The 144,179-nt window shown below is 37.0% G+C and overlaps 1 protein-coding gene across 7 annotated transcripts; it reads left to right on the top strand.

Moving 5' to 3' along the window:
• Positions 1–38,596: 38,596 nt before the first annotated feature.
• On the top strand, positions 38,597–131,297 carry ETV1 (ETS variant transcription factor 1). 7 transcript variants are annotated; one of them, XM_068972579.1, is made up of 12 exons: positions 38,597–38,689; positions 39,536–39,623; positions 40,979–41,026; positions 50,256–50,309; positions 87,701–87,830; positions 91,374–91,562; positions 95,910–96,157; positions 114,016–114,082; positions 115,630–115,700; positions 119,853–120,022; positions 125,922–126,023; positions 130,926–131,297. In XM_068972579.1, exons 1-12 carry the CDS (start codon positions 38,645–38,647, stop codon positions 131,145–131,147), a joined length of 1,434 nt encoding a protein of 477 aa, XP_068828680.1. In that variant the 5' UTR covers positions 38,597–38,644; the 3' UTR covers positions 131,148–131,297. The 7 variants fall into 7 exon arrangements, with proteins under 7 accessions (XP_068828680.1, XP_068828681.1, XP_068828683.1 ...); XM_068972580.1 differs by lacking the exon at positions 40,979–41,026; XM_068972582.1 differs by lacking the exon at positions 50,256–50,309.
• Positions 131,298–144,179: the final 12,882 nt, after the last annotated feature.

The following is a 144,179-nucleotide window of genomic DNA, read 5'->3' as shown; positions in this document are numbered from 1 at the left end:
GAGTCAACTCTTTGCATGAGTGGCCAGAGTACTGGAGTTTCAGCTTTAGCATCATTCCCTCCAAAGAACACCCAGGGCTGATCTCCTTCAGAATGGACTGGTTGGATCTCCTTGGAGTCCAAGGGACTCTCAAGAGTCTTCTCCAACACCACAGTTCAAAAGCATCAATTCTTCGGTGCTCAGCCTTCTTCACAGTCCAACTCTCACATCCACACATGACCCCTGGAAAAACCATAGCCTTGACTAGACAGAACTTTGTTGGCAAAATAATGTCTCTGCTTTTGAATATACTATCTAGGTTGGTCATAACTTTTCTTCCAAGGAGTAAGCATCTTTTAATTTCATGGCTGCAATCACCATCTGCAGTGATTTTGGAGCCTAAAAAAAATAAAGTCTGACACTGTTTCCACTGTTTCCCCATCTATTTCCCATGAAGTGATGGGACGAGATGCCATGATCTTCGTTTTCTGAATGTTGAGCTTTAAGCCAACTTTTTCACTCTCTTCTTTCACTTTCATCAAGAGGCTTTTTAGTTCCACTTCACTTTCTGCCATAAGGGTGATGTCATCTGCATATCTGAGGTTATTGATATTTTTCCCGGCAATCTTGATTCCAGCTTGTGTTTCTTCCAGTCCAGCATTTCTCATGATGTACTCTGCATAGAAGTTAAATAAGCAGGGTGACAATATACAGCCTTGACATACTCCTTTTCCTATTTGGAACCAGTGTGTTGTTCCATATCCAGTTCTAACTGTTGCTTCCTGACCTGCATACAGATTTCTCAAAAGGCAGGTCAGGTGGTCTGGTATTCCCATCTCTTTCAGAATTTTCCACAGTTTCTTGTGATCCACACAGTCAAAGGCTTTGGCATAGTCAAGAAAGCAGAAATAGATGTTTTCCTAGAATTCTCTTGCTTTTTCGATGATCCAGCGGATGTTGGCAATTTGATCTCTGGTTCCTCTGCCTTTTCTAAAACCAGCTTGAACATCAGGAATTTCATAGTTTATGTATTGCTGAAGCCTGGCTTGGAGAATTTTGAGCATTACTCTACTAGCATGTGAGATGATTAAGTTTGGATAATACCACCCAGAACTTTTTTGTCAACAGGAAAGAAAAAAGATCTAAGGACTAAAATGGGAATCACCTCAAAATTTTGAAATTTCAGAGTTAAGGAGGGTTCATAAGAAGGAGCTTGAGAGGAAGAAAAGGAAGCCCAGGATGGTGCGGTGTCTTGGGGGGTCAAGGAAAAAACATATTTCAACTCGCTGTGTTGAAGTATGCTTGTCAAAGGCTGCTGACAGGTCAAATACAATAAGCTTTCTTATTGTAAGAAATGGGAATGGAAAATTAGTTTTAGCAACATGGATGCCATGTTGCCTGGTGACTTTGATAAAAGCTTTCTGGCAGAGAGTTAGGGTGAGCTGAAGAAAGAATACGTAGAAGGAAACTTTTTAAAAATATAGACAAAGCTTTGGAGTATTATTGCTGTAAAGAGAACAAGAAGAAATAAATGGTAGCTTGAAGAATAAGTGAGGTTGAGAGAGATTTTTCTAAACTGAAAAAAATAACAGAAGCATTTGCCGCTGCTGCTAAGTTGCTTCAGTCATGTCCGACTCTGTGCGACCCCTTAGATGGCAGCCCACCAGGCTCCCCTGTCCCTGGGATTCTCCAAGCAAGAACACTGGAGAGGGTTAATAGAAGCATTGTCTCCTGATAATTCATTTAAGGGCTTCCCTGGTGGCTCAGCAGTAAAGAATCACCTGCCATTACAGGAAACTCGAGTTTGATCTCTGGGTTGGAAAGATCCCCTGGAGGAGGAAATGGCAGCCCAGTCCAGTATTTTAGCCTGGGAAATCCCATGGACAGAGGAGCCTGGTGGACTACAGTCCATGGGGTTACAAAGAGCTGGACAAGACTTAGTGATCAAACAACCATCCATTTAAAGAATATAAACTGTTGCCAGAAAACGAGGCAAACATTGGAAATAGAAAGCCATTTCATGAAAAAGGAAATTCACTTGTTTATTTTTGTAGGAAAAATCTAATTCAGATATTGAGTGGAATTGTGCTAAATTTCTAGGATTCACTTGGAATGGATCAACATCTTTGGAGGAGGTGGTAGTATACTTGCTAAGTCATGTCTGGCTCTTGTGACCTCATGGACTGCAGCCTGCCAGACTCCCCTGTCCATAGGATTCTTCAAGCAAGAATACCAGCATGGGTTGCTATTTCCTTCTTAGGGGATTTTTCCGACCCAGAAATCGAACCTAGTTCTCCTGCTTTGCAGGCAGATTCCTTACCAACTGAGCTACAAGGGAGGCTTGTATCAACATCTTTTCAATAGAGAATATTCACATCTGCTGTGTTTTCATTTCTACAAATGCTATATAAAAAGGTATTAATTTTCTAGTGATTTTTCTGTCTGTTTTTTAGGCTTACTAACTGGTATTTTAGGATTTATGCTTGCTAATTGGTATTTTATTTTTTGGTAGAAGTGGGGTATACTTTTTAGTCTCAATGTGTTTTTTAATTAAGAATATTTTTGATTTAGATGTATGTATTTAGTAACTCTTCTGTATTGATACATTTACATTGGCTTTAAATAGTTTCAGTTGATTCTCTTTGGTTTTCTAATAAATACTCATATCCTAAGTAAATAATTTTGCACCCTGCTGTCAGTCATCCATTTCTCAGGCTCTCTTCACATTATCAAGCAACGCAAAAATTTATACGGAAGTATAGACTAGAGGGGAGAAGGCAATGACAACCCACTGCAGTACTCTTGCCTGGAAAATCTCATGGGAGAAGCCTGGTAGGCTGCAGTCCATGGGGTCACTAAGAGTCGGACACGACTGAGCAACTTCACTTTCATTTTTCACTTTCATGCATTGGAGAAGGAAACGGCAACCCACTCCAGTGTTCTTGCCTGGAGAATCCCAGAGATGGGGGAGCCTGGTGGGCTGCCGTCTGTGGGGTCGCACAGAGTTGGACACGACTGAAGTGACTTAGCAGCAGCAGCAGCATAGACTAGAGGACATATGCAAAATGGGATCTTGAAAGGCTGTCTGATACATCTTCAGTTCAGTTCAGCTCAGTCGCTCAGTCATGTCCGACTCTGCGACCCCATGAATTGCAGCACGCCAGGCCTCCCTGTCCATCACCAACTCCCAGAGTCCACCCAAACCCATGTCCATTGAGTTGGTGATGCCATCCAACCATCTCATCCTCCATCGCCCCCTTCTCCTGCCTTCAACCTTTCCCAGAATCAGGGTCTTTTCAAATGAGTCCATTCTTTGCATCAGGTGGCCAAAGTATTGGAGTTTCAGCTTCAGCATCAATCCTTCCAAAGAATATTCAGGACTGATTTCCATTAGGATTGACTCGTTGGATCTCCTTGCAGTCCAAGGGACTCTCAAGAGTCTTCTCCGACACGATGGTTCAAAAGCATCAATTATTTGGCATTCAGCTTTCTTTATAGGCCAACTCTCACATCCATATATGACTACTGGAAAAACCATAGCTTTGACTAGATGGACCTTTGTTGGAAAAGTTAATGTCTCTGCTTTTTAATATGCTGTCTAGGTTGATCATAGCTTTTCTTTCAAGGAGCAAGCTTCTTTTAATTTCATGGCTGCAGTCACCATCTGCAGTGATTCTGGGGCCCAAGAAAATAAAATCTGTCCCTTCCTCCATCGTTTCCCCGTCTATTTGCCATGAAGTGATGGGACCGAATGCCATGATCTTAGATTTTTGAATTGACTATACTCCTACATAAAATAAGAAGTTTAAAGACAAGGCCCAGGAAAAATGATGAAAACTTTATAAATGAGCCTTGATTACTTAATCTGAAATTAAAAGTAACTTTTTTTTTAAACACTGTGCTCTACCCTTCCAGAGCAAAGGAACCACCAGAAAGAATATCACTGATAAGAAAAGCAAATAAAAATTCTGTTATCTGCTTAAAGTGACAACATATTGCCACTACCTTTTCTCAGTCACCATCTTCACAAACAAATAACTGAGCAGTTTTGGGGTTTAAAACTGGAAAATTACAACTGATGACAGATAACATTTGCTTCTCCAACTCTGGAAATTTTTTGCATTCGTTTCTCCTTAATCTTTAGGAGGAAAAAATTAGCAATTCCATCTTTAGGCCTATTTCTCAGAGTGGGTTTGCAATATCTGTTCTGGGTTGGTTAGATTTTGAATAGTGGCGCATAGCATATTTAACTTATTTCCTTTTCTTCATGCATTGTAAGTTACTACTGCTTTCATAATCATAAGAAATGTGGATAAATGGCTGGCCCTTCAGTTTTAATAGAGGTTTGAGCCTACAGTGAAGAATAAAGCTAAATCTGACATTCAGCATGTTTTATAGAGTACCATTCCTTTCAACAGTCAATGCATCAACTTCTAGATGATGAATTAATTTTGAGCTGTCAGTTTTAAGATAGTGAGAGAAAAATGTTCAAGGCAATGATAACGTCCCACTTTAAAGTTCTCGTGTGTCTGCTTAAACAGTTACAATAACACATGCTGTAGAAATTTCCTATATTTATTTTAGAATTACTGCTATGTGCATATGTATTATTCTTGGTAGGATGGGCATCTTCATATCTAGGGCATCCCACTATGATGACTGATTATGTTCCAGCTGGTCTTTCTCTACTTGGGAGTGAAAATTTTTACTGGAGTAAATTTAATCAGACAACCTTGTTAAATGTGGCACTCGTCCCAATCAGTTGAACGTGTCAAAAAGAGAAAGTACAAGAAGAAAGACAAAAGCTACAGTGTTTAATAACATGAACTTACCCAATGTGAGTTCTAAATTTGGACAGTCTTTGACTCACTTTCTGAATTCCTGGATAGCTCAGTTGGTAAAGAATCCGCCTGCAATGCAGGACACCCTGGTTCGATTCCTGGGCAGGGAAGATCCCCTGGAGAAGGGATAGGCTACCCACTCCAGTCTTCTTGGGCTTCCTTTGTGGCTCAGCTGGTAAAGAATCGCCTGCAATGTGGGAGACCTGGGTTCAATCCCTAGGTTGGGAAGATTCACTGGAGAAGGGAAAGGCTATCCACTCCAGTATTCTGGTCTGGAGAATTCCATGGACTGTGTAGTCCATGGAGTTGCAAAGAGCTGGATGTGACTGAGCAACTTTCACTTTGCCTCACTTCTCAATTTATGAGTTAGCTATATGACTTTCAAAGTGCTGTAAATCCCTCTTATTCTCCATTTTCAGTAACTTGGAGAAATATTATTAATAGCTAATTTTAGGCTTACAAAACAGTAAAATGAGATACTGTATGCCTGTATCTAGCCAAGTTGGCAATGAGTGTTTCCTTTTATTGTTACTATTATATTCTGAGAAGTGTCAAAGAATGATTTGCAATCACCTGCATTTTTATCAATTGAGATACTTATTAAACTGCAAACGTTGAGTTTCTCTCAGTACCAACTGTTTCAAGATCTCTAGGGCTGATGCTCAGAAATCTGTATTTTCCACAAGAACCCCAGGTGATTTTTATGTATATTAAAACTTTTTTTCCCATTCTTAATCAGCTTTTTTTTTTAAATTGAAATATAGCTGATTTACAATGTCATGTTAGTTTCAAGTGTAGACCCTAGTGACTCAATTATACATGCATATATACATTTATGGGCTTCCCGAGTGGCTTAGTGGTAAAGAATCTGCCTGGAATTCAAGAGATGTGAGTTCTATCCCTGAGCTCCCTGAGATCCCCTGGAGAAGGAAATGGCAACTCACTGTAGTATTCTTGCCTGGGAAATTCCATGGACAGAGGAGCCTGGCAGGCTAGAGTCCAAGGGGTGGCAAAAGAGTCAGACACGACTTAGTGACTAAACAACACACACAGACACAGATATACATACATATATTTATTTATTTATTTATTTATGCATTCCCCCCTTTTCCCTTTAGGTAATTATAATTATTTTTTCTATGTTGGTTAGTGTATTTCTATTTTGTAAATAAGTTGATTTGTATCTTTTTTTTTTCCAGTTTCCACATACAAGTGGTATCATATTTGTCTTTCTCTGTTTGACTTACTTCACTTAGTATGATAATCTCTAGGTCCACTCATGTTGCTTCAAATGGCATTATTTCATTCTTTTTATGGATGATTAATATCAATAACCTCAGATATGCAGATGACACCACCCTTATGGCAGAAAGTGAAGGAGCTAAAAAGCCTCTTGATGAAAGTGAAAGAGGAGAGTGAAAAGGTTGGCTTAAAGCTCAACATTCAGAAAACGAAGATCATGGCATCTGGTCCCATCACTTCATGGGAAATAGATGGGGAAACAGTGGAAACAGTATCAGACTTTATTTTTTGGGCTCCCAAATCACTGCAGATGGTGATTGCAGCCATGAAATTAAAAGATGCTTACTCCTTGGAAAGAAACTTATGATCAACCTAGATAGCATATTGAAAAGCAAAGACATTACTTTGCCAACAAAGGTCCATCTAGTCAAGGCTATGGCTTTTCCAGTAGTCATGTATGGATGTGAGAGTTGGATTGTGAACAAAGCGCTGAAGAATTGATGCTTTTGAACTGTGGTGTTGGAGAAGACTCTTGAGAGTCCCTTGGACTGCAAGGAGATCCAACCAGTCCATTCTAAAAGTGATCAGCTCTGGGTGTTCTTTGGAAGGAGTGATGCTAAAGCTGAAACTCCAGTACTTTGGCCACCTCATGCGAAGAGTTGACTCATTGGAAAAGACTCTGATGCTGGGAGGGATTGGGCGCAGGAGGAGAAGGGGACGACAGAGGATGAGATGGCTGGATGGCATGACTGACTCGATGGACGTGAGTCTGAGTGAACTCTGGGAGTTGGTGATGGACAGGGAGGCCTGGCGTGCTGCGATTCATGTGGTTGCAAAGAGTCGGACACGACTGAGCAACTGAACTGAACTGAACTGGAAAAACCATAGCTTTTACTATCTAGACCTTTGTCAGCAAAGAGATGTCTCCATTTTTTAATATGCTGTCGAGGTTTGTCATAAGTTTTCTTCCAAAGAGCGAGTGTCTTTTAATTTCACGGCTTGAGCTCATGTCCCTTATGTCTCCTGCATTGGTAGGTAGGTTCTTTACCACTATTGCCACCTGGGAGGCCCTCTCCATATCTTGGCTTTGTAAATGGTGCTGTTTTGCTGCTATGAACATTGAAGCACATGTATCTTTTCTTCTGTTTTTAGAGTTTTATTGTAGTGTAGTTGATTTACAAACGTGTTAGATTTAGGTACAAGACAAAGTGATTCAGTTATACATATATTCATTCTTTTTCAGATTATTTTCCTTTATAGGTTATTATAGAATATTGAGTAGAGTTCCCTGTGCTATACAGTAGGTCCTTTTTTTACATGTTACATATAAGAAAAAGGATATATATGTATATATATATATATATATATATATATGTATATATATATAGAGAGAGAGAGTAGTGTGCATATGTTAATCTCAAACCCCTTTGGGAATTATTAGTTTGTTTTCAGAATCTATGAGTCTATTTCTGTTTGTAAATAAGTTCAGTTCAGTTCAGTTCAGTTGCTCAGTCATGTCCGACTCTTTGCAACCCCATGAACCGCAGCACGCCAGGCCTCCCTGTCCATCACCAACTCCCAGAGTTTACTCAAACTCATGTCCATTGAGTTGGTGATGCCATCTAACCATCTCATCCTCTGTTGTCCCCTTCTCCTGCCTTCAATCTTTCCCAACATCAGGGTCTTTTAAAATGAGTCAGCACTTTGCCTGAAGTGGCCAAAATATTAGAGGTTCAGCTTCAACATCAGTCCTTCCAATGAACACCCAGGACTGATCTCCTTTAGAATGGACTGGTTGGATCTCCTTGCGGTCCAAGGGACTCTCAAGAGTCTTCTCCAACACCATAGTTCAAAAGCATCAATTCTTTGGCACTCAGCTTTCTTTATAGTTCAACTCTCACATTCATACATGACTACTGGATAAACCATAGCCTTGACCAGAGGGACCATTGTTGACAAAGTAATGTCTCTGCTTTTTAATATAGAGAACAAACAGGTGGTTGCCAGGTGTGAGGGAGGCTGGGGGAGGAGGCATACATTTGAGCAAATTAACAGGTACAAACTTTCAGTTATAAAACAAATGAGTGATATGAAATGTGCAATGTTGGAAATATAGTCATTAATTTTATAATATCATTGTATAGTGACATATGGTTACTACATTTATCATGGAGATCATTTTGCAAGTATAGAAATATCAAATCAATATAGTATGCACTAGGAACTAACAGTGTTGTAGGTCAACTGCACTTCAAAAACAAACACATAGAAAAAGTGATCAGATTTGTATTTACCAAAGGCTAGGGTTGTGGGTAATAGAGAAGGAAATGTCAACCCACTCCAGTGTTCTTGCCTGGAAAATCCCAGGGATGGCGGAGCCAGGTGGGCTGCTGTCTATGGGGCCACACAGAGTCAGCCATGACTGAAGCGACTTAGTAGCAGCAGCAGGGTTGTAGGGAAGGGGAACTGGAGGAAGGAAGGTACCAACTCTCAGTTATAAGATAAATAAGTACTGGGGATGTAATGTACAACATAACAAAGATAATTAAGACTGCTGTATGTTATATATGAAAGTTTTCAAGAGAGTAAATCCTTGGAGCTCTTATGACAAGGAAATTTTTTAATATTTATTTAATATTTTATCCACATAAAATGATGGATGTTTACTAAATTTACTGTGGTAACCGTTTTGTGATGTATGTAAATTAGACCACTATGCTGTACCCCTTAAACTTACACAGAGCTGTAGACAATTATATCTCAATGAAAGTGTAAGAAAAAAGTAAAAATGAAATGTCTGCTCTCTCCCCAACTCACTTTAGCTCAGGGGCATTGAAAACTGCTTCCAGCTCCCCCTTGGGTCTTCCTCAGCTCTTTTCTTCCTACTTATAACCAGCTGGAACTTTCTAGCACTAACCATGCATCTTCAAAACTTTTGGTTGTTAGCCATCTTCTATATTATAAAGTCTAAACTTCTGAACATAGAAATCGAAATCATCAAAATATGGCCCCTACCTCTTTTCAGCCATGTATCTACCCTATCCCTGACCTAGTATATTCTCCTGAAGGAAAAAAAAAATCTCAACATTTCACATAACTAGTTTTGCCCCATTTCAATGCCCTTCCATCAATCAACAATTGAATTTAAATTTCTTCCCATTGAAATCATCTCCGTCAAGATCCAGTGTGAATGCCACTTCCTCCCAAGAGCTTTTCCTAATCTTTTCAGCTGCAAGAGATTGATGTCTTAAAGTCAGTAGCACTCTTAAAACACTTAGATTTTTTCTTGTGTTCTATTATGTCCCCCTATTAGATTTTTCATTGCTTACAGACAAAAATAATACATCATCTTCTCTTTCTATTCATCTCATGTTGTACTTGGCATAAGCTTTTGGACTCAGGATGGTTGTTTCAAAGGAACCACTGATGAATTAATGATTGCAACCTGTAAATTTAAATAATAGTTTTCTAGAGACATTCAAATTATGAAATATTTATCTTTGGCATTTTTAATTGTTCTTCAAATACCAAGGTGTCCTTGCTTTATTGACTATATATGAACTTTAAAAACTAACCCATTCAACACTAGAACTACAGTGGGGAATGCAAATAACACAATGACTTGCCCAAGTCATACTATTAAGGATGATACTGTGTCCAAAAGTGTGTTGGACTAATTCTCTGTTCAAACATATTATATGTTAATTTCATTTGAATATATGTACACTTATTTTTTTGCCTTTTCATACTGTTCATGAGGTTCTTGAGACAAGAATACTGAAGTGGTTTGCCATTCCTTTCTCCAGTGGACCACGTTTTGTCCACTGGAGAAAGAAAGCGTTCCTCAGTGATCAATGCAAAGAAATAGAGGAAACAATAGAATGAGAAAGACTAGAGATCTCTTAAAACAAATTAGAGCTACCAAGGGAACATTTCATGCAAAGATAGGCACAATAAAGGACAGAAATGGTATGGACCTGACAGAAGCAGAAGAGATTAAGAAGAGATGGCAAGCATACACAGAAGAGCTATACAAAAAAGATCTTCACAACCCAGATAACCACGATGGTGTGATCACTCACCTAGAGCCAGACATCCTGGAATGCAAAGTCAAGTGAGCCTTAGGAAGCATCACTATGAACAAAGCTAGTGGAGGTTATGGAATGCTAGTTGAGCTATTTCGAATCCTAAAATATGATGCTGTGAAAGTAATGCACTCAATATGCCAGCTAGGGATGGTACAGGGAGGGAGGTGGGAGACAGGGTTCAGGATGGGGAACACGTGTACATTCGTGGCAGATTCATGTTGATGTATGGCAAAACCAATACAATATTGTAAAGTAAAAATAAATAAATAAATAAAAGATACAACCAGGAAAAAAACAAAATATTCCAGCAAATTTGGAAAACTCAGCAGTGGCCACAGAACTGGAAAAGGTCAGTTTTCATTCCAATCCCAAAGAAGAGCAATGCCAAAGAATGTTCAAACTACTGCACAATTGCACTCATCTCACACACTAGCAAAGTAATGCTCAAAATTCTCCAAGCCAGGCTTCAACAGTATGTGAACCATGAACTTCCAGATTTTCAATCTGGATTAAAAAAAAGCAGAGGAGCCAGAGGTCAAATTGCCAACATCCACTGGATCATAGAAAAAGCAAGATATATATATATATATATATATATATATATATATATATTTCTGCTTTATTGATTACACCAAAGCCTTTGACTGCACAGATCACAACAAACTGTGGAAAATTCTTCAAGAGATGGGAATACCAGACCATCTTACCTGCCTCTTGAGAAATCTATATGCAGGTCAAGAAGCAACAGTTAGAATTGAACAGGGAACAACAGATTGGTTCCAAATCAGGAAAGGAGTATGTAAAGGCTGTATATTGTCACCCTGCCAATTTAACTTATATGCAGAGTCCATCATGCGAAATGCCAAGCTGGATGAAGCACAAGCTGGAATCAAGATTGCCAGGAGAAATATCAAATAACCTCAGATATGCAGACGATTCCACTCTTATGGCAGAAAGTGAAGAGGAACTAAACAGCCTCTTGATGAAAGTGAAAGAGGAGAGTGAAAAAGCTGACTTAAAACTCAACATTCAAAAAAAAAAGATCATGGCATCCGGTCCCATCATTTCATGGGAAAAAGATTGGACAACAATGGAAACAGTGACAGAATTTATTTTCTTGGGCTACAGAATCACTGCAGTCGATGAATGCAGCCAGGAAATTAAAAGAAGCTTGTTCCTTGGAAGTAAAACTATGACTAACCTGCTGCTAAGTCGCTTCAGTCGTGTCCGACTGTGTGACCCCATGGACTGCAGCCTACCAGGCTCCCCAGTCCCTGGGATTCTCCAGGCAAGAACACTGGAGTGGGTTGCCATTTCCTTCTCCAATGCATGAAAGTGAAAAGTGAAAGTGAAGTCGCTCAGTCGTGTCTGACTCTTAGCGACCCCATGGACTGCAGCCTACCAGGCTTCTCCGTCCATGGGATTTTCCAGGCAAGAGTATTGGAGTGGGTTGCCATTGCCTTCTCCGATGACTAACCTAGACAACATATTAAAAAGCAGAGACATTACTCTGCCAACAAAGTTCCATCTAGTCAAAGCTATGGTTTTTCCAATAATCATGTATGGATGTGATAGTTGGACTGTAAAGAAGTTGAGCACCGAAGAATTGTTGCTTTGAACTGTGGTGTTGGAGAAGACTCTTGAGAGTCCCTTGCATTGCAAGGAGATCAAAACAATCAATCCTAAAGGAAATCAGTCCTGAATATTCATTGGAAGGACTGATGCTGAAGCTGAAACTCCAGTACTTTGACCACCTGATGCAAGGAACTGACTCGTTTGAAAAGTCCCTGATGTTGGGAAAGACTGAAGGCAGGAGAAAAAGGGGATGACAGAGAATGAGATGGTTAGATGGCATCACTGATTCAATGGGCATGAATCTGAGCAATCTCTGGGAGTTGGTGATAGACAGGGAAACCGGGCATGCTACAGACCATGGGGTCACAAAGAGTTGGACACGACTGAGCGACTGAACTGAACTGAACACTTATATATTAGCATCTTTATATTTCACATTTGTAGAAGTTTCCTGTATAAACTTATTCTCTTGTTTCAACAATCCTGTATAATCATCAGAGTTCCACTGACAAGCAAGAAACCTCGATCCTCATGTTAAGGAGACTGACATCCACAGTTTTTCAGCTGAAGTACGCTGATTTCTGGAATAAGCTACAGTTCAGCTGGGCTTAGCTACAGACTGATGACTGGGTTCAGGTTTTATTCATGTGTTTTTTTTTTCTGATATCCAAGCTAAAGGGGCAGCAGCTATCCAGGGCATACTGTTTTTTGGTTTTTTCTAAATTCTCACACTATCATTTCTGCCTACATTCCATTGGCCAAAGGAAGTAATTTTTATTATGTTTCCATTTATATTTAATATCTGAAATATGAATGTATGTCAAAAAGGTTTATTTCTAAAGATACTATTATGCTCCTTGTAACAAGTTCAACATGTAAGAAAATAAATGAAAATTAACCAATGTGAAAGTTTAATTTCTCTGTCTCCATGATTAAACTGGAAATATGTATATATGTACTAGGTTTTGTCTCCATACTTGACAAAATATTTAATGACTGGTCCATACTTATTATTCTTTATTTGGTAATATTTCTACTATATGAAAAATTATAGCGATTTCATTTAAATGTTAGCAATTTAAATGAGTAAAGCTATGTTTTAAAATATCACACCACTATATCTAAAGTGGATAACCACCAAGAACTTACTGTATAGTACAGGGAACTCTGCTCAATGTTATGTGGCAGCCTGGATGGGAGAGGAGTTTGGGGCAGAATGGATACATGTATACATATGGTTGTGTCCCTTTGCTGTCCATCTGAAATGATCAAAACATTATTAATCAGCCATACTCCAATACAAAATAAAGAGCTTAATAAGAAAACAAAATCACTCAAAAATATTGAGGGACTTGTGTTTTCTGTTTGCAGCAAATAGAACAATTAAAAGGTACAATTTTTAGTGGACAAAAATGAAATTCATGAGAAAATTGGTTAAGATCTGAATTTTCAGGATTTACTCTGGTTGATTCTGATACATGTTACCCCAAATCAGTTCCAGTCAACACTTCCTTAAAAGGGAAACATCATGGATCATGTTGATATAGATACACTGCAGAATCTTTTACACTTTGAAATGGACTTCCTTGTGAAAATGATGTCATTAAACAAAATATTCAGCATTTTTTACTTTTTACTAAATCTTTGCCACCCTGAGTGATTACTAGTGATCCCCTATTGTCTAAATAATATATTATATATTATGCAATTTTATCTAAAAAATCCCACTACTTTGCCATGATACTTAGTATTATCTATCAATATGCATTTAGTTAAACTTTTTATTAATAATATGAGCTGGTCAGTAATACTGAAATTCCTTTCAATTCCTTTATGTACTGAATGAGACAGTTTTAGACATGTCAAATTAATGATACTTTGGGGATTCAGTTCAGTTCAGTTCAGTCGCTCAGTCGTGTCCGACTCTTTGCAACCCCATGAATTGCAGCATGCCAGGCCTCCCTGTCCATCACTAACTCCCAGAGTTCACTCAAACTCATGTCCATCGAGTCGGTGATGCCATCCAGCCATTTTATCATCTGTCGTCCACTTCTCCTGCCCTCAATCCCTCCCAGCATCAGGGTCTTTTCCAATGAGTCAACTCTTTGCATGAGGTGGCCAAAGTACTGGAGTTTCAGCTTTAGCATCAGTCCTTCCAATGAACACCCAGGACTCATCTCCTTTAGAATGGTTGGATCTCCTTGCAGTCCAAGGGACTCTCAAGAGTCATCTCCAACACCACAGTTCAAAAGTATCAATTCTTTGGCGCTCAGCCTTCTTCACAGTCCAACTTTTACATCCATATATGACTACTGGAAAAGCCATAGCCTTGACTAGATGCACCTTTGTTGGCAAAGTAATGTCTCTGCTTTTCAATATGCTTTCTTCCAAGGAGTAAGCGTCTTTTAATTTCATGACTGCAGTCACCATCTGCAGTGATTTTGGAGCCCCAAAAATAAAGTCTGACACTGTTTCCACTGTTTCCCCATCTATTTCCCATGAAGTGATGGGACCAGATGCCATGATCTTCGTTTTCTGAATGTTGAGCTTTCAGCCAACTTTTTCACTCTCCTGTTTCACTTTCATCAAGAAGCTTTTTAGTTCTTCTTCACTTTGTGCCATAAGGATGATGTCATCTGCATATCTGAGGTTATTGATATTTCTCCCAGCAATCTTGATTCCAGCTTGTGCTTCTTCCAGTCCAGCGTTTCTCATGATGTACTCTGCATAGAAGTTAAATAAGCAGGGTAACGGTATACTGCCTTGACGTACTCCTTTTCCTATTTGGAACCTGTCTGTTGTTCCATGTCCAGTTCTGTTGCTTCCTGACCTGCATATAGGTTTCTCAAGAGGCAGGTCAGGTGGTCTGGTATTCCCATCTCTTTCAGAATTTTCCACAGTTTCTTGTGATCCACACAGTCAAAGTCTTTGGCATAGTCAATAAAGCAGAAATAGATGATTTTCTGGAACTTTCTTGCTTTTTCCATGATCCAGTGGATGTTGACAATTTGATCTTTGGTTTCTCTGCCTTTTCCTTAGTTAACTGTTTTTTCCCTTCAGAAATTAATATGCAACTAGGAACTATTGTTCAACACTCATACTGAAGACCTTGGATATGAAAATTGAAGGTAAAAAGTTGTGTAAATGATGTTACTGTAACAAATTTAAAGGTTCAATACTGAAATCTCTCTAACTCTGTTATTTTATGTTCGTTTGGGTTGACTATCCAACCCAAAACCCACTGGCCCAGTTTTATTAGAATTTCCATGTCAAAATAGGCCTAACAATTCTGAATTTTTCTCCCACAAACTGTTAAATAGTTGCCATTCTCATTCTCTTTAAGAATTCTGAAAAGGGCAACCCCTCAGGTATGTTATTTGTGTCCAGTTGCCAGTTAGAGATCAGGTAAGACAGATTTCATAAGCAAGTGGGTCCCTAAACTATCATTACCTCATTATATCATAAATAAAAAATCATTTACTCCTGCCTAAACATTTTGATTTTCTGCTGTCTTGTAAGGTGGAATGGAGAGGCAGGAAGAATGTTCTAATCTGAAACAATTTGTAATGAAATGAATTGTCCATTTCTATGCATTTACTGTTTTATTGATTGACTTCAACTAGGGTTTGTATCAGCCAAGACATATGTGCAAATTGCCCTGAAACTATAGTCATGTTTGGCAATGTTGGTGTTTTAAGAAATTCTTTGGTTTTCATTGGAATCATTTATCCCTACTCATAAGGTAAAGTGTTTGAATTTCTCTAACACAAAGTTCCTGGATTGGGAGTTAACATTAACTTTACCATAGTACATGATGGTAAGAATGAGGATGTCTCACTCTGGATCTTATTTTCGTTCCTATAAAATAAGGAATTGGTACTGTCATGAGCTTCCAGGTCCCTTCTGATGATAGGATACTGGAGTAATAGACAGCTGTGCTTAGCCATTATTTTTGTTTATCAGTATTTGTAATGATCAAGATACAATATACATTGAAGGCAGAATGTGTGATAGGATAATTTATTGAAATATCAATTTGTGTGTTTTGTTGTCATTGCTATGGATAAATAATGTTGGCGAGGATGTGAGAAAAAGAGAACTATGTGCGTTGTTGTTGGAAATGTAAATTGGCACAGCCACTATGGAAAAACAGTGTGGAAGCTTCTAAAAAAACTAGAAGTAGAACTGCTGTATGATTCAGCAGTTGCACTGCTGGCATTTATTTAAAGAAAACAAAAACCCTACTTCCGAAAGATATATAGAGGCTCATGTTTTTGAAGTATTATTTACAATAGCTCAGATATGAAAAAAACTTACAAGTCTATCCATGGATGAATGAATAAAGAAGACACATACACACAATGTAATATTACTAATCCATAAAATAAAATGAAATCATGCTATTTGCAACAATATGGATGGAACTCAAGGGCCTTATGCTAACTGAAATAAGTCAGAGAAAGACAAATACTGTATAGGTAGGTATGTGTGTATGTATACATTAAAAATATATCTATAAAACTAAGTTTATAGGTACAAAGAAGAGAAGTGATTACCAGGGATAAATGGGAGAACCATTTTGTTTTAGTTTAAATAAATTGAGTAAAAAATTAAATCAAAATATGATTTTTTTTGAAAAATGTGAGGGATATTAAGCATATCATTAAAATCATGCTTGACTAAAGAACTCAGACCTTCTCCCATTATCCAGTTTTTCTGTAGAACTTGTGGATTTCTGTGTGGTCCTAGAAAGGCAGATGGATGTTGCCAAAATCATTGAATTTGGATCTCTTATCAACCAAACAAGAAGAGGCTTGGAGTCAGATTCAATTAGATTTAGTGACAAGAAAGATAATGTCACATTTCTTGCTTGTGAGTTTTAGAAACTCAAAATTATGACAGCAAGTATTGAGAAATAAAAATTCCTTTGAAAATTAACTATAACATAACTTCAGATAATTAAATTAGATTTACTTTCCTCTGTTACAAACATTGAAAGGCAAAGTTCAAACTATATATATCAAAGAGACATATATGTTCCAAGAGAGTAAACGTAGTGTTATGGTTGTTAGAACGTATCATCATAGGTAAAACTTTCTAAGACCTTTTTTTATGGAATTAAAGTGTATAATTTCAGCAATTCTAGATATGACTTACAGAGAAGGCAGTGCTTAATATTTGTACTTGAAGCATGTCTTACACAATATAGAGAGGAATGATAAAATTAATGATAATTTAAAATGTTAATTTTTGTTTACTTAGAACAGAATTCTATAATATATGTACATATAAACACCATGGCAAATTGAGACAATAGATGAAATTTAAAAACTTTATATTTTAGTACCTTTAGTACTTTTTCCTGCTTTTTTAATTAAGCTTTTTATTTTGTACTGGAATATAGCCTATTAACGATATTGTGATAGTTTCAGGTGGAAAGCAAAGGGTCTCAGTCATACATAAACACGTATCCATTCTTCCCCAAACTTCCCTCCTATCCAGGCTACCACACAACATTGAGCAGAGTTCCCTGTGCCATACCATAGGTCCTTGTTGGCTATCCGTTTTAAATATAGCAGTGTGTACCTATCCATCCCAAACTCCCTAATTCTCCCCTACTCACATCCTTCACCCCTGACAACCATAACTTCATTCTCTATTCTGTGAGTCTATTTCTGTTTCTAGGACTTTTCAATGCACAGAAAAATTTAAAGCTTTCAAATTTGATTTTACAAACCCAAGGGGTGAAGCCTAACATAAAAAAATACAGCATTCTTTAGTCCTTATCTTTGTACATTACTATGCATTCAAGAGACTTGCCTCTACAAAGCTTAGTTATTTTGAGAGACAGCCCAGTGAACTTGTCACCATTCATGAAGCAGTGGTGGGAAAAAAAAAACTGTACTGTGTGTCAAGTACCCTAATTCTAGTCCTAGTTTCTAATTGGACATCTGTGTACTTGGCTAAATTGCTTAACTCTTTTCTCAAAAGTATTGTCTCTAGGTCATAATGAGATACTCCAAAGCTTCAGCCAGCTTGAATTTGCTATTACAATGATTATTTTTTCCAAATACTTTATTTCCCTAGCCTTTAGCCAAAGATGCAAAGAACTGCCATCTTGACTGCCACTCATGTATTAACGTTGACAGTTAAAGGAGTCACTACAAAGATTCTCTCATCAGCTGATACTTCTAGAAGTTCGTTTTCTTATATCTTCAGAGTCCATCTGAGTTACACAACAAAGTGATTCTCACTACTGGTATGTATTGATGCTTTTGAACCGTGGTGCTGGAGAAGACTCTTGAGAGTCCCTTGGACTGCAAGGAGATCCAACCAGTCCATTCTGAAGGAGATCAGCCCCGGGATTTCTTTGGAAAGAATGATGCTAAAGCTGAAATTCCAGTACTTTGGCCACCTCATGAGAAGAACTGACTCATTGGAAAAGAGTCTGATGCTGGGAGGGATTGGGGGCAGGAGGAGAAGGGGAAGAAAGAGGATGAGATGGTTGGATGGCATCACGGACTCGATGGACGTGAGTCTGAGTGAACTCCGGGAGATGGTGATGGACAGGGAGGCCTGGCGTGCTGCGATTCATGGGGTCGCAAAGAGTCGGACATGACTGAGCGACTGAACTAAACTGAACTGAAACTCACAGCAGTGTTAGCAGAAAAGCAACATTATCAACTTTGTTTTAATCACAAGATGCCCTCCAAAAGATATAAGTTGTTTCAAAGAAAATCCTCAATCTAAGACTCCCCTATATTAAAATTATTCAACAAGAATATGTTGCAGGCATTGATGCCAGCTACAAAGGATGAGATCTAAAAGTGTTTTAGGTGATAGCAGTTATCTTTGAGATAAACAACATCTTTTAGTCTATATATTATATTTAATTCACTAAATATAAGGCCTGTATGTTTGCTTTATTTACTATTTTCTTCTAGAAATGCCCTTATCTAGAGGCATCTGTTATGTCATGTGCCTACCACTAATAGAGAGCCGAAATATCAGGGCTCCAGCATTCTTTTGAATGGAAAGATCTAGAATGGTTGTTGGAACTCAGTTCGATAATAATACACTCAGAATGGGCACACTTTTTTTTTTTTTGCACATTAGCCTTTATCAAAGGGCTATTTGCAATACTTCAATGAGACTAAAATCAAAGGCATTCATTTGAAACTCTGAATACTCAGGTACACAGGATTTTAGGGCAGGAAAGAAAAACTATTGGTTCCATTTTATAGCTAGGTGGAGCAGAGACATAATTTGAAATCCAAAAGTTACGGAGGAGGCAATGTTAAATCTAGAGCATAATGAATTTTTTTTTAAAGACGTAGAGTCAGCTACAAACTGGCACTTGCCATCTACCTCTGCAAGGATTAAATCATGTGCTGCTGCAGCTGCTGACCTTTAACATTCCCTGAAGGAGTTCTGGGTGGAGAGCAGAAATGTGGCACTCTGTGCTCAGGGATGCCGGGGAGGGGCAAGAAACTAGCAGGACAGGTCTTCAGATAGTTAGATATATTCAGGAGCCAAATTAATGAGCCCAATTTTTACATCTCCCCATATCTAGAATGGCACTAAAATCTTTCATTGTAATGACTGTTCCTTGTGACTAAGACAGAAAGCTTCATGAGACTGGTAGAAACCTTCTGGAAAAATATGTGCTTGATTGCATGTATTCCTTCTCCCGAAAATCACATATATACTGACCTTGCACCCTGGCTCTTCAGAATAGTTTCTCAGAGCTATCTGAGGCGTTGTCTCCCAGACTGCAGTCCTCATTTTGCCCCAAATAAAGTTTAACTCGCAATTCTCATGATGTACAGTTTTTTAAGTCAACATCAGTTTTATTCAGAAGAACCCTGCATGCATTTATCACTTATACTACCTTAACAGGTAGCCAGCAAGTATTTTTTTTTGAAAAATTGATAACTATCAAAGACACTTACATTAATATAATATTGACAATGGCCTTCCTTTTCTTGTCTTTCTATTTGACTTGAAGATTGATGTCCCAATTCACCCTAAATTAAATCCATATAAGAACCATTATGCTTGTGAGGCAAAAGCACTACATGTTCCACTGCCCTTCCTCTCAGTTAGAAGAGATTGTGGACTGATTGTCATCTAAAGTCCTCCCATTAAGACATTCTGGAGCCCTATTCATGTGTTAGAACCAAGATAGAAGTCTAGAAGGAAAAAAGAACAATCAATGCAGACTTCAGTTAACATGCAACATCAATAGAATTGGTGAAAATCTCCATGGCAACACCCCTGAAAATGTTGTATAGCAACTATATTGTTGTATAGCAACTATATACTTAAACATTTATCTTCCAATGGATGGAAAGAAAGTTAAGCCATTTATCTTCCATTGGATGAAAAGAAAGTCGGATGGGTTAATTCTGTCGGTGAAGCATTCTGGCTGTCCTTTATATTTACCAAAGTACAAGAATATTTAGCAAATAAAGTTTGTGTCTACTTCTTAAAGAAAAAGAATAAGAATAACTGACATGAAGTAGGTAATACAGGAGGTGGGAGGAATGCAGTCTGCCTTGTGAAGTGTCTATGAAATTTTTATATCTAAACAGCAAAGAAATCTTATCTTTAGTTTCTTTAACCCACAGAAGATAAGCTAAGCACTCAAATTGTAAAAATTCATGTGATTAGACAAATATGACATAAATATTTTCCCCCATATTTATTTTATTTTTTAATATTTACTTAGTTATTTGGCTATGCCAGGTCTTAGTTGAGAGACATGGAATCTTAAGTTGAGTCATGTAAAGTCTTAGTTGCAGAATGTGGGATCTAGTTACCTGGCCAGGGATCAAACCAGGCCCCCTGCATTAAGAGCTCAGAGTCTTAGCCACCAGGGAAGTCCCTCATCCCATATTAAATATACACACACACATATATATATATATATATATATATATATATATATATATATATATATATATATATATATATATATATATATATACACACACACACACAAGTGTGTGTATGTGTGTGTACACTCAGTTGTGTTTGACTCTTTGTGACTCCATGGACTGTATCCTGCCAGGCTCCTCTGTTCATGGGATTTTCCAGGCAGAACTAAAATGGGTTGCCATTCTCTTCTCCAGGGGATCTTCCTGACCCAGAAATCAAACCTGTGTCTCTTATGGTTCCTACATTGGCAGGAGGATTCTTTACCACTGAGCCACCTGGGCCCATATTTTCAAACCCTGATTTAAAATTCTCAACTTTTTCCTCTCTAGGCTTAAGAATTATGCATGTATATATGACATCTTTTTGCCTTTTCATACTGTTCATGGGGTTCCCAAGGCAAGAATACTGAAGTGGTTTGCCATTCCTTCTCCAGTAGACCACGTTTTATCAGAACTCTCCACCATGACCCATCTGTCTTGGGTGGTGGCCCTACATGGCATGGCTCATAGCTTCATTGAGTTAGACAAGGCTGTGATCCTTGTGATCAGTTTGGTTAGTTTTCTGGGATTCCAGTTTTCATTCTGTCTGCCCTCTGATGGATAAGGGTAAGAGGCTTGTGGAAGCTTCCTGATGGGAGGGACTGGCCTGGGGGAATCTGGGTCTCGTTCTGATGGGTGGGGGTGTACTCAGTAAATCTTTATTCCAATTTTCTGTTGATGAGCAGGGCTGTGTTCCCTCCTTGTTGTTTGGCCTGAAGCCAAACTATGGTAGGGATAATGGTGACCTCCTTCACAAAGGCTTATGCCAGCACTGTTGTATTCAGTACCCCGACCTTGCAGCAGGCCATTGTCAACCCACACCTCTGCCCAAGATTCCTGGACACTCACAGGCAAATCTAGCTCAGTCTCTTGTGGGGTCACTGATGCTTTCTCCTGGGTCCTGGTGTACCCAAGGTTTTATTTGTGCCCTCAAAGAGTCCTGTTTCCCCAGTCCTGTGGAAGTTCTGTAATCAAATCCCACTGGCCTCCAGAGTCAAATTCCCTCGGGGTTCTCAGCCTTCGCTGGATCCCCAGGTTGGGAAATCTGTTGTGGGTCCTAGAATTTGTGTAACAGTGCAAGAACTTCCTTGGTATAATTGCTGTCTAGTTTGTGGGTCATCTGCGGGGTGGGCTCTAAGGCAGGGCTCACATACTGTGACTCACAGCTCTGCTGCAGCCAGAGGCCCTGTCCCTGTGTCAGGCCACTGCTGACCAGTGCCTCCACAGGAGACACTCAAACACTCTACAGCAGGTCTGGCTCAGTCTTTGTGGGGTCTCTGTGTCCTGGTGTGCACATGGTTTCATTTGAGCCCTCCAAGCATCTCTGGTGCATATGGGGTTTGATTCTAGATGTGATTTCGCCTGTCATACCATCTTGTTGGGACTTCTCCTTAGTTCTTGGACGTGGGGTATCTTTCCTTGGTGGGATCCAATATTCTCCTGTGGATGGTTGTTCAGGAGTGAGTTGCAATTTTTTGTGTCTTATTCTTTCTCAAGTTGGGAAAGGAGTACGTCAAGACTGTCTATTGTCACCCTGCTTATTTAACTTATATGCAGAGTACATATGCGAAATGCCAAGCTGGATGAAGCACACGCTGGAATCAATAATCTTAGATATGCAGATGACATCACCCTTATGGCAGAAAGTGAAGATGAACTAAAAAGCTTCTTGATGAAAGTGAAAGAGCTGGCTTAAAATTCCACATTCAAAAAACAGATCATGGCATCCAGTCCCTTCACTTCACGGCAAAAAGTTGGGGAAACAATGGAAACAGTGACAGACTTTATTTTCTTGGGCTCCGCAGTAACTGCCGATGGTGATTGTAGCCATGAAATTAAAAGACACTTGCTCCTTGGAAGAAAAGCTATGACAAACCTAGATAGCATATTAAAAATGAAAGTGAAAGTTGTTCAGTCATGTACGACCCTTGTGACCCCCTGAACCATACAGTCCATGGAATCCTCCAGGCCAAAACACTGGAGTGGGTAACCTTTCCCTTCTCCAGGAGATCTTCCCAACCCAGGGATCAAAACCCAAGTCTCCCACATTGCAGGCGGATTCTTTACCAGTTGAACCATAAGGGAAGCCCAGCATATTAAAAAGTAGAGACATTACTTTGCCGACAAAGATCCGTCTAGTCAAAACTATGGTTTTTCTAGTAGTCATGTATGGATGTGAGAGTTGGACCATAATCAAAGCTGAGCACTGTAAAATTGATGCTTTCGAACTGTGGTGTTGGAGAAGACTCTTGAGAGTCCCTTGGACTGCAAGGAGATCAAGCCAGTCAATCCTAAAGGAAATCATTCCTGAATATTCATTTTAAGGACGGATGCTGAAGTTGAATCTCCAGTACTTCAGTATACTCCAATATTGATGTAAAGAACTGATTCATTAGAAAAGACCCTGATTTTTGGAAAGATTGAAGGCAGGAGGAGAAGGTGATAACAGGGAATGAGATGGTTGGATGGTATCACTGACTTGATGGACAAGAGTTTGAGCATGCTCTGGGAAAGGAAGCCTGGTGTGCTGCTGTCCATGGGGTCACAAGGAGTCAGACATGACTGAACAATTGAACTGAACTGAACTATGATATCAGTTGGAAAAAAAATCTCTCATAATAGCTTATAACTAACTCCTGACAATTATAGCAGTCATTTCCTAAATTCTATATATGTTATTCACTTTAGCAAAAAGGAAATGCCATTATCCTTCTTTATTATTCTTGCATTAAAGATACACCACTTCATTGAGTTATAGAATTACGTTGAACATAAGTCAACCATTAGAATGAGATTATGAATACCAAATATACATATGTATGTTATCCTTTTCATTCTTAAAACTTTAGGAGAATATAAGGGAAATGTATGCATGCTTAGTTGCTCAGTCATGTCCGACTCTTTGCAACCCTATAGACTGCAGCCAGCCAGGCACCTCTGTCATTGGGGATTCTCCAGGAGAGAATACTGGAGTGGGTTGCCAAGCTCTCCTCCAGAGGATCTTTCTGATCCAGGGATTGAACCCATGACTACTGGATTGCAGGTGGATTCTTTAACATCTGAACCACCAGGGAAGCACAAATATACATATCTCTCCTACCCCTTTCATTCTTGAAAGTGTGGGAGAATAGAAGGTAATAGGAGAGACTTATTATGCCTCCAAGTAGTCCTGTCCTAGACAAGGGGCTCAGCATTTAACAAGGATCCATATACTTAAATAGACATTAACTTGTATTTTTGTCCCTAAATTTTATTTTGCCCTGAAAAGACTGATTGATTTGCATTTAAACATCATTTCAGTTGTTCTTAGTAATGATCTTTTATCAGAGATTCTTCTTTAGAACCAACAGTATAGACAGCAAATGTTGTTAGAAGTTACCCTTAATACTTCTCATTGCCTACACCCCAACATTTTATTATTTTAGTCATGGCTAAATTGATAATACAAATTAAGAAGGGATTTGTGCTTGTGGAGATTAATGAGAAGATGGAGAGAACGAATGTTTTTAATGATAAAATTATATTTATACTGTAGGATTTCCTTAGTTTCATAGTTCCTTATACAGTTTGGATCAGAGGATGAAGCAGAGGCCATTATGGTTTCCCCATCTATAGCTACAGCTGTCACTCCATTGGAGTTGAGGCCAACATTCTGGATTTCAAGGAAAGGTGGCAGTAATAAGGGAGAAATAAAGTGCAAAACAGCTCATAGAAAGTTAAATAAAAATAATCTTTGATAGTATATAGCTGCTATTATAAGTATTAAAAATTGGTCATTTAAACTATAATAACAAGAACCTTATAAACCGGATGTTATATTTCAACAATGTAGTAACAGGGCTTAGAAAGATTAAGCAACCTGCCTGGGATCACACAGCTGTTAAATGGCAGAAGCAAGGTTGGAATCAACAGGCATAGCCCCAGAAATTAACCTTTCTCAGTGTCCACCTCTTCTCCCTTCTCTATGTTGAATGGAACCTATTTCCTTTTTTTGCTAATGTTTACTCATTTATTTGTCTGTACCAGGCCTTAGTTGTGGCATGTGAACTGCTAGTTGAAGCATGTGGGATCTAGTTCTCTGACCAGGGATTGGACCCAGGTCCTCTGCATTGAGAGTGTGGAGTCTTAGCCACTGGGCCATCAGGGAAGTCCCAACATATTATTATTTGGCTTCCTAGGTAAGTAGAAGCCTATTCCCATTCAGAAGAACTTCAACTGTAATATCAGTTATTTTTAAGATGATAAAATAAATTGGTGTAATCTGCTAGAAAATGAATGTGCCAAGCATTGATCTAGATAAGAGATAATTCCTTTTATCCTTTTATCAACTCTGTGGTGGAGGTATCTAATTATCCCAATTTTTCAAAAGAACAGATAAAGGCACAGAAAAGTAAAATAACTTGCCCAAGGTCACACAGATGCTAATTAAAGAAGCTAGGATTTGCAACAAGTCAATCTGGCTCAAGATCTTATGTTCCTGAGTGAGCTGATTTCTCTATTAGGCACATAGACACAATGCCAAGGGCCTGCTGTATTTTAGAAATCATAAACATGCTTTAATCTGAGTTCCTTTTAAAATAAAGAATGGAAATAAAAATGAATTTAATAATATCAAGTATAGTAAGTATAGTATCAAAATATAATACATATAATTAATGGTTTCCCAGGTGACTCAGTGTAAAGAATCTGCCTGTCAAGTAAGAGACCCAGGTTTGATCCCTGGGTCAGGAAGATCCCCTGGAAAAGGAAATGGCAACCCACTATAGTATTCTTGCCTGGGAAATCCCACGGACACAAGCCTGGTGGGCTATAGTCTATGGAGTTGAAAAGAGTCGGACATGGCTTAACAACTAAACAAAGACAACCCAACAATAATGCAGTAATTCTGAATATATAATAATGATTTCTTATGCCAACATAATCTTAAAATATAACAATATAATTATATATTTTATTACTAATATTTAAAAGAGGAAGGAGCCCATGAAAGCAAAGATGTTCAGGATCCACAGAAGTCAAATTTAGCCATGTTCTTAACCACTGTGCTATGATGCTTCTCATTATAAATAAAGTTCACAGTCAAACACTCTTCAGTTTATTTGTGGAAATAACTTTCCCCAGTAGTTATCTGCCTATTATTTAACATCCTTCATATTCATCAGGCAATGATATGTCATTATCTCTTCCCAACTAACACAAGATAAGAAATAAAAATCATCCTTTTCATGCAAATATCAGTCTTTACTTCTAAACTACATACTGAAATCATTTTTAAAAAGCAGACACAGTTAAAGGTAGCTGAGGTCAATTTCACAAAGCCTAGGAGTAAAGTCAAACAAATTATTTTACTAGGTCTCATTAATTTAATGGAGACCCAGTTTTTTTTTCGTTTGAGGGTGGATAGGTGATATAGGTTTGAAAATGTTCTGAAAACTAAAAAGTAGTTTATTATTATTATTTTTAAACTTTTCTTGAAGTATAGTTGATTTACAATGTTGTGTTAATTTCTACCATAAAGCAAAGTGATTCAGTTGTCCATATCTATATTGTGCTTGTATTCTGGCTTTACAGCTTAAAAAGCTAAGAGGACTCAGTACCAGTTCAGTTCAGTTACTCAGTCGTGCCCGACCCTTTGAAACCCCATGGACTGCAGCACACCAGGCCTCCCTGTCCTTCACCAACTCCTGGAGTTTACTCAGATTCATAGAGGATAGAAATCAGTGATCAGAATGCTGAAAAGTCAGAACTTAAGTGAAAGCATAAATAAAGGTAGTAGAATTTTAGGCCTTGTTATGGACAATATGAGAGAGAATTTATAGAAAAGCGTAATAGATCTCATCTTGCCTTGAGCATGCCTCTAGTCAACTATTTTTTCAGTGTGTATCTGGTGAAGGCTCAGTGTGGGCCAAGTCCATTTCCAGGCAGGCTTGTACATAAAATAATGAACAAGAACACCAGAACCCGCCCTACTCCAGGAAACAACTAAGCCCACCGACCACAACTAAGACCTGATGTAGCTAAATAAATAAATATTAAAAAAAACAGTCCATACTGCTTTCCTGGAGCTTGCGTCTTGGAGTGGGGAAGGAGGAATCAGGAAACAAATAAAAACTTGGGCATATATGTAAACAAGTGGGAACATCTTAGACAAGCTAAATGCTATGATGAGTAAAGCAGATGAATATGCTGGAGAGATGAGGTAGGGGAAACACAGGGTGAGTCATGGAGGGCCCTTCTAAAAGGCTCTTTTACTGTGCTGTCTCTACTTCCAGCTTATGCTTTCCGTCTGGCGGGGGTGCTGTGTTATTTGTGTCTTCCTCGTATAACACAGCGCCTGGCACACTGTGATGATGAGTGCTGAGACCTGCTGGTAGCAGCTGCACTTCTCCATTTGCTAAATAGAGAATTTAACAAGAGGAAATAAGTTTCCACTTCAGCATGAGGGATTTAGTTTAGTTATTACTAAGCATATCCCAATCCTGAAGTGTTAAATCCCTAAATGGTGTTGTAATTTGCACTTCTCAATTTCCTCTGGGTCTTAGCTTGCTCAGGCTGCCACAACAAAATACCACAGACTGGCTTAACAATGGAGACTCACTGTCTCACCATTGCGAAGACTGGAAATACAAGATGTGGGTGCCAACCTGGCTTCTCACTGTGCACTCGAGTGAAGTACCATAAGTCCCCTACCCACAAAAAAGCTTCATTCCAAAAGTGCATTTGTAAGTCCAATTTGTTCTTAAGTCCAACAAAGTTAGCCTATGTACCCAGTTAACACAGTCAGCTATGTAGAACTGTACTATCATAGGTTTATAATACTTTTCACATACAAAATAAAACATTTTTAATCTTACAGTACCTTGAGAAGTACAGTAGTACAGTACAACAGTTGACACACAGGGGCTGCCATTAACAGTCAAGAAGAGTTACTGATGAGCAGAAGAGGAGGTGGGAAATGACAAAGCTGAAGGATTGTCAGCAGCAGGACACAGGGCAAACTACGCTGTCATTCTGCCTGACATTTGATAGCACAGGTTCTGGCTCCCTGGTGGAACCAGGTGCACATTTCCATCTTTGAAATTTTGCAACTTGAATATTCGTCTGTAGGGCACTTATTGTAAAGAAAGTGGGAAGGGGTAGGGGAGAGACAGAATGAGAGAGAATCCCTCTTTCTTGCCCTTCTTACTTTTTTTACAAGGCCACTAAACTCACCCTCAGAAATCATCTAATCCTAATTACATCCTGATAACCATCAGATGGGGCTTCCCAGGTGGCGCTAGTGGTAAAGAATCTGCCTGCCAATGCAGGAGACTCAAGAGATGAGGGTTTGATCGGTGGAGGGGAAGATCCCCTGGAGGAGGGTATGGCAACCCACTCCAGCATTCTTGCCTGGAGAATCACCATGGACAAAGGAGCCTGACAGGCTACTGTCCATGAGGTCTCAAAGAGTTGGACACGACTGAGCAATTTAGCATGCGCACATGCAGCATCAGATTAGGGGTTAGAGTTTCAACATACAATATTTTTTTTCTTTTGGAAGGGGCGAACACAGATATTCAGTCCACATGCTTTGTTTTAGCATCTTTAACAATAGGATGTGTTTAGTAATTCCCTTAAGAGTCATTCCGCAGCTAGGTGACAGGAATACAACCATGAGTAAGAGGAATTCCTGTCTCCTGGAGCCTTGCGTCTAATTGTGGCATAAATTTGAATGGCAAATAAATGGATTCAGTCTGTGATGGACTGGGCATCTGAAAAGAGAGAAGTTCTTACAGTCACCCGCTAAGATGGCCTCCAATGATCCCACCCTCCTGTTATTCTGCCACCTTCTGTATCATCCCTCTCTCACGAGCTATTAGTCAGTACGACCAGTAGCCTGAGGCAGAACTGTTGGTTAGTCACTTTCAAGATTAGATTGTAAAAGACAGATTTCCGTCTTGAGCTACCTCTCTTGGATTATTTGCACTGGGAAGCCATGTCATCAGCAGCTCTGGGGAGAGGAACACATGGTGAAAATCTGAGCTATGTGGCCCATAGTCCCAAGGAACTGAGATGGCCAGCCACCATATGAGTGGACTTAGATGCAAATTTCCTAGCTCCACATGTCTGCAGCTTGAATCTCAAGAGGGACCCTGAGCCAGAAACACTCGGCAAGTTTCCTCCCAGATTCCTGACTCACAGAAACTGTGAGATAATAAATGTGGATTAACTTAAGCCACTACATTTGGGATAGTTTGTAACTGTGTGATAGATAACTAAAGCAGATCTTTCAGTGCAGATGATTTGAGAGACAATGACCTAGAGTGTTCTTGATCAATGGTCAGATATGGAAAGCTTAAGTGAGAATTGATAAGCTCTCAATAAGCTAGAAAAATAAGAAGAGTAGCAATAGCGTTGATACCAAAATTGATGCACTACTGATGCCTGTTTGAGCTGTAAGGTTGAGTTACCCAGAATCCAAGCATTGATATCTCACATTTATGTCACGAATGAGTCAAGTAACAAGAGCTATTTATAATGAATGTCATGGCCTTTTCCTCTGTTTTAACTGATAACACTTATTATTTTAAGAATTCTGAGTTATCAGGAGTAGGTGTCAGAATGTGTATATGTAGAAGAAAGAATATCTTTGTCTCAACTCTAAATGCAAAATTATTTTAAGTTCTCATTCATATATATACCTGCTTTCTGAATGTCTTTCTGATAATGCCTTCCTTTATGGACTCAAATGATATCTAGAGCAGCAGATATAAATCTTTCCTAACAAACGTAAGGCTCTCATCATAAAAAAACTTATTTTTTAGGGCAGACTATGTTGCTCCAAAATACATTTGATAAACCTATGAGCACTGATATTATTTGACACCAGAGAAACAGGTAGTAATTTCGATTTAGAACATAAAAATGAACCAAGAATAAAAACCCAAGTTGTATTTAGAGTGTGTCTTACAGATACAAAGAAGATTTGCAGCTTTCTTTGATGTGCTCACATGAAATGCCTGTAGTCAAAGGGCTATTTTTAAACTTGAGAAGAAATTCGGGACAAAAGGAACATTTTAAATATAAAAGAGAACTCTCAGGAAGATCACAGAGAAGTGAAATCACTATTACAAAGTTCAAAGACACATTGTTCTTCAAATACCAAGAAGCTGACTTAAGGATCATTGGTGACCCTCATTCTGGGACGGTTTTTCTAGGTTTTAAGGAAGTGATGGCCATGAAGCTGTTCTTTTGCCCCTTTTCAGAAATTGCTCTGTTTTGGACCACTTTTCCGCTTTACTTTTTTGAGACTAATCCCACTGTTGTCAGGCAACATTTTCTGTCTCCTTCAACTCCCAGGCTAGAGTTTTTGAACTCAGTGAGGAGATCCGAATTGCAGGTAATTAGCATGTCGTGTCAGCCATCAAGTTGGCTGATCACAAGAGGCTAGGGAAAGGAATCTGAGGTGTCAGTCCCTGGTTGGAGCAGGAAAAATATCAGAGACCAGGAGTTGCTCCCAAGCAGATGGGAAGCTGGAAAATTATTTTAAAACATGGGCAGGAAGCCAGGCGGACCAGTCCCATGTATTAAGGGCCATTCTAAAAGTCAGCCGGAAGGTCATAGGGATAGATCTGTGACCTCAGGCCAAGGAGGACTGACCCAGAGAGGCGGGATCTATTGTTTGATGTCAGAGAGAAGCTCTAACAAACAGGACGAGAAAGGCAACTTCTATGAGTACCAACTCTGAGAGGCAATTTAAATACATTAGCTCATTTCTTCCTCACAGCAATTTTGGAAGATAGGTTTTATATCCATTACATAGATGTGGCAACTGAGACTCAGAGAGATGAAGCAACTTGGCCTTTGGAGCCACCATTCATGTCCATGACTGTCTGATGCCAAATCCTCTTTCACTACACCACTTTTTATTTTCCTATGAGTGATTTTATTTAACACAGTCATTGACTAAAAATAATAAACTTAGGGGACTTCTTTCATAAGGGATCTCAAGAGCATCAAGTACAAACCCTTCATTTAATGTGCTTAAAAATGAAAGAAAGGTCACAGTGGTACAGGTTATGACTCTGAATTATATAATTCAGATACTTTGCTGTTGGTCACATATCGGATCCTTAGAAATCACAAAGAATGTTTATCTGTGTCAAAAATGAAAGAAACCAATACATAGGAGAAATATATTTAGCTCAGTGCATCTTTTAATTTTCTTTTTGATGATAATTTTAAGAATTTTTATCTAAAAGCCATTTGTACGCAGGTAGTCAGTCCTTTTCAACTATTCAGTAAATTTTGGTTTGTTTTCAGAACAGTCACTGCCTACAACATTGCTTACGGAATATCTGAAATGCATTTATATTTGTAGAATAAGGTAATTCAGTAGCATGGTGTCCACTCACTGGTTCATTCATCCTAAAACACTTTCTATATGCCAGTAGCTGAGAACGCAATTGTAGTCACAGTACTAAGGAGTTTATTGAATGAAGGATGGCAGTTAACGTTTACACAGAATTTAGAGCTATCAAAAAATGCCAGCGCTGAGAGGCCACAGGAAGGAATGCTCCTAATTCTACCTCGGAGTGAAAAACAAGTTATACTTCCAGGAAGTACTTTGGAAAGCCTGTCTTGAAAGAGTGCTCCCAAGGTGTAATACATTGATAATAAAATGATTATCTTGTTAGTCATTCAGTTCAGTTCAGTCGCTCAGTCGTGTCCAACTCTTTGCAACCCCATGAATTGCAGCACGCCAGGCCTCCCTGTCCATCACCAACTCCCAGAGTTCACTCAAACTCATGTCCATCGAGTTGGTGATGCCATCCAGCCACCTCATCCTCTGTTGTCCCCTTCTCCTCCTGCCCCAATCTCTCCCAGCATCAGGGTCTTTTCCAATGAGTCAACTCTTCGCATGAGGTGGCCAAAGTACTGGAGTTTCAGCTTTAGCATCAGTCCTTCCAATGAACACCCAGAACTGATCTCCTTTAGAATGGACTGGTTGGATCTCCTTGCAGTCCAAGGGACTCTCAAGAGTCTTCTCCAACACCACAGTTCAAAAGCATCAATTCTTCGGCACTCAGCTTTCTTTATAGTCCAACTCTCACATCCATACGTGACCACAGGAAAACCATAGCCTTGACTAGACGGACCTTTGTTGGTATTAGATTGTTCTAAATCAAGTTGTGTCCCAGGAGAATAAAATTCCATTTCTAAAATGGACCTTGAGAATCCCTTTTTCCCTTTTTCACTAACTTGTCTTTTATATTTGAGGAAAGCACCTCCACCACACCTGCATCTCCCACCATGGTCCAGAAAACATCTATGAAGATAGAGACTGGTGACCTCTGTTGACGTTTTACTGTTTAAAGTTATCAGTGCCATGCCTTCAAATCTAGAGGAAATGCCAGTGGTCCTCTTTCCAAAGAAAGGTAAAAGATTTATGTTTTGCTCTTTGTTCATTATTTATTCCAAAATTTACAAGTCACTCAAAGTTAAGATTCATGACTATCTAGATATATTGTTATTCTATATGAAAAGTTCTGTGGTTCTTACGAAACTAACTATAAACTGCTAATGTGTTCATCCCTTAAATGGACTAAAAATGACCATGATATGTGCATTTTGTATTAAACCATTCCACTTGCTAAAAGAAAAATGTAATGATCTTTTATGTCACAACTCTAATCAGACTTCCTGTACGTACATGTAACTAATAGTAAGAGATAGGGTGTGTATTCTTTTAGATGATAAAAATCAGTATTTCTGGGTAAATTCAATACTTAGAGAAAAATATAGGTATATACACTATACATTATACATTCGCAGTGGGGTTGATATTGCCCCAAGTGTTGAAAATTGGTTCTTGGAAGGATGGATGCTAGTATTACACTAATTTGTGATCTTACAAAGGACCACAGGATATAAACAGATAAACAGTGTATCCATAATATCAAAATTTAATAGGAAGGAAATTAGGAATAAAAAATGTCCACAAAGGCTCTTTGTGGGGTAATAAAAAATGTTGAGTAACACTGGTGTGTAAGTATATAAACACATATGTCTCATATATGTATATATAGGCATCATTATGCTATTTTTCTTTTAGAACAAAACAGAATATATGATATTCTGTATCTGTCCCTTGCTTTTATTTTTCAATATGCTATATCACATATGACAAAGAATTGATGCTTTTGAACTGTGGTGTTGGAGAAGACTCTTGAGAGTCCTTTGGACTGCAAGGAGATCAAAGCAGTCAATCCTAAAGGAAATCAGTCCTGAATATTCACTGGAAGGACTGACGCTGAAGCTGAAGCTCCAATACTTTGGCCACCTGATATGAAGAGCCAACTCCTTAGAAAAGACCCTTACTCTGGGAGAGGTTGAAGGCACGAGGAGAAGGGGACAGCACAGGATGAGATGGTTGGGTGGCATCACACCTCAATGAACGTGAGTTTGAGCAAGCTCCGGGAGATGGTGAAGGACAGGGAGGAAAGCCTGGCTTGCTGCAGTCCATGGGGTCGCAAAGAGTTGGACACTGCTGAGTGACTAAACGACAACAGCATGTCACATGTGAAGCAGGATTTACACAGGCCAATACTTGCAGGGATCAGGTATGTAACATAAATAAGAAAAACAAGAATTAGGGAAGAGGTGTGGACAGCAGCAAAACTGATACCCATGCTCCTGTACACGAGGGGGAAGTGGGATTCAGCTCCAGTTGATGGTTGCTATGTGGGAATTTGGTCTCAGTGTTATCATATCCTCTGATTTGCCAAGCAATAGTGGAAATACAAACTTTACATGTTGACACTGAATTTTCCAAGTGTGTCAACATTTTGTGGGTCAAGTGAAACATGTCCAAACTAGTAAACATCGCAGGTCTCCCTTTGGACTTCTGGTAGAGGTACAACCTGGGGTTTCCCCAGAATGATTCAGAAGCTAACTACAACAAAATTCCTTGCACAGAATTTTCATGTGATGTGCTTGCTGGGCTTCAGTTCAGGTCTACTGAAGTAGAAACTCTATGGATCCATCCAGGAATATGAATTTTTAACAAGGTATTTCTTATGTAATCTCAAGTTTGAGAACCAAGAGCACAGCATACTTTTTAACAGCTCTATTACCTCCATAATTGGATGCTAAAGTAAGAAATGATCATACTGTTTAAAAACCATGTCCTTATTGGTGGGTATTGAAGTTGCTTCTACATTCCCCCCTCTATACATAATACTTCAGTAAATGTCCTTTTGCACATTGCTTTAATTTTTATAGATTTCTTAAATCAGGAGTACTGGGTCTAATTAAGGTCTAATAGATATTGTACATTTTAGGGTCTAGTAGATACTGCAAATTTACTTTAAAAAGGGTTCAGAAAGGTACATTCCAACCAGAAATATATACAAGTGTCCTAATCCCAACAGTAACATCACTGGACATTAGAATTGTTTTTCTTCTTGAATAAAGATTTAAAAATTTTCTTTTTGTAAATGAAAAATGTATGCAGTTAAGAATTTTTTTAGAAATAACGTTTACATTTTCTCTATTTGAGGAGTTTGGAGATATTTCCTTGTTGAGAATGGCAGGTTAGAGTGGAAGCTAACACCTTGTATACAGTGTCAATTTTATTCACACCTTTACCTGCTTCCTAGGGTCTACCTTCTCTCAAATCGCTGCTTCTCTTCCCACAGGGAGTCCACTATAGCCACTAACTGTCTTTCACTATTCTGGTATATGTTTCTGAGTTTTATGTTCACTTGCTCATTCCTATCTCCACTTGGAGGCTAAAATAGGTAAGACTATTTTAATAGTCTATCTTTTCCTTATTTATTTGATGTAGCTCTGTGCAAACTAGGCCATTAGCAATTTACTATAAAAAGTATTTAAAGAATTATATAGGTTACTGTTTTACTTAATAATCAACCCAATTTGAACAAAATTTTACTTAATTTCAACCATATTAACCCATTGAATCAATCAGTACCCTTAGTTTCTCTTTTTGATTTTAGAAATGTGCTCTATTTATGCATTTTCAGTATAATGCTATAATAAATTAAACTCCAGAATAATAGTGATTGTTATTTTATTAAATAACAGCAGAGGAACTATAAAGATTTAAATAGCTTTATATGCATGTTAAAAACTTTCCAACCTCAGAAATGGATTTTTATGGGGGGAGGAGGGAGAGAAATGGGCTTTCTCTCAAGAGTTTTAATTTCAAAACCCAAATGGAATTTCAAAATAGAAGTAAATAAATGTCAAAGCCTCTTGGCCTCTGCTCTGCCATTCTATGCCTGAAATCCTGCCAAAATGAAATTTTCCATTCAAGAAGAACTGGCATTTACTAAGCTGATTTTTAAAGACTCACTTTTAAAAGTAGTGGAAACTTTGTGCAACTTTTTTTTGGACGTTTCTCTGAATAGAACAGTTGCCTCTGTAGACATTTTCCATAATGATAATGTTTTCTGAAAAACGAATTTTTAGCCCTTTCAATGTCTTCAGCCACTGGGTCTACTGGTTTTTCCCAGTGCTAAGCATAGAAGATAAACAGTAATCAGACTACAAGCTAGTGTCTCACTAAGTGCCACGGCACAAAAAGGACAGAGAGAAAAAGGACAGAAGAGAAAGAGAGAGGAGGGAGAACAGTCTGATAGTCCATTTGCTATACAGAAAGATTTATCTCAAAACTGTGTGCTCTTTCAACAAAACTGAGCTGTAGACTGGCTTGAATATATATCATCATATTCAATTTCTGTTAAGATCACACAGTTAAAAGCTGAGTTCGTTTAAAGAATCCATAGAGGGAATATGGAGCCCCTGCAATACGTAATCAAATCCGAGGATTAAGTCTCCGATTCTGTTTGTCAATCCAGCCTAGGTGGGGAGAAGCGGCAGTGCTTTGGGGTGCCTATGAAAGAGTGAAGTTTTGGGAAATGGAAACTAAAACTGTCAGCCAGTGAAAACCTGCAGTGTTCGTAAAGGAAGCTTTAAAAAAATTAATAAACTATGGGATGCGTCTAAGGTAGAAATGAACATTACAGAATGTTGTGAAAAAACTGAAATCCATTTTACTGTTTGTTAGTCTAAAAGCAGTGACTTGCAGCAGCAAGCAAAAGTTCCTAGTTTTTGTCTTTAACGCTTTCTCGCACCTCTCCTTAAATTCTCTTCCTTTCCTCTTTTGCAGCTCTTCTCATACGCAGTGTACCCTGAAATTAACCCTGTCTTCCTTTGATTTCTAACTCCCGCCCCCACCCCCACCTCCACCCCCGCCCTTTATGCTCCCAGACCCAAGCCTACTTTTCTTCATCTTCTAATATTTGCCGGTTGATGGGGCTTGGAGGAGGTAGCGAAGCAGAAAAAAGTTTTGTGGTTTGGAAAACTTGGGCCTTTGTTGTGTCATTTCCCCTACCGCTCCCCGCCCCCACCACGTGACCAAGACAGGACGGAATTTTGTGAATGGAGCTGAAAGGTGGGTGCAAGGGAGGGAGAGGCTCCGCCTCCTTCTCCGAGGAGGCCAATCTCCTAGCGGAGCGCTGCGGGGTCAGCAATAAACAACAATGGGCTGGGAACAGACGGTACGTTATTGGCTGCGGAGAGAACCTCGCGGGGCCTGAGCCCGAAGCTCCGCCCCCTCCTGTTACCCTGGTTACCCGTCCGGCTCCAGGCACCGAGAAGGTTTTTGGAAACTGTTGCCCAGATTAGAGCGGCTGGGCTATCCCGGGAGTGTTGGGCGGCGGGGTACGCTTGCCGCCTGATTGCACCCTCGGAAAGTACCCGAGAGCCTCACCGTGCCGGCCTTGAAGCCAGGCTGCGCCCAAACCTGTCCCCGGCCGGGGTAAATGTGCGGTTCCTGCTTAAAATACTCCTGGGTGCGCGCCTTAGGACCGGCTAACTCTGATTTACTGCTTTTAAAGAACTCACGGTGTGTGCCCTTGCTGTCCACAGTTATTGTGTCTCCCCAGTATTAAGGTTTTTAATATTATTATTAATAAAAAAATTGACACTTCCATGGGTCCGAAATTGAGTCTTGTTCGCTCATACTGCAGTTTAATATGGCTCCATAATGTTCCATTTAAGGAAAAACTTTCGATTAGAAATTGAGAATTGTAGCACGTTTCCCAACAGGCTGAACAGCTGCCGAAAACTTCCTTTGGTCTTTAGCTCTGGTCGCCACCAGGATCACAAATGAATTTTAACACCGCTGAGTCCCCGGTGCCATTCCGAGGCCTCTCAGCCCCGGTTGGGCCGAGGCTTTCTTAAGTGACTCTTTACAGCTCTAAGCCCAGTTGGAGGGTCAGGCAAGTGGTTTCAGAATTGCAGCCCTCCCTTTTTAACGTCCTAGTCATTGTCCTTGAAACCCGACTCCCCTTCTCCCCTCGCCACCACCTCCTGGCTCTAGCAGTTTAAAAACTGGAGAGGAAGTGAAAGCGTCAACTACAGTAAGTGACACCCTCCGCCTCCGTGTATACATAACAAAAGCTCAGGAAACGTGCGAGTCCCTAGGATATCCGAGCCACCTCAACCCATCCCTGCCCCTCCCCACTTGCACCGGGGACTCGAAACACCTAGTTGCAGTGCACACGTGGGACACGTTTTTATTTTATACTTTTCCTCACTTAGATAGCTCTGTAGTTCTCTCAGTTCCCTCTCCCAACGCAACCCCTTCTAAAAAGCAATTCCCCTGCTTCTCCCAAGGGCTTTCCCTACAGATCTTACTGTCTCATGAAAGACTGACTTGAGGATGACGTTTAAAAAAAAATGTTTTTGATACACCATAACGGTGATGATGGGCGTTGAAAAACGGGAAGAGAACTTGGGCCAAAAGCTTAGTAGGAACGAGGCTGTATTGCCAGGTGGGTTCCTTATCAGGTTCAAAGTGGAGGGACTGGAGATCTCGAGGGAGGTGAGGTAGGAGACTAAGGACGCACGGTCTTGGAAGATCGCGTTTCAGAATATATATCTGACGCGAACGAAAGTGCTTTAGGAAAGTGCTTCAGCCGGAGAGTGGACCAAACACACCAGTTAGGACAACTGGTGACTCGATACACATGGCTTCAGGGTCCCCAGGCGCCTTAACAATAAGCAGCGGGTTAGGACGGCAGCCGATTTGCTCTGTGGAGTTTCCAGGCTGCGGTCACAGCGCCGGCAGGCACAGCACCAGCTTGGGCAGAGGGGCGCGGGAGATTCACGAGAAGGGGCAGCGAGCCTCCTGATTGACAGCCCGAAATCTGATCTTGTGAAAGAGACGTGGAGCCAATGGGAGGCAGCGATCCATCAGTTTGGATTGGAGGCCCCTGGAGGAGAAGTAGAGGAAAAACCACCGAATTGAGCTCTGTCAGAGGCGCTTTCGGCTTCCAAGGGGGAAGTGCTGGGCAATAATTAATGTTTTTATTAAAATTGGAGGGAATTTTTTGCAGCCGTTCGCCTAGCGTGGCTTTCAGGTGGGTCTTTCCTACAACTTTTTATGTCTCTCCAGATAATTGCATGGTTGTGGGTTGCAAAAACTATCCTTACGAAAGAGGTGTCTCCGTCTCTTTAGTCCCGTTAGGTGCAAAGCAAGTCTCGCTGATCGCCATTGCTAGTTTTGCACACGTTTGCGAATCAGAGCTGCCCGGGGTACACCGACCGCGCAGGGAAACATCGAGAGTGAAAATAAATACATCGACTCTTGTTCGAATTTTTGCTACTAAGGAAAATATGTAAATTGTGAACTCTCTTGGCTCTCTTTGGATCCAGGTGAAGGAGGCTGTGTAGGGAGGGTTATTTTTGTGAATGGGACTGTCGGAGGATAATTAGCTATGCAAATTCAAGAGCTTCATTCATGATTTTTTTTTTTAAGCCTAAAAGCCATCTTGTTCCCCTCTAGGTTGATAGAAGTCCAGATCCCGAGGAAATCTCCAGCTAAATGCTTAAAATATAAAACACTGAGCTGAGATTTGCGAAGAGCAGCAGAATGGATGGATTTTATGACCAGCAAGTGCCTTACATGGTCACCAATGTGAGTGATCAGTTCGAAAGTTGCTGTTTATAAACTTGACTCCGACGGAGGGGGGGGGGGGGGAGGAGGGCGAGTGAGAAGGGGGGGGGAGCAAGGGGGTTGGGACTGCAGATACTTTATCTGCTTTGTTGCCACTGTAGGGCGACTCTGCTTCTAGAAGCCCAGTCTTCAAAATAAGCTTACCTTTCAGTGATTTGGATAAGGCATAGTTTTGTTTTTAAGACCCCCCCTTTTTTTTTCTGTTTAAAGTGCTCAAGATGAGTGGAAGAGGAGAAGGAGGGCAGCAGCAGCTGCTGCACTCAAAGTTTTTGGCTGGGTTTGTCTGCCACATTGAAAAGAATGAAGTTGAGACAAATGCTGACACTTTTTTGTTTACATGGGTTTTGTTTCCTTTTTTTTTTCTTTTCTTCTTTCTCATTGTCTCTCATATTTTTCATTTCATCACTCTCTTTTTGTTCTTTTTTTAGGGGATTATCTGAGAGAATAAACTTCAACTGTGTTTTAATCTAGCTTCGATCTAGCCTAAAAACGACTTTAATTGTAATTGCTTAATGTTGTTTTGATACATGAATCTATGACTGATACACAGTGTATTCAGATCGCACAGGGAAGCAACTCTCCCTGGCTGTTGAATTCTCAGCATACGCTTTCACTGTCAAATGAATACAGAAAATGGATATTGGGATTGATACCATGGACTTTTATTTTTCTGTTTAAGGAGAGCATCCAGTAGACTTATGTATGCCTCTGTGTGTGTGTGTGTGTGTGTGTGTATGTGTGTGTGTGTGTGTGTTTGACATCTGAGGTTTACATTCTTTTAAAAGAATTTTATCTTTCCCTTTGTAGAATCAGCGTGGGAGAAATTGTAACGAGAAACCAACAAATGTCAGGAAAAGAAAATTCATTAACAGAGATCTGGCTCATGATTCAGAAGGTGAGGTTTGATTTAGAGCTGAATTCCCCCTCTTTACCTGTACTTCCCACCCTCATAAAGAAGAGAAGCATTCAGTCTTACATTAAGAATAATAAACTTTCAAATGATTGCATTTAAGCAAAACTTGTATTTGGAGCAATTAATGTGATGTGACAGTTTGCTGTTTTATGGCCCTGTCACAAACTAATGAAAGAAGGAAATAATAACTTAAAAGTGACATCCTTCTTTTAACCATTTTGTGTTTAAATATGTTTGTCCATATGGCATATAAGTAATCCCATACACTAAGGTAACAATTTGAAAATATCCAACACAGAGGAACAAATTAGACAGCTTAGTTACTCTTTTCTCCTGCATTAGAAGTTGAGCAATATAAGTGACTGTTTGGTTTCCCATCTCCTTACACTAAACCATATACTGTTACCAAACTTTTCAGAGATGGTTTTGATGACCGTATGGTGTGGTCATAATATCTTGTTTATAGGCCTTTTAAGTGGTCAGTGAATCATAATTAAGGCCTAATTAATAATTGTAATACATATTTAGGAAATTAAGTTGAAGATTCTTTCTATGAACTGCTGATAGGAGGTCAATATGTTATCAATTATTCCAGCCATATGGGGGCATTCATAATAAACTTAGATTTAATTATCAAAGTTCAGTTTGCCATTTAGATTAGGTATATTGAATTCTCGAACTTCTTCAGATCTTCATATAAATATGAATAAGTTACACATACCTCTCCCTCCCCAGTGACAGAATACACAATTTCGGACTTGATAATAAGCAGGTGCCAGGGAGTTATCTATTTACTTTTGTAAACCTATTAGTGTGGAAATTTTCTTCTAAAATCTTGTATTTAATAGTTGTCCCTTTGAGTTTTGAAGCATTGAACCTCAAAACATATAGTGCTTTGAGAATTATACCATGTACTGTTAAATCTTTGATAGAAGATTTGGAAGACAGAAATAAAGTGTTATTTAGTCTTTCTGATTTTTCCCCTACCACTATTTTAGCAAGAATTGAATATGTTTAAAAAAAGTTTCTGAGGATAGGCACACCTTCATCTCAACATTTTTTGACTTCTACTGTAAGTGTGTTGTTTGAGGTCTCTAGGCTTATTTATTAAGCTGTGTGTTAAAAGGGGGTAAAAAAGATACTGAGAAGCATTGCTTAGTAGGCATCAAAATGGGCAGGATTATTGGTATAATTATGTTATGAACCCTCATTTCTTTATTGATGCCCCTCCCCAAATTAAATTGATCTATAGGACTAATTTCATGACAAACATTTCTATTTAATGTCGCCTAAAAGGTTTTCAAATCTTTTGTTTATGTCTTTGACTTGTTTTTTAGAACTCTTTCAAGATCTAAGTCAATTACAGGAAACATGGCTTGCAGAAGGTAAGGCAAAAAATTGCTTTCAAAGGAGGGGAAAAGCAACTCTAGAAGGGAAAGATTAAAAAAAAAAAAGTCCTGAACTTGCTGTCTTAATGTTCAGCCCAATTAATTGAGCTCTAAAAGAGCCACCTCATGTGTCATGCATACATTAGAGCCTCTGATGAGTTTGTCTTTGGGGAATCTGGGACTGCACTACCCAGTGTCATCACAAATTACCAGGAGAAATTGCTTCCAGCTCACAATCACATCTGCTTTTGGCAAGAACTAATGCACCAAGACTTCAAGTTCTAAGCCTCTGTTCAGATTTTAATTGCAATTGATCAGGTTTATATTATTGTACCTCGAGAGACCTCCTAGAGCCAGAACCCGGCTTGCTGTTTCCTTTAGAGCAGCGCATATCATTATTTGGTGTTCTGGTGGAGGACTTTTCTGATGGCAGAAATTAGTTTCACTGGGTTCATCGGGACGGGATGCTTCAAGATTTAAGTGCAAGTGTCTTCTTTCCACCTTGCTCGCAACACAGAACGTTAGGTGTGTATCCAATGCTAAGGATATCTATGGCTTTAAAATAAACCTTAGGGGGATTGGAAGATTTTTAAAATGTTTTCTGTGTGTTACTATGATGTGATGTTTGTTGAAATTGACTTTTGCCATTTTATTGCTTGTATTAGGATTTATTTAATGTAGCAAGGAGACATTTAAAGGCATTGCTTTTAATTTTGATTGCTTTTTGATAACATTTTGTGTTGCCATCTATTGTATCTTTTATTGTGTGAAACTTTATTTTATAGGAACAAGGAGATACTGCTTCAGTACAGCTTTGTGCAACTTGAGATATGTCTAATGTTGAGGGACTTTTGTTGGTGTCTATAATTTGAAATTTTTCCTTTGGATTTGTTATGCTAAATGTGAAATAATAGTTTTATTATATTATGTGTCTTGTGGGAAACACAAAGAGAAAATTATAGATATTTAAGCATTGAGTATAGTTGTATTATTTCTATCTTTACATTATATGGGAAACATGCAATTTTTGGAACAGATTTTTTTAAAGATGGTTCAAAGAAGAGAGAGGGTCTTTGAAATGGAATTGAGCATTGCTGTTGCTACTTTGAGGCAGACTGCTGTGTTTTTTCGGGTGGTCTTGCTTGTAGTTGATCAAATTGCTGTTAGCATGTAAAATAAGTTTCTTTGTGTTGCTGATATCCTAGTTTTTCCAAAGAGCTCCTACAATCTTTATGAAGCTTTTAAGTTAAATAATAGCTTTTCCAGAAGTCCTTTGAAAGAGTGATTGTACTTGTATGTTAATGAAAGTTTTAGTTATATTTAAAGGTCATTTTGCTTGTCTCTGTAAATGAAACTTACTGCAATAGATTACTTATTATTGCAACATAAACCATACATTCAAACATAACTTTCTCAACAAAAATCTGCACAGAGGCTCGTGCATGAACTTTAGTCTGTTAAGTTTTGCAGAGTTGAAGGTTGTAAGAACATTACATTTATGAGGGAATTTATTCGCTTTTCCGAAATACCTTCTAATATCTATTTTAATTGTTCTAAAAGGTTTGTTGGTTCTTAAGATGTTTGAGTCTCACTGATTCCAAATCAGTGCACTTGCTGGCAGATTTTGAATGTGCATAGCAACTCTGTTCCTGGAATTTAAAAATGTGGAACTGTGACAGACTCTTACCATTTTTAATCACTTTCAGTGCAGTGTTTCACTTTTGACTTGTTTTGTTTCTTTGTTACTCAGATAAGTGATTTGGTAATTTATCTGAGTTTATTTTAAAACTCGGCGCTGAATATTCTTACCTGTGATAATTAACCTGACCTATAAATTGGATCTGAAGATTTAGTTTTCTATAAAATAAACCTAGAAAGTGATTGATGTATTTGAAAGAACATGGACTTTTACTTGGAAAAGAATTTATAAGCTTAAATAAGTTCAGGGATTAATCCCTGGAGTGTTTTATTGAATAACCAGGTGGGCTCCTTTTACAAACCATGAATAAGACTGTATTTTAGAATAATTTAATTCTATGATGATATAAGCATTAACAGTAACTTGATTTTTAAAAAAAATCTAATAGAAGAAAGGTGAAATTTTCTTCTTATTTGTTAATGAGCTGCACATTTATTTTTATTTTTAGCAATTTTACATAATTATGATATTTGCATTAGCATTTTAACTTATTCTACATCTTGATCAACATTAGCTGAGATCTCAAAGTTACATTAGTTTATTCGTTGCTAGCTAGATCTGTTCATTTATGTCCTTCTGGACATCCAGAAATCAAACATTGCCAAGCTGTCAGACTGTGAACCGTTTACTTATTTCTTTTCATAATGTTTTATCTCTAAGAAGGATACCATAGAATTTAAGGCATCTTGACCCTTTAAAAAAAAGATCATTAGCAATTAACCAAGTTTCTCCCCTGAGTAAGAATCCCATTGGAAAGTTAAAACAGGTCTAAAAATGTATTAGACAGGAAAGTCAAGTTAGTTCTGATGTGTCATAGAAATTTTTAAAAAAATAATCCGAGTCTCTGAATACTTGGGAAACAATACATTATCTCAGGTTTAATTTGTTTTTTTCCTATAAGACTTTTTATAAAGTAGACCCAAAGTGCACCATGAATTAGTCATAAGTAAATTATTATACATTATGAAATGTGTTGTATGTCCAAGGAAAAATTTGGGGTAGATAAAGCAAGATTTGTATGAGGGTGAGGTTGGAACCATTCTTTTCGGTTCACTAAAGTGTTCTCCAAAAAATATACTTCCATTCCCCCCCACTCCCCCACCGCAATTTCTGAACAGGGATCAAAAATATGTTTTTGAAGAATATAACTTTATATTAGTATCACTTTTGAAGTACTAACATTGCAATTTCAAGGTTTGTGTTTTTTTTTTTTTAACATATATGCCACACTTTAATCACATCTCATTCTGAAGAAAATTGTAAAGGTAACGTCTTCAGTGGCCACAGTAGCAGTTAAAAAATGGAGAATGTGCTTATTTAAAATTTTGCCAAAGCCACTTTCTTATGTTGTCATTTTCCATATACAATACTTTATTGATTCTTTGACTTTTGAATTAGATTGCCATTGACAGAAAGGCAATTCCAATTATTTGATCCATGAAATAATGAGTTCAAATGTCCATTCTAATAACATCTTGGTAACATGCTTTTTTAGTGGTGCTTTAAGGAAAGATATCCTAGTAATTCATCATTAAAATGGAACCTTTTGTATGTGGAGGACAGAAATAGAAGGATGTAGAAGTGAGTTAAGAGGCTCACATTTTTAAAAGTTACTCATTAAAACTTACCTGCTAACACAACTTAGAGCGAAATGATACATTTCATATGTAGCTGATATAAATTTATAGCAACTTTTGAGTGTTATTTTTGATGTTGGTTTAGATGTCCGTGAGGTTTCCTTTCGTCAGTAGTTTTAAGGATAAATGTCAACGGTGATTGGCTCCTATCAGGGCAGATGTTTTTCAGTTGTGATGTAAGTTAAATTTCATGCTGCCATGACACTTGAGTGAAGTTGTATCTCTAAAAATAACTTTTCTACACTAAAGGTTATTATTACCTCATGCCCTTGTGCAGATAAGCTTTTTCCTTTTGTCTTCTGTGACCTTCCATTAATAATCAGGTTTGCTGAAAAGCAGAGATATCATCGTATCTCCTCAACTTTAGTGGTTGATACTAAATTTATATTCAAAATCATTTATCATGAATTTCCTTAAATGATGTGTTGTTACTCAGTATGCACAGTGTCACCCACAATACAAAGCTATTACAATGCATTCATTTTTATTTTTCAAAAATTAGACTTTCTTTTTGAAATCGAACATAAATTGAATATGTACTCATAGATTTTTTTTTCCCTCCATGTGATGCAGTTAGGAGAAAAGGCTTAAAAACTTCATTATTTTGTGTGGTTTTAAAAAAAAAGAGGAATTGAGAATCAGACATTAAATTACAGAAGTCCATACTATTTCTTAGTGTTGAGTAAGAGTCATTGTGAGGGGGCAAGAGGGAGCTACTGCCCATCTTTTTCTCGTACCATGAAATACTCTAAACTATGAAACAAAGACTTCTTGTTTGGACCTGATTAAGGGATAGCAGTTGGAATAAACACATTCTATTTATCAGCATTTATTGACAATATATAAATGCATTTCATCTAGAATCTATTTGCAAAATAGAAATATTGGTTAAAAATAAAATTTGGATGTCTTATAGCCTAGATATAGTTTTTCCAGAAGGTCTTAATATATGCTAATGAAATTACTAAGCTAATTCAGTTACAGAAAATTGTACTTTCTTAAATTTCATAGGAAAACTTTATTCCCTTTGACTGGTGTGCAACATTGTAATTAAAATAATAATAATAACAATAATAATAGAAGTCAGCTCTCAGTACCTTACAGAAAATGTTTTGCTAACAGCAACAGCTCTGAGCTACGCTTAAGTTTTCAAACCTCTATATAAGTTAAAGTTAGGAAACTGAAGTTGATTCGAGGCTAAAAACAACTGAAAGTTACTGTTTTCTTTCTCTTTGAGCATACAGAAAGCATGACTTTATCAATATTAAAGATTTTTCTGCCATGGAGGAATAGCCCCTTTTTTGTGCTGTTTAAATATATTTATACTTCTGCATTAATTAATGCTTATACATTGGTACAATCATTTTAATGTTAAAAGCGGATGTGGTGTAAAACCTGGCTTAGAGGTTTCATGATTATTTCGTTCCATGGCCTGAAGCTTCATTGTAGGATTAAGCAAAATACAACCGTGTGAAGGTTGATTTTCTTGTTGTTTTATTTAAAAGAAAATTTAAATTTCTTCAGAGAAGCTTGTTTCTTACCCTGTGAGAGGGAAATGCTATGAAGTTAAGCAATAGACTATTATAATCTTAAAAGAAAAAGAGCATTTGAAGAATAAGCAAGGAAAAAAAAAGGCATTTCTTTAATGCTTTGTCATTTTTTCCCCTTTCTCTTTCCTTCCATTCTTCCTTCATCCATCTATCCATCCGTCTTTCCATCTTCTTAGTTTTATACATTCAAATTTCTGTGACAAGTTACCCTATAAAGCAGGATGGAGTAAATATATGTAAATGTATATATGGATTTCATTTTGTCATTTATTTAAACATATACATTAATGGATCTGAACTGTATTTGAGATAGAGCAGTAAAATTGGTGTGTTTATATTGCAAGTTCAAGTTGACTTGCCTTCACTCTCTGGAAGGGTGTGACCTGAAAAGATTGCGGTTGAGCCACATGGCTCATGCTGGACTGTGTTTTTGTGAATGGAGGCAGAACTCCAGTTCTGCCTGCTTGTCTGGAGGAATTGCCGAGGAGATCAGCTGTCTCATTCACGGGCAGAAAGAATGACTCATACATCTTCCGCCTTGTTTGGCTCCAGGTCATTGTTACAGTGGATAGAACTGGTTTTAATTAAATATTAACCCCTTTTCAACTTGACATTTGTGTCATTTGTAAGTTTTCCACTTTTCCCCTAGCTTTAAAAGAAAACCCAACAGGCGCCTAGTTTGTAAGAATAAGACGGTTTTTGCTTGTCTGCAGCCAAACTTGGAAAATATTTCAACATTCACCTTTTCTCAAGTAATGATTACTGCTTTATTTGAACGTTAAAAGCAAGCACAAAAGAGAGACAAACTGTTTAAAAATTGTCTGCTCTCCATCTCACCCCCCTGCCTTGGCAATGTTAGTTAAGAAAGTATATATTAAAATTCAAAATAAGGATTAATGATTCTGTGACATCAAGATCGTCGTTAATATTTTCATAATTTTCTTTCTCATAATATATATTGCAGTGTAATAAGAAAGACAAGGAGAGCGGGGGGGAAGGAAAAAAACAACTTTCGATGATAATCTAGGTAAAGCAAATAGCTGAGAGTGCACATACTACGCTTTTAAAGCCGAAGTCCTGAGACTTGATGGCAGCTTGTCTATTAATGTGCAATGAACTGACAGAAGCGCTCCAGCTATTACCAATAAAATCCACATGCTTCATCTTCTTGAAAGCCTTTTATTGGTCTTTTGGTATATACTTTCTCTTCCCCTTTCTTATTCTTCCCCTTCCTCTTTAATTACAGTGTGGGAAAACATTTTCATTCCCCAAAGGTGATTATTCCAAGCATAGTTTATAATAGACAGTAGTAAAATAACTATATATATATATATATACACACATATATACATATATGTATACATTTAGTTTGGCCTCTATTGTTAATTTTCCTCTTTGGAGTGGGTATGGCTTGCCACAAATTTTCAGGCAGCTGTAGTTTGCTACTTCATAGCATTTTCGTGAATGGAGGCAAAAAAGGAAATGTATAATATGAGTGTGGCAATACTTTGTCATATTTTCCTTGCCCAGATCCAACTTGTGTTTTTCGTTAACTGCTTTCCTTTGACTCTAACTTGAAGTTAGAGATAGACTGAAGCCTTTGTCTATTTAAGTGGCATGCTGCTTCATTTGGTCTATTCGGTTTCTTAAGATTAGCTTCTGTGAAAATGTGAGTCATATGTTTTTTGTTAAAATTCTGTAATATGTTCAGGCACAAGTGTGAAGTATTTATTCAGTATGTTAAGGAGTTAGACTAGAAATAGCAATTCTTATTCTTTTTACAAAATTGTTAGTATGTAGCTATTTTCTGTCTCTGTGAGGTATAACTTCTGATTTCTTCTCTTCCCAAAGTTTTGCCTCTGCCCGCCTCCACTGTCAACAACCTTCCCCTCACCCGCACCCCACACATATGCCAACATACACTACTTACCCATCAGTTATTTTCATACCTTTCTTGTAGTGATATATATCATGGAGTTGCAAATTTGTCTTATGAAAGTAGAAAAAAAAAAGTCTGGCCTTTAGGGCATTCATACCAGCATATTCTGTTACAAATATATTTGTTACTCACTTGCTATTTTTAACTATTCCTGTAAAGGGGTATTACGTTTTTATTAGATTCTTGTAAATGTTGGCTTTTTAAAAGCATAGTAATCGCTGTGGTTGATAACTTTCCATCTCAATGGTTATCTCTGTTTAGCTATTAATTTAGAGCAAAAACCAAAACGTGTAGATACGATAGAAAAAGTGTATAGGATTTGAGTCTGTCTGCCCACTGTCATTTATTAAATAAATATTTAAAACTTTTTTGTACTTTTTTTGGTGAAAACACTTTAAAGGACATTTGTCTACATAATTTGTGAGTGTTTGAGAAAAATGAGGCTTACTGCAATGTCAAACAATGATTATAACTAAGAGAATACTAACATACAAATTTTAGCTGTGATTTTTTTTCCATCTCCAATCTAATTCATTAGAAGTGAAAATATTAAACTTGCATTGTAGTAATTTTAGTAGTACTTGTGTATGAAAGGAAAAAAATGGTGGGTGGTGGAGTTTAGGAAAGAAGAAAATATGTAACATTTCTTGAGTATCTGGTATTGTGACTGGCATTGTGTTTAGACTATTTCATTTAGTCTTCATGAAAAATATGTATTATCACTGTTAAACTGATGACTAAAATGGAGTTCCAACACTGTTGCACAGTTTACACGGCAGAGCACAGAAAAATGATTTGAAAGTTGCTTGACTTGGTTAACCTTGGTATCAGATGTTAGTGGAACCTGAAGCAAATACACCTTTTCCTCCAGTATTGGCTGGTGAAATAGGTATCAGTTCTAATTTGGAAAAAAAGTTATTAATTTGTCTCATTTCCTTTAGTGGCAAGGAATGTAATTTATCTGTAATAAACTTAAGTATTGGTAAACAGAAGAAAGTTGTTAGAAAATAGCTGAATGTCCTGCTGCATATATTTTGGCAATTTGCAAGATTATCATTTATTCTGCTCTTGATATATAACAAATTTTTTTCAACAAATGTTTTTTTAAATCCTATTAAATAAGCTGACACACCAGACATTTAAATTGTGTGTATGTTGTGTTTCTTTCTTATATAGAACTTCTAAAATATCGAATTTCTCTTTATATGGATTTTTTCTTAACTCTATTACCAACCCCAAACTTTTTCAACAAAGACTGATTATTTTCATAAGAATTCCTCATACAGAATAGATACTTAAAAAAAATTACATCTGTTTTAATATGACTTGATTAGATAAGTTTCAGGATTAGATAATATTAGTGAAATAATACTAGCCAATCAGATTATACCTAAAGTTAGTTAGGATGGTAACTCATTATATTTTTGCCAAATTAAAAGTGACCCCACTTTTATGTAGTTTGTATGTGTGTAATTGTGCATATTTTTGTGTGTATATGGAAACTTGTTTTTGTGATATTATGTCAATTTGGAATAGGTTATTTTGATGCTTGAATTAACTGTGATAAAAATATTCCAGAAGTAAAAAATATACTTCTGTTTTGATTGCTGAATACATTAAGTTCTTGCTATTCATTGTTTTATTCCTTTACTAAAGACAGGGAAGTCATGTGACATTATGACTGATGAAATAGTGATATTCTTTTTGTTAGTCTTGAGTGGTCAGCTGAAAAATATTGTGAATGAAAATATGAGGTTTATTTTTATTAATTATTATTTTTATGATTGTGACCATAATCACTGAGATATAATATTTTATTCCATATGACCAAAATCAATGACTGTCTTTCATGTAAAAAACTTCATCACATATTTTGGCCAAATTTCAGGCAAATGTTAATTATGGTAGTCTAGCAGTAGGCCAAACACATCAAAAACAGACATTTCTAAAAGGCAGAGGGGTTTGTGTAATAACTACACATCGTTTGAAAGAATTCTGTGATAAATTTAAATGGGCTGCTTAAACATCGGCAGTAGGCGAATTAAAATACTTCTTACTCCATTCTTGCCAAAAACACTGCAGCTAATAGAATTCCTATAGCTGCTTTTATTTTCATGTTTCTTTTATTTCCATGTGGCAAGTAAAATGCCGAGGAACTACAACTGCCACCATTTTATTTCTGATATATGTGTTTTCTGGTTGACATTGATGATTGCTTCTATTTCCCTTCTTGAATTTTGCTGTCAATACCATTTGAAATAGGAGCTCACTGGCAAATAATCGTAGGTTTGGTCTCAACCTAAAAAAAAAGTCTCCCATGAGAGATTTTACTTGACATTCTTTACACTTTGGCAGTTTCTCTCTTAATTTCTTCTTTCATTTTTTTTTTTTTCCCCTTCAGCTCAGGTACCTGACAATGATGAGCAGTTTGTGCCAGACTACCAGGCTGAAAGTTGTAAGTACCGTGTGACTCATCGCTTGAATTTGTCTTTGTTTCCTCCTCTTATTCTTTCTCTGGGCTTGGTCTCCTCTTCCAGTGTCTTCTTGATTCTGTGTCCGTGCCTTTTCAGCTTACAATCATGAGGTAACTGTATTTGTCCGGTTGTGACCGCAGAATTCCTCTGTGATCTGAACAGAGCTTGGGAAAACTGGCTGGGCTTAAAAGAGGATCCTGTTCCCTATTTGGTTAATATCCTTGGAGGAGAAGCAGGGTGCGAACCATGAATGCTCAGGTGTTTACTTTCAGCTTTTCAGTGGGTCCACCAGGAAAAGTCGGAATACTGATGGGAGACAGTCAGTAGTTAAAATCTTGACGAGATTTGTTGTATGTCGTAAAAATCTTGGAACAAGCATTCTTTGGCTTACTGTATTATTTTACATTAATGAATATTCACTTGCTTGGATTTCATTTTTATCTTCATTATTTGCTTCCTGGACACAGTGACACAAATGAAAGTTGCCATTGGCTTCCCTTAGAATCCCTTCCGTGTTTCTTTCCCTGAGCCTCACTCCAGGGCCTTTCAGAGGATACAAGAGAAGTGACTCAGGGGTTCTACCCATCTAATAGCCCAGTGAGCATTTTGCCTGTATAAACATGGTTGCCTCGGAGTTTACTTCGGATACTTATGGTTTGCCTCTATTAGCAAACTGCAGCTATTGGCCTGAGAAATGAATAGTAAAGAAAAGGGTATAAATGCCATTCTGATTTTAAAACTGATCTAATACATTTTGTTCTCATTAATTTTTTATTTAAAAATTTTTTTAAATGAACATGGTGTACCGTGCCTTAGTTTTATTTTACTTTTTATTTTTTTATCGTTTTTGGCCGTGCTGTGCCTCATGTGGGATTTTAGCTCCCTGACCAGGGATTGAACCCATATCCGTTGCATTGGAAACAGGAAGTCTTAACCGCTCGACTGCCACAAAAGTGTCATTTTTGTTCTTTTAGCACCATTTAAAGCTCTAACTTGTTTCATTTTTCCAGACCATTGACAGTTTCACAGGAGGCAGTAGCAAGAGCAACAACAGATGCTTAATACCTTATAATTTATCAAACTCGTATTTTCACACCTAATATCATAAATCTAATACAAATACCTACGTTTCTTTGAGTAACAGATGTTTGTGTGCAGTGTTTTCAACTTTTATGTTTGAAATCTTCTGTTTCCCAGGTGTCAAGGTTTGTAAGAGGTTTCTTCCAGATTCTCTCCCATTTTACATAGTTTAGTTCAGCATCATTAAAGTTCTTTTTCATTTGTGGTAAAATATATGTATTCCAGAAAATTTACCTTTTGAACCATTTTTAAGTTTGCAGTGTGGGGCTTCCCTGGTGGCTCAGATGGTAAAGAATCTGCCTGCATTGTGGGAGATGTGGGTTCAGTCCCTGGGTCAGGAAGATTCCCCTGGAGAAGGGCATGGCAACCCACTCCAGTACTCTTGCCTGGAGAATCCCATGGACAGAGGAGCCTGGTGGGCTGCAGTCCATGGGGTTGCAAAGAAGTGAACACAACTGAGTGAGTAACACTTGGGGGCAGTCACACTGTTGTGCAAACATGAACACTATTCATCTGAACTTTCTCATGATCTCTACTGAAACTTTCTACTGTACTTATTAAAAATTAACTCCCTATTTACCCTACCCCCAGCCCCTGATACCTGCTATTCTATCAATTTAACTTCTAATCTGAGAAAATAATGTTATGTACTGCTTGGTGTCTGAACATAGTTATTAGACATAGGATTTCCAGAAATCTGTTCAGCTAAGATACAGACCTTTGTTAAAGACTCTCAGAAATTCCCAGAAAGATGATGGCTAAGGATAACAGCCTAGCAAGGCTTCCCCTTCTTTGATAAAGTGTAGGAAGAGAAGAGTCACATTTCTGCATGTCCTTTCCTGTTAGGAACCAGAGTTCTTTCTAAATACTCTACCTGTCATCTGAGAGGGAGAGTTAGTCTCATGGAGTCACTTTACATCTGAAAAAATTGGTAATTTTAATACTCTGCTCCCTGGTGGTTCAAACTGTAAAGAATCTGCCTGCAATACAGGAGACCCGGGTTCAATCCCTGGGTCAGGAAGATCCCCTGGAGAAGGGAATGGCAACCCACTCCAGTATTCTTGCCTGGAGAATTCCATGGACAGAGGAATCTGGTGAGCTACAGTCCATGGGGATCGCAAAGAGTCAGATAGAACTGAGCGACTAACCTTTCACCTTTCACAAATGCCTAAAGAGAGCTGTTTACACCTTTTTTGCCCTCTCTAAGTTTTTCATATTCTTGGTTAATTCATCTTCTTGAACTCAGTTCTCTTGGTTCACAGCATATGATTATTTTTCTTTCTCTGTTTACTCCTCTGATTACTCCTCGGAGAAGGCAATGGCACCCCACTCCAGCACTCTTGCCTGGAAAATCCCATGAACGGAGGAGCCTGGTGGACTGCAACCCATGGGGTCGCTAAAAGTTGGACACGACTGAGCGACTTCACTTTTCACTCCTCACATCACGTATCTACCTTCTCTCTCTTGCCCAGGGTTTTGTCTGCAAGCCGTTCCTCTTCTTTTTCATATGCCGTGCCTGCACAGTTCCATAGACCAAGGGTCTATATCTGTACCATACAGTATAGTAACCACCCACCAAATTCGTTACTGAGCACTTGGAATGTGGCTAATGAGTCTGAAGAAATTAATATTTAATTTATTTAATTTCTGTGATTTTAAATTTATGTGAACACGTGGCTATCGGCTACTGTAGTGGTCAGCACGGTTCTGTTGAAATAGGTCTCCTACAATGCTCATTGTAGGGTTGGTCTCCAGTCTGCTTCTGTCTATTGAATATCTGCCCCTGATCCCCGACTGGGGTCCTTGTGCAAATTAGAACTACGCAGCACCTCTGGACTCATCCCTTCCACCCTCAGCTGAGCATCAGCATAAAACACCGTTTATGCAACACCCGCTGTTTTCACTGTGAGGCTTCACTGCGAGTTCACATTCACTAAGGCCAACAGTGAAATCTTTCATTTTTTTCTGCCCAGCATCTCTCTTCAACTTCTGTTGCCTAAGTTGATGACATCACCAATCCAAGCGGAAAACCTTTAATTTATCTTCAGTCTCTCCCAGTTCAGCCTTTCTATGGGGGTCCTTGCCTTCAGATTTCCTTCCATTCTGCTCTCTGCAGTGATACTGATGCACAGCCATCTGACTCTGTTAATTTTCTTAGAACTTCTTTCAGCACAAAATTCTAATTTAGCTGTAGAGAACATTATTCCATGTCCTGGGCCTTGGCTACCTTTTCAGTTTTAACTGTTGCTTTCCCAGTACCCTGTCCCTCCCCATTCTCTAAACTTCAAGCTTTCTAATTTTTCAGTTCCCTCAAAGAGTGAGCCCTTTTATGCCTCTTTACCTTTGCACATGTTCATTTTGTTTAAAATTTTTTACTTTCTTTGCAGTCTGTGGCATCTCCAACTTCAGATTCAGTGGAGACTTCATCATACTGAGATCTTTCTTGACCTTTCTTTGCATCCTTAGCCTGCAGAGTTAAGACTCATGACATCTTGTATGTTTCATTTATTATTATATCTTAGATACATGTCAGTAAGACTGTGAACTTCTTGAGGATTAGGAGCATGTCATACTTTGTATGCCTGGCCTGTTTTAGAAGCACAGGAAGTAAAATTGTCATAACCATGATCAGCGTCTTAGTGCTTATTTTCATTCAAGTATTTTCAAAGTCCCATTTCCTTTCTTAAGGTATAAACATATGATCATGCCTTAAAGAATATATATAGCTTTCATCTGGAAAACATGCTGAAACCATGAATGTGTATCCAGGCATTTTCAGAATGCTAAAATTTTCCTTCAATTAGTGAATATTTACAGTTTAACAAATATGGCTCTGGGACTTATGAATAAAGAACGTCATTATAAAGGGAAACCTATAAACACGAGTAAAAATAAATCTGAAAGAGTCTACTAAAAGAGAAAGTAGAAGTGCAATTTATTCAAGTTTCATTGAAATAAAGGACTATTGTTCTGATGATGGTGACCAGCTAATTTCAGTCTTTGCTGAGGATGGAATAAGAGGGATATAATTTTAAAAGAGGAATAAGGCATATGGAGTAGATTCTAAAGAAGATTTCTGGGTGGAGAAGTTTATCAAATATTGGAACTGAACGGCTATATTATCTTCTAAATGCCCTTTATAAATGTTTGATACTTGTCTGTCTGGAGAAGATTAGTGGGGCAGAGGGACCCTATCTCTAGGAGCAGAAAGAAGCTACATCCTCTCTGTGTGGCCCATCTATTAATTCTATGGGGCTATTTTTTTCCATTGTGAATAATCAGATTTCCTTACATACCTCAATCAAATAAAATGCTTCTGTTTTTGCTTTTATTGCTTTAGCTGTTTGGTAAATGTAGGCTAGATGAATGAATGGCAAATTTCTGCCCAACTTTGTATTATAGAACATACGTTTGACTGTAACACATATAAACATATGTAGAAGAGTAGTGACCAGAGCATTCAAAAAATCTGAAGAATGAAATTAAACTGTAACACTTGGGTATTTTTCTAAAAATTTTCCTGAACGTTCCTTATTTTTGTTTATAAAGCATTTCACTCAGAAACCTGGAATTTTAATGATGTCATGCTATAGTCTGGTACCCTTTCAAGGATGCTGACTTTCGAATCATATATAGACATGAAAACAAGTGAAAACAAACAAAAAACCGCCTACAAGCCCATCCTAGGAAATGAATGGATGCTAAGAAAAACAATTACGTGGCTTGAACAAATTGTTTCTTAGAAATGAGTCCAGAATTCAGACATTGCTGACAAAAACAGAGTAACTATAGGATATACTTTCATCCAGATGAAGTGGAATTATACTCTTTAGAAAAGAGAATTGAAAGGGTATTTAGAATATAGATCAACCTTATGTTTCCAAAGTAGATACAAGTTTGTGTACACCTTGAATTTTTGTAAATCATGTGTTTTAAATACAATGCATTGATAACCTTATATTTTAAATAAAATATTTTTATATAGCTAATCCTTTAAAATCTACCACCCCTCATTTTCTTCCTTTACAAAGTTGTGCTATTATTTTTCTAACCAGCTTGTTTCCGTTTGATGACATTAGATCTTTTTGTGCTGCTTCTACAGTGATTCACACAATAGATGATGTTCACATTTACATTTTACATTCTTCCAGAACATTCCCATGGGTATAGCCAGGATTAGGCACAATTCCCAGTAGCACAATTCCTTGTAACTATACTTCTTTCCTTTATATCCAAGAAAAAACATTGGAATGCTAGTCAATTAGAAGGATGTCATTAAAGGAATAATATTACCTAGATTCTTCTCTGGTTTATTTATGAAAGTAAATATAAAAAGGTTGCAATTTTCTTTACTTTGACTGAAATTTGTAACACAATAGTACTAGTGACCCATTCAGAAAATGAAGACAAACCAGTGTGTGGGGACTTAACTGTTTAAAGTTATTATTATATGGGTGATACTTTGTGTATGTAAATTAAATTCATAGCTGCACTTCATTTTCTTAGATTTTTTTTTTTTTAAGAATAGTACTTTGGATCCCTTTTGCAGTGAAGTAGAGATAAAAATACCTTAACAGATTCTTGTATAAATCTGCTTCCGAAAAAAGCTGAAGTTAGACAGGTCTATGCAGACCCTAACTGAATAATTCCTTTCATATTAACATGTATTTCCTAGATTGGAAAGTTCCATTTATGGTTTGTGTTTCTTAATTTTCTTTTCTACTAAGCTACCTTCCTGCATTCTGTTCCTTTCTACGTAGACAGTGAGTACTTTATAAAGTTTACTTTTTGCGACGACTTTTGAAACCTTTCTTACCCAATCATTTTTTGGATGTGACTTGACAGGACGGTTTTGTCTTTCATTTCTCTTTTTTACCAGAGGTGCGTACACATTCAGGCTTCCTGGTGGCTCAGTGGTAAGAACCCACCTGCTGTTGTAGGAGACAAGGGTTTTATACCCTGGGTTGGGAAGATCCCCTGGAGGAGGAAATGGCAGCCCACTCCAGTATTCTTGCCTGGAGAATCCCATGGACAGGAGAGGAGTCTGGCAGGCTACATCCATGGGGTCCCAAAGAGGTGAACATGCCTGAGCCACTGAACAGCAAGAACACGCACTCCCAGAGGAATTCCATTTCTGGGATTGGAGTGCATGATTTTGCCACTGTGTCTTGTCTTCTTTTTAAACATTTTCTGAGGAAAATTTGAGTATGTTGCTATCATCAGACTCAAACTATCCATTTGAAGGGTGAAGTGTCTCCTGCCTTTTCATCTAAGATTATCTGTGCGCCTAAGATCTCGGCCGTCTCCAGCCCTTGAAGGCTGTTTGCTTTGTGTGTGCTTTTTGTTGTGGGTTTGGCTGTTCTTGGTCTGTTTGTTGCTTTGTTTTATGTCTTTTGCTTTTTTTATTTTAACAGTTTAAATATTTTATCAAAGCAGTATATTGATAGAGGAGGAGAAAAAGCACAAGTCAGATCATTCCCCGTTTTCACAGTCCTCTTCTGTAGAGGCAACCATTTTTTTTTTTCCTTTGTAGTTAGCTCACATACTAAGTGATGTAATTGTACTGCAACTTATTGATTTATCAACTTTATATTTTTTCCTTTTGCCCTGTTCAGATAGATGATTATTTGGGGTAAATTTTAAGTTATTTTCCTGAAAGTCATGTTATATAATTTTATATGAGTACAGTAATCTTATTCTCATTTGAGTATAAACATGAATTACTTGGGAAGCTTGTTCAAATACAGCATCATGGTCCCAGTCCTGTGAGAGTTTGACCTTTTAAGTCTGGAACTGAGCCCTGGAATTTCTAATGAGCTGTTAGGTGATTCTGATACAGGCCTTCTATGGAAATAATGTTAGACAATTTTTTATTCTGTCATTTACTTATTTGTAAAATAAAGGCAGCAACATCATTTTTTTTTGGCAATTAAATTGTAAGGTGAACACAATTCATTATGTAATAGATATAGTTTCTGAAAATGTTAACAAGTAATATTTTACCATATTATTACTGAAAATACTAGGCAATTAAGTCTATATAAAAATGATATTATTGAAGTGGTTTCTTCATTTTTGCTTGAGTTATTTGTGTTTTCTATTTCCAAAGACTATTTTCTACTTATTTTCTCTTACCTTTAGCTGTAAGAGAGTCATTGCTGATTGTTCATCCCTGTCATCCTAGAATCAATTCAATTAGAAGGCTACCTAGTAAACTTGGAATCTTCCCAATCTGGTTAGAAAAAAAACAAACACTGGGGGCCCTGTCCTGTTCCAAGCACCTCCATTAAGGTTTCTTACCAGAGAGCTCACTCTGACATTCGTAGTGCACATCTACCCTATATATGTCATTTTGGAGTCCAGCAGCCACATTTTCAGCAAAAACAATTTTTAGTTTGTTGATTATTTCATGCACTCAGTGTATTTAGTCACTCGGTCATTTCCAACTCTTTGCAACCCCATGGACTGTAGCCCATCAGACTCTCCTGTCCTTGGAATTGTCCAGGCAAGAATACTGGAGAAGGTTGCCATTTCCTTCTCTATGACTGTTTCATAAGGAACATATTTTTCAAGTCAAAATAGAAACCCAATGGAAAATAAGCTGCGTCTTGCAATAATTTTCATTTTAGATAACCCACCAGGAATCTACTGAATTCAAGAGAAGAAATAAAATCTAAATTATGTCTAAATTATACACCTTGGCCCTATTTTTTTTTTAAACCTTTATTTACTTAAACATAAAATGACAAAGAAATAATCTCTCAGACTCATGCCACATTATGATTCTGTGACATTTGTTTCTACACTCAAGGGAGAAAAAAGGAAAAGTAACATCTAAATATGGTAAATGCTTGCTTGCATTAAAAAATGAACTTTAGAAAAAGCATAATTAATGGGGAAATGTATAAATAGAAATTATAGTAGATGACTATGGACTTACAAGTAAAAAGTTGCATCAGTTTTATTAAAATATACTCTAGTAGATAGATATTTTTAATAGTTTTGGTTTTACCAGTTTATTCTTCGTAAGATAGATAGTTGAGACTCAATGCCAAAATGAAAGCCAAAATGAAAACCAAAATACAAAGCAAAACAACCCCCCTCCAAAAAAAATTGGGTTTTTTTTAGCTGACAGCTAAAATTATATATCACAAGCCAAGATTTTTGCCTTTTGTTTCTGATTTTATTTATTCTTTAATTTGGCCTTCAGTATAACAAATTATCCTAGAAATTAACTTCAGAAACACGCTCAAAGGGACTATGTCAACAAATACTTTCCAGTCCCCCTGCCTATAATTAGTAAAAAATTATTTTGAGAAAAGTGATCTGTGCCTTCTTTGGTTGAACTTTACTCAGTATTAAATAAGTATACTGTTATGCAGTAACTGGACTTATTAGTCTAAGAGCCAAACCATATCTATTGGAAAATTTAGGTAAGGGATGAAGGTGGAAAATTATTTATAGAACTAAGATTATGTTCTTTTTTCTAGTATTTTTAATATATGCAAGACACTTATGTATAGTGATGAATAAAAAAGCAAAAAATACGTTGATTAGTATTTACAAATAAAGCCAAAACGATGATGAAAGTAAGTACATTTTTGAGCCACCAAATTTTGTATGTAAATTTTATGTAATCAGATGTAAAGGAGACACGAAGAGAGAATCTGAGCTAAACTAGTCCATGTGAATCTTTCTGTTATAATTGTATGTTTAGTGTTTTTATGGAGTTTTATTTATATCATTCTTTTTCCATTTTTTCCCTTTTATAATGTTAAATGTCTGCTTAATATGCATAGTGCATATTTGCTTCTGTCTGTTATTGAATTTTCTCCTAATGAGAGTTTGTGCTGTGTTTCACTAAGTAAAAGTGGTTGATTTAATGTAGTTGCTTTTTTAAATCTAATGAATTGTGCCCCAACAAGTTAATACTGTGATTTGGTATTAGCTGAGGCTGTTGTTAACTCAAGAATGTATTTATTGAGAATTTGTCAGGAATGGCTAAGTTAAAAATCCTACTTATATAATGTCTGATTAAACTTTAAGAAAAACTACTTGTGGAATGGTTTTGTATGCCATCTTTAAAGCTTATTTAAATCTAAGTTTTAGCCAAACGTTCATTTTACTGTAGACGCTACATTGTTAAACCATTTAGGTTTGTTGCTGCTGCTGCTGCTAAGTCGCTTCAGTCGTGTCCAACTCTGTGCGATCCCATAGATGGCAGCCCACCAGGCTCCGCAATCCCTGGGATACTCCAGGCAAGAACACTGGAGTGGGTTGCTATTTCCTTCTCCAATGCATGAAAGGGAAAAGTGAAAGTGAAGTCGCTCAGTCATGTCTGACTCTTAGCGACTCCATGGACTGCAGCCTACCAGGCTCGTCCGTCCATGGGGTTTTCCAGGCAAGAGTACTGGAGTTGGTGGCCATTGCCTTCTCCAAGGTTTGTTTCAGTTACTCCTGTTTGTTGGATTTACAGTCATGTTAAGAGTAATTATTAGATCCTGTGGAATAGGTTTTGAACTGTGATTGTTTCCTCGATGTGTATAGGAAAATATTATATTCATATTTCTGTTTGCAAAATCGGAGTGCTTGTATATGCTTACAAATGTGAGCCGTATCCATTATATTCATTTTTATGAGTTGAAATATGAATAATAGATCTTAGTGGTAAACATTTTAATTTTTCTTATGAGATTTTAACTTAGTTATTGGTACACATGTCTATATAGTTTTATATTAAAACTGAGCTCGATAGGTTTCGTGCTTGTGCTCAGTTGCGTCCACACTCTTGTGACCCCATGGCCTGTAGCCCGCCAGGCTCCTCTCTCCATGAGATTCTTCAGGCAAGAATACTGGAGTAGGTTGCCATTTCCGCCTCTAGGAGATCTTCCCAACCCAGGGGTTGAATATGCGTCTCCTGCATTGGCAGGTGGAATCTTTACCGCTGAGCCACCTGGGAAGCCCATTTAGTAAGTTTGTAAGGTACCAAAGATTTATTCATTCAACAAATGTGTTTTAAGCCTATTATATGCCATGCTTTGATCCAGACACTGGTGATAACAGTGATGGGAAAACCAGAAAAAAATTACCTCTACTCTCATGACGCTTTTGTTCTTACCAAGTGTACTAATATAAAGTCTCACTCATCTCATGTTGAGGGATGTGCAGTTGTATCAGGGGTCAGTGTGTATGCACAATCATTGTGTGTGTTCTGAAGAAAATATCCTTGGGTGTTTTTTCAAACTTTATTTCCACAAAAAGCACTCTGCTTAAAGTGGTAGCCACTGGATTTCCCAGAGGATGACTCTGTGTTCACACCTCTTTATTCTTAAACCCAAATTCCTGTGATGGTTGACTAAAAGAAGATATTTTTATGACTTTTTAAAGCTTATGTACCCTCATGTTAATAATATACATTGTATATTACCGTATACAATGTATTAACCTTTACTTTTTGAGATCATACTCATTCTCTAAGATTCAGTTCATTTGTCCTTTATTCCTTAATTATCTTAGAATTGATGACTTCTGTGTGCCCTTAGATGCTTTGTATACATCTCAATTTAAACATGATTTCAATTGACTTGTAGAGACTGGATCATGTCCTACTCATCCTTGTATAATTCACAAGTTGTGGGTATTCACTGAATATTGAACTGAATGACTAGCTTCTTGGGTGCTTAGACTCTTTAAAAACATTCATTCAGAGGTAGCTTGCATTGTTTAAAATCTTGTACAAATATCTGCTTTTATTTTCCTGTGTTTCATTTTTCTTTGAGGGATAATGGAAAGCTGTTTCCACTTAAGTAACATTAGAACTAAGTCTCAGTTATCAGATAAGACTGCTCTGATAAATATTACTTAAGACATATCTCACAATACATTTCTCAGTAATCTTTATTTAGCACAAATAATCTTAAGTAACTTGGTATTGTTCCCATTTTATACAGAGAGAAATCGAGGATGTGAAATAATCTGGTAACCAAGGTACGTGATTGAGATTCGATAGGTCAGACACCCTCATTCTGGCCCTCTCTGTGGAGATCTCCCTTCCCCGAGAGCCCAAACTTAGCCCACCGATAAAGATTTCGAAATTGTTATTAATCTTGGAAAAAACATACATCGCAAACAATGAATGTTCTTCATAGGGAACATCAATATTGTTTGCAAATTCTCCTTATCAAGGTGTGATAAGCTGAGGGAGACAAAGAGAACCTTTTTTATAGGGATTTGCCCCAAGAAAGATATTCTGTGAGCTGACGTGAGGTAATAACCGGAAAGCATGGTGGGAGGGCTTGGTATTTGGGAACTATACCAGTTCTTATCTAGGTTACAGTGATTTTTTTTTTCCTCTTCCTCAAATATTTTATCTTACTTATCTAGCATTTGAGAGATTTGTGACAATATATTTTCATGTTTATGTGCAGGTTTTGACTTCAGAAATGTTTCAGACCTGGCATGTTTTCCTTATTGGGGGAGGGTGGATGGGGAAGAATGGCTTGGGTAATTCAGACAGTAGTTGTAGTTAGCAGCTGCAGAGTTCGTAGAAGTAGTACTAGCCACAGTAGTAGTATTGATGGAATTGCCAAAATAGTAGTAAATGTTCATGAAGATCCCAAAGCTGCAGCTTGTGGGTTAGTGATATTAGCAGTCTTATTTTAAAGATGAAAAACTGAAAAAAATGTTATTGGTCTGTCTCTTGTTTTAAAAAGAAAGTGTATGCTCATACTTGTGCCAAGGTGGGAAAACAGCAAGTAAAAATTATACGAACCAAGGCACTTTCACTTATTGGAGAATTTTTCTTTATCAAATTCTCTGTAACATTGGAGTAGAAAATATTTTTTTCTCAACCGTTTTCTTATTAAAGAAGGTACTTTTAAGTTCTGCAGACTTATTAGCACAAATATTTATTTGTTGGATGGAAGAATGAATTTAATTACAATATCTCTATACCAGTCTTTTGTGTATCTGCACTAATTTTAGTGTGTCTGTGGTGGTGGTGGTTTAGTCGCTTAGTCGTGTCTGACTCTTTGCGACCCCATGGACTGCAGCCCACCAGGCTCCTCTGTCTATGGGATTCTCCAGGCAAGAGTACTGGAGTGGGGTGCCATTGCCTTCTCCTTTTAGTTTATTATTACTTAGGCTTTTCACATTAAATAAGTATAATCAAGAATCTATAAACCACTATAAAATTCTGGAAATGTTTTGATCAAAAAAAATATAGACCCCCCCCCCCCGCCCCGCCGCTTTGTCCACTTTTCCCTCTGAACTTTTTAATGCTGACATTTAATCCTAAAGCATGATAAACTCTTCTTAGATTGTCTTCCAGCCACAGAGCTGCCAGCAGAAGTTCTGTCAAATCCTCCAAAGGCCACTGGACTTGGTTAAAAGTGGCTCTTTCCTAACAAGATGTATGGATAACATTGAAGTAAACCCTTCAGTAGTGTGAGCTTTTTCCTTTGAAATAGTGGTCATGCAAAGAAGTTTGAGCTTTTACTTCTGTTTGAGCTTGTTTTTCTCTGAGTTTATGGACACAACAGCCTACTCTGTTGATTTGATTTGATTCTCTAGTCTTTGGCACTGGGGCTATAGCATCAGGTGATGACTCAGTTATCTCTGCTCACGGGACTGCAGGGAAAGCCAAGTAACTGGATGTTACTGCTCCATCTTTCAGAATGTTTTTGCCTTCTTCAGTAGCCCCACATTCTTGTTTCCTTCTTGGGCAACCAAACCTTGTTTTCCTTTCTGAAAGCTCTACTTTCATTCACAGTTTTATGTCAGATTAAAGGCTGGTGCATTAGAAGGTTATCAGCTAATCAATAAACTTCAGTCATCCCATCTAGTGATAAACCTGTTTCATTGATCAAAGTGGAAATTTAGGCCCTTAGCTTTTAAATGGCAATTTCAGAAGGTTTGAAGAATGTGCTTGTGGAAAGTATAGCCCTATCTTCTTACGTGTATTGAGAGGCACTTATTAGAGTTTATGAAGTGTGTCTGATGTACACATAAGATCCACATATAAAAATGTCTATCTGGATTTTATCTATAATATTTTTCTGATTTTTCTTACTTTTTTTCCAAATTCTAATCAGTAACTCTTTCTCTCTTTCTCTCTAAATATATAAAACCTGTATTTGTCAGAACTGGTATTATGATGTCTTGTAAACCTCTAAGGTGAATTTTCAATAAATGCACACACAGAAATAAAAAAAAGGTTCAAATGCTGTAATTGTGATATCAGAAAAAACCTCTTATTTTCCTATTAAGTTATTAAATGGATAATAGCTTAAGAATCTTAAGATTTGGCATTTTTACCGTTTTCTCTTGATTGAGTTCCTACTATTGCTTTTTCTCTCCATAATGAAAAATAAGTGTAGCCAACAAATATTCATACTGTCAGGCATTATGCTAGATGCTAAAGAATGAAATTTAAAAGCAATATTAGTGATAATACTAATCTCTATTTGTTTAGCAATTTAGAATTCATAGATTATTTTCACACCCACATCTCATTTGTACCTCGCAAAAGCCCTGGGATTTAGGCAGAGCAGACAACTTCTTGCAGGTTTAATGAAATTCCCAGTCTCTTAGATAGTGAATGGCAGAACCAAAATTTATCTTGTAGTGTTTTCTCTTATACTCATCAGACAAATTGCAATAACCCATCATTCATTGAAATGATACCACTGGGCAAGTGAATTAAAAACATATAAGTATTTTGGTAATATGAATATATACATACATAAATTTGTTTATATAATAAATTAAAGGAAATATGAAAACATCCAAAAGTTTCTTATTGTGTATGGGTGTCTTCTAATTTATAACTTAATATCCAAAATAAATCATATATGGAAAACAAAGGTGGAATAGACAGCCCTTTAAGTTCCGTATTACCCTATGAAAATCACTCTCATACTTTGAATTGTAGAAGTGTGGTTAAGTCCTGTGTCTACATAAGCCTGCAGCTTCCGGAATCCTGGATGTTTGATTAACAAAATAATGAAGCGCTCCAAAGAGAATTTTTAAATTTTGATTTGGAACACTATATCTCTTTGGACATTGTGTAATTTGGCCAGAAAAATGTTCCAATATTGTCCTGAAATTAATTGAACACTACATTTGGCATTTTGTCTGGTACAACTCTTTTTTTATATTTATTCAGCTCTTTTATAGTATTAATGCTGAAGACACTAAATACATATACATGGTATATGTATTACCCCATGTAATATAAATATAGAATCTTTTCAACGAACCAAGTGCAGTGTACTACATAAGAGCAAGGAATTGGACCTAGGATGCTTGGTTTCAGATCTCTGTTTACTTGGTGTGTGCTTTGTATAAGTAACGCAAAATAAAACCAGGATAATAATGTTCTCATCCCCTAGGGTAACTTGAGTTTTAGGATAACTTGTGTATTTTTACATAAAATATGTAAGTAATAATCAGTGAGTGATAAACTACTGTGCCCTTTTATATAAAGGACTTGGGTATTAGGATTTTGGTATTCACAAGTGGGAGGAGATCCTAGATCTAATACCCTGAGGATACCTACAGAATGATTATAATATGACTAACACAGAGAAGGCCCTAGGTATGGCTTTATTCTATATACACACAACTATATATGAAATATATGAAACACACAATTCATATTATTGTTCATTTGCTAAGTCGTGTCTGATTCTTTGCGAATCCACAGACTGCGGCACACTGGGCTTCCCTGTCCTTCACTATCTCCCGAAATTTGCTCAAAATCATTGCAATATTTCATGAATGTACTCATTTTGAATAACTTACCTTTATGTATTGTGTGTTTTGTCTTTGCCATATTCGGAAATTATATCTATACCTCCTTACTTAAATGTTTATTGAGACATACTGTAAATTTGTATAAGAGCAATTTGGTCTTTTAGTATGGGTTACACTAACAGTTCAGTGTATATCCACAGTGATGCTGTCAGGAGACACTTGGAAGTATTTGTACAAACCTATTGTCATTTTGACCATAAGGATTCATAAACAGAAGGTTGAATGGGAAACATTTGATACTTGAAAAAAAGGCCTGGTTATAGGATCAGTTAACATCTTATGTTTAAGATTATGGGTTATGCACTCTGGTTGATCAAGGACACCCTAATCTGTGGGTCTAGGAAAATTGCCTGCATTTCAGTGTTTTTGTTGTTTTTGAAGTTGATGTATTCATTGAAAGGGAAAAAAGTGTTGATTTTTCAATTAAGATGCAACCTTTACAATGCAAAGCAATAATAATTATAGTGTTCACTCAGCCTGAAGAAAATATTTCACCAGTTAAATAGCAATAATCAAGATGAGAACTATATTAGAAGGGTGCTAATTTTATGATCATCTCTTATTTAAATAATAAAAATTAACCCCCAGGACCTTTGCTGTAACACACTGCTTGCAGTGAAAGCCATATCGGATTTAGATAAGGCCTGGGGAAGAACATTTAAAAGTTAATTGGTTGCTTAAGTTGGGAATAACCTAAGGTCCTCCTTATAAAATAGAATGAATGAATTAGCTAGGGAATGACTGAACTTCTACCAGTCCAGTAGTGTTTGACCCAGCAACCGGGCTCTGTGTGCTAAATTTAAGAAAAGTAGATTCTAGCTGTATTAAAAAAAAAAAACAAAACCTGAAATTATTAACATAAAATGATTTTCAAGCACTAAGTAAAGTAAACATCTTAAACAGTAGATGTAATTTCACAAGGTGACACAATGACTTTGAAGCCCAAATGTCTAGGTTCAAATCTTAAGTTGGACAGTTCAGTTCAGTCGCTCAGTGGTGTCCAACTCCTTGCGACCCCATGAATTGCAGCACGCCAGGCCTCCCTGTCCATCACCAACTCCCAGAGTTTACCCAAACTCATTTCCATAGAGTTGGTGCTGCCATTCAGCCATCTCATCCTCTGTCGTCCCCTTCTCCTGCCCCCAGTCCCTCCCAGCATCAGGGTTTTTATCAATGAATCAACTCTTTGCATGAGGTGGCCAAAGTATTGGAGTTTCAGCTTCAACATCAGTCCTTCCAATGAATACCAAGGACTGATCTCTTTTAGGATGGACTGGTTGGACCTCCTTGCTGTCCAAGGGACTCTCAAGTGTCTTCTCCAATACCACAGTTCAAAAGCATCAATTCTTCGGCACTCAGCTTTCTTCACAGTCCAACTTTCACATCCATACATGACTACTGGAAAAACCATAGCCTTGACTAGACAGACTTTTGTTGGCAAAGTAATGTCTCTGCTTTTGAATATGCTATCTAGGTTGGTCATAACTTTCCTTCCAAGGAGTAAGCGTCTTTTAATTTCATGGCTGCAATCACCATCTGCAGTGATTTTAGAGCCCAAAAAAATAGTCTGCCACTGTTTCCACTGTTTCCCCATCTATTTCCCATGAACTGATGGGACCAGATGCCATGATCTTCGTTTTTGTTTTCTGAATGTTGAGGTTTAAGCCAACTTTTTCACTGTCCTCTTTCACTTTAATCAAGAGGCTTTTTAGTTCTCTTCATTTTCTGCCATAAGGGTGGTGTCATCTGCATATCTGAGGTTATTGATATTTCTCCCAGCAATCTTGATTCCAGCTTGTGTTTCTTCCAGTCCAGCATTTCTCATGATGTACTCTGCATAGAAGTTAAATAAGCAGGGTGACAAGATACAGGCTTGACGTACTCCTTTTCCTATTTGGAACCAGTCTGTTGTTCCATGTCCAGTTCTAACTGTTGCTTCCTGACCTGCATACAGATTTCTCAAGAGGCAGGTCAGGTGGTCTGGTATTCCCATCTCTCTCAGAATTTTCTACAGTTTCTTGTGATCCCCACAGTCAAAGGCTTTGGCATAGTCAATAAAGCACAAATAGATGTTTTTCTGGAACTCTCTTGCTTTTTCAGTGATCCAGCAGATGTTGCCAATTTGATCTCTGGTTCCTCTGCCTTTTCTAAAACCCGCTTGAACATCAGGAAGTTCACGGTTCACTTATTGCTGAAGCCTGGCTTGGAGAATTTTGAGCATTACTTTACTAGCATGTGAGATGAGTGCAATTGTGCGGTAGTCTGAGCATTCTTTGGCATTGCCTTTCTTTGAAATTGGAATGAAAACTGACCTTTACTAGTCCTGTGCCACTGCTGAGTTTTTCAAATTTGCTGGCACATTGAGTGCTGCACTTTCACAGCATCATCTTTTAGGATTTGAAATAGCTCAACTGGAATTCTATCACCTCCACTAGTTCGTAGTGATGCTTTCTAAGGCCCACTTGACTTCACATTCCAGGATGTCTGGCTCTAGGTGAGTGATCACACCATCATGATTATCTGGGTCGTGAAGATCTTTTTTGTACAGTTTTTCCATGTATTCTTGCTACCTCTTCTTAATATCTTCTGCTTCCGTTAGGTCCATACTTTTCTGTCCTTTATCGAGCCCATCTTTGCATGAAATGTTCCCTCGGTATCTCTAATTTTCTTGAAGAGGTCTCTAGTCTTTCCCATTCTGTTGTTTTCTTCTATTTATTTGCATTGATCACTGATGAAGTTGCACAGTTTACCATATTTGGGATCTTGGGCCAGTTACCTTTTTTAAGCCTTGTATGTAAAGGGGAAAGTAAATGGATTGATGTAATAATTAAATGAGGTATCTTATGTCAAGGTTTTGGTATACGGGTTAGTATTTGATAACTCACTATCTGTTTAGAAGGAAGACATTATCAGTGTCTATATTCTTTTGAGGCCAGAGGATTTCTTAAGCTACCAGTGACAGTTTCAGGATCGTAGGACTAATAATATAGTTAAAAATAATTGAAAATGACTGCATTTGGTTGATCTAGTGGTGAAGAAATTTGGTTTGTTTCGTCATTCCTACTGCCTACCACCTGCTGGTAATATACTTATCCTAGATAGAGACCATGAATAGATTGTTCTTTAAAAAGTAAAGATCTCACCCTTTTTTCCATTACCAACCCAGAAGGAGGGAGCACTATAGATGTAGCATTGTTATCTTACAAAATTGTGAAAGATCCCGTACTTTCTCTCGTTTGTGTGGTAGGTTGTCTATGCCCAGTGCTTAAAGTATTTCTTCTAAGAAAGATAAACAGTGTATTTATGACTCATAATTGGAAAAAAAGGTGGTGGGACAGATGAAACCATTTTTTTTCTTAATAGATTATTTTACTAAGGTATAGTTGACTTATAATGTTGCAGGGACACAGCAAGAAGATTCAGTTATACATATACACATACATTATTTTTGAAATTATTTTCCATCATAGGTTATTAAAGATATTGACTATAGTTCCCTGTGCGATATGTAGATGGAACCATTTTTAAACCATGGTTAAGAGTCATCCTATTTTAGAAATCGTGTGAATTATTTGCACAGATATGGTGCCAAGATAAAGACAGACAAATATTTAAGTCTTTCTTTATGTGGAATACAGTTTTTGTGCATATAAAGGTATGTTAAAAAACAAAACAAAAAATCCTTGAATTCAAAAAACATACTAGGAAATTTGGAAGAAGAGGGTGAAATATGTCTGGGATGGTTAAGATACAGTACAGTGAGAAGTTAACATAGCCACTAACAGTGTACTGTAGGTTCTCGGATCCTAACTAGTTAGGCTCAGTACCTCAATCTACTACTTTTAGCTGAGTGACCTGGACAAGTCACTTAATCTCCCAATACTTCCACTCCAGTGCTTCCTAGAGCTTACAAAAAGGCTCTCAGTGGTAAAGATGCTATAGATGTGGAACAAGAATAAAACTAAACAGGTATTCATAATTAACATCACTATTATTATAAAATTAAGAAAAGTCCTGTATGACTAACAATGAAAAGAATGCTACATAAATTCTATAGCTTTTTTAAAAGTAAGAGATTATTGTAAATTGGAATAGTTAAGAATGCCTGCATGAAGAAAATGAAACATGACCTGGAACTAGAAATCAGATCCTTAGAATAAAATGACCCATGAAATACAGTGAACCTGGAGATTAACCACCCTTCACGGGGTGTAGTGAATACTTGCTCAGTGCTCCTTGTGTGCTGGGTACTTTTCTAAGCACTTTATATGTATATTCATGTATTATTCTATGTTTACAACAACCTTGTGTACTGTGTGCTATTATCTCCTTTTATTCAGGTGGGAAAATTGAGGCACAGAGGGGTTAAGTGGCTTGTTTATCATCATAGAGTGACTAGGTTACAGATCTGACTCTCAAGTTTACACCCATAACCACTTTCCTACACTGTTCCAGATAGAGCTTTGTGCCTGGACTAAGGTTACTGGGGCAAGAGAATTTGCCACGGTGACTAGAAGTTGATGCCCAAGTCGTTAGGCACTTAATCCTCCTTAGTGCCTAATTTTCAATATTTCTGTGCATCTAGCACCCCAGTTGGCTCTTCATGATGTGTATGATTTCCCCAGTCATTATGGGAGGACCCATTAGGTTAGATTAAGGCCAGGTGTTAATTTCTCTGCAGGAAATTTGAACCTTCTCCGTCCCTTGGGAAGAAAGGCAGTTGTATTTGGAGATTAGGTGTCATTGGATAGCAGGAGAGATGGAGTTTGAAGGTCAAAGTAAGTCAACATTTGTGAGGCAACAAAAATCAATCAGGTATATTTGGGGTTTATTCCTAAGGAAAAACAGGCCAACTTGGAAATTTCTAAGCATGCAATTAGATCATTATTGAGGAAGAGAAAGTAGAAAGAAAAAGGCCAAGGGGCATACATAATATATATATTTTGTACATATGTTTCAGCAGATAGGTACACTGTCATTAACCATATTTTAAAAACATACATACTAAGTAATGCACCTCTATCAGAATTGTTTTAATCCTATCAGTGGAATCTAATGTGGTAAATCTAAGAAATGTGCAGTGGCTAAGAATTTAAATGCAAGCATTGTAACAGGAGAGGGGAATCAAGCTTTATCTGACTTAATATTTATCCTCTGCACACCCTCCGTTTACAAGGCTCCTGTTAACTTCAAAGGGGTGAGGTGGAGAATGCAAACCAGGCCTGTTGTGTTTGTGATCATACAGTTGTTTTGCAGGTGGTGTCCATGTGTTTTTCCAAAGCTCATCTTTTCTATTTGCACACATGGAAAGAGTACTGGGTCCTCTTTGATCTGCATATTTTTGTAGTTTCTTGGAGCTATCCATTACAAAAAAGGGCTAGATAAATTCTTTGTGTGTTTCGGTGCTAATATAAGCTGCCAAATGTGTTAGCTGGTGACAGTATTTGACACACCGTATCGTCACTTTACACCTGCAGTTATAGCAGATGCATTGACAGCGCTCTGTGTACTAAAGAATGAGGTTATATTTCAGAATACAACATAAAATGGATATCTAAAGAAGTTCATTCTGCTTGTGAGTTTCTTACATTGTATTATGTTGGTAAATAGTTAAGGGGCTTGAAAAAAAATGCTGTTTGTTGTCAATGTTTGTCATCCTCTTTGGTCACTAAGTGGTAGAAAAATGATCATTCTTGTATAATTTGTGATCAGCAGCAGACATTATAATATTCATTTATATTCACCTGGGCTTGCTGTTAACATCTAAGCGTCTCAAAAGGCAAATTTTAAAGAGATGGTTCAGGGCGACATAGCAGCAGACATAGTTTTGACAGTTTTCAAAGAAAGCAGTTAAACATTAGAATATGTTGATTGTTTGGCTATACCACCTCATTTAAGCAAGGAGATCCATTTATATAGACCTTACATCTTTAATTGTTAAAATCCACAAGGATTAGTAGATAATATTTAAGTGAAATTTATGGGAAAATTCAATCTAGTGGATAATTTATTAACTGGTTAGTGCATCTATATATTGTAACATAAAGACTTGCATTGTGCGAGGATTAGTATGATTTGATATGTATTTTAATGATGTGCTTCCCTGGTTCCTCTAATGGTAAAGAATCTGCCTGCAGTGCAGAAGACCCAGGTTCATTCCTTGCGTTGGAGAGATCCCCTGGAGAAAGGAATGACTACCTACTCCAGTATTATTGTCTGGAGAATTCCATGGACAAAGGAACCTGGTGGGCTACAGTCCATGGGGTTGCAAAGAGTTGGACATGACTGAGCAACTAACACTTTCATTTTTCTTTGATGTTACCACAGAATGCTTTGCCGAAAATAGATGTAAAAAGATTTTTAATATTGAAATATTATTGCTTCCATGCTATGATTTTCTATTTCCAATAATACCTGTATTACACTGCTGTCCAGTTATGCTCAACGTGTTATGTTTAAGATGATAATCTAATTTCCCCTTATTTGCAGTTAGCAAGTCAAAGTAAAACAATATACGTTGGAAAGTTGCCATGACATTATTGGCTCTGGAGCCAAATTTAGTAACTGGTGAGAAATCTTGGTTCTGTCAGATGGGGTGGTTTCCTGAAGGACCAGAACAATCATATTTCATGGCGTTTTCCCCTATAATGTGGCCTCCAGGATGCACTTGTGAGATCCTGCAGTAGAAAGGCTTTAGAGTAGGAAATAAAGGTACAGACGTTCTTCGAGCTAGCAGCTGGGAAGTTATATCAACAACTCTATGAAGTGTAATAGAAATTGGGGGATAATTTTCAACACATCTTCTTAACTCTTCTGGAATACTGTGAAGAAGATGAAAATTAAAGAAATGTCTTAGGTGTTCAGCGTGTGTAAATAGTTGCATAATACTTGATTTCATAATTTTAGCTATTCTAACAATTATATATCCCTGTATGTGTTAGTTGCTCAGTCGTGTCCAACTCTCTGTGACCCCATGGCCTCTGTCCATGGATTTCTCCAGGCAAGAATACTGGAGTGGGTTGCTATTTCCTTTTCTAGGGTATCTTCCCAACCCAGGGATCAAACCCAAGTCTCCTGCATTGCAAGCAGACTCTTTACTGTCTGAGCCACCAAGGAAGCTTCTTATATATCTCTAGATCATATCAACTAAGTCATATTTAATTGTAAATTTATATAAATATGTCTTAAAATAAATTGGGTTGTGGGGCATAAAAATCAGATTTAGGAAATTGATATCTATGGATAAAGTCATTCTCAGTAACTGTTCATTGTGAAGACTGTGAAAGTGTACAAGAGTAACCTCTTAAACTCCTTATGTAATATTGTGTACTGACTTGGTTCATTTGTGATTCATAACTACCAACTGTTACACTGATTAAAAATTAAAGATGTGTTCCTCTAGAAAAAAAAATTATAATCTATCATGTAATACATTTTTGTAAGAAAAACATATTCAAAGGAAGTTATCTATAAAAAATGAGTATGTTAAAAAATTACCGAAATCACTTATAAAATGCTAATATAATTCTGAAACTCTATTCCAATAACTGTTTTCTTGGGATTATATTCTTTATTTGTGGAAATGAGATATGTGTATATACTGATCCTTTACATTTGCTTCCTGCAACATTTGAAAGTAAAATCAGCTCCTCATATACAGTATTTTATGTGGTATCTCTTGATTATTTATTCCATGACCTTGGGTAAGCCTATCCAAGGCTTTCTTGGTTGGTTTTCTTTACTAGCCTTTGACTGGTTTGTTTATTATATTGATGAAGGCTGGGCCTGTGTCAGTAAGAGACTTTTACAGTTATTGTTTTGATATCACTCTTATGCTACCCACTTTTAAAAATTATTTATTTTTTACCTCTGCTCTGCCGAGTCTTCGTTGCTGAGTGGGCTTTTCCCTAGTGGTGGCAGGTGGGGGCTACTCTTCACTGTGGTGTGCAGGCTTCTCATGGCAGTGGCCTCTCCTGTTGTGGAGCACAGGCTTTAGGGCACGTGGGTTCAGTAGTTGTGGCCCGTGGGTTTTAGTTGCTCCAAGGCATATGGAATTTTCCCACACCAGGGATCTGACCCATGTCCCCTGCATTGACAGGTGGCTTCTTGTCTGCTGCACCCCCAGGGAAGTCTCTGTGCTATAGATTATTTTAAGTTGATATTTGTTGTTAAAAAATGGAAAAAAGGGCTCGATTGGCATCTGGAGATGCTGATGATCTTGTCACAGTTTTGAAAACAGACACTGCTACTTAGCTATGCTTCTTATTTTTAAAGAAAATCTTCATGGATTTACATAAGGAAATTTGATCAACAATATTATCTGCTGTATGAAAAATAATATGTAGTTTTCTAAAGGTTTCTACATAATAATTAAACAATGTTTTCTTCTTAAAGATTATTTTGAGGTTAAAAAATGTGACTCTCAAATCCTAGTATTTACTTTTATCTCTCATGCATCTCCCTTTCTTGGGGAGCATTCTTAATCTGGTACAGTTACATAAATATTTTTCACGGTAAGCAAGATAGTTTGAGTGCAAGCTTTTCTGTAAAAATGATCATTTCTTATGGAAAATGCTCTAGAATACATTGAATTAAATATTACAGAGCATGTTTAAAGAAAATCTCCAAATTTATTTTGGGGGAGAAGTTATAAAAATTTTGAGCTACATGCTGGTGGGTTTAAGTAAAATGTGTCTGTGGGATTTACCCTCATTAGTATTAACAGCTATAACCATTGAGGCCAACTGACAGATGATTTCTTCCTAAGAAGGTGTTTATTGTCAGGAAAATTGCAAAGTTGCCTTTGTAATTACTCTATCTTTGTTATTTTGGCAGCCTGTAAGTTTTATTGGCATTTACTGAAAGGTAATTTTTTTTTGGCTCTAGCCAGCTGCCTTTCTTTTTTTGGGCAAACTTTCCTAGCTCTGGTATTCAGACCATATTTTCAACTTTTTCTGCCGATGGGGTCATTTTGAACAAGGAGCCAAATGGCAAATAATGCCTGAATTGTTCTCAATCATGTTTTCAGGAGAGTGACATCAGAATACTGCAGGTGTACTTCAGTCATTTGAGTCTTGCCTCCTGCTTATCTGGTGTATCATTTTGGTACTGAAGTGGTCAATTTAAGACCATGCAAATTATAGACTCTGACTGTTTTCACATACAGCCTGGAGGAAAAGTATGTTGAAATTATGAATCAAAAGTGAGGATTCGCTAACTTGAAACAAAATCAAATCTTTCAAGCAATACGAGGTCATCAAATCAAAATGGAAAGATTCTTTTCAGGAGGTTAGTATTAGAAGTAAGGCCCAAACATTTGAAGAAATGGAGCTATGATATAATTTTTTAGACTTGTGGGTGTGAAATATAGGTTTGGAATTTCAGTTGTCTTCTTGGGGATATTCACTTTACAGATTGTGCACCACTTTTCATAACTCTGGGCTTATTTAAAGACTTTTCTAGTTCATTCTATTACACGTGAGAAGAATTCTAAATTTAGAATTATACTGCTCTAGTTTTGAAGACTATGACAATAAATTCATTTAAGCAAATCTTTGCATCACTAATTTATTTCATTGCTTAAAAAAATACTGGAGAAAAGTGGTTATATCAACACTTAATTTCATAAAAGCTTATTTATTTGACTACATGTTCTTAGTGAGTAAAACTTACAAATTATAGAAAACTGCTGGTCTTTTTAGTAATTATTATTCTAAATTGATGACAGGCATATTAGTAATTGGCAGTCTTCTTTGGCAATGAAATACCATCTTACTTTTTTTTTTTTTATGTTACTATGGTCTATAGAGTAATTAATGTAAGTCGCTCCGTTGTGTCTGACTCTGTGCGACCCCATGGACTGCAGCCCACCAGGCTCCTCCATCCATGGGATTTTCCAGGCAAGAGTACTGGGGTGGGGTACCATTGTCTTCATTCTTTTCTATTGTCTATTGTCTGCTTCCTTTGTTTAATCAGTAGATTTCAAAGAATATATTAACCCCATTTTGAACCACTTGTTAGAGATCTAGTCTGCAGGGGCTGGCACTCTGGGGGTTGTTCTGGAGAGATGGAGGAGGCAGCAGTGCAGGATGGAAAGAGCCCACCCTTTTCTGTCCCTCCTACGAGAAGGACCTGTCTTCATGATCGCACCGTAGTGAGGACAGAGCACCCTTGGCGTCTGGATATTCTGGCCATCTGTCATGGCCACCCTCAGGACTTCTTCATGCTAGACTGAGAAACACCAGGTAGTGTGGGCATCTTCCAACTCAGCTAGGAATAATAATAGATCCTGCTCAGCCTTTTCCAAAAAAGTGTGGTCCATTATTTGAAAGAAATCACAGAATTACAAGGTAGGGAAGTAATATTTATTTTTGTGATTTTATAGGGCTTAATGAGTAACCATATCAAAGCATAGTGGAACAGTTTCTGCACAAGAGGTGTCCTCCATATTTATAAAGGTTTTAATTTGGTAATTGATGAAGGAGGGTGGTTTTTGAGGGGTGCAGGTTTGGGTGGGTATCTTGATTCAGAATGCCATTTCAATTTATTAGATCTGTTTCTCAAATAGCTGCAGCTTGTTCAGGTTTGATTCCTGCCAGCTGGATATGAAGTACTCTCTGTTTGGGCTCACTATATGGAATCTGTTTCCAAAAAAATAGTGTCGTGCTGCTTTCCATCTACTGGACCAGTAGGGGTAGGAAGATCTGATTTGAAGCCAGTGCAGAATGCAAAACTGATTAGATTTGGATTGTTCTAACAGGAGGCCTTCTTTTCCCTGTTCTTACCCTTTTCCAGATGGAAGAACCAGTTTCCTTCCAGGGCACTTTCTCCTGGCAATTAGACTATGAAGATGAGGTTCGTTTAGCACTACTACTGCTCAAGTACTATTATCTTAGGATTAGGCTTTAAAATTTAGAGGAATGAATCAACGCTGTTTGTCCGAGCCTTGTTTGTCTTTAATTTTCAATTAATGGTGCTTGTAATGCTTTTAAATTAGGAATATAACTTTTTATCTTTTGATCCTGCTTTTTGTTTTATCAATATATTAATAATAGCATTACTTTCCATCATCAGCTGGAAAGTAGGTGGTCCATGAAATGCCTTTTAAAGCATCAGGCTTTTTAAAATGTTAACCATATGTTCACCTTTCTAATGTGCATTATGTACCCTCCCTTGAATATAGTAGATTACACCCAATTTTGCTTTTTCATAGTGATTAAGGCCCATTATGAATTCCAGTGACCACCGTTTGCTAAAATGCAGTAATGCCCTCAGTTATTATTGAGGTACTTAGAGCTGTGTGGCCTCAGAATTTTATGCCCTCTGAATTCTTATATCAAATCTTTAGATTTTTCTTAGATATTAGTGAACAGTTGCTTATATCCAGAGTTACATTTTAGAACTACAAGGTTGCTTAGTTTGATACTTTCATTTGGAGATTAGGAACTGAAGCTCAGAGAGGTTGCAAAGTCTGCCTGGAGTCACACAGCTAGCTAGCAGTGGGGTGGGAACTCGGCCCAGATTACTTGATTCCTCATCCAGTGCTCATTCTACCAGGCCATGCTGTTTGCTTTTTCCTTCTCTCAAGGTACCTTCCTCACAGATTCTCCATGTACACATTTTTGCACTTAGTGAGTGGTTGACTTAATGTGAAATTGAAAACAAGATGAAATAGAAAAAGTAGTGCAGTAACACTCTGATGGCTGAAGTCCTGCTCCTGTCATTCGTCACTTCACTTCCTTGAGTTTCAGTTTATCCTCTGTGAAAGGAAGTGGTTGGAGTCATAATGGTAATAACTAACATTTCCTGAGTGCCTACCATTGCCAGGTACTATTCGAAATTCTCCTGTGCATTACCTCATTGAATTCTCACACAAACTCCACGTAGCAGGTCTACGATAAGCCTCATACTTACATAGGGAAAAACCAAATCTTGTAGTAACTTCCTGGTTGACCAGAAGTCCTTCAACTAGTAAGTAGCAAAGCCAAGGTTCCACTCCATGCTCTTAGCCACCGCTGCTATGTTTCTGGATGATCTACATGCTCTCTTACCTGTCGTGCCTAAATATTCTGGGTTTGAATAATAACTATACCAATAGCAGATATTACTGAGTACTTAATGGCACCCCACTCCAGTACTCTTGCCTGGAAAATCCCATGGATGGAGGAGCCTGGTAGGCTGCAGTCCATGGGGTCGCTAAGAGTCAGACATGACTAAGCGCCTTCACTTTCACTTTTCACTTTTGCATTGGAGAAGGAAATGGCAACCCACTCCAGCGTTCTTGCCTGGAGAATCCCAGGGACGGGGGAGCCTGGTGGGCTGCCGTCTGTGGGGTCGCACAGAGTCGGACACGACTGAAGCAACTTCGCAGCAGCAGCAGTACACACACTGCACATACTGTGTCCTATTTATTTAATCCTATCAACAACTCCACGAGTCAGTTGCTGTTATCATGCCCATTTTTTATAGGAGAGTAAAGTGAAGCTCAGAGAAGCTTGCTCAGTTTTGCTACTGGTAAGTCAAAGTGGTGGCACACTTTGAAACCTGACAGATTGAAGTACCTGCTACCTTTGCCGCCATGCCTTATTGCCTGAGAAGGGTACTTGAGTACCTAAGCCTGAATGTGATATGACTTTTATATTATTTTTGCTGATTAGAGGTAATGTGTACATGTCTGAGCACGTGCACATCCACATGTAGAAACACACTCACTAATGATTTCTTAGTTATGTGTTTGGTGAGGTGTAGAACACACTCATGCCCACGGTAGAAATGAGGAAAGTTAATTTAGTGCAGGAGATAATGGAGTGTGGAGTGGGAGCTATAGTGAGGACTGTGGCAAAGAGGAAAACACAGGTTCTGGCTGAAGAGGAAGCTGATAATGAGCTCAGTCAACTTTTGAGGCTGGAAAGTAGAATCAGTGTTGCCGGATATTGTGTATTCTTTTTTTTCTAGAGAAGCCAGAGTTTTGGATTTTTAAACCAGAAAGAGATTTTGAAGCTGATTTTTAAATGATCTCAACTAACTGAAATTATCAGAAGCTCCTATGTGAATCAAATAGAAACCCTCTGGTTTAGACCATTAGTACTGCTAGGTAGATGAGTGATCTTCAGGTGAGAGAGAGTTGACTGCGTCACAGTATCAATTTTAGAAGAGAGGATGGGTCCCATATCCAGAATACCTGTCCATCCTCTTCTGTCTGTTAAAATGGCATGATGGTACACTGTGATGTAGAGAGAGTTGAATTATGAACTGCACTTCTAAGAAATAACTGTCTTGTGAGGCTGTGGAACCTTGTCAGAAGGCTTTACTCTGCAGACCCCCAGGATTCCTGGCTTCTGATTTTGGCTCTGTCCTCAGCACTGGTTTTCACATCTGTAAACACCACACCTGATTCTGGATGGGGCCTTGAGGTGTGTGGAATGACTTCAGGGACTTTTATACACTCTGTCCTCTCTTTTGTTCAGATACGTACACCCCCTGGCAGGACCATTTAGGAATCCCTGCAGTGGAGTGTGTAGTCCCTATAACTGCTTGGAGTTTGTATTTAGGAGAAAAAAAAAAAATCTGATTGTCCCCTTCTAAGAAATGTGTGGCTTCTCTGAGATTCAGTTCTGGTTTCCAAACTGCCCAGGAAGTTCCTTGCAGGTACTGAGTATTTACTTTCGGTAGCAATATAGGGATAAGTTAATGACTGTTTGTTTTCCTCCAGTGTGCTCCTCTTAGCACAGCGAGGCTTCTAGGTGATTTGCTCTCTTCTTGTGTCTGTTACATTTTGGTAATTTTCATAATATTTCTAACGGTTTTTTAATTACTATATTTGTTATGGTGATCTGTGATCAGTGATCTTTGATGTTACTGTTGTAATTGCTTTGGCATTCTGTTTTTTAGCAAAAAAAAAAGTATTCTGTAATGAAAAAGTAGGTCCTCTTTTTTATCTTTTTACCCATTTCTGTTATTTAGTCACTAAGTTGTGTCCAGCTCTTTGTGACTCCATGGTCTGCAGCAAGCCAGGTTTCCCTGATCTTTACTGGTTCCCAGAGTTTGCTCAGATTCATATCCACTGAGTCGATGATATTGTCTAACCATCTCATCTTCTGCCACCCTCTTCTCCTTTTGCCTTCAATCTTTCCCAGCATCAAGGTCTTTTCCAATGAATCAGCTGTTTGGAAAAAAGGTCATACCCATTGGGCATTCACTTATGATTCCTTTAGCACAGAGGTTTCTGGTAGAAATATCAGCTCAGTCCCTAAAACTTGATCACATATAATGTTTTCAATTCAATAATTCTGGGATCCATAACAAGGGGTGAAAATCTCCCTTAGTTCACCTTTGTGATTGTTACTGCCCAGAGTTCTGTGTGCTGCCAATAACATCAAAGGACCAACTAGATATGGTGTCTAACCCCACTGATAATATTCCTTTTTAAAAACAGAAAAAGTACACATCAACTTGCTGTGCTATGGTCTAAATTTTTGTCTCGGAAGTATTATAGGTGAATCTATTTCCAGATGCTGCAAATAACAGAAAATAATGGAAAACGGGAATCAGGGTCTCTGTCCTTAAAATGTGTTTCAGTTTGCATTTTGATAGCGGTTTAGAAATGTTATCGCTTGTTTTGTCACAGACATAATTCACATCTTTCTTCGGGTACTGTAAACAAGAGAAATGGTTTAATGGCCCCATAAAGGCACTCTGCTGATAGCTGAGATTAGGCCCTTTAGTAATGGATGTCAGTGTGTGTATGTGTGAGTGGTATGTGTCCGCAGTGGGGGTAGGGCGAGCTTGAAAGAGGTAAATGTACTGGGAAAGAATCTATGAGAGGCTTAGATGCAGCCGAAGTGCCTGCCGATTTTCTGTAAGTCTTGGAAGATGGATTTATTAAGCATGTAACACTATTGTCTTTATTTGTACACAAACGTTCGCCTTTGCTTCTGGAATTTAACCCTGTACTAATTGAGGTCATTGCCACCCATTTATCACTTGAAATTGGAGTGATATTAACTTAAAGTGAATGCTTTTCATCTGGTGACTGTATTCCCAACTACATATATTTATATAAAAGGCTACATGCATTTTTCATGCCATACTTGTACCTGGCCTTAAATAACCTAATTTATGTATACCATTTACTTTTTCCCCTTTTTACAGAGACTTTTTTAAAATTCACTGCCATAACCAAGTGAAATTTTTTTTACAAGTGCTTTAGTGTCCACAGAATGATTTGTTTTGACTTTCTCAGTTATATTTTGTAAACAAGTATAGAAAACTCTCTGCATTATACATAACCATGGTCTAAGTAAATGCTTTGAAATTCCTCAAAGCACATAAATTTCTAGTGTTTTAGAGCCTCAATAATACGTCGTTTTTTTCACCATCATGTTTGTATATATCCCTGTAAATTGGCCACACAAGGCTGAGAAGGCAATGGCACCTCACTCCAGTACTTTTGCCTGGAAAATCCCATGGACGGAGGAGCCTGGTAGGCTGCAGTCTATGGGGTTGCTAAGGGTCAGACACGACTGAGCAACTTCACTTTCACTTTTCACTTTCATGCATTGGACAAGGAAATGGCAACCCACTGCAGTGTTCTTGCCTGGAGAATCCCAGGGACGGGGGAGCCTGATGGGCTGCCGTCTATGGGGTTGCACAGAGTCGGACACGACTGAAGTGACCTAGCATCAGCAGCAGCAGCAGCAGCAGCAGGAGTGTTTTCTATCACTGTTCCAAACTCAATGAGAGTTCAGTATATTAAGATTAACACCAAAGTTAAGCATATTATCTTTCTTAAATTTACTTAATGTTCACTATAGAAATATAAATAAAAGCTGAATTCATAGATTTCATTGTTTATTGTCTGAACTAACATGAACCAGTCAATCATAACATGGTCTGTTTTCAGTTTAGTAGTACCAAAAAAAAAATACTTCAGGGGCATGATTGTTTAGGAAATTATTCTTCTATGAGCAAATAGTTAAATTCATTTTCTATATCAATGTTGTAGATATTCACATATGACTTATCATATGTCTACCCTGAACCAAGGGACTCCATGTGGCTTAGTGGTAAAGAATCCGCCTGCCAATTCAGGAGACTCAGGTTCAATCCTGGAGTCAGGAAAATCCCCTGGAGAAGGAAATAGCAACCCACTCTAGTATTCTTGTCTGGGAAATCCTATGGACAGAGAAGCCTGGTGAGCTTTACAGTCCATGGGGTCACGAAAGGGTCGGAGACAACTTTGTGACTAAACAACACCCTGAACCAAAGACTTGGTTGTATGCCAGCATTGTTGCATTTGGAGAGCCAAGGGCCCCACATTCTGTGCTCCAGGAGAATGATGACAGGAGTGTGCCTCTGGTCTAAAATGTGGGCAGGAAAAAAAATGGAAGCCAAGATGATGCCTCAGAGTACATTGTTCCAAAATGAAAACAATCGCTAATCTAGCAAATACTTTACGATGAATACCATAACCCCAAGTAAACTTTGTGAATTAAGAAGTGGTTAAGTTTATTTTGGAAGTGCATTTTTTAATGTCTTGGTATTTTGGAGCTCTTAAATTTAACCATTAGAGGAACTCAGTCATTGTAAGTCAGCCTTAAGATGTGGTTTTAAAGGTCAAGCCTCCATCAAAGCAAAAATGCAAGATGCATCTCTTGAGAGTTCTCTTGGCTTCTCCTCCTAAAAATCTGATTGTCCGGAGGAGTTGCAGGTCATAAAAGTTTGCATGGAAATGTGGTTGAGGAAGTCGGCAGATGAATGATATGAATTGTCTGAAGTCAGGGATACATTGGGAGCCATCACTGGTTTGTAAATGAAGTGAGGGAGTTAACTCTGTTGATTTGATACACTTGAAGAAGGAAAGATTCACTGTAATTAAAACTACAAACAATGATGATGCCTGTAGCCCTCTGTTGCCGACACAGGCAGGACAGTACAGTAAGCGAGATGAAATGTACCTAGCAGCCTCGGCAGCAGGCTGGAGCCATGTTCAGCGAAAGTAATTTAATTAGTGTTGATCATGACTCCAGATGATGGTGATTTGATAAGGAATAATTTAGTACTTAACAGCCTTTTACATGCACCAACTCCATGTGGGAAGGTAAAGCAAATTGCACAAAATGAATGTGCTGCTTCCACTTGTGCCCGTGCCAATGAGCTGGAAAACTGCCTGTTCGCAGACTCTCCGACTCTCAGCCTTGCGGTGAAATACCCAAACCCGGTCTCCTCTCTGGAAGGAATCTCTGTGCTACCCTTACTGAAGAATAAAGAAGTCAATTTTGAGATCTGAGATCTCCAGGAAGCAGAAGACTGAAAATGAGGAAAATAAAGTTGCTTTGGTTCTTGTGCAAAAGATTGAAGATCTCAGGTTGGCTTCTTTTTTCCTCCTCAACGGAGCAATTAAAAAAAAAAAAAAAAACCCTAGCATTTGGCTTATGATTAGAATAAAAAAGTCATGGTTCCAAGAGCCCACAGCGATTTAAGAGGCCCACACACGGAGAGAGTACAGGAGACCTAAACCTCTTGGAGAACGTGTGAGAATCCTTGAGTGTTGGCATCTAACAAAAAGGAAGACATTGTTTGACTTCATTTTTTTAAAAATCTTTTCAAGTCTTGGACCTGTTTCAGGGCAGCGTACACTGGATCCAAGTGTTGCCAAGATCATTGTGGATCTGAAATTTGTCTGGTTATGAGAATCACCTAGGAAATTTTCAAAGATAATGCTGATGTATATACCAGCCGTAGTGAAGCAGAGTTCCTGGGAACGGTGTATAAGTTTGCTAGAGTCACCATTTTCGTTGTTGTTTAATCACTAATCATGTTTAATCATGTCTGATTCTTTTGTGACCCCATGGACTGTAGCCCACCAGGCTCCTCTGTCCATTGGATTTCCTAGGCAAGAATACTGGAGTGGGTTGCCATTTCCTATTCCTGGGGATCTTCCCCACCCAGGGGTCCAACCCACATCTCCTGCTGGGCAGGGAGATTCGTTTCCACTGAGCTCCCAGTGAAGCCCAGGGCTGCCATTACAAAGTATCATAAACTAGGTGGCTTAAAAAGTGGGAATTTATTGTCTCACAGCTCTGGAAACCAGGAGTCTGAGATGAAAGTGTTTGCAGGGTTCTGATGGCTATGAGAGAGTGTTCTTTGCCTCTTCCCTACATTATGGCAGTTTGCAGGCAATTTTGGCAATTCTTGGCTTGAAGAAGCACCAGTCTCAACTCTGCCTTCATTTCGCATGGTATTTTCACTGTGTTTCTCTGTCCTAATGCCCTGTTTGTATGAGGACACCAGTAATGCTAGATTAGATTCCACTTTAAGGACCCCATCTTAACTAGTTTTCCAAATAAAGTCATGTCTGAGATAAGACTTCAAGTTAAAATTTGGAGGAGACACAGTTGAACTAATGACATATGGAATATTAGAATCCCTGTTTTTGTTTTGTTTTGTTTTGTTTCAAAATTTCCCTGAGTACTTTGATGATTGGCCACCTTTGGGGATCCTCTGTTTAGGGATCAGCTTCCCTCTGAGTACACGTTGGGTGTCCTTATGTTCTTTCTTCTATGATCACTCCAAGAAGTTCTTGGGGCCAGCCTGAAAGCTCCAGATGGTGTATCTACAAGGATGAGTTATGCTTTTTTGCTTCTAGGTTGATATTAATGGACATTTTGATAGAAGGCTACTGTCCTGCTAGGAATCTTTCCTGATGGTACCCCAGAGTTGTCATCCCTCCCTGATTCATCTGGAATTATTTATCCTGTGAAGTTGAAGCACATTATCAGATGTCTCTACTGGAACAGGAGGCCGGGCATTTTCAAACATCTCAATTTGTAGAGCGTTGCTTGATGTTTCTCATATTTTTAAACCTTTTTCTGGAGCAAAACATTTATCTCAATGTAAAAATCGTAAGTGTATAACTTGGTGAATTTTACATATGTATATACTCGTAATCACTGCACACAGCAAATATAAAATATTTACAGCTCTGTAGAGAATCCACCTGCTAGTGCAGGAGATGCAGATTTAATTCCCAGGTGGGAGAGAACCCTGGAAAAGGGAATGGCAACCCACTCTAGTATTCTTTCCTGGAAAATTCCACGGGCACAGGGGCCAGGCAGGATATATTCCATGGGGTTGAGAAGCAATCGGACATGACTTAGTGACTAAACATCAACATTAGATTACTAGATCCCTCTCTGTCGTTAATACTCCCATCCACCAGCGGAAGATTCTTTCACTATCAGGGTGGTCTGTTCTTCAAATTCCTTAACTATGTACTCTTGTACTTACTTGTCTTCTTTTACTCAGCTTACCATCTGAGAGATGTTCTATGTGTCACCAGTGTGTTCCTTGTTATTCTTGCAGAGTATTTCACTGTATGAATAAGGCACACATTATTTATCCATTTTTCTGCTAATGAACTTTGGAATTTTTCCAGTTTTGATAGTATGAGTAAAGGTGCTATGAATATGTCCTTTTGGTGAACATATTCAGTCCTTTCTCTTTGATATCCACCTAAGAGAGTCATTACTAGATCATAGGGGAGGTTTATATAAAGACTTGGTTGATACTGCCAAAAAGTTTTCCAGAGTGTTTGTATGTGTGTACGTGTGAGTTTATACTCTCAGTAGCATATATTTAAAAGTTCTTATTGCTTTAGGTCTTCTTCATGTCAATGTCAATGCCAATCTTTAGCCATCCTAGTCGGTATATAGTATAACCTGATGTGACTATTTGCAATTCCTTGATGAGTAAAGATGAATACCTTTTCATATATGTTCATTTTGTTGCTCATTTATTTTGCTATTTGGATATCTTCTTTTACAAACTGCCTGTTTGAATCTTTTGCCCAATTTTAATTGAGTTGTTTCTTTTCTCTCTTTGTAACAATTTTTATTAGGTTGAGTATGATATCTTTGATCTTTCTATAGCAAGTAGTTTCTTGGTGTGTGTAGCTTAGTGTCTTGAGGAAGAGAAGTTCTTAATTTCAATGACGCCTAACTCATAGATTATTTTCTTTTATGGTTAATGCCTTTGCGTCCTGTTCACTAATCCTTTCCTACCTCATGGTCACAAAGACTTTAAAAACATAGTAATCTTGAATATAGTAGTCTCTGATAATGTCTGATATTTTGATAAATATGATCAACTTTGCATTGTACTGCTAATTTATTAGCTTTTGAGATCTTATCCATTTTATTCATACAAATTAGTTCCGATCTCTCAGGTATGATTTGAATTCCTTTGTTGGTACTGTTTTTTCTTAGGAAAATACTTAATCTAAAGTGCTGAACTTGAGGTATGCACATTTTGTTGTACATGTTCAAGTAAGTCATAAAGAGTTGAAAACTATTTGTTAAGAAAGAAGCAAATGCGTGATTAATATATTACAAGATTTCATTATGTAGTATGTATCATTCTAAGAAGTAGCATGTACACACACACACACACATGCAGAGGGAAAAAAAATTTCTTAAAGGATGCTACTTTAAATCCTTTGTGTTTTTGTTTCATAATTTAAAAACATTTTATCTTGTAAATTTAGAATTTAGATAAAAGTAAAGAGAATAATGCAATGAACTCCCACTGACCCATCAGTCTGCTTTTAACATTTATCAACATTTTTCTATTTGATTCTTCCCCTACACATCTTTTTCTAGATTATTTTAGTGAAATTCCAGGACTTATTTTTTTATCTGTATATATTTTATGAAGCTTTAGCTTTAAACCTTTTTTTTTGGAACAACTGCCATTTCATTATCACATTCAACAAAATTAACAATAATTTCTTACCTAGTCCACATTAAAATGTCTTACTCATTGGAAAGTTGTCTCTTTTAGTTGTTCAAATAGAATCCAAGCAAGTCCTCATGTTATGAAGTGCTTCCTGAGGTTGTTAAGGCTCTTTCATCCTAGCATTTTATAAATTATAACTTTCTGACTTGGTAAAGTTAATGAACAGATGTACCATTTGCATATGAAAACATACATAATTTTCCCTTTGTTTCTGTTCCTCTGACTCTACTCTGAGTAGGTATATTAAACACACATTAAATTAGAAAAAATACTTTGAAATTGATCACTCAGTGAAATAATTGTATTATTATTTATTAAGTTTTCCTTAGACAACTAATTTAGGTGACAAATTTGTTTTCCACAGCGCTTCAGATGTTTCTTTAATATCACTGAACATTTCAGTCAAAATTATGTGCTTATATTAACAAATTTATTTTCTTGGAGCTTGATAGTTCTTGATATCAATTTCTTATACTAAAATTATATGACATTCAAGCTAGTACAAGTTTATAATGCTGTGATATTATGATCAAGATTGAATGGCATCATAAACCACAGAGTTTCTCTTCTCTTCTCTTCATTTATAGTATAAGTACTTAATATTTTGTATTTTAATCTCAGGTTTTACAGAGTTGGGATAACTATCCACAGTGCGTCCTTCTTGGGCTTATCCTTGATTATTCATGCCTGTGTATATTGTATGAAACTAAAATTCATTCTCATGTCTGTTTTTCCTCTTATCTTTTAATTTATTTTGCCATTTTTACTAAAACTTCAGTTATTCTGGGGATCTCTAGTATATTTTTTCAGCTTCATTTAAAATAAAAATATATATTTTTGTTTTTATTTTTATTTTATTTTTTGGTTTGAGAGATATGATTCCAACCTAAATATACATGTTTCTGGATATTTTATGATATTATCTTTATATTATATTGAACAGTAATGACATGACAATGTCATATGAAAAAGAAAAAGCTATCATTTCATATAGAATAATTGCTTTATGGTCATAATATACAAAAAATAACTTTAATGAATTTCTCACAATGTATCTTCACACTTCTCTTAAGTAGTTAGACAAGTACTTTTATCTGTAGTTTAATATATAAGCACTGGCCACAGAGATGTGGAGTTTTTATCCTTTTGTCCAAAGTATCATCAGTTACCCTAAGAAAGGCAGCTGGGGTTTCTTCGTCATAGTTCAGTTTTTATTCCATTAAACCATTACTATTAATACACTTGAAATATTTTCCTTTCAGTTAATTCTTAAAATTATGCTCCTATTTTCAGTTAATTGTTGAATAATCAGTTGTGTGTGTGTGTGTGTTTTTCCTGCTTGGTAAACTTGCTGAAATATTTTCAAGCTTATTTTCTGAAAACTGAACTTCTCATTTTGTAGTGTCAGCTAAGCCAGTTACAAGTAGTTCATTTCACTTTAAGTAATGAGAAAGTTTAAGCATGCATTTTGTTATACAATAAAAGCAAACAATGAGTATATGGAGAGTATATAAGATTCTCCAGAATCTTTTCTTGCATGAAACTTGTCCAGTGTGATTTTTCTTATGTATGAGAGTTAATATGAAATGTTAGTGACATTTTAACCAAGAGGGATAGAACAGGTTAGTGTACTTAATTCCTAACAGGATTTCATTTTTGTGGGTATTTTTGTTTTGTTTTCTAGTGGCTTTTCATGGCCTCCCACTGAAAATCAAGAAAGAACCCCACAGTCCATGTTCAGAACTCGGCTCTGCCTGCAGTCAAGAACAGCCCTTTAAATTCAGCTATGGAGAAAAGTGCCTGTACAATGTCAGGTAAAGTAATTGAGTGTATAGCGAGCACCTGATGGTTCTTACTGAAACACAAATTTACCATAATATAAAATCTCAAGTCGTATTTTATGAGTTACATCTTCAGCATGTAACAAACTAATTAGGTCACGTGTTGAGCGGAACTCAAAAGGACCATTTACTATCTGATCATATACTTCTAGAATCATTTTAAAGCAGTAATTTTTATCCAGATCATGAGCTGCTTTTCCACAACTGTTAGGGGATGCATCCTGAGATTGTAAAAAGGGTCTTAGGTGGCATGAGCAGGTACTGAAAGTTCAGTTCTCATTAGAAAGAATGCATTATGCACTTTCGAGTTTGTAGGGGGAAAACAATGAAGCATTTGGCAGGTCTGAACAGTACATTAGTTATCTGACAGGCTTTGCAGATGATCTCGAAGATGCATTCATGGACAGTTGCAGTAAAGTTAGAATTTTATAAGGCTTAGCAGAGGCTATTATCTGTTTAAAACCCAGTTGTTCCTTCTGATGATAATAAAGGGTGGAGCAGTAGAAGTACACTGTTCCTCTGTTGGAAAATTTGATAACATGTATGTTCATTAAAAACCCTTCACAGTAAATTGCATTCTGCTACTTTTCATATTGGCCCCTAATTGCATAAGGAAAAAGTTGGCTCTGTATATTGTATGTTATTACTCTCAATTACAGTAGAGACTTAGTCCTTTAAAGGAGTTAGTTTAGAAACGTATAAAAATGATTACAAGTATTTGCGGTCTTATAAATTATGTTGATTCAAGTTCATAATGCATTATGATTCAGAGGAGTCTTCTGTTTCCTCAGATGATTTTTTTTTACCTATATGTTGTTTCCTTCTGCAGAATAATTTTATTTTTTTTCCATTCTTTAAATCGAAGGATAGCTGAAGGTTAGAGGTGTACAATATAGTGATTCACAATATTTAAAGTTATTCTCCACTTATAGTTATTATAAAATACTGGCTACCCTGCCAGTGTTGTACAGTATGTTCTTACAGATTATTTTACTCCTAGTAATTTGTACCTCTTAATCTCCTACCCTATATTGCTCTTCCTGCTTCCCTCTACCCACTGGCAAGCATTCACTTGTTCTTTGCATCTGTGAGTCTACTTCCTTTTTGTTACATTCACTAGTTTGTTTTTTAAGATATTTAAGATTAAAAAAAACTTTGATTTGTACAGTTTCATGGTACCTGACCAGTGCTTGGATATTTCATTACTATTTGTTCTTGCAAACTTGTCTTCAACATCCTCTTTCCTAGATGGTTCACCAGAGTCTGAAATGATGACAGTGGTTCAGTTGAACTGCAAAGCTTTTATAAGATATATCTCTTATAGAAGCCTACTATTAAAAGCATACTGAGTTCAGATAAAACAGTATTGATCAATCTGAGTTTTATTTTATCACATTTTTAATTTTTGCATTTTCCCCTTATGAATACTATGTATCCACAGAATAATTACTTAACATATTGGAGAATTTTTAATTAATAAACCAAAAAGGTATAGAATTGTCATTGCATTTTAGCATTGATCAGAAGTGTGATTATAGAAGAACTACTGCTTTATAGACATATTTAAAAAAAAACGACATCTGACTTTCATAAATTAATGGTAGAATTACCTGTATATTTTGAGATTCTTCTTGAAGGCCAATAATTCCTACCGTGATTTATTGGATTAATTCTGTTTTTTTCCATTTCTATATGAACAGTGTAACTCAGTATAGCATTTTATGAGAAAAAAGTAATATCCTAGGACAGAAGATGATTCCTTATTTTTCACATGGGAATGAGACAGGTCAACCATTTTATAACAGAAGGACATTCTCGTTCAGAAATATTGGTAAAGGAAACAGGTGGAACCAAATAGTATGAGTTTGTGGACTTTGCTGTAAAGGAAGAAAGACTTATGGAGCCCATACTCCTCTACTTCTGTAGTTTCATGTGTGGATGTAATTCTTTTGTATGGATGGAGCAACAGGATAAATTACATAAGTCAATTTTTTTAAAGTTTCTTTTTTAAAGAAAAAATATACTGGTGAATGCTTTTTATCTTAAAAGGAAACAGAGTATTTTAACCTAGATTTTTTTTTTATTCAGAAACTTAAATATAATTTGTTTTCAATAAAGTATTTTTAGATTAGAAGAATTAGGTAAATCATATCCCTGAGAACCATGCTAAAGACTGGAACTTAAATTCATAATGTGTATAAAAACAAGCTTACTCATTTTATTCTTTTGTAATTATGTTTAGAAGTTAGACTGTGATAACAGGATTTTATTCTTAAGAACATTATCTTGTGCCTATTCTTATGCTCCAAGAAGGTTTAAATATATCAGAGACATTTTAATTTGCCTCATAAATCTTTATTATCTCATGTGAGGAAGTTAATGCCAGGGATCATTTATTTTACACTAAAAGAATGAAAATACATGATAGAATGCCATTCTCCCAAATCATCCCGCCCTCTCCCTCTCTCTCTGAGTCCAAAAGTCCGTTATACACAGCTGTGTCTTTTTTCCTGTCTTGCATACAGGGTCGTCATTGCCATCTTTCTAAATTCCATATATATGTGTTAGTATACTGTATTGGTGTTTTTCTTTCTGGCTTACTTCACTCTGTATAATTGGCTCCAGTTTCATCCATCTCATCAGAACTGTTCTATCATGTATACTATCATGTAAGAATTGAATCGCCAGTCTATGTCTGACGCAGGATACAGCATGCTTGGTGCTGGTGCATGGGGATCACCCACAGAGATGTTATGGGGAGGGAGGTGGGAGGGGATTTCATGTTTGGGAACACATGTAAGAATTAAAGATTTTAAAATTTAATAAAAAAAAATAAATAAAAAAAAAAAAAAGAATGAAAATAAGGCAAAAGCATCGGCTTCTTAGAATTCTACAACAAATAAAGGTGAGTCAGGTATGATCTGCATCTCGTTAAACTGATACAACTTCTTATTCTAAAGTCTTCTGTATTGTAGAAGAATTATAATATCAGAAATATTTAATGATCTAGAAAAGATCTATGAAGCTTGCTTAAGGAGACATGTTAACAACAGATGGTAATAGGGACTTCCCTGATAGTTCCGTGGTTAAAACTCCACACTTTCAATGCAGGGAGCATAAGTTTGATCCCTCGTAGGAGCCTGCATGTCTCACAGTGTGGTCAAAAAAAAAAAAAAAAACAAAAAACCAACAACGAAGAATAGATGGAAACATTGTCACTGCTTTTGCTGACAGAGATTTTCCTTATGTTATGTTGTTTGTATATGTATTAAAAATAGATGTTTTATATTTATGCTGTTTCCAAGTGATACATTATCCTATTTTCTGTTTAAGTGTGTGGCTGTTTTGATGATTACATGTTTTCGAACTGCAAAAACCAAAAGCCATACCATTCTGAGCTTCCTTAGGACTTTAGCCTGAAATATTTTTTTCTTTCCTTGAACTGTTTGGCGGGGGGACGGAGTTTTAGTTTTTCCCAAGAAGCACACATTCTCTTTTCTCTTGTCTCTTGGGTAGTGCCTATGATCAGAAGCCACAAGTGGGAATGAGGCCCTCCAACCCCCCAACGCCATCCAGCACTCCAGTGTCCCCCCTGCACCATGCATCTCCCAACTCAGCTCATGCTTCAAAGCCTGACCGCGCCTTCCCAGCTCACCTCCCTCCATCGCAGCCCATCCAAGACAGCAGCTACCCCATGGATCACAGGTAAAGTGCAAGTACCTTATAAAAAAAGTTTATTGGAATATAGTTGATTTACAATGTGTGTGTTAGTTTCTGCTATACAGCAAAGTGAATCAGTTCTACGTATATCTACTCTTTTTTAGATTCTTCTCCCGTATAGGTCACTACAGAATTTTGAGTAGAGTTTCCTGTGCTATGAAATATATCCTTATTAGTTATCTATTTTGTCAATGGTAGTGTGCATATGTCAATCCCAATCTCCCAATTTATTCCTCCCTACCCCTTATCCCTTGGTAACTGCAAGTACCATTTAAAAAAAAAAAACAAAACAAAGCAAAACTGTTTTTAGCATTCTTGGAAGAAATTCCTTTTACTGCTTCCTAGAACCTATAGTAAATTCAAGGCGAGTGTATTAATTTTGCACATCTGTGCAAAATATTTTTAGAGTTTGCTCTGTCTTTAGCTATAAATAATTTGTGGAGAAGGTCATTTGTAAACATTCCTTTATAAACATTTAAATTGGTTGCTAAAATGGAAAATTAATCTATATACTGACATTTGAACATTTCCCTTTCTCTTTGCTTGAATTAAATTGCTTCACTTAAACTTTAAATCAGATCATCCCATTTTTATGAGCATATGTGTGTACTTGTAAAATAAAGTTAGGAGACTAATTTTAGTAGATGGCTTATGGAATTAGGTTCTTTACCTTAGACTGACTGGTTTAGCTGTACATAGTTTTGCAGAAGAGAACTTATATGATAGAACTCTCTTTCCTGCTTTCCGAGTGATGGATATTTAATGTCAGTAGACGCATGACCCTGAACACTGAGAATATAACATTAAAGTGATAGAGACTGAATTAGTATTACTTAGAAAGGAACAAGGCAAGACACAACATAGAGCTAGAGAATATGCTATGTCAGGTAATTCTCAACTCTTAGAGATTTAAAAATTTGTGTTTAAATAAAATATTGAAGGACCGTTAGAGGCCTTAATAATACAACTTAAAAACACAGTTCAGTTGTATACAGCATTTATTTTTTTCCCCTTCTACCCTGTACTTATGTTGAACGAGTGGTGTGTTGGTAAATGGTTAACAATAGGATCTATGGAAGAAAACCCAAAAGACTTTGATCTGTAGCATTTGATGAGTCTGTGATGTAAATATTGCCCCCATGGCAGATTCCAAGCTATCAATATGACCACCCTGAATGTGGAATTGGAAAGAGATGTATAGTAACATGCCATGAAATAGTAGTATTTCTACCAAACAGATAAAACAGGCATAATCTCAAGAGCATGATTAGTATGATGTTGTTCAGTTGCTCAGTTCTGTTTGACTCTTTGCGACCCCATGGGCTGCAGCACACCAGGCTCCTCTCTCCATGGAATTCTCCAGGCAAGAATACTGGAGTGGGTTGCCACTCCCTTTCCCAGGGGATCTTCCCAACCGAGGGGTCGAACCCAGGTCTCCTGCATTGCAGGCAGATTCTTTACCTTCTGAGCCACCAGAGAACCCCAAATTTAACAGTAAGCCTGTGCAAAGGGGTTCTGACATAGCATTTTAAAAATAACTCAGTCAAAGGAATCCTCCAGATCAGCAAAGGAAACCCAAAGATGGGCCACTGGCAACTTTCTGAAAATAAGGGAATCCTCAGATCTGCTTTTTATAGATTATTTAATGGGACTCAATCTCAAATTCAGTCACTCTTCTGATATGGAAGGATAAGATGAAAGCATTCTTTCCAGCATGAAACCAAGTAATAATGTTTCTACCTTGGTTTCCATCCCTGTGTCCTCTTGTGCTTTGGTTATGAAACGCTGTCCATTATCTTTTTCTTCTCACCCTGTGGACCTGAGACTTTCTCAGAGTGTAACGGTACGAGCATCTGTGTAAACAGTTTTGTAAATACAGATGAAAGAAATCTTATTGCCGGGTGGGCCATTAAACAGATGCACATTGTGTAGGACTGATGGGGGGATAGAAAGGACGATGCAGAAAAAAGCAAGTTTTGTTTTGTCTACTTCTGGAGACTTCCCAGAGTTCTTGGTACCAAGCCTCTCACCCCTCAGACGAGGGTCAGAATTAGAGGCGGTACGGTTGGCGCTCTCTGAAGTTCTCTCTTATGGAAGGCGACTGCTGAACAAGCAGTGTGGCTGTTTTTAGGTGACCTAACTAGAGATGCCATAGCCAAATCCATTTGAGTTTCTCTACTTGAAGTCAAATATTTGAGACTGTGAACAGCCGGCCCGGAACTAGGAGAGGGAAGCTCAGGTCTTTTCCCAGTGTCCCCCGCGGAGCGTGGAGGCCAGTACCAGCTGGCCCATCCCAGGAAAATCTCTGAAGCCGTATGTTTCTGAGGAGGATTTCTTGGAGAGCTCTCGCCAACAAATGACAGTCCCTCAGTTATAAATGGCAAATTTGCTCTGGGAACAGATCCTGTCCCCAAATAGCCCCCTCCAGCCCAGCACCCAACCTCTCTCAGGGAACGCTTCATGGCCAACTGGGCTGCACCCCACTTCCTCTCCTCAGCCTCTCTCTGCTCCTCAGTCCAGCCCTTTGGCACGTTTCCCTGAACCCACTGTGCAGGAGTCCTGTCTCTTTTTCTCTGTTTCCCACCACTTAGACACTGTTTTTCTATACCCAAGAGTTCATCAGCGTGCTCTCCTTACCCATGCACTCTCTTCCAGAAGCTTCTGAGTCCGTTTCTCTTTACCATCAGTCATAAGAATGTCGCCACAAACTTGTAGTTTCTTAGGAAGCATATGTGTGTTGATATACACACGGTCCTCAGTGAGTACCAACTGGAATCATGTTGACTTCTGCAAACAAATGGCTTGACTTTTTTTTTTTAAAACAAAGCTTTTAGCAGAAGTATTATTAACTTCCTTGTATGGCTTCCCAAGTGAGCAAGAGTTCTTATTTTAACTTCAAGTTACAATTTTCTGATTCACTCCTTGACAGTTCTTAATGATAATTTCTGTTTCTTTTTTTGGCTAATGAAATAAGCAAGAGAAGGAAAATGAATGCAGTGCCAGTCAGCCTAACTGTTTGGCGATATCTGAGTTTCTGAGTTGGTTTTCTGCAGGTGTAGTTGGAATTTCAGTGCTTTTCCCGGCGGCTGGTGAGGGTAGAGTTAAATCCCAGGGTGGAGTGTTCTGAGAAACACTAAAGCAATCACTCCGCCATTCTTTTGCTCTTCCCTTGTTTTCGTGTAACGTTACCAAAATTAAATGTTAACTCTCCAAATTAAAGTCACAGGAATGCTTTTAGAAGGGTGCAGGGGAATTAATAGGCATACATTTGCTCATAGAAACGTCGGATAGGTTATTTTTAAACACTCCTGGGCATTTTAGAGCACTTTAATTAATCCACATCTTTGTGGTGGGTCAATGGTATTAGGATGAATCACGCAGAACTGAATGAAGATGTGATGAGCCGGTCAGTACAGTAGATAACCAAGAAGGAAGGAGTGTAGAAACTCACCGTCAGCCTCTGCCAAGGCCTCAGAGCTTCCACGTGACCTAACATCCTGACGTGTTGCAATGCTACGTGATGCATGCATGTTCTTTCCATCTTCAGAGGGCTGCTGTAATATTTTATGCTTATTTTTATCAACCTGATATTTTGTCTGAAGCTCTCGGAAGCCAGTGTGTTCTGTGTTGCTGTTTTGACAGTAAAGAAGTGGTCTAAAAACTAGGTTGGATTTCATTCTCTATAATATTGCCCAGTTTAATTTCTCATTAGAATACAGTGTTCTTTGGGACATTGTTGAAGATGTAAGAGTCCCACCTATTTGAAAAGAAAGCCATTCCTTTCTTCTTTCCTCAGTATCTGATGATAAGAAACGGAAAACCATTAAGAAGGTTTTTATTTGGTTGATTCTTTGTTGATTAGCTTGATAACAATTGAAAGAAAGAGGATGCAGTTTGAGATTAGATTCTTTCCAGAGTCTCTGTTTTGCTTTTTTTCCCTTGTCTATAATTATTTGAACTCACTTCATAAGGAAATTTGGTGAGCATTCAAGTTGATTTCTCACTGGGCATTTTAACTGTCAGGGTATGTATTTCTTGCAAATGCTACATTGCTCTCCTTAGCCTTACTTAAGGGACACCTTTAACTTCTTGTAATATACTGAAATGGTGCTGAATGGAACTAATTAGAAGAGGAACACAAGGTGTGTTATGATTGGAAAGCATATTGCTACTGACCCAGGAAGGAGAAATCTCATCTTCATTGAAGATTTACACTTTGGGTCAGTCAGCTGGTGTCACGTTCACTAACTAAGTGGTTAAAAATTGTGCCAGTATTTTTAAAGGGTATTTCTTGTTACCTTTTTATTTGAAATATGCTCTCTTATTTCCCAGATTTCGCCGCCAACTTTCTGAACCCTGTAATTCCTTTCCTCCTTTGCCAACAATGCCAAGGGAAGGACGTCCCATGTACCAACGGCAGATGTCTGAGCCAAACATCCCCTTCCCACCTCAAGGCTTTAAGCAGGAGTACCACGACCCAGTGTATGAACACAACACCATGGTTGGTGGTGCAGCCAGCCAAAGCTTCCCCCCTCCTCTGATGATTAAACAGGAGCCCAGAGATTTTGCATATGATTCAGGTAGGCCTATGCTTTAAGTTACATTTATGATATCTTTTCACTTGCTTGTTGCTTTCGTTAGTGTTGACTGCAGGTTAGGTGGCTCCTGACTATTTTTTGGTGGAAACTTTCTGATTTATTCCTTCTTTGAATCTTTCTCTTTATGTGAAGGGTTGGACTATCAAACCATTTTAGCATGAGTCGATGGTTGAAATAATGTCTAGAAATGAAACTTGTTTGAGGAAAAGTACAATTTGTAAAATTAAGCTCTCCTATCTCAGGCCAGGAGAGTAACAAGGTTGTTCTTTTCTAAATTCTGGGCTTTTTTTTTCCCATTTGCTCCTGTGGCATTATTTACAATTATTTACAGTGTGACAATATTTACAGAAAGTAATATTCTATACTAACTTATTGCTTATTAACTATTTTTTTCTTTATTGGTATGGCAAGATTCCAAGGGTTCATAAATAAGAATTCTTCCGTATTGGACAAAGAATAGCAAAAATAGCAATAATAGAGCTAAGCTGTTGTCTCACTGAGCCAAAAAGGCCCTGCTAAGTATGTCAAGGTAGAGAATTGGGTTACCTGGAAATAAAGAACATTTTTGTCTATTGTCAATGTTGCCAAAAACTTTGCCAATATTCAACCTTGAGAACTCAGAAAAATTACTTAATCTGTGTTCATTTTATTTTATAAAATGAATTGAATACATTCAAAATGAATCACACTCAAAATACACTTACGAAATGAATTGTCTTACATTCAAACAAAATGAATTTGTTTTACAAAATGAATACATTTTTCAAAATCAAGACACCTGCCTTTTAGAAATCTTGGAAACTTTGAAAAATAGTGTGAAATAAAAGCTAATGCTTCTAAGAATGGCACCAGGAAAAAAAATTGCTAACATTATTATAAGCATAATCAATAGATGGTTGTAGACTTAAAAATATTGGAAAGCAAAGTGACTTCCTTTCATGTGGATAAAAGTTATGGATATTCTTTATGAAGGAACAATTTCTTCTCTAGGCATGACTCTGCTGAGTTTTTCTATCAGTTCCACTTGATGAAGGAAAACTGTCTCCTGGTCTTGCTTCCTTGTCTTAAGTTAACTTGTATAAAGTTACCTGTTTTATTATAAACTGATCTCAAAGGTCAGCAAGAAGGAGCCCTACTGAGAGCCTCCTTCTGGCTATCCTTTCTCATTGGACAACAAGTTCAAGGAACTAAGAGGAATTTCTGCTGAGAGACTCGGACTCTACTTCTAGATGGTACACTTGCTACCCAGGACCCATGCCTTTCCTGCCCAGTCAGCCCTGAGTCTACTTCTAGGACCGGAGCAAGCTCATCCCAGGCCTGGTTTTCCAGGCAGAGCACCTTGCTCCTGTGTATACCTCTTAAGTCCAAGGAGGTGGCCAAGGGGCCGCTGTTTGTGAGAGGATGAGGATGGAGCCTGGTTGTACCCATAGGTTTGGTGTGTGAGGCCCCTGTGGTATGGAACTGTGAGGGCTTGAGGGATATAGGAAGTGAGGCAGGAAATGGGGTGGGCTGGGGTCTGAACACTGAAAACGGGCTCCATACCATTTTCTCTTTCAGATCTCATCCTAGAAATTTCCCCAAAGTCTAGGTTTGACCTGGCCTTCCAAGTTGCTATGTTATCACATTTTCAAATAGGAGGAGAGAACATATTTATTTATGTTTGTTTGATTCATAGTTTTAGATTTTTTTTTTAAGATGTTTTTGATACGGACCATTTTTAAAATCTCTTTTGAATTTGTTACAAGATTGCTTTTGTTTCATGTTTTGGTTTCTTGGCTGCTAGGCATCTGGGATCTTAGATCCCCAACCAGGGATCAAACCTGTACCCCTTGCACTGAAAGGCAAAGTCTTAACTATTGAACCACCAGGAAAATCCCCATATAGTTCTAAAAATTTAAACATATGGTGTGAAGGACTTTATTTGAATGCTTGTCCCAGACCATGTAATTTCAAGACCATCCTAAAATGTACCATAGTGGTTATAGTTTAGAACCTTTTATATTTGTCCATGATTTATGTGCATAATTAAGAACCCTCCACGGCTGCTGCTGCTGCTGCTAAGTCACTTCAGTCGTGTCCGACTCTCTGCTATCCCATAGACGGCAGCCCACCAGGCTCTGCTGTCACTGGGATTCTCCAGGCAAGAGTACTGGAGTGGGTTGCCATTGCCTTCTCCAAAATCATTTAAACTAACCCAAATAATTGGTTCAGAAGGAACTGCAGGGCATAGCATTTTTAGAAATTTCTTCATGTTTTCTAGAAATGATTTTATATTTCAGAAAGATTATAATTGGAATCATTTTCTTGATTCTTTGGTTTTCCATATATTTATATTATTATATATAAATATGCATATATTTATATTAATACAACATTTTCCTTATATTTATATCATATATAAAATCATATATAACATGGTATTGAAAATGTGTAACTTTTCTTAAGAAGATGTGAACCAAATAAAAAGATTTAAGTAATCCAATGAGAAAAAAAAAAGAACTGATACTGTGAGGTTTAATTGCTTTAGTTTTGGGCCATATGTAATAGAGTTCTAAGTCAGTTGCTGTCTGGCCCTCAGAGGCACAGATTCTGTTACTTATAACCAAAAAAGGATAGTCCATGCTTTAGCTCAGCCTGCTATAATCAGATACCATCAATTGGAAAGCTTAAACAGCAGACATTTAACTCTCACAGTTCTATAGGCTGGAAAGTCCAAGATCAAAACTGCCAGCAGATTCATTTCCTGATGAGTCTTCTCTTCCTGGCTTGCAGATTGCTGCTTACTCACTGTGTCATCATGTAACAGAGAAAGACAGAGCTATCCTCTCTTTCTCTACTTATAATGATACTAATTCCACCATGAGGGCCCCACCTTCGCGACCTGGTCTTATTCTAATTACCTCTCAAAGCTGTCCTCTCCAAATACCGTCATGTTAAGCATTAAGGCTTCACAATGAATTTTAGGGGACTTGATCATTCGGTCCATAAAGAGTGCAGTATCCTATTTTAAAGGTACATAGGGCATCTTTTTTGTAAGTTACCATATACTTTGCCAATGACTTGCGGAATATTTTAAGAAGTTGTTAATGTATGTTACTTCTCCTCTCTAAATTATATTTCAAGTTGTTAAAGTTGGATGGTACCTTTGAATTCTAATTTCAATATTGCCAATAAGATATAGTTCAGTTTTGCTTGAATAGTTAAATAGTAAAGTTACATCTTCTGAATGGATGAGGTCTAAAGAACTGTAGTAACTGTGTAACCAGGGCTGATGAAAAATTAACCTGTGCATTTCAAAATGTGTTATGCTGACCACCCACTTGCTGCAATTAGGTTGACACATCTGCATATGTCCTTCATGCTGTCACAAGTATGATCTCCAGATATTTTGTTTCATTGTCATGAGTTCTTTCGTCCTTGCTGTCAATTTATTAATCTTTTTTTAGAAAATATAATGTATTTATCATGGGAAACATGAGTGCTTAGTTCACTTAGTGATGCTGAACAAATAGCACATTAGAAAATACCTTATGTGATCTAAAGACAATGTGAGAAACATTTCATAATCCTTTTATTCAGCATCTATGATCCACAGATTGTCCTTTAAGAAGGCCTCTAGAACTCTTCATTGCTTAATTCAATATAACATAAATGTTGTGAAAATAAAAGAAGCTTTGTAAGTGAAAAGGCAACATGATTATGCTCTAATAAAGCCTGACATTAATTATGACATGGGAAATGGAAGGCCTATTAGTCATAATTATAATTACAGGAATGCAATTTCAACTGCTGAGTATTTAAGCTAAAAATTACAAAATATTATGTTAGTCAAGTAGAAATTTTTTAAAACTTAGATCAGAGGACTCTGAAAAGATAAAAAACAATTGATGTTTAGGGCCAATGTGGTGAACCAGTACAATATGATCATGATTATAATATTAAGTTCTCAACAGTCCAGTACAATAATAGATGTAATTATCTATTATTATTGTTTTCCTTCTCTGTTTCTCTAGCCTAATATTGCTGTACAAAGCAGGGACACAGGCTTTTTTGTTGGTTGGTTGGGTTTTACTGAATCCAATCTGATTTCTTCTTTTTTTACCCCTGTGGCCAAGTTCAAAAGAATTGAATAAGCCCTGTGTGCTTCATATGGATACAGTGCTCTATTTAAATAAAACTGTGGCTGTTTTCCTGTTTTCATACTCACAAATGAGGTTTTGCAGATTCTGAACGCCCAATGAGGTAAATAGTTTAGATATTCGCAACAACATATTTTGCTAGAATTTATGTGTTCATTGATTGGTCTTTTGGTTTGGTTTTGGATAGCTAAGGGTATTTTTAGGATAGTGGTGAACACATGAAACTAAAGTTTAACTCAAGAAAATATCAGCACAAAATGCTCACACACTTTGATCAAGTATTTTCACTGTCAGAAAATTATCTTAGGGAAGGGGAGACCCATGATGAATATTTAGTGGTGGAGGAATATCATAGAGTAATTGGTAATGTAAGTTATGGCTATCAATAGCAAATATTATGCAATCATTAGAAGTCAGACTTTTAATACTATTTAATGAAATGAGACTACTGAGTAAAAAAATTATACATGTCAAGTGTGGCTCAGGCAAAAATAAGACCTAGTATAGAAACACTGTAGGGCTATATATGCTGTGATATTATAGTCAGTACCTACTTTGTCTGTAAAGTGGTTTGTCTTTTAATTGTGCTTAGTACAGCTTTTCTAATCAGACAGAGCAAGTATTAAATTGTCAAGTATCAACCAATTTAGAGTTGAAGAAAAGTGTCCAAGTTAATCACATCAGTCCTATAAGTAAAAAGAACACTAAATAAAGAAGGACATAGTCTCATTTGTTGCAAACCTGGCTTTGTATTCCTTTATTTCCAGGGCTGCCTTAGAGAGGGAGGAGAATGAATATGATACTTGGTCCATTTCAGGTTCATCCCTGCACTGTGCTTGCAGCCCCATTATTTAGTGCTGTTATGTTACTTTGCATTTGGGGGTGGTTTTAAAAATCTTAACCCAGTAGTTGATTGAAGAAGTGATACATTAATAAAGTGTTTTTAACACTCAGGGCCTATTCTGTTACCTTAATTAATTTGAAAAGCTGCCTCCCCACCATGTGGTGGAGCAGTTTTAGCCAGGAGCTGGGAATGAAGAAGGGAAAGAACTTTCAGAGACATGAAGAAGTGTTTCTGAAATAAGAAAATGGGGGAAAGTGCATGCTTATAGCTGTAGGAGGGAAGGAAGTAGTTCTAAAGGGTAGGGGGAAAAGCTGGGATCATGTTTTCTAAAGAAAATGTTTCTGTATTTTGTCATTGTTTTTTAGGGTCATTGTGTTTTTTAGGGTCATTCTTTCTGGTACTGATGAGGCCTTCTTTCAGTTTGGAGGCATGTCACATGTATGTGTTGGCAAATGCAGCATTATTTTCAATTGGGAAATTGACACAAATAGCTGTTTCATAGAATCATAAGTCTTTAAGCTCATGAAAGCTCTTGGGGATCACCTCATTGAAATTCCTTCTTTACACTCCACTGTAGAGATAAAATGTCCAAGGCTCATTCAAGTTAACTTGCCATCAGTTGCACAGTTCTGTGAAATAGCCAAAACTAGAACTATGGTTTTCTTATTCTTAGTGTACAGTTCACAGTCTTTCTATATAATTGTCCAAAGTAAAATTCTTTAATTCATAATTTGTTAGATGTATTATTTATTCTTTTCTCTAATTTTAGCCTGAATATTTGCATATGATTTTATAAAGCTCTACATGATGCAGGGCAATGAAAGCATTTGCATTAAAACCTAAGGTATGCTTTTTCTAATTTGAAGGTATTCATTTCATGTTAGACAGTCCTCAAATTTTATTCTGATTATTAGGTACTCACTGTTGTAAGACAGGAAAATATAAAACCTCAAATGATATTTTGGATTAAAATGTGTTCTGTCTTCTTTTTAAAAATACACCATAAACATTATCAAAATTTGAGATTGTCAGATAAGTGACTTTTCCTAATAGTTCTTCTGAAAAAGGATGAATGATAATTAGAAGGAAAAGTAACAAATCAGTGTCATAGCCAGCTCTAAAATTCTTTGATTATGTAAACTTTGAGTTTGTCTGAGTCTTCTTTCTTATTGCACTTCACTCTTTGTTAAAAACACTTGATCACTTGATGCCTTAAAATACAAGAGTCATTTTCAAACTGGTGTCAGCTCAATCTATTTTTTTAGTAGAAAACTTATGAAGAACTGCAATATGTAAAGAAAGCTTACATTTGGAAAAGTAAGATGGGCCTTTTCTCACTTTCATTTTTAAATCCAAGCAACCCTTTCTACGTTCTCCATATATATTTCTTCATCATCTAAGGACTTTAATGAAGGCCAGTAGACAAACCTTCAAATTTAGAGAATAATTATATGTTCTTAGCATGTAGAAAAATTATATGTAGGCAGAGAAATGATAAAATAAAAATATTTAGCTCATGTTAAATATGTTAAAAACTAGAAATGTGTTTAACTTTCAACTGTCAGAACTGACAAATATATCTGGTACTCACATAGGCTCAAGCTGGCACTGCAGTCATCAGAGTTAAATAGTCTTGGGTTTCTGAAATGGTGAGAGAAAATTTTTATGTTGTAAATGTTATTCTATGTTTTGCTGTGTTGATGGGTACACATCTTAAATAGCAAAGAAATTAGTGAAGTAATTCTTAACACTGCTCTTAGTGAGCATTCTTGGAATTTTTCTTGTAAAATTTAGAATATGATTTTAAATTTATGGGATGAAATCAATAGCTAGTAGAGCAAGAAAAAGATAATTATTTTCTGCAGCTACATAGAAATATGAGTACACAGTGCTTTATTTTGGGTTGAAGATGATTTGTCAGGGCCTCATCAGCTGGTTCAACTTGCTCAAAATTAAAAACAGACAATTCAGAAGGCTAAATTTACTCAGTAGTTTATTTCTAAATTATTACTATTATGATTGTTACTACTACTACACTACTGCTGCTGCTGCTGCTAAGTCGCTTCAGTCGTGTCTGACTCTGTGTGACCCCATAGACGGCAGCCCACCAGGCTCCCCCGTCCCTGGGATTCTCCAGGCAAGAACACTGGAGTGGGTTGCCATTTCCTTCTCCAACGCATGAAGGTGAAAAGTGAAAGTGAAGTTGCTCAGTCGTGTCTGACTCTTCACGACCCCATGGACTGCAGCCTTCCAGGCTCCTCCACCCATTGGATTTTCTAGGCAAGAGTACTGGAGTGGGGTACCATTGGCTTCTCTGACTACTACTACTGTAGTAATATCTCAGGAATTCTGTCATCAGGATATCTTTTTCATTTTTAAATGATTGTTTATTATTTACTTTGTAAGAGGAGATATGCATTTTAGGGAAATTGGCCTCGTATGTGTGTTACGACAAATATTCTTACATGCTTAATGAACAGTTGATCCATATGTAAGTAAACAACCAAAAATATTATTCAAGAAATAACAAGGAGTGGAGTGAAGGCAAAAGAAAACTGTTGAATATGCTAATTAGGTTTAGACGGAACAGTGAAAATAGAAGTAAGGGCTCCTGATACTTATTTTACACTTTCAGGTCTGCCATAAAGCTTTGTCATTTCCAAAATGGAAGGCCTCAAGACAGATAATTATAATTTTAATTTTTAAAAATATGAAATATGACATTTGTAAATATTCAGCTTTACTTCATCATTTTTACTTACCTATCTTTGAACCACCATGAAAACTAGTTCTAGATACTGAAGTTTTTCTCAAGCCTTGAAAAAAAAATGTTATTCAAGAATTAGTAATTGAATATATATTGACTCTTCAGCAGTCTTGTTCTGTTCTGTATTTTCTGTGGATGACATGTTATAGGTTTCCTTATCACCTCTCCTCCTGGCTATGTCAAGTATTCTAATTTTAGTTCAAAGTTAAATATGTTGGTAACTTTATTTTCTATCGTTTTATTTGGTAGATATTAGAAATTAGAAGAGAAATATTAAATTATTATAACATCATATTAGCAAATCGTGCACACATTTAAAACCAAAGACCATGCATTTTTTGTGTTTCTTCTCTCTTCTTCTGTAAGCATAGTGAAGATTCCTTGAGAAATCAGTTAAAGATTTATTCAGGGATTGTTGACTGCAATCATTTCACAAGATGGCTTCAGGTCACTGGGAGAAAGAAGTATTTTCTTCCCTTCAGGGTCAAGGACCAAGTTACAGATGGCTGGTAAAACCCATGATATGTTTTGACAGTATTTGGTAGTGGACTGAGTCTTTACAAATTGTTCCCATAATTGCTCATAAATAGCTTTTTTCCCTCCTAAAAACTCTAGATATTTTTAAGTATTACCATCTTTAGTAATTTCCAGTGTAGTGATGATTATGGTTCCATGAACTTTGGCTTTTTGTACCTGATATTTAACACTCCCAAAGGCCAAGCCTTGGCCCTACTCCATGACAGAGCATCGTTTGCTTATGGTCACATTTTCTCCTGAAACAAAGCAACTGATTTTTTTCCCTCTTAACATTAAAATTGTCACTTGAAGAATCGGAGAATCACTTGGGAATTTAAAGGAATTAGTTATTGGATCATTCAGAAAATGGTAACATCTTTCTTACCTGTTTCTCTGACATCCAAAGATAATTGTCTTTTATTCAGCCAGTATTTTGTGGATTAGTAGGTCACATAATCTCTGATTTTTAGGTGCTTCAAATGTGAAAAGTCATGGTGATGTCTTCCTAATTGAGCTTGTTATTATAAAAGAGGCCATGGATTGGCCTTACAACTTGACATTGCCTTTTTTTTGCTTATCAGATCTCGTATGAGTTTTCCTATTTCAGTTCTGAGTGAAAATAGCAAATCTCTCCAAGATTTGGTCCACTCTGTCAGTTTTTCTAAGAAATACTTCAATATGCTCTAAATCTACAGTTACAGTAAGTGGCATTGGCTAGTGATTTGATTTGAGAATTGAGACCATGGTCTGGATTTACTCTTTATGCATTAACACAGGTCAAATGGACAGGGACTGCATTTTAAGTCAGTAATGGAAGGCTGAAGGCTGTTTTAAACCAATCATATCAGTTTTACCCATGACTGATTGATCCCTAGAGGCAGAGCCCTGTAAGCATTTCTCCTACATGAATGGACTCTATAGAGCCTGGAGTTTCATTCATAAAATGGAGACTGAAAGGAAAAACATACAGACACACACACACATACACACTCTGACTCTCTGGAATGTCCATTTATACAGAGCTGAAGGGTGTAGTGTTCCATCAGCTGCTGCTTTTGCCAGTTGACTGGAAGTAATGATTAATGCTCATTGGTCCTGCCTGCATGTAACCTGACACTATTTATGGCCGTGCAGTGTTCATAATGTATAGTGAACGGAGAAGACAGCATTCTCAAATCAGAAACATAAACAGGAACTGGTGGGTCTGAATTCCATTCAAATATGTCATTTCAGCCACACAGTGTTTGTCTAACTTGGATTTTACAGGCAGGAAAGGGGGAAGGGAGGGATAGTTGGCTTGTGAGCTGTACTAGCATGAAAAAAGGGAATTAGAATGGGGAGGGGAGTGCACTTTTTTAGGGTGGGATTTTTAGTTTCTTTTTCAAGAAAATGACCACGATGCTTAGGCCCAGAAATGCTTATTCCAAGTGGGTGAAATGAATATACAACTGTCTTCGTGTGTGCAACTTAAGATTTGCAATTAAATGAGACAGTTTAAGGATGTACATTTGAATCTCTCCCTGTGTGTGTGCTTCCTAAAAGTGAATAAGGGAGGGAAGATAAATGTATTTTTTTACGAGTGTATATATCTGAGTACATATTTTTAGGTTTAGAATATTGTTACAGAATTTTTTATACTCTATCCTTTAGGGACTTAATTACTTAATAGTTTAGAGAAAAAGGAGACTTTATATTTCATAAAATATTTTTACCTAACGTGTGTAATTTAATGGAAACGTTTTCAAGGAATTTTTGTCAAATTAAATAGCTGATTATTTTTGTTATCTTGTATGTGCATTTTCTATTGAATTGCTTCTAATACAGTCTTGGAAATTTTACAAAGACAGCCATTCAAAGGTACATGTGAAAAACAGAGCAAGGCAAAACTAAAAGAATGGCATGCATGTGTCATTGTGATGGATTTAGTGTTCTCTGAAGTTTAGAAAAGTATCCTTAAACATTCCATTCTGCTAACACTTCCACTCAGTGTGGGCGCTCACAGTTCACTGTTTTCATTCACTTGTTTTTATTATTCTTAGTGTTAAAAAATAAAACCACCCACTTTGTATGACACTGGAAACATTCTACTAAACCCTGGACCTGTTAGCTGCTTACTACTGGTGTCATTTTGTTACCTCCTTTGTCCTCAGTTGCGTCATTCATAGAAAGGGACAAATGATCCCTATACCTTTGGTGTTTTTGTGCAGCAGTCCATGGGGCCGCAAAGAGTTGAGCGACTGAGCGACTGAACTGAACTGACTGAAGGATTCAATATGACTATGCTTGTAAAATGCTAAACTATTAAGGGTGCAGGTGATTATAATAAGGATTTCTATTGGTATGATTTTTATCTTCTAGAGATTTCCTCAAAGATTGTTGCTAGTTCTTGAATGAAATGCCACTGTTATATGTAACATTTACAAATACACTTTGGTGCTAAAGGATAAGACAGAATAGAGATATACTTACGTTAAAACAATCATGTTGTGTATGGCCAATAAGATACTGTAGTATTAGGGTGTTTCTAATGTAGTGAAACAATCCTACTCAACTTATTACTAGGACTACCTGTGTTCAAAGCAAATAGAAAAAATCATCTGAATATTGTGATGATCCAAGGAGAAATGAAAGTGAGAGGACAATTCATGGTGTATTTGTCTCAGATCACGTGGATTCCAGAAAGGGAACAATTCAGTATTGAAGCTCATCATAAAAAATTCCCCCACCTCAGAAACTTTTTTGTGGCTTGTTTGGGCAACTAATGGTATCTTTTCTTTTAAACTTCTACTAGTTGTCAGAGTACAGTAATATATAATATTATAAATAGTCAAAGTTAAAATTGTACTTATTTGATGTAACTGTATTTCCTATCATTTCAGCTTTATTTTCAACTCTTAACAACGAAACCTCCACAGGCTTATAAAACTTGTAAAACAGTGAGCCAGCTAAATCACAATAAGCCAATCCTGTTTGAACGTGGTTGTTATTTGTGTAGGATATTGTCTTCACCCTAAAATCAGGTGCTTCCAAGAGAAGTTTGTGGTAAAAGTCTATGCTGTTATTTAAGATTATGTTGTTATTGTTCAGTCACTCAGTCATGTCCTACTCTTTGCGACCCCATGGACTGCAGCATACCAGGCTTCCCTGTCCTTTAGTTCTTTTAAATTATGTAGGCTTTAAGTTTTAAAAGCATCTGACTGCAGATAACTGCTTTATGCTTTTTTTTTTTTCTTTTTTAAAGCTTTGCAAACACTATTCTGGGCATACAAAGACTGACATAGTTCTCTTTCTGTCCTCAAAGTATGTCATCAGTAGATTCAATACATCTGAACTGTGACAAAAGAAATATCTCTGCAGATTTTACAGTATTTATTTTTACAGTTTACTAAAAATCCTAATGACAAATTTCCCATCTAAGAGTGAATGAAGTAAAACTCCAGCTTTCCTGCCTTCTTCACATGAGTTTCAATGACTAAGTTGTTACATTCACATACAGATTTTGTGAGTGACAACAGATACCTCTTATAAAACTTGACTTTCTAGCCATCACACTTGATTTCGCCATACTTTAATTCAAACATACTGATACTGGGCTTTATTTTTAGAACTAATTATTTTCAGGTTTGTTCCATAATAGAAAGATTGTATGGGTGTAAAAAAAAAAAATTCTCACATTAGCATCTTTTTCAGGGAACTTCATAAAATATGGTTTCTTGATCACCTATAAAAATCTATTCATGTGCAAGTGGATATGCAGAGTCAAAGGATGATACACTAGTATGTATGTGAATAGTTTTGCTTTTAAATACATCCTTACGAAGTTTATGTTATTTACGTACCCTGGAAAACCTTTGGATTTTAAATGTTAAACTGTGAGTTTGCCAGGAAATGAGTAGAAACAAAAAAATTAAATTTAAGACAGACAAAACTTAGGCAAGATCTGTCATAATACTCATGTTTCTTGAATGAAATTGATGCCATTAGTTCTTGGTACAACTCAATATTTTTTTGGTAAATGTTTTTACAAAACTTATTTAAACTCCTATGTTTACATTGAAATACGCACACACACAAACGTATTTCTCACCAAGTACCTGTTAATTTCTGATGTATGTCAATACACTCATTTTGGCCCTTTGCTTTTAATGTGCCAAATTTTCCACTGTCATCATTATACATTAAACAAATTTAGGTGGACTTGATTTTCTCACATCACCTCCTCAAGGAGTTAGTTAACTGTGTAAACAATCCATCCTTGCATTGCACACTGATATGAAAGTAAAAATCACATTAAAATACAACATCCAATGTATTCCTATTTTACTGAGATTTCTCATTTACTCTTTGAGATTTGTATGCTTAATTAAGTTATCACACCAATTATTTTTTTCAGGAATTTAACTACAAGCATCAAATGAAAGCAAGGTGCTTTCCCCTCTTAAATAGAATTTGCAATCTGGAGGGTTTTCAGGTTTGTACACTGCTGCTGCTGCTGCTAAGTCACTTCAGTCGTGTCCGACTCTGTGTGACCCCATAGATGGCAGCCCACCAGGCTCGCCCATCCCGGGGATTCTCCAGGCAAGAACACTGGAGTGGGTTGCCATTTCCTTCTCCAGTGCATACACTATTTGATAACAAACAGTTTCAACACATTGTAGGGATATCTCATACAAATGTGGCAGATAGTTGCTCTCTGATCTGGCCTGTTCAGCTCCTAGAAATTTTAGGCAAACCATGCCCTGAAGAGGAAGCTTCATTCTGGACTACAGGGTAGCACTTAGGCAAACCAGAAAAGTGCCTGGCAGATGCCAACTGCACTTTGTGAGCAGGTCTTCGGCAAAGCCTCCCAAATCAGTATTATATTTCCCACTACAGCTGTAAAATGCAAGTCAAGAAACAGAAACGGAGTTTTTAGTTTCGTACCTTCGCATCTTTATTAAAGGAAATTTTACCAGTATTAATAAAGGGGAAGATTAATCAAATGAGGTAGTTTAGGGTGTTAGTTTACTCTTAACTTCCCCCCACAGTGTTTAGGGCATTAAAATAACAACCGTGTTTTGCTGCTTTGAGTTTTTGCAGCATATTAGATCAGCTTTCATCACCATGAACTTATCTGTGACAAATTTTAAGCAGTTTAGTTTCTGCAAGCTGATTTGGCTGTGTCTTTATGACATGCTCTTTGATCCATAAGTTTCAAAATTTAAAAAAATTATTTATCCTAAATTAAATAGACATGATTCAATTTACAGACTGAATTTAAAATTTTTTAAATGAAAGTCCAAATGTAGCAACAAATATTGGGGTATAATACTATAAAAAGGAAGCTTAAAAGAAGTACCTCCAAATATTTTGAAAATATAATGGAGCATCTCACTTAAACCTTATACGTCATAAATTTATAATGAATTTAAATCAATATTTTAAATATCACAGGTTAATATATTTATGAAGAATATTATGAGTAAGCATATGAATAAGCAGTGTCAGCCATCTCAGTAGATACCTTCTATAAGAATAGAAAATTAAGATACAAAAATAATTTTGATACATAATTACTTTTTGTTGTAAGTACTGTGGTTCCCATACTTTAAATACTTATGAGAGTCACTTAAAAATAGATTCTGTTAATAATAAGTACCTTGTATTAAATTCTTAGTGTTCTCAGAAACTGGGCATAATGTTACCCATGTTGCTGCTGCTAAGTCGCTTCAGTCGTGTCCGACTCTGTGCAGCCCCATAAATGGCAGCCCACCAGGCTCCGCCATCCCTGGGATTCTCCAGGCAAGAACACTGGAGTGGGTTGCCATTTCCTCCTCCAATGCGGGAAAGTGAAAAGTGAAAGTGAAGTCACTGAGTCATATCCAACTCTCAGCGACCCCATGGACTGCAGCACACCAGGCTCCTCCGTCCGTCCGTGGGATTTTCCAGGCAAGAGTACTGGAGTGGGATGCCATTGCCTTCTCCTAATGTTACGCATGGCTTGTTCCATATAGTCTTATCTTTGAAGGAAATCACTGTGATTCCCATTTTACAGATGTGGAGGTTGAGAGAGATGTTAAATAACTAACAAAATGTTTTGCTCCCACAAAACATCAGAATTAAGATTTCAAAACCAGGTCTCTTAGATGACAAGGTATATGTTTGTAATCACTGCCATACTAATGGTCCTAAGATTATAATTATAGATGCATATCAAGACAGTGTAAATAAGGAGTCATCTTAACATTTGTGCATAGGCTAAACTGCAGCTTATGATTGTCACTGAATTATAGAAGTTTTATTTCATAAATAAATATAAATGAATATGTATGAAATGCCTCCATTCCCTGCTACAAAACGTTTGCCTTTGAAGTCGCCACTTGGCTAGTTTGGATCTGAGTTGAGCATTTAGCAAAAGTTAAAATGTAATGCCAAACTTCATTGGTTGGATTTTTTATTAGATAAGGTAGAAATGAAAGCAGCAGGCAATTTAATTAGCAGTAATTTTTCTGGGCAAGTCATTACTTTGATGAACTTCAGAGCAATGTTTATGGCTCCTAATTAACCATGTTAGTCATTTGATTGAATAATCACTTTGGAAATGTTTCTACAATTTGATTAGAGTCTGACCCACTCTGATGGTCATAAATTAACTGATATCACTTTAGGATAACATGACTTTAGTTACTTTAGGGAAATAAACTCCTCTTAACCATATATTTTCAGGCTTCTCTTTTCTGTATAAAGGACGCTGAATTTAAAGACAGACCGAATTTAGACAATGCAGCCAAGTGTCTCAATTTCAAGAGCTAGATGTTAATTTTATTTACCCTGAGGTATAATAAATAGTATAAGAACTGGCATAAACACAAATATATTCTTACAGATACATTTTTTTTCTAAATTGCTGTTTGATGCTTTTTTTTTTTAGAACTTAGATTATAAGTTGAGCCTTTGGAAATGTAATGGAAGCCTGGCATCAGGTGTATTTTATGTCATTAATTTATGGTGAATTTTAAATTAGTATACTGTAAACATCATAGATTAATAAGGAGAATTTATGAAGAATATTAAAGCACAGCAGAAAACAAATTGTCCAGTTCAGTAAATACCTGAGTGTTAGTGAAATTACACATTGAATCCTATCTTTGATGTCCAATGTCTAGTTTTCCGGAATATGCTTATTTTGTGTGATATTGGAGTACTTTTATAAACTGGCCTTTCAACTTTCTCAGACATGCTTGAACTTTTTTTCTCCCCCTCTGGGGAGGAAGGGCTACATTTAATCCCTCTTATATATAATAGAGTTTAACCTGTATGTTTTCTAGCTGCCTCCAGAGCCAGCCAGCTGTTTTGCAGCCACACTCCAGCTGTGCAGCAGTCAGTAAAAGTATTTTGTGGCAGGGTGTCAACATCAGTTCAACAAAATGCTTGCCTCTAAACAGCTGCTGAACTGATGGCAGAGTCATTAACACAGTCCCTTCCAGGCCCAGCTGCATGAGGGACCTTATGCCTTGGCAATAAATCAAAATAACATTAAACATTAATTTGAAGTACCATTGGTTAAGAAGTTGGGATAAAATAGATTGCTAATTATTTGGTGACCCAGAAGATCAGCTCCATTGCAACTTTATTATAAGCACTGATATCAGAAAACAAGGTTTAACCTTGCCTTTTATAGGGTTGGAACTATAAACTATATAATACTTTAAAGAAGGCACAGCACAATAAAATGTTTGAAAATGAGTTTGACACTATTTTCAGCTTGTAAACTATTGATTGCTAGATGCTTTTCAATGTTATTGCTATTAGGGATCGCCATTAAGATGTTTTTGACTAAGATCTTATAATGTATGCTTTTTTTCTGTGAAATGATATCTCATATTTTGGTTGACATTTATCACCAGGCAGATTTTTAGAAAATCAGATAGACTTTACAAATGGAACATTCAAGGCCTAAAAAGAATGACATGTGGGCTAAATAATAGTCATTATCTATTATAGCATGAAAGTTTATAGACTGATAAGAGCCTTTAGATTCCAGTTCACTTAAATGCTATTACTTGTTCAGAATTACTACAAGGGGTGGACGGTTGTATTCTTATATTAAATAGCAGCCTGTCATATATTTTAAACATCTAATTTTGTATGTGCTTAGTTGCTCTGTCATGTCTGACTATTTGTGACCCCATGGACTGTAGCCCGCCAGGCTCTTCTGTCCATGGGGATTCTCCAAGTAAGAATCCTGGAGTGGGTTGCCATGCCCTCCTCCATGGGGTCTTCCCAACCCAGGGATAGAACTCGGGTCTCCCGCATTGCAGGCAGAGCCACGAGGGAAGCCCCTCTTTTTTTGTATATGTTTATTTTTGTAAATGTTGCTTTAAAATCTTTAGTAATTCATACAGAAGATAGAATCAACGTAATCATGTTTATGCATTTCTATGGAAACTGTATATGTTATATTCAGATTTGGACCCAGGTTTTAGGTACCTAAAAACTTATAAAATGTGGAACCTGAAAGAAAAAGTAAATGAAATGGCATATACAAAATTAGGCTTAAGGTCTCAGCAGCACTTTTGCAAGTGGAGGGTCTTGAGGTTGAACCTTCAGTCTTCACCCTAAATTGACCTCTGTTTATGTGAGTGAGCTTCCAAATTCAGAGTCAAAGAAGAGCAGACTCAGATAACATGTGACCCAGTCCTCTATTTTATATAAACTTAGAAAATGGCTCATCTAAAGTCATATAGCTTTATTAGTAGTAAATGAAGGACCTGAATTTTTATCTTTTGTCTCTTAAATCTGTATTTCTTTCCTTTTCTCCATATCTAGGCTGCTAAACACATTAGATACACAGCCATCACTATGACTCAAGTTTAACCATTAACCAAATTTTATTTTCTCAGGAATGAATGAAGTTGGTCATACAAGTAAGGCCTCGCTCTTAAGATAGCAATGGTGTTTGCTGTTGGATTTCTGCTGTTGGATTTTTTGCTGTTGAATTTGTTGCTGTTGGATTTCTCTTTTATAGCCTCACTGGCTTTGAATATGGCCTGTGGGCTTAACAAAATGAAAAGTCAATCTTGTTTTTGTCTGAAGAAAAAAAAATAGCAGTCATCTTACTAGGCTGAAGTAATTATAAGAGACATAACAGTTTTGTCTTTTCATCATGATTTCTAGCCAATGTTCATGAAATAAACTATGAACGAGTCTTTTATTGATCTTTGCTTTGGTTGCCAATGGGTAAGCAAATTTATCCCATACATATCCTGAAATGTCTTTTAACTCATGACGCTATTTGTTTTGAGGACTCCATCACATTTACGTGCTGTTGCACAGCCAACCTTTACTTTAGGCAGGCTGGTGTGGGTGAAACTTCGAATTCACACACCTGTTCAGGAGAATCACTATTCACCATGGTTCTCAACCTTTATGTCTCTTATGCAGGCTCCACCTGCAATGTTAACTATGTGTTGACAAGTTCCCCTCAGGAGACTCGTGTCTGTTTCTGTTACTTTCCTATCTGCACTCTGTCCACTGATAACAACATGTTTTCAGCTCCAGACTTCTCTTTGACCGATGTTGTTTCCTCTTTCAGAAGTGCCTAGCTGCCACTCCATTTATATGAGGCAAGAAGGCTTCCTGACTCATCCCAGCAGAACAGAAGTTAAGTTTTTCATTATTGAAATTCTTGTAAATACTTGTTAACATAATCAGCCATCCTCAGGATGCTGTCACATTATCATGGTATACAGGAAAAATCACTTAGGTCCACTAAACCATTGTTTTAAAATTTTTGAAGTAAAAGGAAGATTTTTCGGGTGATGATCTCTTATATTTTGTTAACATGAGTCATGTGCATATAAACAGCTGATAAATGAATTTCTCTGTTCTTTTTTGCCAACAACCATATCCTTTTAAAATAGAGCATGTGCTTTATAGATCACCCACCTTACTGCTGTCTGCCGAAATGTATCTTCAAGGAATTTTCAGTTTTGCTTGAGAGAGCTAAGTCATTGTGTTGAGATAAAATGCAGTTGATTTAAATCCATTCACATTTAAACATCCTGGATTTTACATTTTGGGACAAGTAATTGTTAAGCCTCACATAAGAGGCTTAGAAAAGATGTTTTTCTCATGGATGTGTTACAGTAACTGCGGTGGGAAAGTTTTGTTCTAATGGGCATGATATTTGCAAGATCATGTATGAAAGTTCCTTTATCGTGATAGACTAACCTTTAAAGTATTTCCTGAATTATGTGCACAGTCCTTGATGTCAACAGTCTGTGTTTTCAGTGAAATGACTTGGATCCATCTTCTAGGTTGAGTCTAACATTGTTTGTTTTGCATAAATGATATCAATAGAAGTTAACCGCTGTGTTTAAAGGATAGTAAAATGAGATGGAAAATCCAGAATATATGAGACCGAAATATTTCACAAATGCAATTTAATTGTTGTTGTTGTTATTATTATGTACCTACCACAGAGACCAATACTTATGAGAAATAAAACTGTGACTAAATTATGTGAAATTTCTTCCTAGTAATTAAAGATAATAGCAATTAAATGAAAGTCCCACAGTCAAGGATATTTGGGGGAGAAAATGATTGTAGAAAGCCATCAATTTATTTTGCATTTTTCCTAAGGATTTAGCAATAAAGGAAAATTCTTTTTTTTTTTTTAATCTGACTTGTCTATTGAAGATGAAATCATGAGAAGGTTAATGCCAATAAATATTTCTGTAAAGGAGTGAGGGGGTAAACTGTATTTGTTTCAGTTCATCAGGATCATAATGCAATATAAATGTCAGTAATTCTCATCTGTTTGAATAAGGAAACTTGGAAGAAAACAAAAAAGAAGATAATCTGTTTTACATAGCAGGTTTGCCAGTGTTTACATGAGCATTATTGGGTTAGTAATAATATATATAGCTAACTTTCATGTATTACCATGTGCCAGTCACTGTTCTGAAGTTGCATATATTGAACCATTCAATCCTTACAACAGCCCTATAAGATAGTTGGTTTATTATCATTCCCATTTTATAGATGAGGAAACTGAGGCACAGAGGTTAAATAATCCGTCCAAGGTCACAGAGTGGAAAAGCGGAGAAGTCCTTTTCTGCCTCCATTTTTGCATTCGTGGTTATATTTTGAATTGTTTGTGAGTTTTATTTCTGTTATGAATAAATGTATCCCATTTCCCCTCCACAGGCTGCATGTTTGAAAAGGGCCCCAGGCAGTTTTATGATGATACCTGTGTCGTCCCAGAGAAATTCGATGGTAGGTTTTTCGTCGTGTATCAAGTTTTGATTTCTGTAAGAGGCTGTGGAGAGATCACCCTCGCCTCTCCTGAAAGCAGTGAACATTGCTACTTAAAGATTTTCATGCTCATCACTTACAGTGCACTCAAGTCTCGCTAAACTTTACCTCTTATAAATTCCCTTTCCTTTTCCCATTAAGAAGCTTTTCTCTTTTGTCCTATGAGAGATCCCATTTTTAAAGACAGTATCGTTCTTGCTGAGCTTTATGTAGAATAAGAGAGGGCCCTTTCCATTGCCCGACTGAGTACATGCAGCTTGTTGTTTGAGATGTATTGAAAGCTGATCCTGTAATTAACAAAGCGGAGCAGAAAGCTTGCTACTGTGGACGCACAGATGACTAATGTAGCCTCTTGCCTTTTATTGTTCATGAAAAGATGCATTATGGAACACAGGAGCAACATAGCTGCCCATTTAGTTAGTGATTGTGCATCCTCTTTTTTTTTTTCCTTTGGAAGATGTTCATTACTAATGCGACATTAGTTTGTAATTGCTCCAAATGGATTTAGGAAAGCACTACCTTTTTAATATCACTTGCTGTGGCAATGAAAATGAAAACATCACCCCCACATGTTAGAAAGGGGTATGGGGTGTCAAGTTAGAGAGACTCCTCTTCTCTTGACAAAGCGCAACAGTCGGCATCTAGAAGGAGGCTTGGGTAAAAAGCGAACAGTTGATTGACTTAGTGGTTCTTCGGAGTGGTCCCATATTTCCTGCTTTGATTGTTTAACAGGAAATGAGCAGGGGCCTTCTGATTAGCTGATTGCACAAACTTTCAGGATCATGGCTGTAATGACTTGGTAGCTCTTGGGAGTTTTAATTGTCATTATTTAAACAGCAAAGGGTATGCGCAGATTGCTCCTCTATCTCTAATTAGTTGCTTGAAGACTACTTTGTTCTTGATGCTTTTGCTACTCTTAGACTTATTAGACAGAATGACCAGTCTTGGGAATATCTGTTTCCTTAGCCTCCCTTTAAACTGCTAAATTCATGCCAAGGTCATGGGTTAAATGGATCACCTTTTCAGTCTTATTCTATAATAAATGTTAGTTTTAACCTTTGAGTTTCAGAGGTTTGATGTGGGTTATTGTATTTAGCACCATTAGCAGAGTATCAGAATGCTTAAAATCTAGTTTTTTTCTCTTGAAATAAAGCAGAAAGTCTATTTTTTGGAATGACCTTCATCAGTTCCTTTCATAGTTAACTTTTTAAGAAATGACGATAATTAGTATGGGCATGTAAGGAAGAAAAACAGTTCAAAATATAGACAAGATCAGGGTATAATCTAACAGGGCAAAGACAGAGTCACACTTGTGTTTGGGAAAGCTAATTGTCTTGATTATTTTTTCCCTTTGATTTTTAAATACTTCTCAGCTTTATACTAAGAAAATATTTTGGGCAAAATAGTGTATTGGGCTTACATTTTATAAAGAACAGAGAACAAGAAGAAAGAAAATCAAAGAATTTTTTTTTTCCTTGTGCAAGGCGAATATGATCAGTCAGTTTTATAGGCAGAAGCAATGTAAAGGTTAGAACATTTGACAGTGTTTCATTCCATCTGCAAAATTATTCATTCGCCCCCATGAAAATTTCTAAATCTCAGAAGGAAAAACTAAGATAAATAAAACTTATCACTGAACAATATGAAGAGACACTTCCATATTCTATAGCTTAGACTAAAACAGCATAATGATTTTTAGCAGCTATTGAGTGAAAAATTTTACTTTGATTTTTTTAAAGTATTTTTTTCTATCATAATTTCAAAAGGTGTATTTTGTCTTCTGACCAAAGGAAAGTTTTAAAAAGCCTTTCTTTGGGTTAGTATATCACCTTAAATATATTCTGTCTAAATTGTTTCTAAGCAATTTCCCTCTGCATGAAGGAGAGAAATTCATGCATTAATAGTGATATGCTTATAGGGCCTTAGACATTCAATTCCCAATGTGACTGGTTCCACATATTTTTGAGACAGTTTGCTGGAGCTGGAAGTGTATAATCAGTAGTCATGAAACTGAGTTGTGTTTGTGTTTTCTTTTGTTCGTTTGTTTGCTTTTGGTAAAACCAAAATATCTGACCAGATTTATACCAAAGAATTGGAAACTGACACCTTTATTGCTGTAATCTATTTAATAGACTTTAACAGTTTGTATGTAGCACGAACAATCCTTTCTTGTTTAAAAATACAGATTTACAGAAAACTCTGGTGTGTTCATTTTTATGTGTATATGCACTTTTGAATTGGAGTTTCAGAAAAAGAATAACAAGCTAAACTCAAATAAGTGCAATGTAAACAAGAGATAAGGAAAAATGAGAGAATTTTCATTTGCTGCCAGCTGAGAAAAGCATGGTGGCAATATGAAGGTGTAGAAAGATGGCATGATGGTAATCCAGTATGCCTTGCATTACCCATGATATTTTCCTGATTTTTACTTAGCTCACAGAGTTTAAGCTGCTATTAAATTTGCTTTGAAACATTTGCATTTAAATTTTCAATAGTTTGTCACATGCAAATCAATTAGGTATTTATAAATTGTAGTTTGCAAATTTTAATTTGTATAAATAAAGTGCCTGGAGCTTAAAATTGATTACTCCCTCTCCACTGTTGCTTAGAGTAGTGTGTGTGTGTGTGTGTGTGTGTGTGTGTGTGTGTGTGTGTGTGTGTGTGTTAGTCGCTCAGTCATGTCCGATTCTGTGACTCCATGGACTGTATAGGCTGCCAGGCTTCTCTGTCCATGGACTTCTCTAGGCAAGAATACTGGAGTGGGTAGCCATTCCCTTCTCCAGGGGATCTTTCTGTCTCAGGAACTGAACCTGGATCTCCCACATTGCAGGCAGATTCTTTACCATCTGAGCCACCAGGGAAGCCCTGCTTAGAGTAGTAAGAGATGGCATTAGCAGTGAAGTAAAGAAGTAGGATTAGATACTATCAGTTTTAAAATGTATCTGAAGAAAAAAAAGATACAGCCTTTTTATAAGTCAGTGATATCTGTGCATTTATTTTGCCCTGTGTGCATTTATATTGACCTATGTGTAGTTAACTGTAAGTTTGCAGATTCCTGGTTTATATTCAACCATTTAACTGTGTTAAATCCCTATTTCAGTTCAGTTCAGTTCAGTCACTCAGTCGTGTCCAACTCTTTGTGACCCCATGAATTGCATCATGCCAGGCCTCCCTGTCCATCACCAATTCCCAGAGTTCACTCAAACTCACATCCATGAGTCAGTGATGCCATCCAGCCATCTCATCGTCTGTTGTCCCCTCTCCTCCTGCCCCCAATCCCTCCCAGCATCAGAGACTTTTCCAGTGAGTCAACTCTTCACATGAGCTGGCCAAAGCATTGGAGTTTCAGCTTTAGCATCATTCCTTCCAAAGAATACCCAGGACTGATCTCCTTTAGAATGGACTGGTTGGATCTCCTTACAGTCCAAGGGACTCTCAAGAATCTTCTCCAACACCACAGTTCAAAAGCATCAATTCTTCGGCGCTCAGCTTTCTCCACAGTCCAACTCTCACATCCATACATGACCACAGGAAAAACCATAGCCTTGACTAGATGGACCTTAGTCGGCAAAGTAATGTCTCTGCTTTTCAATATGCTATCTAGGTTGGTGATAACTTTTCTTCCAAGGAGTAAGCGTCTTTTAATTTCATGGCTGCAGTCACCATCTGCAGTGATTTTGGAGCCTCCCCAAAATAAAGTCTGACACTGTTTCCCCATCTATTTCCCATGAAGTCATGGTACCAGATGCCATGATCTTCATTTTCTGAATGTTGAGCTTTAAGCCAACTTCTTCACTCTCCTCTTTCGTTTTTATCAAGAGGCTCTTTAGATACTCTTCACTTTCTGCCATAAGGGTGGTGTCATCTGCATATCTTAGGTTATTGATATTTCTCCCAGCAATCTTGATTCTAGCTTGCGGTTCTTCCAGCCCAGCATTTCTCATGATGTACTCTGCATATAAATTAAATAAGCAGGGTGACAATATACAGCCTTGATGTACTCCTTTTCCTATTTGGTATTTCGAAACTCTTTTAGTTGTGGTTTAACCATTTTTAGTGATTATTTTAATATAAATTTAATAATCATAGAAACTTACACTGTTTTTAATTTAGGAGACATAAAACAAGAGCCAGGGATGTATCGGGAAGGACCCACATACCAGCGGCGGGGATCACTTCAGCTGTGGCAGTTTTTGGTAGCTCTTCTAGACGACCCTTCAAATTCCCATTTTATTGCCTGGACTGGGAGAGGCATGGAATTTAAACTGATTGAGCCTGAAGAGGTGAGTTTCATAGATTCTGTTTAGGGAAATCAGCTATGGTATAATCGAAAGACACATACTTGATTAATATACCAAAAATTCATTTTTTAATTTTAAAACTTTAAGGGAACATTTTGAATGAAAAGGTAGTCCAAAGGAAAAGAAAAAAGCAGTCACACATGTAAAATAAGAAATGAACATGTTCCAGGCTTGTTCCAGTTGAATACCATCCTATAGAATTGATGTTGAAGAAAATCAACAAGAACTTCACTGTGCATGCGTGCTAAGTCACTTCATTTGTATCTGACTCTGTAGGGCAGGGCCTGGGCCTGCTCTAAAGGTGCATCTGAGTTGGGCATGTTGGATGGTCTTTGCAAAAGAGAGGAATGTGCATCAAGTTCAACTCCTTTTAGGGAGAGAGGAATTGTTCTTGAGATTTAGAAGTTATTAATTCGATAATCTTGATTTTTGGTAGGAGGGTCGGAGAGAAACATTTAGAGAACTAAGTCATGTGTAAGAGGGCTGTAGGGGAGACACAGCTGTGGGAATAAAGGCACTCAAAGGTCACAGTGGGAAATTCTCACTCCTTAGGTGTCTCTTAGGAGACACAGACCTATAGGAATATTGTTTCCCTTTGATTAATGGTGATACCTGTTTCAGATCAGCTGGGCAGTGTACACTCCATTGGAAGGTAAGAATAAAGTTTAAAATATCACCATGATACCTAAGAAATTGCCAAAATGAGAGGACTCTGGATAGAGATACTTGGGTAAATGGAATTCCTTTCACTCTGTTCAGTTGTCTTACCCCCTTCCAACCTGCCCTTGTGTACATACAAATGGAGTATTTTCCTATAAAACTTCTCAGTTCAATGTTTATTCTTCCTGGGAGTAGCTTTAGATTTAAGGCTACTATTATTGTTACAGTGTAACCTACCAAATAGCATTTGGACCTCAGGAGAAAGGTGACATTTTATATTTATTTACACTTTTTTTTTTCTTTTTTTCTCTCTCTTTTTTTTTTTTTTTTAATTTTACTTTATTTTACTTTACAACACTGTGTTGATTTTGCCATACACTTTTAAAAGAATTTTGTCTGTGCTGGGTCTTGGTGGCAGTGCGAGTCTTCTCATGTGGTAGCTTGTCTTGTTGTGGAGCAGTGTCTCTAAAGCACAGGATCAGTGGTTGTTTGTGACACACCGGCTTTAGCTGTCCCTCAGCAGGTAGAATCTTCCTGGACCAGGAATCGAACCCAGGTGCCCCACATTGGCAGGCAGACTCTCAACCACTATGCCAGCAGGGAAGTTTAAAGGGCAAACTTTCATGAAAAGTTTGTGTCTTTTCATGAAAGATGCTTTCTCTCCTTACATTAGCTGAGAAAGCATTGGGAGACTGTAGCTAACATGGCTATGATGCATATTGGCTGTTGTATCTAAACACCCCAGAAAAGTAAAAAAAAATATCAGAGATATCTATTTTTTTAAACTCAAATTAATTCGTTTCATGTAGATTTGACATCTACAACCTAGGCTAATGGACCTATATACATCTTACGTTATCTGTGTGTCTGTGTATTCAGTTATAATCAGATAATATGTCCTAATTTGATATCCAGAAGATAAGACGATATACTTGTAAAGATTTAAGGGATTATCTGATTTGAATATGGATTGAACAAAGTATGAAATGAGAAGAACTGATGAACACAATTAAGTCTACTCCAGGTTATATCAATGAGAGGTTATGTTTCCATTTTCTTTAGCCCCACACCAAGTATACACAGATACATGCATACATACCTACCCACATACAGAGGGCTCAGGTTCAAAACCGTAAGTATCCATTATCAAGTATGGGCTAAATGTTTGGGTAGTTGAATTTTGTATTGTGTCTAAAACTTAATTTGGCTGTCAAAGGAAATTCATTTTTATGTAGATGTACTTAAATAATGTAGGTGAAAGAACCACAAAAATGTGAAGCACTAAAGATTGAGGCTAGAATCACTTAACATAAAGTAATTTGAAAGCCCGTTAAGTAATGATGAGAATATGAGCTCTTCATCTCATGAAAGATGTTAATAATCACTGCAAGAGTTGGTTCATACTAGACCTTAAGGACATCCAGCAGGGATTTATATCAGTTACTTCTGTCCATCTGTGATTAAAGTGAGCAGAAACAGAATTTTTTTATTGTTACCATGGGCTTCCCTGATAGCTCAGTTGGTAAAGAATCTGCCTTAAATGCAGGAGACCACAGTTCGATTCCTGGGTCAGGACAGGAAGATCCCCTGGAGAAGGGAAAGGCTACTCACTCCAATATTCTGGCCTGGAGAATTCCATGGACTGTATTGTCCATGAGGTTGCAAAGAGTCGGATGGCCTTCACTTCCACTTTCATTTGTTAGGATGGGGGTATGACTGAATTACATCATACTGATCCACTTAGAAGTGTAAAAATTCTTAGGCAAGTGATTAAATTCTTTATGTGTAGATTTTTAAGCTGATCGTGTTGAAACAACTAACATAGGAGACTTGACCAGGGGACCATTATGTTATATCAGCTTGTGAATAATCTCTGTGACTTTTTAATTTTTTTAGCCTAGAAGGAATACAATTATATCTGTTCTTATGACAAACTAACATTTAGATACCTTTTCTAAGCAGACTCTGAAAGTAAAAAAAGAGCTGAGGAATTCAGTGTCAGCAGACCATTTCCAAATAGTAACTAACTCCCTGGTAATAGCTAAGTAAGCACTGAACGTCTCCGAAGGCCTTTTGTTCAAAATGAAACAATCCATTTCTGATTGCTGCATTGCTCGCTGCTGCAGTTGCTTCCATCAGGCAATGACTCTGCTGTTTATGTTTAAATTTCTTCTTTGGGAAGTGTTTGTGAAATTCCTTTAGTCTCCGTGGCTCCCGGTCACCCTCTTCTTTCAATCACACAGCAGTTCTTTGAGGGTCTGTGACAGCGCAGCTCATGAAAGGTGGCTGTGAAACCATCCTTGTTGGAATGACTTTAAGTTCCACTTCTGTGTATTCCATCTTGCAGTTTAAAATGATACCGAGTGAGACTTTAGTCTTGCACTGATCATCTGCTCCATGTGTTTAGGATAACTTCACCAAGCGTATAATCTTTACCTTCTCTCTCTTTGAGATATTTGAAATTATGGGATCTTATTTTTGAATTAATCATGGGTGTCCGACTCTTTGCAACCCCATGAACTACAGCCTACCAGGCTACCTTGTCCATGGGGATTCTGCAGGCAAGAATACTGGAGTGGGTTGCCATTTCCTCCTCTGGGGGACCTTCCTGACCCAGAGATCAAACCCACGTCTCTTACATCTCCTTTATTCACAGGTGGGTTTTTACTACTAACGCCACCTAAGTAGAAGTCTTTTGGTAATATTCAAGATTGTTGAGCTGGAAGACTTATCGAGAAGTCTGAGAGCCAGGCCCAAGTTGTGGTTTCTAGGTTTACTGTTGCATATTCAAGCATGATTTTTAAAAATAAATTGAATAATATTAATAATTGAACAATAACATTGTCCTATTTAATTCATTTGACAATAAGGGTAACTGCTATGGTGCTACAGAGGTCTTTCCACTCTCCTCATTGACAGCCAACGTTTTCATTTGAAAGAATGTTATATAGAAGTTACTAAAAGTATTGTCACCGTTGTACACGCTCCATGTTGAAAATGGTCCTTTGGCCGGATGTAGTGGTGATTGTGATGGGTCATTCGTGAGGGCTGGATGGACTTTCTTAGTTGCTGGATGGTCTAACCTGTCCTGGAAGTTTTTATGTTATCTGTTCATTTTAAGTTTCAGTCTTTTAAAACAATTTTATTATGATAGGAACACAACACGGGATGTATCTTCTTATCCAGTTTTTAAGTGCTTGGTCCAATATTGTAAACTAGAGGCACAGTGTTAAAGCAGATTTCTAGATCTCATTCCTTTATCTCCCATAACGTGTCTGCATCTCCTAGGCATATGGGTATGTCTCATTTTCCTCAACTTTATGATAAATGTGATATCGAAATAGCTCTAAAAATAAATATGATTGTTTTAATATGTCTACTGATACCCACAGTGCTGTGAATTAGCTGGCGTCATAAACGTCAAACTCTGCTTATGATACTAAAAAAAAGACATCTTTTTCTCCTTAAAGACTTCCTTTGGGGAGAGAGAAAGTTGTTGTTAAGTTTGTTGTTGTTAAGTTTGTCACAGGTTATTTTGCTTTCTAGGTACATCCTGGTGAGCGTCTAGAAAAAAATTATTAACAAATGCCAAAGTATTCAGAAATTGTTGTTCAGTTTAAGGAGATACTGATAATTTATTTTCACATCCCCTTCAGGTTCGCGGGCTCTTCAGTTGTCCTGTCTGTTAAAGATTCACTGATGTCCATTGTTAGCTGTTAAGATGTTTTATTTAGAAAGTATTTCTTTCACTTATTATTGCCACTTGCCCATCACACTATTGCTCCCAACATTTACATTAAAATTGTTTATCTTAGTTAATGAAATTAATTAATGGATTGATTATTATTAATGGAATCCATTAGTTAATTAATCCATTAATTAATGGAATATTAATGTGTGCCTGTCACTGTGACTTTCTATTTGGGGATACTTAGTCACAGGGATTTGACATCACATATTTTGCTTTTAAAAAGTATACTGATGTATGTGACTAAATTACATTGTATCTTCATTCAGGAAATAGAAATTAGTGAGAGAGAAAATAGAAAAGATCAGTGTTTTTTAAAGAAAAAAAACACAGAGAAAGGTTATTGCTAATAAAATAGAGTATTTCTGCAAAGCATTCTGTAAGATCTTGGTATATGACACACAACAACAACTTGGAATTCTGTGAACTTGAAGGAGAATGTTAACCCTATTAGAAAATGCTTTCTCCAGGTTGCCAAGGTATACATGGGAGCTGCAATTTTTGCTCAGATGAAGCAAAAGTGGAAATCAATGAGGATGTGACTTTGACTGGGGTCACAAAAGCAGGCCACCCTGTCCTGGATCCTCTACAGCTAGCCCAGGGTAGTGGGGAGGGAGAGGGAGGGGATACAGATTCGTTGAGGAAGGAAGTTTTACTAAAGCTCTATTGAAGAACTTTGTCTTTGCCAGAAGAGTTGCGCTTCCAAAGCCATATTATAAAAAGCTCAGAGATCGTTCACAAAACCACAAAGTGGATATTCTGCTTTAGAGATTTTTGTTTGTGGACTCATATACATGGTGACCTTTTTTGCCTCCTTCTTATTTTTAGCATCCAATTACTGTTCTTTAAATGAATGCTTAATTCCACCAGTTTAGTATTGACTGTACTTTTTTTATTTTCTGATGCTGCTTCAGGCAATAAAAATTATGTACAGTTCAGCTTACTAATTTGTGCATACGATGCCACTTGTCTTTTAGCCAGTGTGTTTTAGCCAGCGTCAAGCAGGGTATCTTTTTTCCTTTGATTTATCATAACCTCAAAAACACCTTTACCAAGAGATCTTTATTTATAGATAAAGTTGCTCTTGATCTTTAGTTTTTAAAATGAAAAAGAAATAAGGACAAAGCAGAAAGGGGACCTCAGAATGGGAAATATGCCTCATTTTGGTGAATTGCAGCCTTTTCATTCCTGTTGTAAACACATTCCCTTATTTCCATTTAATTTTGTATCCAAAACAATAGTGACAATGAATTCTATTGTGATGTTTCAGAATGATCACTTAGTGCCTGGTTGAAAAAGCAAACCAAGACCCAGGAAATACAGATCATGATAGCTTTTGCCTCCTGTATGTATGCCATCGATTTGGATATGTTTTAGATGGTTTGGAAGTAATTAATGAATTAACTTAATTTTTATGAAATATGTTGATAAGATAATACTTAACACAACAATGTGATTCTGTCTCAATGGCAGGTGGCCAGGCGTTGGGGCATTCAGAAAAACAGGCCAGCTATGAACTATGATAAACTTAGCCGTTCACTCCGCTATTATTATGAGAAAGGAATCATGCAAAAGGTGAGCAGCTAACACAGCATTAAAATTTATTGAAATGTTTCATATTCATTCGCATGTCATACTTCAAAGCCACATATCATTACATTGCTGAAGCAAGGTTTTTGCTCACTTTAACGTATGCTTAGCTGTTGGTTTTCCTATTACAAGACCTCTGTTTATAAATTTATGAGCATTATAGGCAAATGTGTAATACAAAATTGGAGATTTTCTCGAAGTCCCCACTTTGCTGTGTTTCGTAAAAAAATATCCTGCTTTAGTACTAATATGGCAATATATGTCCCCAAAACTTGTTGACATTTTGCTCATTCTCCACAATTATACAATTTTGAATATTAGCTGAATGTTTCCTTGTCCCCTCTTTTTCTGATTCTTAAAACATTCAGAGCATTTCTTGTTCTCATTCTGAAAAACATCTTTTCTTGGCTGATTTCATTACTTGACAGTTTAACATCTTAAACAGTTGATTTGAAATGAGTATTTAATCTTATCTTGTTGGCGTAATGATATTAAATATGCTTTATTTCAAATGAGTGTGTCTTAATATTGCAAGGTAGCTTGTTTAAAAAGTGTGAGATAAAACAAATGAATTACACTTGGGACAAAATCTAATATTTTTGAAGAAGGTAATGAATAAATAAAGATAAAACATTTGGGTATTTGTTATTATTAACATCCTTCAGCCTTGCATGTGTATTCAATCTATTAGTCTTGACAGTGAACGGAGTTTTAGCCTTTATACATTGTGAGTGTTACATTATAGTTTCATTATGTGTCCTTTGTTCATTTGTGGAGACATGAACATAGTTACATATTACAGATTATGGCATAGTTTTATGTTATGCCAAGAAAAACTATACCAGTTGGTCCATGACAATGGTAAAAGAAGAGGGGGAAATAGCTTCATTTGGGCTTTCTAGACCAAAGGCAATCTGCTGTCTGATTAGCCAGCCAGTAAGTTAGAACTTCAAAGAACCTTAAAAGATAAGGCTGAATTGGATTCTTAATTGCTTCCTGTTTCCCTGAATCTCACCCTCAAATTGTAAAGTTACTATCTGCTCTGTCTTCTCCATCTCAGTCCTGGAGTCTTTTTTTAATTCTTCCCTTTCATTCACCAACCACTCCCGTTTACAGCCAACCTTTTTCAGATACATACCATTCTTTCAGTTTTCATCACCGTCTTCGTAGTCAGGCATAGCAAGTAAACTGGCACAGTAGGTCCTCTGCAGGCCCCCTGAGCAGTGTTACACAGCAGTAACAAAGGCAGTCATGACTTTGGTTTGCATGTTAGCATTGTGTTACATTACTGTTTTTGAACAGATTCTTCTGCTAGTAAGAAGCAATATTCTTTCCTCATGAAGCTGCTGTGATCGTTAAATGAAATAATATACTTGAGACACTTGCCTTGTACCTGGTGCAATGAAAGTCTTCAGCAGATGGTATCTGTGAATAAATCTTGCACCTTGAAGCCAAGACATATATAGCTTGTATATCTTGACTAGTAAGCCCCTTACTAAAGGGAGCAGTCACAGAAAGCTAAAAAGTATCTCAAAATATCTAATCATACCTCAACTTTTACACAGTGTTTAAAGGGGTATCTGCAGGATGTTATGTCTGGTCTTAGATATTCTCAAAGGTATTCAAACTTAGGCTTATTACTGATATCATTACTACCATATTCCCATTTATTTATCCAGTTATCACACATCCCATTTGTATATCTCTTATTTTAAGAAAATAATAAGGCAAGATGCTTTCAAATGATCAAATGATAGCATAGATGTTGGAATATAGAGAAAAATGTGGCTCCTCAAATTTTCCCTATTAGGCTGTAATTGCCAAGAGAAACTGTTAGCAACTATTTATCAGCCAATAAAGGATAGCAAAATGTGTACTTAACAGGCCTTTTGGGGTATCACATATGATATAAGGAAGAATAGGTCGTTTAAAGATGAAAATGCAAAAGTTGAAGTGTACTTATAACTAGCACGACAATTAAGACTTTTGACAGTTTTTGCAGACATAACATATTTACTCCTCATTACACGTGTTGAGCCAGTCTGCTTGCTACCCTCTGATACACCTGTGGCTTTCTCATTGCTTCATTTTCTCCCTGATAACATAATGGATAAGAAAGTCCTAATGTAATCATTTGGAGGAAAGCTGTGCAGTCCTTTAAAAAACATATGAGGTAGAATTAGATATTTTAATGTGTAGGGGAAAATGTTTATCTGATGATGCTTGTATATGAACTTAAAACTCTGTGTATATGTAGTGTATGTCAAAGAATATTAAGTGAAAAAATTAAAAAATACAACCAAAGTGTATCAAAACATGAAAGAAACCCTGATTATTTCAGTAGCGATGAAGGAAGAAATGGTGAAGTAATGATTATTATACATTATAGATGACACATGTATATGCTTTTACTTCAAAATTTAGAAGTGCCTAAATAAAAGTATTTATAGATATATAAGTATTGGTTATTTCTGAATGATATAATCAAATTATTATTTCTTTTGGCTTAATCTGTAATTTCAAGTTTTCCTCCAATATTACTGTACTATTTTTGAAGTTTTAAGAGTTAACACATAATTTAAATAGCTAGCCTTTCAAAGCACAGTTCAAAAGATAACCTCCTTGTTTAATTCTGATTCATCTTTCTTGCAAAATTAATGTTTTACCTAAGCATTACTATTTATATATACTCAATGTATAACATCCATATTGTAATTGTATTACTAATAAGAGGATTCATTATGTTCCTTGGTTGTTTATCAGTCCTTGTTCTAAACTCGTGGCATTTAACATAATCCAATAAATAGAGTAGTAGCTCTAAATATGTTTACTGAAAGAAAAAGTAAAACAGTGTATCAAGGCAGGGTGCTTAAGAGATTTTATAATGCTGATTGCATATCATACATTTTAATTCCCTACAATGATTTATTAAATAATTTATAATTATAACCAATAGCAACAGGTTATACATTCCAGTAGTCTAAAGCAAAGCAAATGCCTCCTTCTCAGTGGCCACAAACAAAACAAAGCCAGTTATTAAATGCTCTGAGATATGCTGGCCAATTACTTCATTTTTTTCTCAAAATACTTTGAACAAAGGAATAACGTGAAAACTGGGATTTAGTATTGTTGAGCTTTGTTTTTGATAGGGCCTATTTTTACTTTTATGGCAGTTTCACCATTTCACCTTTATGAACTTAATTTCCTTTTTATAAAGGGCTAAAGTGAATAAACTTATTCCAGACTCCTCTGTCTGCATGCCCTGTGCTAGAAACTTCCATCTCAGTCTTGCAACAGGCTTTCCAAGAAGCCTTCCCTGCCTCCATTTCATCAAAAAAAAAAAAAAAAAAAAAGAGAGGGGAACTGAGAGCAGTTTAAGAAACTTGTCCAAAACCTAAGTGTTGGCTGTTTTCAAGCCTAAGAATATTCACAGTATTTGAATTATCTTGAATTCTCTAAATTGGTTTCATTTACAGGGTAAAAAAAAAAAAAAAATCCAGGGCAAAAAACATTCTAAATCTGAGTCTAGAACAACAGTGCTTGCTCTTTGGTAGTTTTTTTCCCACAAACATGCACAGATAGTTTATAAACCATGAATTCACCATTCCCGCATGGTACAAAGCGACTAGTAGAGGTGCTGAGTAATTTTCACCTTTCTAAAATTACCGAACTCAACATACACACAAAAAGTTAGCATCAAACTTAATACAAAGAGCTGTATTCATCCACTCCCACCCCCTACCCCAACCCTCTGGGGTTTTGAGAAGCTCAGCATTGTCTATTAATGGCAGTGGGGGAGGGCTGTATTTTTTTCGCTCAATTGTTTATAATTTCCTAGAGAAGCATTACTCTTCAAAATTTAAGTTTGGGACGTGTCATTTCCTACAAATTAGGCTACTTCTCCTTTATTTCAGGCAGCTGTCACATTTCTTTTTCTCATTTCCTCCCTCTGTATTGTATATTTTAAATTCCTTCCACTTTTTTTACACCTCTTAATTCAATTTGACACTATATACACATCCTTAACGTCTGTCTAAGGCATCTTGCTTTCATTTTTAAAAGTGATGTACCCAGGATAATACTGCCCTGTTGATCCATCCTTCATTTAAATAAGGCTGTGCATCTTTCTTTTTTCAGATGAGAATATACAGTGCAAAAGAAAAAAATTAAAGGAAAGAAAAAGAATAGCTCACCCCACGAATCAGTGAAGCACTAGTCTAGTCTTATTAGAAACACAATGCATTTTTTTTCTTTTAAGGTTTGAAAGTTTAGCTTTTCTACAATTTCAGAAATATAATGTTAAGAGGGAAACACTACATTTTAAAGGTCTTGTTATTTTATAAGTACGAAAGCTATTACCTTTTCAAACAGAGGGGAAAATAATTTAATGTGAGATGCCTGGATGAAATCATTGATTTTTTTCCCCAAATAATAATGTAAGTTTACATTTATATTAAAACAACAAACTGCTTAGTTTCTAGTTTTATCTAAAATGAATGTAATTATCACTCAAGGTCAGCATTTTGCATTTCCCTAGCTTGAACTGTAATTTATCCCACAAAGTGAGGAATTTTTTTTTTTCCTATCTGTATCTGTTAATACTCGATTGCCTTTTCTTTTGTTATCTATCCTTTCTGGAGCATTAAACCATGTTTTGTTCATTTCTCTCCCTGCATTCCCCATTTGGGAATGATGAAGATGAGGTTGTGTTTTGTGTGTGTGTGTTTTAATTGAGGTGTAATTGACGTAACAACCTTGTGTTAGCTTCCAGTGTAAAATATAATGATTGGATATTTGTATCTCTTGCAAAACGCCCACTACTCTAAGTTTAGGTACCATCCCGACATCCCACATAAGGATGGGCTTTTTCTTCCATGTTTCCCTCAGGTGGCTGGAGAGAGATATGTCTACAAATTTGTGTGTGATCCAGAAGCCCTCTTCTCCATGGCCTTTCCGGATAATCAGCGCCCACTGCTAAAGACAGACATGGAACGTCACATCAATGAAGAGGACACGGTGCCTCTGTCCCACTTTGACGAGAGCATGGCCTACATGCCGGAAGGGGGCTGCTGCAACCCCCACCCCTATAACGAAGGCTACGTGTATTAACACAGTGACAGTCAAGGGCCTCCTCGCGCTTCTGCTCTTTTGCAAGATGAAGAGAATTTCTGAATTCTCTTCAATATTTGATTTTTGTCATTTGTATTTTATTTTTAAATAATAATACACAACAAGGGGCTTTCCTGTTGCATTATTCGATGGTCTGCAATGGGCTGCGCACTTTATTTGAGGGTGGGTGGGGGTAATCTAAACATTTATTCTGTGTAACAGGAAGATAATGGGTGAATGGGAGGGGGGATTGGGGTATTACTTTTTACTTAGGCTTGGGATGGGGTCCTACAAGTTTTAAGTATGATGAAGCTATATCATGTTGATTTGATTTCGTAACAACCTAGAAAATGTTCATTTCCTTTGGGTATCTATGGTACAGTTAATTCACATTGTGTAAATATCCACTTGGAGACTATCTGCCTTGGGCATTTTTCCCTATCATTTCTGTGTCTCCGCAAGGTGTACAAAAAAAAAAAAAAAAAACTACTGTAAAAGGCAGTTTAATTGTTAGAAATGACTGTTTTTGCACCTCTTGTAAAAAGTTATTTAGAGATTGCATTTACTGTTTTTTGTTTTGTTTTGCTTTATATATGACTCACAGAGGAAAACCATACAATGGGTATTCTCTCTGAAGCTGAGTATCACCATGACTGTAAATGAGGGGCACAATTTTGGACTCTGGCTCCAAACTGAGTCACAGGCCAGTAGCAGTATAAGTATTTGGTGCCACCTTGCTATTTAGATACAAATAATACTGTCCTTTAAATATTTTGAAACCCATTTCAGTTACATGATATTTTTCATGGTCTTTTGAGATCTTCATTTAAATGTTAAATCTGGGATCACAATGAAGCAAAAAATATCTGTCTCCATTCACTTCCTTCAGTACATAAAAACATTATTTAATCAATAAGAATTAACTGTACTAAATCACATAATATGCTGTTCTAGATACAGCAAGGACTTCTTAAAAAAAATATCCAATACACTAAATAGGTACTATAGTAATTTTTAGACATGGTACCCATTGATATGCATTTAAACCTTTTACTGCTGTGTTATGTTGATAACATATATAAATATTAGATAATGCTAATGCTTCTGCTGCTGTCTTTTCTGTAATATTCTCTTTCATGCTGAATTTACTATGACCATTTATAAGCAATGCAGTTAACTACAGATAGCATTTCAGGACAAAATAGATGACTCAAACCATTTATTGCTTAAAAAATAGCTTCTGCCATGCTATGCTATAAGCAGCTTTTATGCACATTGACAAAATGAAGAGTAAGCTTCAGCTTGCTAAGGGAAATTGTGGAAACTTTTGGTGAAATGGAAAATTATTTACAAACTGTTAAAGAATATGAGGAAGTTGCTGTATGACAGAGTGCTGGCACTGATATTATCCATAGTCTTGTTTTGGACACTTGTGTAAATGTGATTGGATTGTTTGAAAGAAGATTTAAAGATTTAAAGTTTCAAAGGTTTTTGTTTTGGTTTTGTTTTGCATTTGGAGGAAACAGAGAAAGCAGGGTATGTTCTGTTTACCTTGACAAAACCATAAGTAATTGGTGTTATAGTATCTCTGATTAGGTTGCTTAAATGATTCAAGCAAAAAACATAAATTTTGTTCACTATCTCAGAGGAAAAAAAATTTTAGAGAGTCAATACCAAAATCTTTTTTTTAAAAAAAGTCCTAAACACAAAGCCAAAATCAACTTACAAAAGATTTTCATGATGAACACAGGAAAAATTGTTGAAAGATGATCTGCTGGCTGCCCATTTTCCAACGTGACATTGATCATAGTTCATGTCTCTAAACTCAACAGTTATTGGGAAACCCACATAACATAACCTATACTACTCACATTTATTCCTACCAAAAAAATTCTAATTTCAACATATCTATGTAACCTGTGATTTCAATGGCTGTTCTACATTTACATTATATATCATTAGGCCCATTATGGGTTAACAAATATGCCTTAAAAATCAGAATTCCTGCCCCCCCCCCCACTATCCTCATGTGGCCATTTACAGTACTTAGAATAAAAATGGATTTTGAAATATTCAGCTAAAATTTTATTGGAAAGAGAATTGACACATTTGGAGAAATTGAAAGTAGGTCTTTAAAATATGATCCAAGTGAAAATTATATTGAGAATACTTTTTCTTTTTTCTCTCATTTTCTTTTATTCTTTTAAAAATTCTAGTTTGATAGTGAAAAAGAATCAGACTATGAGCTATTTTAAAGAATCAAGGAAGAATTGGTATTGATTATATAGTATTTAAGGACAAATTATATATTTTGCTGTTTATGGTAGTAACTCACTGAATAAGTAATTGGCCAACATTAAATATATTTCCAGCACAGAAGGGTTCAAAACATTGCATTATAAACTCTTTTGGGAAATGTATCTAAAGGGTTTTTTTTTTAAGTTCTGTTCTTATTCTACTTTTTATTTGGTTGTATTTTTATTTTCAGATAGATTAATAAATCTGGCAGCTGATTTCTGCAAGATTCTTGTGTTTTGAATTTCTAATTGAATTGGCTATTCAAACATAGAAATCAATAATGTCACATTTTCCTTCCACTTGGTAAAAGAAACTAAAGAAATATCTTCCTTCATGTTTGCTGCCTCTCGATGCCAATACTCAACGGGCTAATTACAATAAAGAATGGTACCTCTCCAATAAGTAATGAAAAGTGACTTCCCTTAAGTTATGTGTATAAAAATTTATAAAAATAAAAATTCACACAGCTGACAGTGCAGAGCAGTTTCCTCAAATTATAAAAAGATCTTGGAGGTCATATACTTGAAGCTCCTTTTTTACAGATTTTATCAGTTTCATGTTGATGTCATAACAAATTGCCACAAATTTAATTACTCAAAGCAACCCAGATTTATCCTCTTATCGTTCTAGAGATCAGAAGTCCACAGTGAGTCTAATGGGGCTATAGAAAGATTCAGGGGACAACCCCACCCTGTTGTCATTTCTGTCTCCTGGCTTTGTCACTCCAGTTTCTGCTTTTGTGGTGACACTTCTTTCTCCCCTGCTATAGTCAAATCTCCCTCAGCCTATCTCTTGTAAGGACACCTGTGATTACATTTAAGGTCCACCCAGACAACCCAGGGTAATCTCCCTATCTCAAGATCTTTAACTTAATCACATTTTTCAAATCCCTTTTGCCAGGTAAGTTATTCACAGGGATCAGGGGGCAGATAAGGGATATGAGGGGGAAAAGGTGGCTGTTATTCACTTTACTACACAGAAGAAGACGTGGTGTATTAAAAATACTGATTGACAACATATGGACAAAAATGTTTTATTGATGGATCTAGGATTAGAAATTACTAAAGGTCATTGTTTTTCTTTTTACCATTGAGATAGTCTCACTATACTCTTCATAAAAGATAATGAGAACATCTTAGGTTAAAGTTCACCTACTCTACTAAAGTGTCTGGTAATCACATAGAGCTTTTAGATTATTTAATCCCCTCTTGTGTAAACATTATGTAATGAGAAAGAAAAGTTAAAAAGTGATAATTACAGAGTCATAGCAGAATGAATTAGATTGCCCAAGCCAGATCATATTTTTTAATATAAACTTCTTTTGGTGAGATTATGAGTTGTTACTGTACAATCTTAACATTTACAAGTAATTACTGTTTAAGAAAGAATAATATGTAGAATATATCTATTACTCAAAAGGCCAATTCTAAAATATGAGTCGACTAATGTTTATTTGACAAGGAAGAAAATCTATTTACCTGGTATATAGCCTTTGGCCAGATCATAGATGTTTCTAAAATGCATGTCTTTATCAGGCAGCATTTTCAGAGCTTATAATGACAAAACATTACAGAAAGGAAGACCACTTGAATGTTTCTTGGTATCTTAAAAGATAAAACCTTGAATTTGAAAATAAGAAATAAGTGATATTTGCCAGTTGCAGTTTGATATGAGGAAGGGGAAAAACAGAATTGTAAGAAAAAAGAAAAGGTTAAAAATAATAAAAGGAAGTTAAAAAAGGTGAATGAACATATTAAGCAATTGTGATAAGAATTGCATAAAAACTAAGTTTTCCTAAGACACCAGTGTTGGACATGATACTGAGGAATTTGGTTCAATTTATTCAGAACTTAACTAGTACTTGTAGGACTTAGCTGGTTTTTTTTTTTTTTTTTCCTTTAATGTGCGATTACTTTAGAAAAATGTATTTATTTTAAAAACCCAGTTTATAGAAACATATAGTTTAAGAAAAGGAGAATTTGAACAGGGTAGTGGATGCCTGTATAGCAAAAAAAAAAATTGATGATTTTAGAATGTTCTCTTAAAAGTACATATAAAATAGCTATGGTTTATAAACCCATGTAAAATAGGATTGTTTTCTGTTTTTGCATATAGACTCCAATATTCTTATTTAGTTCTATTCTAAAATCATGTTTCTATGGAGAAGAAAATTTTAATTCACTTGGGTGTATTAAAATTACACATACAGCTTGAGAAAACATTCTATGAAATTTATGTGATTATAGCAAATAAATGTGCTCAAATTTTAAGTCTAAAATAAAAGCCCAGAAACTGAAAATATTGCACTATCGTGATCACTCTGGAAGGTGGCATATGTAAAACTGATAAATATCATCTATATGTTTGACTTGCTTTTGAGTCATTTTAATCATTTAATTTATGGCCACGACACTGGAATTCTGTAGCTTCAGTTCTGTCCAACTCTTTGCAACCCCATGGACTATAGCCCGTCAGGCTCCTCAGTCAATGGAGTTTCCCAGGCAAGAATACTGGAGCGGGTTGTTATTTCCTCCCGCAGGGGATCTTCCCGACCCAGGGGTTGAAGCAGATTCTCCTGCATCTCTTGCATTGCAGGTGGAGACCAGAGAAGCCCTTAGGTCCTAGGACACCTGATAAATCTTTTTCTGGTACTGTGTTCTATCTCTTTAAATGCATTTTTTTCTCTTAATCTGTTCAACTATATCAGGAAGAAATTCCCGAAAAGGAGCTATCTAAATTATTTCAGTGACTCTCATGTGCCAACCAGCATACATGCATGACACATGTTACAGCTTTCATGACATTGGCTTTGTCTGAGAAGCTGAGGCTAACGACAAAACCAGAGTCTTTGTGTTAAGACAAGGCAAGTGATCACAGGCAAGTTTATAAACCTTTCTTTCTTCTGTAATCTTTTAACCTAGCTACTTTCTTGATTTAAACTTTAAATAACAAAAACGTATGTAACAATGATTCACATTTTGCTGAAACAGGTTTATTTAAAATGTTTTTCATAAAACATTTTTCATTAGTCTTCATAGAAAATCTGAAAAAGAAGTCAAGTACTACTTAAACAATAGCAATATCAAAACATGAATTTTTTTTGAGTCTTTAAGCATTTAGAAATCAAAATGATTGAAGTATCACTTTGGTTTTTCCACTGGAGAAGGGTACAGCTTAATGATTCCCAAAGAGACAGGTCAACTTCTTCATAATGTTGTAAACACTGCCCCCATAACTAATGCTGTTAGACATAACTTCTGAAAGTAACAAATTTCCCAGAAAACTTTTAAAGCATGGTAAACGTCATGTGATTTGGAGTCATGTGATTCAGAAGAAGCAACAAATGAGTGGAATGAATTGGGAGATTGAGACTGTAACATACACAATACTATGCATAAAATAGATAACCAATGAGAACCTATTGTATAGCGCAGGGAACTCTACTCATTGCTCCACGGTGGACTAAACGGAAAGGAAAGCTGAGAAGGAGGGGATATCTGTATAGGTATGGCTGACTCGCTTTGCTGTACAATAGAAACTAGCATAACACTGTAAAGCAACTATGAGAAATGAAAGTGTTAATCGCTTAGTCCTGTCTGACTCTTTGTGACCCCATGGACCCCCCTGCCAAGTTCCTCTGTCCATGGAATTCTTCAGGCATGAATACTAGAGTGAGTAGCCATTCCCTTCTCCAGGGGATCTTTCCAACCCAGGGATCAAACTCGGGTCTCCTGCATTGCAGGCTGATTCTTTACCATCTGAGGCACCAGAGAAGCCCTAGATGCCAATAAAAACAAAATAAAGTAAATCAATACAACACAATTAAAAAATCAAATAGAAAGTAGAACTGAAATCACAGCAATTATTTTTTCAAAGAAATCTGAATTTTTAAAAACTATCATATTGTTTCAGAGGGGACTATGACATCTTATGTGTGTTTAAATTTTATGACCAGCCCATAAAACTATTTTTCCTGTAGAAAATTTTATGTGAATTTAATTGAAAGAAGAAAAATATGGCATCAAAAAAATGTGGAGAAAATAAGGTAATACATGTGGTATTACAGTTTAAACTGAAAAATGCTATCTAATTCTCAAGAAATATTTTACTTTATACTTGAAAATATTTTAAAATTTAATTATTCTTTAAAATTTTCCCATTTAAAAAAGTTATAGTAAAATATATGTAACATAAAATTGACCATTTTGAGTATCCACTTCAGTGATATTAATTGCATTCACAGTGTCGTGCAATCATCACTGCTAGTATTTCCAATCCATTTAGATTATTTTATTCCTAAAACATTTAAAAAAACTATAGGAAATACTTTGTTAAAAATGTAAAAATGCAATCTTATGCTTTCTAATAATTTACATGTTATAGTTCTTTTATTAATATGTTGGCCTTGATTTCATACTGTGGTTTATTTATTAAAGAAAAAATATTTATGTATAAAGACTATTTCTAGTAGCCAGGACATAGAAGCAACCTAAATGTCCATCAACAGAGAAATTGATAAAGAAGATGGAATGAAGAAGGGATAAATGTATACACCTAGCTGATTCACTTTGCTGTGGAGCAGAAACTAATACAACATTGTAAATAAATATATTCCAATAAAAAATACTATGTCTACAAATTCTCTATGATTTCAGGGGAAAAAAGTTCACTTAGATACTGAGTTTACTAAATGTTTGAAAATAACTCAATAATTTATCTCTATATTAACAAGTAAAACAGCCCAGCATTTTAAAACAAACCACATCAAACAGAACTGACAGGATGCACTCAAGTTTCTTTAGTTTGAATGGACAGATCTGATTAACACCATAAAAACACAAAGATACAAAAGTTACACTTAAACTCTTTAATATAGTAATAGTTTCAGATAACAATTTTTAAGGAAAAAAAATCCCAAACAGAAACATGATAGATTTAATAAAAAATGTATTTTATTAATGTAAAATCAGACTAAAACAATACATTGGGCACCATGTCACCATCCTTCCTAATATTTTTAGTTTAAACACTAAGAACTTGCTAAATTAAAATGGAAATTGAATATTTTTCTGTGACTTTTCAAATCTCATAGATTCCTTTCTTAACTTGTCCTCTGAAATATGGTACTTAATCACAAGATGACTTGTTTAGAATCATTCACTTATGGAGTAAATTTTGGTTTATTATTGAAAGGACAGCATCTGAAGAGATAAGATTCTATTATTCATTTTTTCTCAGATATATAATATCAGGCCCAAATGTAATAACATTCCAAATTTGTTAGTTGATTTTTGTTTCCTGAAGAGCTTGCCTTGCTGATTTATTCATTGAGTGAATATTCATTCATTAGAACAGATTTTGAGTTATTCATTTCAATTTGTTCTTTGTTGGGAAATATATTGATTTAATCCCTCAAAATTACCAACTATGAATCTTCTACAAATTGATATTAAACATTGCTATCAAATCAGTTGGGCTTCCCCGGTGGCTCACTGTTAAAGAATCCACCTGCCAGTGCAGAAGACACAGGTTCAATCCCTGGAGGAGGAAATGGCACCCCACTCCAGTATTCTTGCTGGGAGAATCCCATGGCTACAGCCCATGGGGTCACAAAGAGTCAGATTCAACTGAACACACATGCACACATAAAATCAGCTGGTTTCCTCCTTTGTCGTTATGGTTATTCAGTGGTTAAGTCTTGTCCGACTCTTTGTGACTGCATGGACTGAAGCACACCAGGCTTCCCTGTCCTTCACTGTTTCCTGGAGTTTGCTCAAACTCATGTCCATTGTGTCAGTGGTGCCATTCAACCATCTCATTTTCTACCACATGCAATTTAGGTATACCTCCCCACAGGAAGACTCTATAGAAGATATAGTAGGTTTATAACAGTGATCCTTTATCTCAAACTAAATAAGACTAACCCATGTGAATCCAACGCATTCTTAGAGAACTGCATACGGTGTATCAATTAAGCTTAAATAATCCCCTATTTAATGCCTACACTCTATGGAAAAGGAGTATGATAAAAAAAAAAGTGAACTTAAGAATGCTAGTGACAGTAGAAGCAGGTTTACTTTTATTCAAATATAATGTGTGCATGCATGCATGCTAAGTCGCTTCAGTTGTATCCGACTCTTTGCGACTCTGTGGACTGTAATCCCACCAAGGTTCTCTGTCCACAGGAATCTCCAAGCGAGAACACTGGAATGAGTTGCTATACCCTCCTCCGGAGGCTCTTCCTGACCCAGGAATCAAACCCGTGTCTCCTGTAGCTCCTGCATTGCAAGCAGATTCTTTACCACTGAGCCACTGGGGAAGCCCCAAATATAATGAGTGTTTCAGGTCAATAGCGCCTGTTACTATAAAATGAAGCATTCAATTACTCATAGACTTGCATGCAGTCTGTGTGGGCCATCATGGAGAAGAATACTGAACATTTAACTAAAATCAAGGCAGACCAGACAACTGATTTCATTAACTTCTGGGCTTCCTTGACCCTGAACACCTTGATTAACAGCCTTTATTATCAAATGCCCACTTGCTGTTTTATGTGTACATTCCTAGTAGCAAGAAATAATCATCAATCTATTCAGGTCACCATTGCTAAAATCCATGATTACCAACTGTCTTTCCATTCCTGCATTACTTTACCCAAGATTCAGAGTCCAGGAGAGTGCAAGTGTTTGCCCTTGGATTGCGTCCTCACTCCTTGCCTATAAATGGGCATAGATCATACAGTTCCATCAAGCCCCTGAATGCTGGATGAGAAGTAAGACCCTCAAGTAACTGGCAACTTAAGAAGTGAAATTGCCTACTGGTGTCGTCTTTCTCAAAGTCCCCCAAAATAATATTATCATCCGTCTTCAGAATGATAAAACTGCTGAATATAGATTGTCCTTTTTGTTCTTCCATTTCCTTCAAGAGTATTTTGATTCCTATGTGTCTTGTACTTTGGCCACCTCATGCGAAGAGCTGACTCATTGGAAAAGACTCTGATGCTGGGAGGGATTGGGGGCAGGAGGAGAAGGGGATGACAGAGGATGAGATGGCTGGTTGGCATCACCAACTCAATGGACGTGAGTTTGAGTGAACTCCGGGAGTTGGTGATGGACAGGGAGGCCTGGCATACTGGGATTCATGGGGTCGCAAATAGTTGAACACGACTGAGCGACTGACCTGAACTGAACTGATGGGTCTTTAAAGCCTGCTGACATGGTAATGTGCATAAAAACAATGAGTAACAGTTACTGGATGTCTTTACCAAGTTCTATAAGAGTATACTCTAAGAGGAATAATGATGAGAGCAAAACAATATGAGTTTAGGATGGGTACTAGTTTACTGGAGCCACCTGAACAAAGTATTTAGTACCAACAGGGTGGTTTAAAGTGCAGAAACCTATTGTCTCAATTCTGAGTCTAGACGTCCCAAATCAAGGGTTTTTGCAGGATTGGTACCTAGGGCTCAATCTGTTCCAGGTCCCTTTCCTTGGCTTGTAGCTGTTCTTCTTTTTCCCATTTTTCTTAATCTTTCCTTTGTATCTACCTCTGTGTTCACTTTCTCCTTTTTCAGAAGGATACTGATCACATTGAGTTAGGGCTAACCCCGACGACCTTATTACTTACCTCTGTAAAGACCCTGAAACCATGGTTAAATCCATTTCACCTTCCTTCACCAATCAAGGTTCATTTTTAAATTTGCATGTTCTCCAAGCTGCATGTGGCCTAAACAATAAGATGTGTTCCCGAGTTGTTACCTAGGAACTTGGAGTCAGCTCTCCCTAGATCAAACTGCTTCTGTTAAAGCCTGACCCTGACCCTACAACTAGGCATGCGCTAGCAGCAGACGCCTTAGCTTAGTTACACCTGTGCAGAACCACACACCTTTCCTCCAATCACCTCTCCTTGCTTTCCTGTAGGGCCTCAAACCATCCTGCTTTCTTATTTGTTATCCTCTCGGTACCCAGGACCCCTTGTGTTGGGGAAGGTGGCTTTGATACTTTTCTCCTGCCTCCTCACTGGGCTGCCTTGCACGTAAGTCCTCTCTTACCTGCAAACCTGGGCGTCTCCCCTGCTTTGACTTGACAGGAAAGGCAAGCCTGGGTCAGCAGCAACCTCATCCAAATAAGGTCACTTTCTGAGCTGTTGCAGTTAGGACTTCAGGTATCTTTTTCGGGGAAGACACAGTTAAACCCATAGCAGGTACTTAAGTTAGGCTCAAAGGAAAGAATCCATTAAAATGAAATGATTACTATCCATTACGTGTGAGATTTAAGCTTGAGAGAAATTACAACTGTATGTGTCTTATATTACATGACTAATGTAGACAAAGATATTGCATAAATATGACTGAGGCATTGCCCTTTATTCTTAATGATAATGTTTAAAATAAATTTTATTCTCATAGTCCTCTTCCTTCTACCAATGAACACTTTTCCTAAAAAGATGTTAGAGGAAAATAGAAATGAAGGGATTACTCACATAATATAATGAAAATCTAATAAGGGATTGTAGGGATAATAAATGGGAAAAAGAAATCATATAAAAACAAAAAGAAAATGTGGCAACCCTAATAATATCAGTACACTGTTTCTGGTCTCTGTTTTTTAGGACCTATGAGCTTCCTATGTGCTAGGAGAAGAACCCATGAACAAAAACACTATAGGCTTTTCTGAGCTAAAATGAGAAGTTAGATGAGGAAATTTGCATTGAGCACTACTTATCATTTAAGCACCATTGAGCAATAAGCAGCCTGGGTTTACAAAGAACAAATCATGCCAAACAAACCTGATTGCTTTTTTTATTGAATTACAAGATTAGTGGATGAATGCAATGTGGGAGATGTAATACATTTGGGTTTTAGAAAAACATTTGATAGAGTATCTCATGAACTCTAAAATGAATTTAAAGAGTCAGGAATATTAACACCACGATAAGGAATGGAAATTAATGAAGGATTGCAAAGAAAAAGAAGTAATAATCTACCATGAAATAGCAGCCTGGGAACACATCATCATAAGGTGCTACAGTGATCACAGGATTTATTCAGGCCATATTAAGATTCACACAGCTTTCTCAGGCTTGATAAAAAGAAATGGAATGAAGAATTCAGAATGCACCTTTTGGTTTCAGGCTGTATATAAAGTCAATGCAGATTTAGGGGAAGGAGAAAAGAGACTAGAACTCACGTATTTTTGATGGCTTTAAAAATAGGTCACTGGATCATTGAATTCACTTAGTGCTCTGAGATTTTGTCATGATGCTGTTCTTTGATCTTTTTTCTGTGTCTCAAGACTAGCCCATTTTTTATGTCATCCATCTTCTTATATGGGGTAAATCATACTATAATTTACTGTAAGTCTGCCTGGCCTTATACTAAAGATCACTGAAGACAACATAAGCTCTCAGTTGCCCAACTTTTTAGTGTTCAAGTGACTTGAATCCCACCACTCTGTCTGGACTTCTTGGTAGATACTGCCCTTAAGGTGCAAGTTCAAAGGATACCTATTAAATAAATAGAAAGTAGTAGAAGCATTCCCTCTTCCTGTGGGAAGCTGGCTGGTTGGTCTACAGGGTACGATTCTTGCCTGAGGCAATGAGAGGTTCCAGGTTCAGGTCCCAGATGAGCCCTTTTCTTTGGGGCTTCCCTGGTGGCTCAGACAGTGAAGAATCTGCCTGCAATGCAAGAGACCTAGGTTTGGTCCCTGGGTTGGGAAGATCCCCTGGCAGAGGGCAGGGCAACCCACTCCAGTATTCTTGCCTGGAGAATTCCAGGGACAGGTGACCCTGGAGGCTACTGCCCATGGGGTTGCAAAGAGTCCAACTCATCCAAGTGAGTAACATGGGGCCTAGCAGTAAAGAACCAACCTGCCAATGCAGGGGACAGAAGAGACGCATGTTGGATCCCTGGATCAGGAATATCCCCTGGAGAAGGAAATGCAACTCACTCCAGTATTCTTTCCTGAAAACTCCCATGGACAAAGGAGCCTGACAGGCTGCAGTCCACAGGGTTGCAAAGAGTCGGACACGACTGAGTGACTTAGCACACACAGAAACATTCCAATAAAATCCGCAGTTGATACTAAATCGGGAGGTGCTGCTAAAAAGCAGTAAGACCAGTAAAATTATGACTGGTGCCCTGGCACAACTGAGAAATGTATATGTCAAATGCAAAGTGCAAGAGTCACCTGGAAAGGAGAAAGACATTCAGCAGTGAGCCAGAGGATGCCAGCAGGCAACAGGAAACAGCAACTTGCATGTGAGTTTACAATATTGGATACCACCCAAGAGACGTAACAGGATGTTTGATCTACTAGATGAGCTTATAAAAGATCCATCAGTTTCTAAGACAATGCTCAAGTCCCTTCTGGAAGACTGAGTTTATTCCCTTTGGAAACATCCTTTCCAGAGTAAAAAAAAAAGGTACAGAGAGAAGTCAGAACACAGCAACAAAAAACTAATTATAAAGTGGAGGATGGCCCCACAATGAAAGAAAAAAAATATATATAGCATTATTGAAAGGGAGAGGAATTATATATGTATAACAGATGTAGCAAAAGAGTGTTTTCTAAAGAGAAAGAAGAACACTCGACTGAAAAAACTTAGAATTAGTAAGTTTATAGCCACATTAATAAAAAATAAAATCCTGAGAAAGGGAGATACTATGTGTCTGAGAAAGTCTTCAGATTTTTACCCTTTGATTAAATAATTGACTTGAGAATGTACCAAAATTCA

This window comes from Capricornis sumatraensis, chromosome 5 (genome assembly GCF_032405125.1).
Source record: "Capricornis sumatraensis isolate serow.1 chromosome 5, serow.2, whole genome shotgun sequence".
Classification (NCBI taxonomy): Eukaryota; Metazoa; Chordata; class Mammalia; order Artiodactyla; family Bovidae; genus Capricornis; species Capricornis sumatraensis.
Note: the sequence above shows the minus strand (reverse complement) of the source record. Positions and strands in the feature narration are given on the sequence as shown.

Bases quoted from the DNA above. Each gene is read 5' to 3' on its own strand.
- ETV1 (XM_068972579.1), top strand. From the start codon at position 38,645: ATGGATGGATTTTATGACCAGCAAGTGCCTTACATGGTCACCAAT. The intron at 87,831-91,373 runs GTAAAGTAATTG...TCTCTTGGGTAG, and splicing joins AAGTGCCTGTACAATGTCAG to TGCCTATGATCAGAAGCCAC. The intron at 126,024-130,925 runs GTGAGCAGCTAA...TGTTTCCCTCAG, and splicing joins AGAAAGGAATCATGCAAAAG to GTGGCTGGAGAGAGATATGT.